The sequence below is a fragment of the Thunnus albacares genome, chromosome 16 (genome assembly GCF_914725855.1).
Source record: "Thunnus albacares chromosome 16, fThuAlb1.1, whole genome shotgun sequence".
NCBI lineage: Eukaryota > Metazoa > Chordata > Actinopteri > Scombriformes > Scombridae > Thunnus > Thunnus albacares.
In genome coordinates, this window is record NC_058121.1 from 29272861 (window position 1) to 29389731 (window position 116871).

Here is a 116871-nt window from a genome sequence, read left to right on the forward strand (position 1 = left end):
GATGGTGACAGACATTTACAGATTTCTCTGGTTGGATTCTCACCTGCTGAACTCACTTCAGGTCAACTTACAGACACTTTCCACCTTCATGTGTAGAGGAAACATCAGGAGAGAAGAAGCTGCTCATTCTGCCTCGTCAGTCCTGGTGTCTGTCTGCATTTGATCTGAGGACGCCGTCACACCCTCATAACTTCAGAGTCCAAATCTAAAAAAACATCAGTGTGACATGAAAACCAGTCTAACCAGTCAGTGTCAGAGAAATCACACATCAGTTGATGTAGTTCTACCATCTGTCCACTAGATATTGCTAACTGGCCATCTAATAATTTAAAGAGCCTGAGCTCCCAGGTGGGCCCTTCACTCTGTTCCTTAGTTCTGGTTCCTAAACAAGAGGGACCAGCCTTTTTCTGTCAGGGTCCTTATTAAAAATACTGCTTCTAATAATACAAGTATAATAAGGATGCATACTTTTTTGTTTACCACATAAGATCTGTTAGGAAAGATTTCATTTTTTTAAAGGTTATTTTTTAGCCCTTTATTTGAGAGTCAGGAAACATGGTGAGAAAGACGGGTATGACATGCAATAAAGGTCCCCCAGCCAGGAACCCAACGGAGGACGTTACAGTTATGTGGTTTGAGCCACAACCATCAGGCCACCAAGGTCTTCTCTGAGACACTTAATTAATATGGGCCCTGATATCTAAAAAATATACTTAAATACATGAATAGTACATGGATTTGAATTATGCAATTTGACTGTTTATTTCTACTACTACTACCAGTACTAGTAATACATGTACATACAACTAATGCTACCACTCCTACCACTGATTGATTGATTCAAGTGTCCTGCACCTTTTCTGGTGCTCAGCTCATATGGGCTTACAAGACAGCAAATATAACCAAAAGATTATAATATAGTCTGTACACACAACAAACACTATTACTACTACCAGTAGGAGAATGATAATAATAATAATAGTAATAATAAACACATGAGCACGATGAAAAGCTTTTCATCGTGCTGAAGTAGCACCTTTTACTGTCATGTATATGACTGTTCAGTTTAATCCATACATCATGTAATTCATTTTCTTAGAAAAGTATCTGACAATAAAATTAACCTCGGTCAAGCTGCTCTGACACTTCCTACACTTTTAACTTTTGTCACATCCTCATAACTTCAGAGTCCAAGTCTAAAACAACATCAATGTGACGAGAAAACCAGTTGTGTGAGTGCCAGAGAAATCAAACATCAGATGATGTAGTTCTGCTATATGTCCACTAGATGGTGATAACTGACCATCGAATAAGCTACAGCGCTCTGCACAGACAGATGTAATGGAGGAGCAGTAGTTTGTTTGAATAATACGAGCCCAAATGTGTTAAACTTAAACTTCAACACAAGAATCATACAAAGATTAAAATGATTAAATTTGACTGTTTACTGCTGTCACTACTATCAATATTAGTAATACATGTACATACATGTAAATACAACTAACGCTCCAACTAATAACAATAATAATAATAATGGTAATGGTGGCACCTTTTACAGTCATGTTTATGACTGTTCAGTGTAATCCATACATCATGTCAGTCATTTTCTTAAGAAAGTGTTTGAGAATAAAATGAACTTCAGTCAAGTTGATCAAAGTTGTCCGACCAGTTCTGACTCTTCCTGCATTTTTCACTGATGATGGAGATTTAAGTCAAACTGCTGTTGATTTTATGTGTTAATCACTAACAGTGATACATGTAAATTATTCTAAAATAATCGTACTTTAATTTAGATAGAAAACTTAGGAATATTTATATCTACGAGCATCAAACAAATATTTTTGGAACAGCCAGCCACTATGAAGAAACATTTCAGCTGTAGTCAAACAGTGATACAATTCAATGTGATCAAAGTGATGGTGACAGACATTTACAGATTTCTCTGGTTGGATTCTGCTGAACTCACTTCAGGTCAACTTACAGACACTTTCCACCTTCATGTGTCGAGGAAACATCAGGAGAGAAGAAGCTGCTCATTCTGCCTCGTCAGTCCTGGTGTCTGTCTGCATTTGATCTGAGGACGCCGTCACACCCTCATAACTTCAGAGTCCAAATCTAAAAAAACATCAGTGTGACGTGAAAACCAGTCTAACCAGTCAGTGTCAGAGAAATCACACATCAGTTGATGTAGTTCTACCATCTGTCCACTAGATATTGCTAACTGGCCATCTAATAATTTAAAGAGCCTGAGCTCCCAGGTGGGCCCTTCACTCTGTTCCTTAGTTCTGGTTCCTAAACAAGAGGGACCGGCCTTTTTCTGTCAGAGTCCTTACTAAAAATACTGCTTCTAATAATACAAGTATAATAAGGATGCATACTTTTTTGTTCACCACATAAGATATGTTAGGAAAGATTTCATTTTTTTAAAGGTTATTTATTAGCCCTTTATTTGAGAGTCAGGAAACATGGTGAAAAAGACGGGTATGACATGCAATAAAGGTCCCCCAGCCAGGAACCCAACTGAGGACGTTACAGTTATGTGGTTTGAGCCACAACCATCAGGCCACCAAGGTCTTCTCTGAGACACTTAATTAATATGGGCCCTGATATCTAAAAAATATACTTAAATACATGAATAGTACATGGATTTGAATTATGCAATTTGACTGTTTATTTCTACTACTACTACCAGTACTAGTAATACATGTACATACAACTAATGCTACCACTCCTACCACTGATTGATTGATTCAAGTGTCCTGCACCTTTTCTGGTGCTCAGCTCATTTGGGCTAACAAGACAGCAAATATAACCAAAAGATTATAATATAGTCTGTACACACAACAAACACTATTACTACTACCAGTAGGAGAATGATAATAATAATAATAGTAATAATAAACACATGAGCACGATGAAAAGCTTTTCATCGTGCTGAAGTAGCACCTTTTACTGTCATGTATATGACTGTTCAGTTTAATCCATACATCATGTAATTCATTTTCTTAGAAAAGTATCTGAGAATAAAATTAACCTCAGTCAAGCTGATCTGACACTTCCTACACTTTTAACTTTTGTCACATCCTCATAACTTCAGAGTCCAAGTCTAAAACAACATCAATGTGATGAGAAAACCAGTCATGTGAGCGCCAGAGAAATCAAACATCAGATGATGTAGTTCTGCTATATGTCCACTAGATGGTGATAACTGACCATCGAATAAGCTACAGCGCTCTGCACAGACAGATGTAATGGAGGAGCAGTAGTTTGTTTGAATAATACGAGCCCAAATGTGTTAAACTTAAACTTCAACACAAGAATCATACAAAGATTAAAATGATTAAATTTGACTGTTTACTGCTGCCACTACTATCAAAACTAGTAATACATGTACGTACATGTACATACAACTAATGCTCCAACTAATAACAATAATACAATAATGGTAATGGTGGCACCTTTTACAGTCATGTTTATGACTGTTCAGTGTAATCCATACATCATGTCAGTCATTTTCTTAGGAAAGTGTTTGAGAATAAAATGAACTTCAGTCAAGTTGATCAAAGTTGTCCAATCAGTTCTGACTCTTCCTGCATTTTTCACTGATGATGGAGATTTAAGTCAAACTGCTGTTGATTTTACCTGCTAATCACTAACAGTGATACATGTAAATTATTCTAAAATAATCGTACTTTAATTTAGATAGAAAACTTAGGAATATTTATATCTACGAGTATCAAACAGATATTTTTGGAACAGCAAGCCACTATGAAGAAACATTTCAGCTGTAGTCAAACAGTGATACAACACAATGTGATCAAAGTGATGGTGTTGATCAGACATTTACAGATTTCTCTGGTAGGATTCTCACCTGCTGAACTCACTTCAGGTCAATTCACAGACACTTTCCACCTTCATGTGTAGAGGAAACATCAGGAGAGAAGAAGCTGCTCATTCTGCCTCGTCAGTCCTGGTTTGCGCTCAATCTGAGGACGCTGTCACTTCCTCGTACCTTCAGAGTCCAAGTCTAAAACAACATCAGTATGATGATAAAGCCAGTTTAACCAGTCAGTGTCAGAGAAATCACAAATCAGTTGATGTAGTTCTGCTATCTCTTCACCAGATGGTGCCAACTGACCATCTACCAGCCTTCACTGTGTTCCTCAGTCCTGGTTCCTAACTATGACGGACCGGCCTTTTTCTGTCAGAGTCCTTACCACAAATACTGCTTCTAATAATACAAGTATAATAAGGATGCATTCTTTTTTGTTTACCACAGAGCCTCAGATCCTGGGCAGGGCCCTTCACTCTGTTCCTCTGTGTGCATTTGATCTTCGGATGACATCACATCCTCATAACTTCAGAGTCCGTCTCTAACTAGTTCATTAAAAGCAATCGTGTTGGATTACTGAAAAATTGCTGGAATCTGAATTGTATTATGAAGTTGCCCACGGGTGAGATCAAACTAATGAGATGCTGTTTGATAGACAGCAGAGTTAAGCCTGAACTATCATGACTCAGAGAAAAACATCAACATGATCAGGCTTTCAGATGTTGAGTTTAAATTGCTCAATAAATAAGGCTTGCACAACTGACAAAACATGCAAACATCCTTTCCCTTTAAATATCAAAAAGGCTGTTGAGGCTTCAGCTTTGATTCTTTTATTGAGAAAGCACATTGTTTCTGTACCTTTTCATTGGAGTGAAATGTACTCAAAATTATAGAATGACAGCTGATCTCTTAATGATCTGCACCCATTGATCTGTATCTGTCTGCCTGCAGGCTTCTGCATCTCAAAGCTGCTATGAACTCAAATCTTCACTGATGTCAAATAACGTTCAGCTGTGATTCAAAAACTGTCAGCAGTTTAAATCGCTGACAGTCCGGCTGCAGTGTGAACTGCAGTTTTTATTTTCTATTTAACTGTTTCAAATTCTATTTAAATGTGTTTTTATAATGTTTTGTGTTTCTTTTAGATTTTGTCTCAATGCTCTTTATGTGTCATGTAAAGCACTTTAAATTGTCTTGTTGTTTACAGGTGATATACAGACAAACGTGTTGTTCTGCCTCCTTCTCTGAGTGTTTGTGTGGTTTTGTTCAGCTGCTGTGTGATGAGGATGATGAAGAGGATGCTGCTGCTCCACGCCAGCTGCTGAATATGACGTTTCCTGGCCGGTGCAGTGAAGCCCAACAGGAAGGACTTCTGTGTGGCCGCTTTTCATCCCCCAAGCACCGCCCCCCTCCTCCCCAGGCGAGGTGGAGGCTACCTGATGGAACACAGAGTCCTGCTTACAACCAGCCAATCAAAGAGCTGCCTGCTCCACCAGCTGGGGCTGAGCGTCGCCCCCGGGGGCCTTGAGGCCCCTGCAGCACTGCAACCATCCGCCTGCAACATCTGCACACACACACATGCGCACACACACACACACACACACACACACACACACACACACACACACACACCTGGATGTCACCTGGTCTGTGGCTCCACCTAGTGGAGACTTTTCCACATTACAGTCTGTTTGATTACATGATGTGAACACCAGGACTGACTCAATCTCCCATCATCCTCTCTGTTTCTGTGTCTACCTGCAGTGACAGAAGAGTTCACATCCTTTAGTTCAAGTATAAATATACTTTGTTACAGGTAAAAGTACTGCAGTGAAAATCTTACTGAAGTAAAAGTACATAAGTTCTGTTCTCTCAGATACACTTTGAATGTTTAATTAATTATTCCAACTTTATCTCCTCATTTTGTTTGTGATAATTTGTGCCTCAAAAGACTTTCTAGTTACTATTTATGTTTAGAGTATACTGTATAGTAGAGCTGCAATGACTAGTCGATTAATTGATTAGTTGCCAAGGATAAAATTAATCTATTTTGATAATCGATTCATCATTTTGAGTCATTTTTTAAGAAGAAAATGTCCAAATTCTCTGATTCCAGCTTCTTAAATGTGAATTAAGTAAATTATCTTAATAATTCTTCCATCATTGCCCAAATATAATGAGTGGCTACTTACCAACTTAATACTTTTTCTTATCATTTGTACTAAAATTTCACCACTTTCTGTAAAATGTCCTAAAATGTACAGTTACATACCTGCAAATTACTCAGGAAAGTTCAAGGAAATGTATAAAAAGTTAAGAGAACTCTAAAATAAAGTTTTTCAGTGGTGATGTGCAGGACTTTGTATTGTATTAACTGAGTTTGGGTGTTAAGTGACACTGAGAATTTATTATATTTTTGCAGATTCGTCACCAGTTATGATTGTGATGTGTGTTGGAGGCAGCAGCATGTTGATATATAACATCTCCATAATCCAGAACTGAGAGGAAAACTGCTTCAACAGCTGTTTACTGCTCAGAGGGAAACTGTTTGGTAAAAGAGGAGGAAGAGGAGGAGAGAGGAGGAAGAGGAGTGTTGCTGTTTTGTTGTGAGATCGTGAATTCCCAGAATTCATTCTGTCATAAATGTTCTAATGAGAGGAAAACACAAGTAGTGTAGTAGAAGTAGAAGTAGTATAACATTACACATCGATGTAAAAAACAAGTGATGTTCTCTGAATAAGTAGTGAATGAATATTTTTATTCAAGTGTAAAACAGCCAAAGCTGCCCAGCAAACATCAGCTTACAAGACAATATTTACATCACCTGCAGAGGCAAGAAAAACTAAAGGAAAGCAACCCATACATGTTATTATATACATACATGTCAGACACATTACATCAGATAGAAACATACGTTGATGTTCATGATTTAACACAAACTGAGCTGATGTCAAACAGACTGGGATGTCTGCTGGACATTTTCAGGAAAAACTTCACTTTAAGATCCTGATAAAATGGAATAACTAACAGCCACTAACAGCTACTAGATGCTGCTCCAAGAAAACTTTACTGAAGTCAATCAGAGTCAACACAGTTTTTACACATCAATTCAGCCCAGAGGAGATCATTTCACTACTTCTAATAGAAACAATATTCTGACATTAAAGCACAGTCAGTGATCCAAATGAAACCAGAGTGAAACCTCGTCCACCATCAACATTTAAACACAGGAAGCTGCTGTCACTTCCAGTTTCTGTTGTTCACTGGTGAACAGAGTGAACAGTGATTTCAGCAGCTGTCTTCAGTCAGCAGTGTGACTGTTTGTCTACACACGAGGAGACTCTTCCTCAGACAGACGACACAGAGACACTGAGGAATCAGACCCAAACCCAAACCCAGCATACAGAGGCTGAGTGAATGTGGTGTTGAAGGTGTGGAGGTGGATCAGTGTGTCAGAGGAGACTCTGTAGAAGGACAGAGTGCCAGCAGGACAGTCCACATACACTGCTACTCTGTTAGAGACAGAGGAGGAGGAGGAGGAGGAGGAGGAGGAGGAGGAGGAGGGGATGGATGTTACTCTCTTATTGTGACGGACACAGTAACCATCATCAGAGCAGATCAGACTCCAGGACTGATCATTCCATCCAAACAAACAGTCATCACTGCATCCTTTCCTTCTGATTCCTCTGTAACTCACTGATATATCAACATCACCTCTCCACTCGACCTCCCAGTAACAGCGACCAGTCAGACCATTTCCACACAGCAGCTGCCAGTGGCAGTCAAATCTGTCTGGATGATCAGGATATGACTGATTCTCTCCCACACATGTCACCTTCCTGTTGTTGTCAGACAGTTTGAGTTTTCTGTTTACTGTGTTTGTGTCCAGTGTGAGTTCACAGAAATCTGATGAAGAGAAGAAGAAACAACACAGCAGCAGTTTATCATCTGACACACCTGATGGATTTATTCTCTGTTTAAGTTCTGATCTGTTGTTCATTTCTATAAAGTTTAATGACACATTTTGTCAGTAATGTTTTAATGAATAAAAACCACAAAGACCAACTTTGTATTTAAAGAGAAACTGACTGTGTGCTGTTTAGTTGTCATGAATCAAATTAAATCCACACTTACACTTCTTCAGACCAGGTTTTAACCTGAGCTCTCTACCATGGTCCAACCTGGAGGAAGAAACACAGTCAGAATGATTTTCTATCCAACATGAGTCCTAACTGCTGTTCAACATGAAGCAGTGTTCCTCAGTTTGTCAGAGTGACACAGAAACAGGCTGCAACTCATCTGTCTCAACTGTCTGCTGGATTCTTTCACTGAAGTCTGAGAGGAAAAGACGTGAAGAAGAAGATGTGATGTACAAATATGTCCTCAGACATGATGAATCAGAATATTAAATATTGACCTCTGCATGTTGTGCTGAGGATAGAGCCTGTCATGACTTCAATATTAAAGGAGACTTTACTTCAAGGTGAAAATTAAGTTATCAGAGAATAAATGCAGCTATAAGACAGCAAAACATTTTAATGCAATTATACAAAATATAATAATAATAATAATAATAATAATAATAATAATAATATCTAAATAAAACATCAATGACAAGTAATAAAGTTCTTTTAAACATCACTACATAACTACAGTAACCTCTTAACAGATCAGTCAAACTACAAAATTCAACTTGTAATGTGTCATTTAATCCAACTTGAGGCTCTGAGGGAGTCAAACAGGAAATCTGTGATTTGGGGCTGAATAAATAAAACTGACTTGACTTCAATAATTCAATATCAAGATTTCAGAGTTAGAGAATAAATGAACCTTTAAGGCTGTTCATTTATTTGGTTTGAATATATAATAATTATAATAATATTAATAGTTGAAAGACACAATAAGAAGCAACAACAACAAGTTAGAAAGTTCTAAATGATACAAGTGAACTTCTTTAGAATGAACAATAAATACATGTTTAATAAAATAATAGATGGACTCTCCTCTGATGAGTTCAGGGACACTGTAGGAGGACAACCGCTTGTTCTTTAATTCTGGTAACCAATCTTTGATTCTTAAGGAAAATAAGAGACAGTGGCGTGGGGAAAACTTTTGAGGAAGTCAAGTGAGACAAGAGAGACAGGAAAGACTACGTTGCTGCTTTAACAGCCAGTGTAATGTAACCAGATGAGCTATTAGCACGCCGCTGTCATTTTACACAAAACTGTACCAAATTGTATCACCGACACGCGCCCGCGCGCGTGCACACACACACACGCGCGCGCGCGCGCACACTCTCTCTCTCTCTCTCTCTCTCTCTCTCTCAAACACACAGTCCTAAACATCTTATCAATTTATGCATGTTCGTATTAATTTGTGCCCCCCCCCCCACCCAAATGCATAACCGGCCGCTTAATGCACAGTACAGATCCGATAATGGATAAAAGAAGCATTCATTCACAAATTAAATCAGAAGACGTTTAAAGTTTTATTTTTAGGCTACATCATAAAGTATCAGTGGTCTACATGTATCAAACACATGACTTATAAGCCCCGTTGTATGTGCTTGAAATACACAAATACTTTCCATACTTCCTTATCCTTTAAAACTAGACCAAATGTTCATTATACAACATGACCTAAAACACATAACAACCCAGTAACAGACCTGCAGAGGCCATAAACAATCAAAACAAATAGCATCTATTCAGGTAACCTGGCCCTATGAGTGCTGTCCGTGGTGCTGATTTTATATGCGTAAACAACCACAATAAAACTTCAGTCTATTTCCACGGACTGACTAACACATTCAGCTAAACCCAGGCAAGCATGGCACATTAAACAATATGACCACATCAAAAACTGCACACATAGCTACATGGGCAGTTCAGTCAACAGTAAAGCCATAGAGGGAGAAGGGGGTGTGCATTTCACTCACCCTATTTGAAGAGGAAGGCGATCCCAAGTGCTCTGAAAGTGTAGTGTCAAACTCTGCAAATGTATGTACCAGCTCCACAAAATTGCCCCCGTTTGAGCTGCCAGCGGCCTCATTGTCCTGAATGCTTGTTCTTGGCGCGCAAGGTACAAGGCTGCAACAATGAGTCTCATCAGAATATCCCGGTTCTTCTTCACCTGTTCATTGTGCTTCTTTGTGCTGATGGTTCTCACCGAGTCCAGAACCTCGTCAATCCTGACGCCCAAAAAGCTTCAATTTCACGGCACAATCTATGTGACTCTTTGATTTACCGTGCCTCTCAATTGCCCGTGACAGGTTGGCAAGGTCCATGAATCCTGTAGTGGCCCATGGATTATTCAGTGAGCACGAATCCTTGTCGAAAAGACACGGCCAGCAAAATAACCGCTGAAGTTTAGCGCTACCAGCTAGCCACTCCTTGCGAACATAATTTTCCTCATTGAATGTCCAAATCCCTCCTTTTTTCCTCTCCATACGCAGCTCTAGTTTGGGTGTTGGCCTGCCGTCAGATATAATTTTTGAGTTGCTGCTGTAGTGGTAGTTTAGTAAAATTGTTTTTTACTAAAAACTCCAAATCTCCACCCTCCATAACTACACTTGCTAATGTTGCTAACGGTGATATCAAATGGCTAACGGTTATCCCCCCTTCAATGACGTTGATAACATCCTATGATTTGATTGGTGAGAGGCCAAAGGTTGGCTGGCTTCCCTTGGTATAGTCCTGACTAGTCACAGATTGGCAGTGGCATGAGGGTAGCCTCATCTGATTGGTTAATCCTTCAATTTCTTTTTCATCAAGGGATGCCAATTTCAGTCTGGCCTCCCCACGGACATGACATTAGTCTACAGTAGAAGTGCAATATAATGTTTCACCACACATTCACCGCATAACATTTAGAGGGGCGCTGTTTCACTCATTGTAAAATACTCAATGAGAAATGGGGAAGAGATGACAACAACAACACAGAATAACCGAGACTGTTAAACGAAGTGTTTTTATTGAAATGACAACTGCAGTCTAAAAAAGCAGGGGAAGCCTGGCTTCCTTTGGCTTCTGGGAGAAAACACCACTGATAAGAGACAGACTCTCTGGATTCCTAAGTTTGTAAGAGCGGACCCTCGGCCTGCAGAACTGACCTTTGTAACCCTCCAAGTGGGGGTTCGATCAGTGATGCTCAACAGGCTCAGGAAGACCTCCTTGAAACCATTTCGATATGTTGAATTACTACATTAACTAAAAGCATGAAATGACCCTAAAGGCCACTTGGACCGGAGGAAAACAACTCCCACCTTATAGATGGAAGACAGACTCTTATCAACAAAGCCGTAAACTAATCCACATTCCTGAGGACTTTGTGAAACCCCCTTTCCAAATCTGAGGCAAACCTGAAATTCATGTAAATTAAATGTCTAATCATTATGCAACTTATATCATGTTATTTGTTGTATAAATACAAGAAGAATGGTATAACTTTCATATATGTATGACTATCTACTAAAGAGATATAAGACTTCAGGTAAGACTACAGGTAACAATACTGCCCTCTATTGACAAGAGTTAAATTTCCTTATGTGAAGAGTTAATGAATGTTTAATAACCATGTATTTGTACTTTAAGTGTTTAACTTGTGATCTATTAACCTCATAGACAATCATATTTTAGTAGTTAAATTAGACGAGTAGTTTGGCTCAAAGACTGAAGTTTCTAAAATAATAGGAATGTAAAGATAATATTTGAAGGATTTGAGTTTAAAGTTTTCTTTTTTTGTTAAACAATAGTCACATTGAATGCTTTTATATCATGAAGTAAGAGTTATGTCAACTTATATTTAAATATGTTTCTGAAAGTAATTTAATATGAAGGTTAATGTTTGTTATTAGAGGAACTGACTTATCATGAATTGCGTAAACTGCTCAGCTGTTTCTTTAATGGTTTTACAAATATGATACAAGCTGACAGGACCGTTATTAATCAGAAATATCATGAATGCTTGGACATTATGACAGTAACGTGTTTACAGCTTAATGTGAAATAATAGGCAACAGTGACTTGAAGTGTGAGTTTTTGCGTGTAAAAACTCAGAATTAGATTTTCCCAAAGTCCTTTACTTCGGGAGACGCAGGCTGCAGACCACCAGCCACACCTAAAGCCCCTAGAACAAAGAAATTGAATATTCATCAATAGTTCGGCGCGAACCCCTTTAGAACATCCCTAAAACTCCTCCCATCTTATTCTAACTTATAAAAACAGCCTCAAAGAGATTCCTCTTTGAGCTGGCCTCCAAGAACTCAAGAAAATTCTTAAGACGTCTCTTTTATTTGTTTTTCAATCAAATGTATCCGAATTTTATCTTTTATCGCAACAAGTTAATTTGTTTTGTTTTATTAGTAACATTAAGTCTCGTATTTCCACGTATAGTAATTTAATTTGAAGTAAACACATACAGTATTTTATTTTGAAGTAGAAGAAGACTTGAGCATAGTCAGACTAAACTTTATTTGACACTTAACTCAAGTTACTACAAGCCAAATAGAGCCTGAATGTAAACTCCCAAAGAAGAGGAAGAAGAAGAAGAGGAAGAAGAGGAAGAAGAAGAAGAAGAACGCTTGAAACTGAACCTGTTCTCTGAGAGCAATATTGAAAACCAGAAGTGTAACCGGCCTAAAGACTCTTTCAGAGCAGCCTGAAACAGCCTGATTCTTTACCGGCATTCAACACCTCTGCATCCACTGAGATGCGCCACAGCCCACAGCTGATCTGGGCTCTTCCACTGCAACACCGCTGGTGATGCTGCACCAACAACGCTGGACCTGCCAAGATGACGCCACTAACACGACGACACACCTCAACAGTAAGGCATAACATGGCTTTGTGATCAAGGGTTGATGTCGAATAAGGTTAAAATGAAAGAATTTATTTAGAGAAGTTGAATTAGCTCTTCCCCTCAGCATTCCCCAGTACAACACGTTAAGCCTCGAGTCACGCACTTCGAGCCACTCTTGCTGAATAATTTTCTTTATTAATTTTTATCATTCTTAGGCCTTATTTATTTTACTTTCTTTTTATTTATTATGTTCTGTATATTATCTGAAAAGTGTTTGGTTGTTTCTTTGAGCTGCAGTAAACAGAGGTCACTGTTTGGGACAAGAACTTACGACTGTAAGACTGATTCACTGATTAAACTGAACAAGGGTTAGTGCTTCCTTCTGGCACTAATAAATCCTAACCAAAAAGGAGTTGGTGCCCTAATGACGAGGTAATTCATTAATAAAGTATTAAGGCTCCTACAACACCATGAGAACATGAAAGTTTAACAAAAGAATAACTTTATGTCGACTTACTAGCTTTTTCCAGGGGTTTCACTCATATTACATGACCTTCACACTATTACATCCATGATCAAGAATGAACTTTTATGTTCAGCATAAAAGTTCTTTACCTGAGAGTGTCCACATATCTGTCCATACCTGAGAGTGTCCAGTCTCCAGTGTGGATCCTTCAGTCCAGCAGACAGAAGCTTCTGTCCTGACTTTCCTGGATCATTGTAACTCAGATCAAGCTCTCTCAGATGGGAGGGGTTGGAGTTCAGAGCTGAGACCAGAGAAGCACAGCCTTCCTCTGTGACCAGACATCCTGACAGACTTGACATATAAAAAGATTGATAACACAATGTTTTTTAATCATAAGTACCAGAGTCCTACAGATGTTGTGCAGAATAATTGACATTGATCTGAATATAAAGCAGCATGCAAATGATCAACTGTTAAAATCTCTCTCAGAGTCAGCTTTATTCTCATTGTTCAAGATAACAAAATTATAGATGCTGTATCCTGACCTGAGAGTTTCCAGTGTACAGTGTGGACTCTCCAGTCCAGCAGACAACAGCTTGACTCCTGAATTTTGCAAGTTGTTGTTACTCAGGTACAGCTCTCTCAGACTAGAGGACTGGGAGCTGAGAACTGAGGACAGAGCTGCACAGCTTCTCTCTGAGAGGTTACAGCCACTCAGCCTGAAGAAGAATTAGTGATTAACATAATAAAGAAATGTTATTTCCCTTACATAAAATATTAAAGGTTTGTTGATATTTTTGGCTGGGCCTGCCATGGACCAGCCCTATAACCCGGAATGTCTATCACTGACTCACTGACTGAGTGATGAAGTAGCAGTCACATGTCACTCTCAGCGCAGCCCCAAAATCAGTTTTATAGACACACATTTACCAAGCACCTCACATGGAGGCTCTGACACTGACAGGGGCACAAACCCGTGGATACAAACAAATGCAGTAGATCCATTTTACCAGCTTGCACTGCAGCTAGCAGCTAATTAGCATGCCTAGCACTGTTAGCATGGCTGTGTCGTGCTGTGTGTGTGTGTAGCCTATAGACTGTATAAAAATAAGTTGTTGCAGTGATGTTTATAGTTTGACAGCACTGTGCTGGGTAGGTGACAGGTGTGTTTACAGTGTTTTTGTGCTCTGAAAGACGTCACAGCTCAGCATGCTAATCCTACATTAACATATGAATAAGACCATATGTTTACAGACATCCAAAGATTGAAACAGATGAAAGAGAAAATAAAAATAATGAGAATAGTTACAATTGATGTTAAAATAAGTTATCTTTCAAATGAAACATCCCAATATGAGTGGAAAGTAATGTTCTTACAACTGCATTTATACCTTTTTTTTACTCAAATGTAGCTTAACCATGTCATGTGATATGCTACTTCAGTACACTTTAACAACAAATATTACTGGGACCACTACAGAAAATTGCAGATGGACATTTAATATCCAGGAATTCACATTATAGACACTACCACTGACTATGACTGTAAAAAAATTGGCCACAGTTTCACACATTGACCATACACAGTCCATCCATATACTAGGACTAGTCTTGTTTATAATCAAATAGTGTATAAGTACTTTTCTAGTCATCCATCCACTTACAGAGCTTTATTTGAAGCTTTGACCACTGGCAGCAGCCTCAGAAGAGCCTCCTCTGAAGCAGAGTATTTCTTCAGGTCAAAAACATCCAGATCTTTATCTGATGACAGTAAGATGAAGACCAGAGCTGACCACTGAGCAGGAGACAGTTTATCTGTGGAGAGACTTCCTGATCTCAGGGACTGTTGGATCTCCTCCACTAGAGAACGATCATTCAGTTCATTCAGACAGTGGAACAGATTGATGCTTCTCTCTGCAGACAGATTCTCACTGATCTTCTTCTTGATGTACTCGACTGTTTTCTGATTGGTCTGTGAGCTACTTCCTGTCTGTTTCAGCAGACCTCGTAGGAGAGTCTGATTGGTCTGCAGTGACACACCCAGGAGGAAGTGGAGGAACAAGTCCAAGTGTCCGTTTGGACTCTGTAAGGCCTCATCCACAGCACTCTGGTAGAGATGTTTTAGTTTAGGTTTGTTTTTAAAGACTTTAGGAAACTGGGATGTTGTTTGTTTTTCTGCCAGCAGATTGATTCCAGAGTTGATGAATGTCAGATGGACATGAAGCGCAGCCAGAAACTCCTGAACACTCAGATGGATGAAGCAGAACACCTTGTCCTGGTACAGCCCTCTCTCCTCTTTAAAGATCTGTGTGAACACTCCTGAGCACACTGAGGCTGCTCTGATATCGATGCCACACTGTTTCAGGTCTGATTCATAGAAGATCAGGTTGCCGTTCTGCAGCTCCTCAAAAGCCAGTTTTCCCAGAGACTCAATCATCTTCCTGCTCTCTGGACTCCAATGTGGATCTGTCTCAGCTCCTCCATCATACTTGACGTTCTTCAGTTTCAACTGAACCACCAAGAAGTGGATGTACATTTCAGTCAGAGTCTTGGGCAGCTTTCCTCCCCCTCTGCTTTTCAACACTTCCTCCAGAACTGTAGCAGTGATCCAGCAGAAGACTGGGATGTGGCACATGATGTGGAGGCTTCGTGATGCCTTGATGTGGGAGATAATTGTGCTGGCCTGCTTCTTATCTCTGAATCTCTTCCTGAAGTACTCCTCCTTCTGTGGGTCAGTGAACCCTCTGACCTCCGTCACCATGCCGACACACTCAGGAGGGATCTGATTGGCTGCTGCAGGTCGTGTGGTTATCCAGAGGCGAGCAGAGGGAAGCAGTTTCCCCCTGATGAGGTTTGTCAGCAGCACATCCACTGAGGTGGACTCTGTAACATCAGTCAGGATCTCATTGTTGTGGAAGTCCAGAGGAAGTCGACATTCATCCAGACCGTCAAAGATGAACACAACCTGGAACTCTTCAAACCTGCAGATTCCTGCTTCTTTGGTTTCAGTAAAGAAGTGATGAACAAGTTCCACCAAGCTGTACTTTTTCTCTCTCAGCACATTCAGCTCTCTGAAAGTGAATGGAAATGTGAACTGTATGTCCTGGTTGGCTTTGTCTTCAGCCCAGTCCAGAGTGAACTTCTGTATCAAGACTGTTTTCCCAATGCCAGCCACTCCCTTTGTCATCACTGTTCTGATTGGTTCATCTCTTCCAGGTGAGGCTTTAAAGATGTCCTCTTGTCTGATTGTTGTTTCTGGTCTGTCTGGTTTCCAGGATGCTGTTTCAATCTGTCTGACCTCATGTTCATCATTGACCTCTGCAGTCCCTCCCTCTGTGATGTAGAGCTCTGTGTAGATCTGATTCAGAAGGGTTGGGTTTCCTGCTTTAGCAATCCCCTCAAACACACAATGGAACTTCTTCTTCAGGTTAGACTTGAGTTTATATTGACACTCTGCAGCACGAGTTCCTGAATGAACAAACAACAAATGAAATCAATCAGATGATTCTACAGTAAATTGGTAGAATGTAAACATTAAACTGCAGATGTTTATATTTTCCTCCACTATGAAATATATTCAGCTCATCAGTTGTTGACAAACAGTTTCTGACTGTTTTCAGCTCAGAAAAAAACATAGATCTGATGAAGATTTGTGCATCATATTAACAGCAGAGTTTGAAATATAAACCCCTCCCATGTTGCCTCCATTTCCTCTCCATCATGTTAAATCTGTTAAAATCATCTTACTGCTCTGCAGACGGTCAGCCAGCTCCTCCTGCTTCATTCTCCTCAGGAAGTGCAGTGTGATCTTCAGAAATGCCTCTCTGCTGCTCCTCCTCTGCTCTTCATCCTCACCACCCAAAACCTCCTCATCCTCACTCTGACTCACTAAGCATTCTGGGTAATCTGGACTCAGAACCTTCTGGATCTTCTTCATCTCATTCTTCACAAAACTGACAATGTTCTCCTCCAGCAGCTGGAACAGAATAAAATGTAAATTTAACTGTAGAAGTCAACATCAGATCATCTGTGACAGACTGAAAACCTGCTGGTCTACAGAGTGCAGCATGGAGACTGTTAGGACCAGAATGGTAGTTTAGTATTTAGTCTGTGGCTGTTGTAGTTAGCAGTAGTAGCTGTGCTTTACATTTACACACCATAAATATGGAGTCCAGGTGTGTTTGATGCTGCTGGACAGACTGACCACTGAGAACCTCTGAGCTCTGCTGATGAACTCTGTGAAGAAAAGATGAAGTCTTAGAATAAATAATGACATCAGTGTTAAAGGTGTTGTGTTCTATCACAGTGGATCCACATAAAACACTCAGCTGTTCTGTCTTACCTCTGATCATTTGTCTCTGTAAAGACTTTGTACCTCTGTTTTAAAAAGTGTTATACAGATAAAGTTTGTAGTTTTTGAAAAGTGTATGTAGGAGGAGCGTGTGTGTTTGTATTTATATTTATGATGACATTGTGTGTAAAAACAGTATTAGTCACTAAGGTCAAGAATAAATCTCCACAATCAATCAAACTTATTAGGAGAGCTGGATAATAACAGAAAACATTTTACAGTCTGACCTCTGATCAGCAGACTGATGTCCATGTCTGTAGTAAATAGGTCGATCCATGGACCAGTCACTCTTCATGGACACACAGCTGGGTTCAGGGTAACTTTGTCTTTTCTGATGGATCCTGATGGAAACAAAACACTGATAAATGCACATGTTTAATATAATTCTTCTCAGACAAAGAATGTGTTATTGTCAACACGTTAATAACAAAGACATCATTGTTCTTCTATGGTAAATGTTCTAAATGGAACGTTTGTAGGAGCTTCAGCTGATAAAATAAAATGTCTTGTTCAAAACTAGCTGATACTAAAAAGAAAAAAAGATGTTGACGGTGAAAAACATGCATTTAAGGATGACTGGACTGAAAAACACAAGTTCATTTTGCCTGAGGGAAATATGAGACCATTGTGCTTGAATTGTAATCAAACAGTGGTCATAATGAAGAGTGGGAACACACACACACACACACACACACACACACACACACACATATATATATATATTTATGTATACATGTATATATATATGTACTAACCCGCTACTTCATTAGGAACATCTGTGCAATCTAATGTAATCCAATACAACAACTCTGCCATAAATTCTACTTTATGTTTATTATTGAGGTTGTAGTGGGTGTTGATGTACTGGAGTGCATTACATTGAATGGTGTTCCTAATATTTTGTCTACTTCATTATCATACATGAGGGGGGAAAAATATTAGGAACAATTTTCAATAAAATGCCTTCCAGTGCACCATCAACCACCACGACATCAATAATAAACATGAAGTAGAATTTATGGCAGAGCTGTTGTATTGGATTATATTAGAGATTGCATAGATGTTCCTGATGAAGTGACCGGTTAGTATATCTATCTATCTATCTATCTATCTATCTATCTATCTATCTATCTATCTATCTATCTATCTATCTATCTATCTATCCATCCATCCATCCATCCATCCATCCATCCATCTATCTCTCAATATATATGTGTGTGTGTGTGTGTGTGTGTGTGTGTGTGTGTATACACACATATATATACATTTACATAAATTCTTTGTGTTTTCCAGTACAACCATCTGATCTCATGTGACTGAAGTTTTGTACTTTATTCACATGATGACACCTGAGCAGCTATTTGTTACTGATGAAGGCCATGGGATACAATAGAAAGTTCCAGGATTAACTGAATTGGTGGTCCTTGTGTTAAGAATATTTACCACAGATATACTGTATGTCACCACGGTCAAGAATTAATCTCTACATCAATGATATGTCTTCTTAGGAGAGCTGGATAATAACAGACAACATTTTACAGTCTGACCTCTGATCAGCAGACTGATGTTCATGTCTGTAGTAAATAAGTCGATCCATAGACCAGTCACTCTTCATGGACACACAGCTGGGTTCAGGGTAACTTTGTCTTTTCTGATGGATCCTGATGGAAACAAAACACTGATAAATGCACATGTTCAATATAATTCTTCTCAGACAAAGAATGTGTTATTGTCAACAAGTTAAAAACAAAGACTTCATACTTCTTCTGTGGTAAATATTCTAAATGCAACATTTGTAGGAGCTTCAGCTGATAAAATAAAATGTCTTGTTCAAAACTAGCCAATACTAAAAAGAAAAAAAGATGTTGACAGTGAAAAACATGCATTTAAGGATGACTGGACTGAAAAACACAAGTTCATTTTGCCTGAGGGAAATATGAGACCATTGTGCTTGAATTGTAATCAAACAGTGATCATAATGAAGAGTGGGAATGCAAAATGCCACCATGACACCAAACATGCCTGTTTTGAACATATCCATCACAAAAATGAAGGGAAAAAAATGACATATACATATACATGTACATATACATATACATCAGTGGCAGCTGGTGACTCAAAAAATTGGGGAGGAAAACTAACATGGAATCTTACAACAAACCACATCAAACTATATCATTGTCCCACCTGAAGAAATCGGAGGAGTGGGGGGCATTTTTATATGCCAATAAAACAATTTGCTTGAGTGGTGTAAAGGCTGCTTCTTTAAAGCCATTTAACATATACATATTGTTTCTAAACAAAGAAGAGCTCATTTTAGCCGTGGAGTGGATCAAATGTGTCATTTTACCAACAAAGTGAAATTCAAATTTATAGTATTGTTCTATTGTGACAACAGATTTATGTTCTCATCAAAAACAGACAACATATCACATGATTTACACGTGTTTCCTGTGTATTTACTTAGTATACAGAAATATATAAAGTAGCACAAAGCTTATAATGTGATACAGGAACAGATCAGTGCTGAAAACTAGAAAGATTGAACACTAAAAACAATCACAGATCTAAAAGTGTAGGTTCACATCAGAAAGTATTAATGCATGTATCAAATACATGACTTACACACTCTTATCTATATGTACGATATACAAAATATAGTCTACAAAGCTGACATGTTAACACTAGGGGTGTTAACATGAACACAAAACTCACGGTTCGGATCGTATCACGGATTTGTATTCGTATCAGATCATTATTAGGATCAGTGGAAAAAAGTGGAGACAAATAAAACTTTGTTTTCAATTTATTCTATAACACACTTACAGCATGAAACAGCAAGGAACTTTTGCCCATGGTCTTAAATGAAAACAACATTTAAGATGTCCAATGTTTAAATAAAATGAAATAAAATATATAAAATATTCAATGCACAGTTATTGCGATATGAGGCATGAAACCTTCCTCTTTTAAACAGTGAATGAAACAGCCTCTGTCCACATCATCAAAACTTGATGATAACAAACATTCACCGCTAACGTCAGTTAGCAGCTAGATGCTAATTAGCTGCTCAGCTGCAGCACATTAAACAGCAGGTAAACAACTCAAATGTAACATCGGACCGTTAGATGCTGGTTTGATCGTTGCTCTTCAAAATCCCTGTTAACGACACGCTGTCTGCCCATGACTTGTACTTACAGCAGTTTGTTTACTTTGTCTTAAATGAGACATTAAATTTTGCAATTAATCTGCAGTTCATATGCCTGCCGAGCCGTGGGGGGTGATCCATATGGATCACGGATCAACTACGATCAGTTACACCACTAGTTAACACTTGTTATTCTAGTTACTTTAAACTTATTACTCAATATACGGCTCAGCTTAAAAAGGCACTAAAGAAACTGTCAGAAGCAAGCAGCCAGACCTCCTGCACTCATTCACTAATCACACAACATCAACAGGTGACTGAACAAACACTCAATTAAAAAGACAACTCACTGTAACTTCAACAAGCAAACTACCCACAACACATTATATGATCTCTGCTGCATTCTTGTTAAGGAGATAAAAAAAAAAAACACAACAGTCACACAGAGACATTTAACCATGAGAGATGAAATTAGCAACCAAAGAGACAGAGAGAGAGAAGCTGTATCTGACTCACATTATCTGATGTCTTCTTCTTTCTATCATGGAGATGAAGTATTCATGTCATAACATCCATTTGTGACTGTTGGTCATCTTATTTGTTAGTTAACAGAACTTTATGGCTGCTGCTTAACCAGTCTGATATCATTAGCAACAATGACAAACAAGCTAACTCTCCTGGTTGTTTCTCCAGTTGCTTCTCTCTCCAGCCTCCCCGACAGCGTCCTGCTGTTGCTGCGCTCCACAATCCAGATAATTTCTCCCGTTAGCTTAACAACAGTCCTTAACAGTCCATCCATGGATGTATAAAGAGTCCTTCAGGCTGCTACAACAAGCTAACTGTTGCGTTGGCTGACGCAAGGAGCTATCTACTGCTGCTACTCTGCCTTACAGTGGAGAGAATTGAAGATGAAATCTGGAAACTATCATTGGACCAACTCAATGTCAATATTGCATTCTGGTTGTTGATTGGTTAAAGAGGACAGCCTCCCTTGGAGCGTCTTTTTACGTGTCATGCCCAATCACAGATTAGCATGAAAAAAATGAAATATATTAAGTCCAATGTAAGAGATCCCGCCCTGCGGAGGACAGCAGGCACCCGTCCTCCTCTGTCCCCCACTCCACTTCCACCAATTGCGCCCCCCCCCCACCACTTCACACACACTGCTCTTTCTCCTCCCGCCCTGCAGGTGTCGCTGTTGAATCATTTTAAACAGAATTTCAGTAATGGATTTTTTCCAAAGGAGAGAGAAAAAATACTTTATAAATAATACTGAGATTTGGTAATTGTTTATTTTTTTGATCTCCCTTTTGCCTCTCAAAAAATAGAGGAGGATCAACCTCCTCTGCCTCTATGGACCAGCCTCCACTGATATACATATATTCTTCGTGTTTTCCAGTACAACCATCTGATATCATATGATTGAAGTTTTGTACTTTATTCACATGATGACACCTGAGCAGCTATTTTTCACTGATGAAGGACATGGGATCTCTACATCAATGATATGTCTTCTTAGGAGAGCTGGATAATAACAGAAAACATTTTACAGTCTGACCTCTGATCAGCAGACTGATGTCCATGTCTGAAGTTAATAGGTCGATCCACAGACCGGTTGCTCTTCATGGACACACAGCTGGGTTCAGTGTAACTTTGTCTTTTCTGATGGATCCTGATGGAAACAAAACACTGATAAATGCACATGTTCAATATAATTCTTCTCAGACAAAGAATGTGTTATTCTCAACATGTTAATAACAAAGACTTCATACTTCTTCTGTGGTAAATATTCTAAATGCAACATTTGTAGGAGCTTCATCTGATAAAATAAAATGTCTTGTTCAAAACTAGCCGATACAAAAAGAAAAATAGATGTTGACAGTGAAAAACATGCATTTAAGGATGACTGGACTGAAAAAAACAAGTTCATTTTGCCTGAGGGAAATATATATATATTTCCCTCAGGCAAAATGAACTCGTGTTTTTCAGTCCATATATATATATGTGTGTGTGTGTGTGTGTGTGTGTGTGTGTGTGTGTGTGTGTGTGTGTGTGTGTATATGTATATATATGTGTGTGTGTGTATATATATATATATATATATATATATATATATATATATATATATATATATATATCTCATTATATAACTATAATTGTATATTTGGTATAGTATCCTATAGTATTTTGTATAATATCCACCTCATTAATCTCAGCATTCATGAAGTACTGAAGTTTTCAACCGCAGCTCTTTAGAGGTTTGGTTCACCTGCAAAATGTCACTAAAATAGAAGTAGATGCTCTGCTGCATCGCTCACTGCTGCTGTCATATCAATAAATATATTATATATATATTTACTTACTTATATTCAGTTTACTAATATTATATATTATAGAACTTTAATTTCAGGACGGAGTTTATTGTTTATTGTTAAGTTATCTATTGTTAAACCTACACAACTCATCCATATCCTGGTTATGAGTATTATCCATGTGGAGAATATTATGATGTTTGCATATAAAATATTTACTCCTCTTTGGTGACCTTCCAGCTTGTTTACACCTGTACATGTCCCACTCAGGGCCATGACGGGTTTCAACCAATCATTTACTGAATATACATAAAGATACTGATGGAATAAAAAATAAATATCACTGTAGACAAACATTTTCAGATTTGTTATGACAAATTTTCCAAGAACAGGATTTAAATAGTCCACCAGACTTTTATCCCAGAGGAGATTAGACAACAAAAATAAGCAATGCTGTCTTCCAGAATTAACTTTTTTATTCCACTAATTTGTTTTCACTGATACATTTTGAAGGACACATAATGGATGATGTTTCCAGTGACGTTGATACGTTTTGTACTGCACTAAGGTTGTAGCTCACAGATCTGGTGGATGTTCGTTGACTTTTATTCCACCTTTAACCAAAACCAACATCTGTCTTGAACCTTAACTGGGAGCTGTCAGTGCCTAAACAGAACCATAAAAACATTTAACAGTGCTTCGGTTGCTAAAAGAGGATATTGTATTGCAAGAGCATGAACATGTATATATTCTTTGTTCTTTTATTTGTTATAGTCACGTCATATTTTGCCCTTTAGCCAGTGTTGGATAATAAGGATGTTTGTACAGAAGATTATATGGCTGAATTATCAGAACTTTGAACCTTGATATTTCACATCATCTACAGTGAAAAATGAGCCATTTAGATAATGAGAGTGAACATGTAAAATCTGTCAAACTAAACACTAAATGCAGAGCTACAGTAGAAAAACATGTTGCTGCTTTTGTACTTTTACTTGCTGCTGCAGCTCTCAGCCTGGTTAAATAACTGAATATCATAAATGAAAATATGATTTAAACAATATATCTGTGACACAAAACATTTGCAGAGATCTCTTAGTGTAACATATTTTATGACTTTTAATCACAGTTAATCACTAACCAGGTTACCTATAAAACATTCAAACTGTTTCTGCTGGGCTGTGACCAGCAACTATCCCTCACTAACTGAATGACACCATTATAAAGTTATAATAACTGTAATAATGTTTGTAAGTTTTAACCCTTCCATGCATGAATTATGATAACCTCAGTCAGGATTTTTTTCCTAAGCGTTTTTATTCATCTTTAGGCATGAAAAAAAAAAATTGAACTTCATTTTTTGAACATGCACAAGGAGGACGCATGCTGTCCACTCAGGTAAATAAATCAATTCATTTACAGCCAAAAAAGTTACAGCAGATGAGGTATTTTCAAGAACAACAAAGTCGCAGTAATAGTATAATTGTAGTTGAAATATAGAACTATAGTAATATATTGTTTGATGTCCAACTTAGTGGACAGATTATTAATTGTCATTGTCTCCCAACATAAAATCAATACTTTTGAAAAATTTTAACAATTGTATTACTCCTTAGTTGTAAATTTTATTTACCTGCAAGGGTCTACTACCATAGAAGGATTGGCAAGATATTCCTTAGCTACTGAGTGTTTCCGGCCAGCCGGCGGCCATCTTGATTTTGAGAAAGTTTTTGTTGCACTTACAAAGGCTGGCCAATGGATGGCAGCGTATGGGATGACACACTAGAGTCCATTGCGGTGGCTGATGTGCAGCTATACCATCAAAACCCATGCATATATAAGAAAACAGCTTTTGAATAGCTGTCCACTTTAGTGACCACTATGCATGAAAGGGTTAAGGTGACTGAAGGACGTGACCCTTCATACAGCCATAAAACTCTGACAATGAAATTAATGGAAGACACAATTCCTGGTTTCAAGTAAAGGTTTTAAAAAACAAACTTAAAACAATTTGAAATGGTTTGAGTTAATTTTATCTGAAATATGTTGTTAAATTATTTTGTACAGTACATTCAGTGTTCAGTTGAAAGCTAGTAAAAAATAATATATATCTATTACTACACATAGTACATGTTCATATTTATGTAACTCTTCATCTAACTAGTAGTCTGAGCTGGAGTGGTGAAGAGTGGAACAGTGGGAGGTAAAGAGATAATATTCACATTGATGTACATTATTATCTCTTATGTTGTAACTGACCAAAAAAATTAGTGACCCAAAAATACATTAAATAATATCATTAATGTGTCTTAATGTTTTAAGAGACTAAATCCAACAATGAATTAACAGTCCTCTAATTAATCCAACCTTTGTGAATGTGAATTTGTTGACAATGTTGACATTTTTTAGGTTCATAGTGTTGATGTACTGGACTGTATTTTATTATACAGGTGTTTCTAATATTATTTTCCTCTATATTCTACATAAAATAGGCAGAGAAAATAATCTAGTTAGACAAATAATAAACCAACACAAAGTTGAGCCTCAACATGAACCACAGAATTAAATAAACATTTGAAGGTTGAATTTCAGTTTTGGCAAAATGACGCTTTTCTTATTTCTTCAGGACTTTCGTTCATTCCACCAATGCAGCGAACAAATCAACATAACTCATCATTATAACAACCATCTCTACTGTTATCAGATCATTTTAACACAAACATGATGAAAACTGTTGGTTACGTTACCTTTAGATGCTGAAAATAATCTGAATCAAGCTGATGAGTGAAGATGAAATTAATCAGCAGCTTCAACAGGAAACCAACCAGAAGAAGAACAAACATGTAACTGACAGCAGGAAGTTTTTAAGGTCTTTTGATTCACAAACAGTCTCAACTCTCTGTATTAATCTTTAACCTGAAGTGTCTTTAAGGAAATCTGATACCAGAACAGCAGCTCTGAACTCTGGAACAAAGAAGTTGGAACAAAAGTAAAATATTAACAGACAATATGAATCTTTATCAGTTGGATCATAAAGTCTGATGTTTGTCTTTTATTCCAACAAGGAAATAAAAAGTGTTGAGATGCATTAATGCAGTCTGTTGTATCTCTGTGATATGTGTGAAACAGACAAATAAATTGTTCTTTCTGTTCTTCATTATTATGATTCATTATTATAACATCTGTGTCCTCTGGAGACAAACATTAAACTCTGTTTAACCAGGAAAACCTGATTGAAATCAGGGCCAGCACGATGCATAAACAAAGTATGCAAACAAAGCCTGCTTAGGTCGCCCATGGCCACCAGAGGGCCACCAAGAGCGCTTGAAATGTCCCACAAGAGGGTGAGACAGATTTAAGCATCACTGGGTGATGGACATTAAAATGGCAGCTTGAAAAACTTATGAAAATACCTCTGTGAGCTTGATGTCCCCAACCAGAGGCATTTACAAGTGAAATCCTCTCTTCTGAGTTTGAGGTTTATAGGTTAAAACCTATACATGCTGCTCCACATGTGTTATTGTTTTGTTAATATAACACGTAAAGTAGTGAAATAACCTGCAATAACATGGGGAAGAATAAGAAGAACAAAATGAACAAGTCAGGGAAACAAGTTGTCAAATCCGGGCAGCACCCAAGGTAACCTGAGGAAGCTACAGCAGCTTGCTGTTATTAGCTCACTAAGTTAGTTACAAGCAGTGTTGGAAGAAGTATTCTCAAGTAGAAGGAACGATACAACGATGTAAAAACACTCCAGTACATGTAAAAGTCCTGCTTTCAAAATTTTACTCAAGTACAGAAGTATTATCAGCAAAATCAAGTATTAAAAGTAAAAATACTCTGAAATACAGTTGAATGGTTGCTCTTAATGTTATCATTACTGTTGCATTGACGTGTAAGAAGCATTCTAATGTTGTAACTATTACAAAGTGAGCTGATTTTAACTATTTTATGTACTGTTGGGTAATTTAATCTGTAAATTGATAATATTTAATAAATTGATTCCATGTTTTAGATGTAAAATATCGATCTGTAAAATCCTTAGTTGTTTAAACTGGCAAATACATTTAGTGAAGTAAAAGGTACAATAATTCCCTCTAAAATGTAGCACAGATATAAAGCAGCAGAAAATTAACTCGAGTAAAGTACAAGTACCTCTAAATTGTATCTCAGCACAGTACTTGTGTAAGTGTACAAAAATAAGATCCAGCTCAAAGCTAATATTCATTTTCTCTTTTCCTGCAGGCTACCTGGACTATAATGTGTCAAAATCTCAGATAAGAAGCAGAAACGAGATAACAAACCCAAGAAATCCAAAGAAGAAGACCACCTCAATGGTTTTAAATCTTAAAATTTAAGAAACCATAGAAGGGTACAAATATGCCAGGCTGACACTGGTATGATGTAAGCAACACAGCTATAACTAATAAAATTAGTATATAGTGTGTATATAATGTTGGGGGTGCAGAGGTGGTGGGGGTCCCTGAAACAAATTCTATTTAGGGCCCCATAAAGGCTTGGGCTCTGATTGAGCTTAAACATCTCTTTTTCAAGAGTGTCCTAGCTGAGAGTGGCAGCAATAATAGAGTGAAAACACTACAGTAAATCTTGAAGAAAACAACTCAGCAACTGTCAAGATAAACATAATGTCACCTTCCTAAAATAATGGCCTGAGTCATTTTTTCAGGTTTCTCAGAAAACACAAAATAATCATCATGTTGTGCATGCACCCCTAGGGATGCACAAGCTGCCTATAGACACTGCACAACAGGCATACTATAATATCAGTCAAATGATGTTATGATTACTAAAATTATGTTCAAGTGAGATTTTCATTAAATAAAAACACAAAAGTAAAGAGAATCCTTCGTAAGTTTTTAGTAATACACATTATTTCTAGCTGTTAGATTATAATACGGTATTCAAATCTTTCTTAATTAGATCATATAATGTGGAAAAATGAGACAAAAACTGTAGATGAAATATTGTTTAAAAGGCAGAAAAGAGTTAACAGAAAGTCTTGTAATCACTTGTAACAGCCACAGATTCTGGAGCCTTTCCACTCTTTGCTAAATGCTAGCTTCATGGACTTAGCTATTTTGCTGACTAAAATGCTGACTAAAAAGACTGAATAAAAAGACTAAATAACTACTCAATATGATGATTTAGTCACACTCTTGACATAGGCCATTTTACTACAGGGGTAGAATCGCATGATCTGTTCAACTGTGGATGTGGGTGATTTTATCAGAGGTGGCCGGCATCATGAGGAGATGATTTAGGCAAAAAAATCATTTTTGTCAAAAAATGACTTAAGCCATTATTTTAGGAAGGTGACGATTAGTGAAATAAAATGAATAAAATTGATCGGAAACAACGACTCAATGAGACACATTCTGTTCTAAAACAACAACAGACAGATGTGAAGTTCTGTGATTTTAAGGTTCAGACCCACATAAAAGCTCTTTTACCTAATTCAATGTAAACTCTGGGAACCGCTAATAAATATGAGTCCTGGGAACAAAGAGCAGCTGTTTACACACTTCTGTTTGAACTTACATACATAAGGTGGCTGCAAAACAAGAATGGCTTTATAGAGATTAAAGAGTAGCAGCCAACCCGGGTATAGAGCTCCATGATATACAGTATCCAAGGAATATCAGAGTCTGCTCTCCCCCTCACCTGTTGCTGTGGGAATCATCCAATCATTCAGTCTCACTCTCTGCTCTGCCACACCCCTCATTAGTTCAACCACCTTCACCTGGCGCTCCCACCTGCTCATCATCTGCAATCAGCCAGTATATAAGCTGCCTCGGCCCACTCCCTCCTTGTCAGATTGTCTACGCTACTATGCTAAGTCATCTTGCTTTCTTCACTGGACTGCCTTCCTGGTTTCTGATCAGCTTGTCTTCGACCATCGCTCCTCGTCTCTGCCCCGGTAAACCCACCAGCCTTCTGTCCCTGACTCTGAGTTCTGCCTGCCTGTTCCCTGGTCTTTGTCCGCTGTGGGAGTGGAAGATCGGGGTTCAAAAACTGTGTTTCTCCGACCGTGCTAATATTGCCTTGACATCGTGTGAAATAAAGACTGCTGAGTTTATACCAGTGTCATTTGTGCTGCTATTGGGTCCTTCCTATACCCGTTACAAGGAATGTATACTGAGAAGTTGCATGTATGTACAGCACATCCCCACAATCAAACAAAAGAAGGAAAGAAAAACATCCAGTCATGTCATGAGTCATCAGGGATAAATGTTTATGAGACAATAAATACAACAGCAGGGATCCACTAGTTTCTTCTTAGAATTTGTAAATACCATAAAACTTTTTTCTGGCATTCAAGATGATTTTTATGTCATGCAGACGTGTTTAAAGCAAATTAAGGGTGGTGCAGTGTAGTTGATAACAATGTATCTGCATAAAAATATTGACCAAGAGAGTTTATATAAATACAGAACAACAGCGGACAAAGGACTGATCTTTGGACTAGAAGTCAATTCAATTTCAATTCAATTCAGTTTTATTTATAAAGCACAAAATCATAACAGAAGTTATCTCAGGGCACTTTTCACATAGAGCAGGTCTAGACCGAACTCTTTAATCTACAGAGACCCAACATGAGCAGCATTTGGTGACAGCAGTAAGCAAAAACTCCCCTTTAAAAGGGAAGAAACCTTAAGCAGAACCGGACTCCAGGTGGACGCCATCTGCTTTGACCACTTGGATTGAAGTCTTGCACTTTATTCACATGATGACACCGGAGCAGGTTCTATTCACTGATGAAGGCCATGAGATACAATAGAAAGTTCCAGGATCAGCTAAATGGGTGGTCCTTGTGTTAAGAATATTTACCACAGATATACTGTATGTCACCACCGTCAAGAATTAATCTCTACATCAATCATATGTCTTCTTAGGAGAGCTGGATAATAACAGACACAAACATTTTACAGTCTGACCTCTGATCAGCAGACTGATGTCCATGTCTGATGTTAACAGGTTGATCCATAGACCGGTCACTCTTCATGGACACACAGCTGGGTTCAGGAGAATCTGGTCTTAGCTGATGGATCCTGATGGAAACACAACACTGATAGAATCAAATGTTCAGCAAAAATAATCCAGGATAAAATACTGATGAAAAATATGCAGAATGTTAAAGCTATAATATGTAACTATTCCACATTAAAATGTCTAAAAAGAACTAGACCTACGTTATATATTTTGTTGAGTTGTTTACAACAATTTTCAAACCCAGAGAAATCTGTAATTTTAATCAAGGTAAAACACCTACAAGATAATACATCAGCGTTGTGGTTGTTCGACAAAAACTGTTAGAAATTGACTTTTACTCAGTTTTAAGCCACATTTTATGATCAACTTTTAGACCTTGGTAGTTTTTAACTATACTTTTAACTAGATGAAGGATTTTAGTCATCGGACCTTAAGTTATCAGAGAAACAAGCTGAGCAAACGTTAGCAGCAGCTCGGCAAGCAGCCCCTACCAGACATCTGGTGCCTGCTGAACAGCGTCAGAGAAACACTGATTTTTTACGTGAAACTGTTTTATTCAGTGTTTTCACCTGTTTTAACCACCAAGTCTGTTTGTTTTGGAGAGGAGGAGACCTGCAGATAATTTGGCTCCTGGTAAACACATCCTGAACAATGAACACTGGAGTAATCCTAACCTGGTGAAGCTGGTTGTTTAACAATGAAGCTACAACATTTTTGAGAGTACAGTGATCAGGTTTCCATACTTTCAGCAATTAAAACCCTGCTGATTTTACCTGTTACTCAACGACTAAACAAAACAATTTTAAAGAAACCAAAGCTGTAATTTAAAAAAAATAAATCTTTTAAAAAAACAAATGAAAAGAAATTTGCAACAAATTGATGAACAGGATCTTAAACTGGTGGTCTTCCACACTACCATGGAGGCTGGTAACAGGAGGGTCCAGGAGCAGCAGGGGCCAGTGTGCTCATTATGGATCCTGTGCTTTCACTTTGTTCATGAGCAGATCCGTTTCCTCTGCAGAGAAGCATTCCTTGTTTCTACTTGACAAATCCACCATTATAATAGCAGTCCACCAAGGTGCAAGCGCACCTGGTTTTTATAGGGAATGGGAGATGACACTCTGGTTGGTTTATTGCATGTTATGCCCAAAACATACCCAGGATTAATTAAGAGACTAAGTACAACCCTTTTGAACCATGCACCTGGCAATGTTACCATTTTTTCAGCTGAGGCTGAAAAGACAAATGACACAAGGCATCAAAGTAAGAAAAAAACAACAACAGACAAAAACCAAACAAAATACAGGAAACTGTAAAATATATAATAATTCACAAAAAAGTTTTAAAAATCCCCCAAAAAGCTCTTAAATACTTTAACCTGTTTTCACCAGAAAACAGAGTAATACCAGAACACACACACACACACACACACACACACACACACACACACACCTGGATGTCAGCTGGTCTGTGACTCTACCTGGTGGAGACTTTTCCACATTACAGTCTGTTTGATCACATGATGTGAGAAACTGTTTCAGCCACCAGATGTCCTGATAACACCAGGACTGACTCAATCTCCCATCATCCTCTCTGAAGTAAAAGTACATAAGTTCTGTTCCCTCAGATACACTTTTAATGTTTAATTAATTATTCCAACTTTATCTCCTCATTTTGTTTGTGATAATTTGTGTCTCAAAAGACTTTCTAGTTACTATTTATGTTTAGAGTATACCGTATAGCAGAGCTGCAATGATTAGTTGATTAATTGATTAGTTGCCAAGGATAAAATTAATCTATTTTGATAATTGGTTCATAATTTTTAGTAATTTTTTAAGAAGAAAATGTCCAAATTCTCTGATTCCAGCTTCTTAAATGTGAATTAAGTAAATTATCTTAATAATTCTTCCATCACTGCCCAAATATAATGAGTGGCTACTTCCCAACTTAATACTTTTTCTTATAATTTGCACTAAAATTTCACCACCTTCTGTAAAATGTCCTAAAATGTACAGTTACATACCTACAAATTACACAGGAAAGTTCCAGGAAATGTATAAAAAGTTAAGAGAACTCTAAATAAAGTTTTTCAATGGTGATGTGCAGGAATTTGTACTGTATTAACTGAGTTTGGGTGTTAAGTGACACTGAGAATTTATTATATTTTTGCAAATTCGTCACCAGTTATGATTGTGATGTGTGTTGGAGGCAGCAGCATGTTTATATATAACATCTCCATAATCCAGAACTGAGAGGAAAACTGCTTCAACAGCTGTTTACTGCTCAGAGGGAAACTGTTTGTTCCTGTTTCTGTGGCACTAACAAGGAAGTTAGTTTTATGTTTTCATTGAGAAATAATTTCAGATGAATAAGGTTTCAGATGTCGGGAATAAAGCAACATCTGTCCAGCTGTGACTGACTGACAGCCGCTCGGCCTGCAGGTCTCTTCAGGGAGCGTCGGAGTTTTCATCATCAGCTGCAGCTCAGAACCAAACAAACACTGTTTATCTGCATTACAGAGAGCAGAGGAGTGTTTACTATTTACACTCTGTGACCACCAGCTGCTGAGAGGAGGAGGAGGAGGAGGAGGATCGAGGAGGAGGAAGAAAAGGAGGAGGGGGAGGAAGAGGAGAAGAGAGGAGTAAGAAGGGGAGGAGGAGGAGATGGAGGAGAAGAAGGAAGAGGAGTGTTGCTGATTTTCTGTGAGATTGTGAATTCCCAGAATTCATTCTGTCATAAATGTTCTAATGAGAGAAAAACACAAGTAGTGTAGTAGAAGTAGAAGTAGTATAACATTACACATCGATGTAAAAAACAAGTGATGTTCTCTGAATAAGTAGTGAATGAATATTTTTATTCAAGTGTAAAACAGCCAAAGCTGCCCAGCAAACATGAGCTTACAAGACAATATTTACATCACCTGCAGAGGCAAGAAAAACTAAAGGAAAGCAACCCATACATGTTATTATATACATACATGTCAGACACATTACATCAGATAGAAACATACGTTGATGTTCATGATTTAACACAAACTGAGCTGATGTCAAACAGACTGGGATGTCTGCTGGACATTTTCAGGAAAAACTTCACTTTAAGATCCTGATAAAATGGAATAACTAACAGCCACTAACAGCTACTAGATGCTGCTCCAAGAAAACTTTACTGAGGTCAATCAGAGTCAACACAGTTTTTACACATAAATTCAGCCCAGAGGAGATCATTTCACTACTTCTAATAGAAACAATATTCTGACATTAAAGCACAGTCAGTGATCCAAATGAAACCAGAGTGAAACCTCGTCCACCATCAACATTTAAACACAGGAAGCTGCTGTCACTTCCAGTTTCTGTTGTTCACTGGTGAACAGAGTGAACAATGATTTCAGCAGCTGTCTTCAGTCAGCAGTGTGACTGTTTGTCTACACAGGAGGAGACTCTTCCTCAGACAGAGGACACAGAGACACTGAGGAATCATAAGACCAGAGCCTAAACCCAGGATACAGAGGCTGAGTGAATGTGGTGTTGAAGGTGTGGAGGTGGATCAGTGTGTCAGAGGAGACTCTGTAGAAGGACAGAGTGCCAGCAGGACAGTCTACATACACTGCTACTCTGTTAGAGACAGAGGAGGAGGAGGAGGAGGAGGAGGAAGAGGAGGAGGAAGAGGAGGGGATGGACGTTTTGATCTTATTGTGACAGACAGAATAACCACCATCAGAGCAGATCAGACTCCAGGACTGATCATTAAATCCAAACAAACAATCATCACTGTCTCCTTTCCTGTTGATTCCTCTGTAAATCACTGATATATCAACATCACCTCTCCACTCGACCTCCCAGTAACAGCGACCAGTCAGATCATTTCTACACAGCAGCTGAGGACAGAAGTCAAATCTGTCTGGATGATCAGGATATGACTGATTCTCTCTCACATGTGTCACCTTCCTGTTGTTGTCAGACAGTTTGAGGTATCTGTGTGCTGTATTTGTGTCCAGTGTGAGTTCACAGAAATCTGATGAAGAGAAGAAGAAACAACACAGCAGCAGTTTATCATCTGACACACCTGATGGATTTATTCTCTGTTTAAGTTCTGATCTGTTGTTCATTTCTATAAAGTTTAATGACACATTTTGTCAGTAATGTTTTAATGAATAAAAACCACAAAGACCAACTTTGTATTTAAAGAGAAACTGACTGTGTGCTGTTTAGTTGTCATGAATCAAATTAAATCCACACTTACACTTCTTCAGACCAGGTTTTAACCACTGCTCTCCACCATGGTCCAACCTGGAGGAAGAAACACAGTCAGAATGATTTTCTATCCAACATGAGTCCTAACTGCTGTTCAACATGAAGCAGTGTTCCTCAGTTTGTCAGAGTGACACAGAAACAGGCTGCAACTCATCTGTCTCAACTGTCTGCTGGATTCTTTCACTGAAGTCTGAGAGGAAAAGACGTGAAGAAGAAGATGTGATGTACAAATATGTCCTCAGACATGATGAATCAGAATATTAAATATTGACCTCTGCATGTTGTGCTGAGGATAGAGCCTGTCATGACTTCAATATTAACTTTACTTCAAGGTGAAAATTAAGTTATCAGAGAATAAATGCAGCTATAAGACAGCAAAACATTTTAATGCAATTATACAAAATATAATAATAATAATAATAATAATAATAATAATAATAATATCTAAATAAAACATCAATGACAAGTAATAAAGTTCTTTTAAACATCACTGCATAACTACAGTAACCTCTTAACAGATCAGTCAAACTACAAAATTCAACTTGTAATGTGTCATTTAATCCAACTTGAGGCTCTGAGGGAGTCAAACAGGAAATCTGTGATTTGGGGCTGAATAAATAAAACTGACTTGACTTCAATAATTCAATATCAAGATGAATATTAAGGCGTAATGTCGGAGTTAGAGAATAAATGAACCTTTAAGGCTGTTCATTTATTTGGTTTGAATATATAATAATTATAATAAAAATAATAGTTGAAAGACACAATAAGAAACAACAACAACACACACACACACACACACACAACAACCGACACTTGCGTTTACTGACACGCTCTCTCTCTCTCTCTCTCTCTCTCTCTCTCTCTCTGTCTCTCTCTCTCTCAAACACACAGTCCTAAACATCTTATCAATTTATGCATGTTCTTATTAATTTATGCTAACCCCCTCCACCCAAATGCATAACCAAATGCACAGTACAGATCCGATAATGGATAAAAGAAACATTCATTCACAAATTAAATCAGGAGACATTTAAAGTTTTATTTTTCGGCTACATCATAAAGTATCAGTAGTCTACATGTATCAAACACATGACTTATAAGCCCCGTTGTATGTGCTTGAAATACACAAATATTCTCCATACTTCCTTATCCTTTAAAACTAGACCAAATGTTCATTATACAACATGACCTAAAACACATAACAACCCAGTAACAGACCTGCAGAGGCCATAAACAATCAAAACAAATAGCATCTATTCAGGTAACCTGGCCCTATGAGTGCTGTCCGTGGTGCTGATTTTATATGCGTAAACAACCACAATAAAACTTCAGCCTATTTCCACGGACTGACTAACACATTCAGCTAAACCCAGGCAAGCATGGCACATTAAACAATATGACCACATCAAAAATTGCACACATAGCTACATGGGCAGTTCAGCCAACAGTAAAGCCATAGAGGGAGAAGGGGGTGTGCATTTCACTCACCCTATTTGAAGAGGAAGGCGATCCCAAGTGCTCTGAAAGTGTAGTGTCAAACTCTGCAAATGTATGTACCAGCTCCACAAAATTGCCCCCGTTTGAGCTGCCAGCGGCCTCATTGCCCTGAATGCTTGTTCTTGGCGCGCAAGGTACAAGGCTGCAACAATGAGTCTCATCAGAATATCCCGGTTCTTCTTCACCTGTTCATTGTGCTTCTTTGTGCTAATGGTTCTCACCGAGTCCAGAGCCTCGTCAATCCTGACGCGCCCAAAAAGCTTCAATTTCACAGCACAATCTATGTGACTCTTTGATTTACCGTGCCTCTCAATTGCCCGTGACAGGTTGGCAAGGTCCATGAATCCTGTAGTGGCCCATGGATTATTCAGTGAGCACGAATCCTTGTCGAAGAGACATGGCCAGCAAAATAACCGCTGAAGTTTAGCGCTACCAGCTAGCCACTCCTTGTGAACATAATTTTCCTCATTGAATGTCCGAATCCCTACTTTTTTCCTCTCCATACGCAGCCCTAGTTTGGGCGTTGGCCTGCCGTCAGATAAAATTTTGAGTTGCTGCTGTAGTGGTAGTTTAGTAAAATTGTTTTTTACTAAAACTCCAAATCTCCCCCCTCCATAACTACACTTGCTAATGTTGCTAACGGTGATATCAAATGGCTAACGGTTATCCCCCCTTCAATGACGTTGATAACATCCTATGATTTGATTGGTGAGAGGCCAAAGGTTGGCTGACTTCCCTTGGTATAGTCCTGACTAATCACAGATTGGCAGTGGCATGAGGGTAGCCTCATCTGATTGGTTAATCCTGGACATGACATCAGTCTACAGTAGAAGTGCAATATAGTGTTTCACCACACATTCACCACATAACATTTAGAGTCTCACACTTCGAGCCACTCTTGCTGAATAATTTTCTTTATTAATTTTTATCATTCTTAGGCCTTATTTATTTTACTTTCTTTTTATTTATTATGTTCTGTATATTAACTGTATATGTTATATTATCTATGCTTTATCATGTATCCTCAAGACGTTTAGCTATTAATAAATGTCTTCATTTATCCTAAAAGTGTTTGGTTGTTTCTTTGAGCTGCAGTAAACAGAGGTCACTGTTTGGGACAAGAATGTACGACTGTAAGACTGATTCACTGATTAAACTGAACAAGGGTTGGTGCTTCCTCCTGGCACTGATAAATCCTAACCAAAAAGGAGGTGGTGCCCTAATGACGAGGTAATTCATTAATAAAGTATTAAGGCTCCTACAACACCATGAGAACATGAAAGTTTAACAAAAGAATAACTTTATGTTGACTTACTAGCTTTTTCCAGAGGTTTCACTCACATTACATGACCTTCACACTATTACATCCATGATCAAGAATGAACTTTTATGTTCAGCATAAAAGTTCTTTACCTGAGAGTGTCCACCTCTCTGTCCATACCTGAGAGTGTCCGGTCTCCAGTGTGGATCCTTCAGTCCAGCAGACAGCAGCTTCTCTCCTGACTTTCCTGGATGATTGTAGCTCAGGTCAAGCTCTCTCAGATGGGAGGGGTTGGAGTTCAGAGCTGAGACCAGAGAAGCACAGCCTTCCTCTGTGACCAGACATCCTGACAGACTTAAAATATAAAAAGATTGATAACACAATGTTTTTTAATTGTAAGTACCAGAATCCTACAGATGTTGTGCAGAATAATTGACATTGATCTGAATATAAAGCAGCATGCAAATGATCAACTGTTAAAATCTCTCTCAGAGTCAGCTTTATTCTCATTGTTCAAGATAACAAAATTATAGATGCTGTATCCTGACCTGAGAGTTTCCAGTTTGCAGTGTGGACTCTCCAGTCCAGCAGACAACAGCTTGACTCCTGAATTTTGCAAGTTGTTGTTACTCAGATCAAGCTCTCTCAGACTAGAGGACTGGGAGCTGAGAACTGAGGACAGAGCTGCACAGCTTCTCTCTGAGAGGTTACAGCCACTCAGCCTGAAGAAGAATTAGTGATTAACATAATAAAGAAATGTTATTTCCCTTCCATAAAATATTAAAGGTTTGTCGATATTTTTGGCTGGACCTGCCATGGACCAGCCCTGTAACCCAAAATGTCAATCACTGACTCACTGACTGAGTGATGAAGTAGCAGTCACATGTCATTCTCAGTGCAGCCCCAAAATAAGTTTTTAAAACACACATTTACCAAACACCTCACATGGAGGCTCTGACACTAACAGGAGCACAAACCCATGGATACAAACAAATGCAGTAGATCCATTTTACCAGCCTGCACTGTAGCTAGCAGCTAATTAGCATGCCTAGCATTGTTAGCATAGCTGTGTTGTGCTGTGTGTGTGTGTAGCCTATAGACTGTATAAAAATAAGTTGTTGCAGTGATGTTTATAGTTTGACAGCACAGTGCTGGGTAGGTGACAGGTGTGTTTACAGTGTTGTTGTGCTCTGAAAGACGTCACAGTTTAGCATGCTAATCCTACATTAACATATGCATAAGACCATATGTTTACAGACATCCGAAGATTGAAACAGATGAAAGAGAAAATAAAAATAATTAGAATACTTACAATTGATGTTAAAATAAGTTATCTTTCAAATGAAACATCCCAAGATATGAGTGGAAAGTAATGTTCTTACAACTGCATATATACTTATATATATATTTTTTTTTTTTTACTCAAATGTAGCTTAACCATGTCATGTGATATGCTACTTCAGTACACTTTAACAACAAATATTACTGGGACCACCACAGAAAATTGCAAATGGACATTTAATATCCAGGAATTCACATTATAGACACTACCACTGACTATGACTGTAAAAAAATTGGCCACAGTTTGACACATTGACCATACACGTCCAGCCATATACTAGAACTAGTCTTGTTTATAATCAAATAGTGAATAAGTACTTTTCTAGTCATCCATCCACTTACAGAGCTTTATTTGAAGCTTTGACCACTGGCAGCAGCCTCCGAAGAGCCTCCTCTGAAGCAGAGTATTTCTTCAGGTCAAACACGTCCAGATCTTTTTCTGATGTCAGTAAGATGAAGACCAGAGCTGACCACTGAGCAGGAGGCAGTTCATCTGTGGAGAGACTTCCTGATCTCAGGTACTGTTGGATCTCCTCCACTAGAGAATGATCATTCAGCTCATTCAGACAGTGGAACAGATTGATGCTTCTCTCTGCAGACAGATTCTCACTGATCTTCTTCTTGATGTACTGGACTGTTTTCTGATTGGTCTGTGAGCTACTTTCTGTATGTGTCAGCAGACCTTGTAGGAGAGTCTGATTGGTCTGCAGTGAAAGACCCAGGAGGAAGCGGAGGAACAAGTCCAAGTGTCCGTTTGGACTCTGTAAGGCCTCATCCACAGCTTTCTGGTAGAAACATGTTGATTTGCTTATTAACACTTCAGACCACCAGGATGTTGTTTGTTCTTCTGCCAGCAGATTGACTCCAGAGTTGATGAATGTCAGATGGACATGAAGAGCAGCCAGAAACTCCTGAACACTCAGATGGATGAAGCAGAACACCTTATCCGGGTACAGCCCTCTCTCCTCTCTAAAGACCTGTGTGAACACTCCTGAGCATACTGAGGCTGCTCTGATATTGATGCCACACTCTGTCAGGTCTGATTCATAGAAGATCAGGTTGCCTTTCTGCAGCTGCTCAAAAGCCAGTTTTCCCAGAGACTTAATCATCTTCCTGCTCTCTGGACTCCAGTGTGGATCTGTCTCAGTTCCTCCATCATACTTGACCTTCTTCAGTTTCAACTGAGCCACCAGGAAGTGGATGTACATGTCAGTCAGGGTTATGGGTAGCTTTCCTCCCCCTCTGCTTTTCAACACATCCTCCAGAACTGTAGCAGTGATCCAGCAGACGACTGGGATGTGACACATGATGTGGAGGCTTTGTGATGCCTTGATGTGGGAGATGATTGCGCTGGCCTGCTTCTCATCTCTGAATCTCTTCCTGAAGTACTCCTCCTTCTGTGGGTCAGTGAACCCTCTGACCTCTGTCACCATGTCAACACACTCAGGAGGGATCTGATTGGCTGCTGCAGGTCGTGTGGTTATCCAGAGGTAAGCAGAGGGAAGCAGTTTCCCCCTGATGAGGTTTGTCAGCAACACATCCACTGAGGTGGACTCTGTAACATCAGTCAGGATCTCATTGTTGTGGAAATCCAGAGGAAGTCGACATTCATCCAGACCATCAAAGATGAACACAACCTGGAACTCTTCAAACCTGCAGATTCCTGCTTCTTTGGTTTCAGTAAAGAAGTGATGAACAAGTTCCACCAAGCTGTACTTTTTCTCTTTCAGCACATTCAGCTCTCTGAAAGTGAATGGAAATGTGAACAGTATGTCCTGGTTGGCTTTATCTTCAGCCCAGTCCAGAGTGAACTTCTGTGTTAAGACTGTTTTCCCGATGCCAGCCACTCCCTTTGTCATCACTGTTCTGATTGGTTCATCTCGTCCAGGTGAGGCTTTAAAGATGTCCTCTTGTCTGATTGTTGTTTCTGGTCTGTCTGGTTTTCTGGATGCTGTTTCAATTTGTCTGACCTCATGTTCCTGATTGACCTCTGCAGTCCCTCCCTCTGTGATGTAGAGCTCTGTGTAGATCTGATTCAGAAAGGTTGGGTTTCCAGCTTTAGCAATCCCCTCAAACACACACTGGAACTTCTCCTTCAGGTTAGTCTTGAGTTTATATCGACACTCTGGAGCACGAGCTCCTGAATGAAAAAACAAATGAAATCAATCAGATGATTCTACAGTAAATTGGTAGAATGTAAACATTAAACTGCAGATGTTTATATTTTCATCCATTATGAAATCTATTCAGCTCATCAGTTGTTGACAAACAGTTTCTGACTGTTTTCAGCTCAGAAGAATTCATAGATCTGATGCAGATGTGTGCATCATATTAACAGCAGAGATTGAAATATAAACCTCTCCCATGTTGCCTCCATTTCCTCTCCATCATGTTAAATCTGTTAAAATCCTCTTACTGCTCTGCAGACGGTCAGCCAGCTCCTCCTGCTTCATTCTTCTCAGGAAGTGCAGTGTGATCTTCAGAAATGCCTCTCTGCTGCTCCTCCTCTGCTCTTCATCCTCACCATCCAACGCCTCCTCAACCTCACTCTGACTCTCTAAGCATTCTGGGTAATCTGGACTCAAAACCTTCTGCATCTTCTTCATCTCGTTCTTCACAAAACTGACAATGTTCTCTTCCAGCAGCTGGAACAGAATAAAATGTAAATTTAACTGGTAGATGTCAACATCAGATCATCTGTGACAGACTGAAAACCTGCTGGTCTACAGAGTGCAGCATGGAGACTGTTAGGACCAGAATGGTAGTTTAGTATTTAGTCTGTGGTTGTTGTAGTTAGCAGTAGTAGCTGTGCTTTACATTTACACACCATAAATATGGAGTCCAGGTGTGTTTGATGCTGCTGGACAGACTGACCACTGAGAACCTCTGAGCTCTGCTGATGAACTCTGTGAAGAAAAGATGAAGTCTCAGAATAAATAATGACATCAGTGTTAAAGGTGTTGTGTTCTATCACAGTGGATCCACATAAAACACTCGGCTGTTCTGTCTTACCTCTCATCATTTGTCTATGTAAAGACTTTGTACCTCTTTTTTAAAAAATGTGATACAGATAAAGTTTGTGGTTTTTGAAAAGTGTATGTAGGAGGAATTTTTGTGTTTGTATTTATGAGGACACTGTGTAAAAACAGTATTAGTCACTAAGGTCAAGAATAAATCTCCACAATCAATCAAACTTATTAGGAGAGCTGGATAATAACAGACACAAACATTTTACAGTCTGACCTCTGATCAGCAGACTGATGTTCATGTCTGAAGTAAATTGGTCGATCCGTAGACCGGTTGCTCTTCATGGACACACAGCTGGGTTCAGGGTAGGTTTGTCTTTTCTGATGGATCCTGATGGAAACAAAACACTGATAAATGCACATGTTCAATATAATTCTTCTCAGACAAAGAATGTGTTATTCTCAACATGTTAATAGCAAAGACTTCATACTTCTTCTGTGGTAAATATTCTAAATGCAACGTTTGTAGGAGCTTCAGCTGATAAAATAAAATGTATATATATATATATGTGTGTGTGTGTGTGTGTGTGTGTGTGTATGTATGTGTATATATATATATATATATATATATATATATATATATATATATATATATATATATATATATATATATATATATATATATATATATATATTCTTCGTGTTTTCCAGTACAATCATCTGATATCATGTGACTGATATCTTGTAGTTTATTCACATGATGACACCTGAGCAGCTATTTTTCACTGATGAAGGCCATGGGATACAATAGAAAGTTCTAGGATAACTAAATGGGTGGTCCTTGTGTTAAGAATATTTACCACAGATATACTGTATGTCACCACGGTCAAGAATTAATCTCTACATCAATGATATGTCTATAATTCTTCTCAGATAAAGAATATGTTATTCTCAACATGTTAATAACAAAGACATCATACTTCTTCTGTGGTAAATATTCTAAATGCAACGTCTGTAGGAGCTGCAGTTGATAAAATAAAATGTCTTGTTCAAAACTAGCCGATGCTAAAAAGAAAAATAGATGTTGACAGTGAAAAACATGCATTTAAGGATGACTGGACTGAAAAACATTAGTTCATTTTGCCTGAGGGAAATATGAGACCATTGTGCTTGAATTGTAAGTCTAGTCAAAACTAGCCAATACCAAAAAGAAAGTGTTGATGTACTACTATCTATCTATCTATAAATAAATATATATATCAGTACAATAGTAAAGAACTATTTTCAGCAACAAGAAGACTGATGAGTCCTGCAACAGATGGTTTGCCCCCCACAGAGCTCTGATCTCAACATCATGGAGTCAATCTGGGATAACACGAAGAAGCACCTGAGATGGCCTAAATAATAAATCCACAGAAGAACATTCTTTCTCCAGGATGGTTACAACAACCTACCTGCAAGTTACCATGAAAAACTGTGTTAAAGTGTACCGAGGAGAACTGCTGCTGTTTTAAAGGCAAAGCTGCTCACAGCAAATATTGATTTACTTTATGTTTCTGCTGTTTACTCAACTTTGTAAGAAGTTAATTAATAATTAAAACAATTTATAGCAATATTTTTGTGAGCATTCTCACTTTACTTTTAGTGCCTAAAACTTTTGCACAGTACTGTATATATATATATACATATATATCAGTGGCAGCTGGTGACTCAAAAAATTTGCATATACATATTGTTTCTAAAGAAAGAAGAGCTCATTTTAGCCATGGAGTGGTTCTGAATGTGTCATTTTACCAACAAAGTGAAATTCAAATTTATAGTATTGTTCTATTGTGACAACAGATTTATGTTCTCATCAAAAACAGACAATATATCACATGATTTACACGTGTTTCCTGTGTATTTTCTTAGTGTACAGAAATATATAAATGTACTTCAAAAATGAAGTACATCTGCCTCTATGGACCAGCCTCCACTGATATGTATGTTATATTATATCTTCTGCTGTTTGTCCATCAACATGATGTCCAGTCGGTTAGCCATCACCAGTTGTCATTCTTGATGTGGAAGTCCTACAGGATCTCTGAGGCCATTGTGAGATCCTGTAGGACATGTCATGACATGACATGATATGTCTTCGTAGGAGAGATGGAGAGTAACAGACACAAACATTTCTTATCTCTGATCAGCAGATTTATGTCCATCGTTGAACTCAGAAGGTTCAAACATCGACTTTAGATTCTTGACAGACACCTGACTGAATACAGCAGAGTCTGGTCTGTGCTGCTGCTCTGGGCTTCAACACAACACACACAGAGCTTTGAGTGTGAATAATGATGGTGGAGTGATGTGAGTGGAGAACAGTGATGGACAGTTAGAGATCCTCATCTCACCTCTGAGCTTTGGTCTGGCTGTCATGTTCCCCACACAGAGAGCTTTTAGAGGGAGGGACTCCCTCCTCTCTGTCCTCACACTGATCCATAGCAGAGAAACACCTTCACACAAACACAACAACAAGCTCATTCATTACAACAAGCTGCACATCACAGAGCCACACTGCTGTCTATCACACTGTCATTCTTTATTCTACCACCAGATAGAGCCAAAGTCAGTAATTACTTTAAGATGTCCACTGTGGATACATGTTGAAGAAACTGCATTAACTATATTCCTTTTTATACAGTTGTATTTTTGTCCACTAGAGACTCATATGCAGCAAGTTATAGTTCACTTCTGTTTAAAAACTGATGACATGATATATTTTTATTCAGCTGTGTGGCAGAAAGAAGAAAATACTCACCAGGTGAATTCAGACCCACATCTGGTCACAGAGTCGTTCTACCTTCACCTGTAGAGGAAACACAGAGAGAAGCTGCAGCTGATTCTCCTTCATCAGTCCTTCATCATCAATCTGAGGACGCTGTCACTCTCTCATAACTTCACAGTCAAAGTCCAAAACCATAAAGATGATATTAAACCAGTGAACCTTGCAGCAGAGTTCAGCTCCAAACACACAGGAGGAACCTGCCAAGACTCTCTGTGAGGACATTAAACAATCTCACAGTGCCGCAGTATTCTGATTTACCTGGAAACTGATGTTCATCTGTCCACAAACTAATGTCATTGTTGTCTGTCTGATGTAAACAGAACCCTAAAGGAGGCTAGGATATGGATTGTAGGATATGTAACATATGTTGTATGTGGAGGAGTTGAGGACTGTTTGATAGCGTGATTATTTTATCTCTTTATGATTATCATTAATGTGTCTTAATGTTTTAAGAGACTAAATCCAATAATGAATCAGTGTTATTATCTGTGTTCTCACAGTCTGTTGGAACTGATGTCTTTCTGCTTCACTGGTGTTCAGAACTATTAAACTAAAATTACTGTCAGACTACCTTTGTTCCATGACTTAGAGATAAGAGAGGATGTTGTATTGCAAGAGCATGAACATGTATGTATTCTTTGTTCTTTTATTTGTTATAGTCACGTCATATTTTGCCCTTTAGCCAGTGTTGGATAATAAGGAAGTTAGCTCAGAAGATTATATGGTTGAATGAACAGAACTTTGAACCTTGATGTTGCACATCATCTACAGTGAAAAATGAACCATTGAGATAACAAGAGTGAACATGTAAAATCTGTCAAACTAAACAGTTTTATTTGCTGCTGCAGCTCTCAGCCTGGTTAAATAACTAAATATCATGAATGAAAAGATGATTTAAACAATATTGTGACTAAAAAACATTGTCAGAGATCTCTCACTGTTACATATTTTATGACTTTTTATTACAGTTAATCACTAACCAGGTTACCTATAAAACATTCAAACTGTTTCTGCTGGGTGGTGACCAGCGACTGTCCTTCACTAACTGAATGACAAAGTTATAAAGTTATAATAACTGTTATAATGTTTGTAAGTTTTATGGTGACTGAAGGAGGTGACCCTTCATACAGCCATAAAACTCTAATAATGAAATTAATGGAAGACACAATTCCTGGTTTCAAGAAAAGGTTTTAAAAAAACAAACTTGAAACAATTTAAAACAGTTTGAGTTAATTTTATCTGAAATATGTTGTTAAATAATCACATTACTTTGTACAGTACATTCAGTGTTCAGTTGAAAGCTAATAAAAATAATATATATCTATTACTACACATAGTACATGTTCATATTCATGTAACTCTTCATCAAACTAGTAGTCTGAGCTGGAGTGGTGAAGAGTGGAACAGTGGGAGGTAAAGAGATAATATTCACATTGACGTACATTATTATCTCTTATGTTGTAACTGACCAAAGAAATTAGTGACCCAAAAATACAACAGTCCTCTAATTAATCCAACCTTTGTTAATGTGAATTTGTTGACAATGTTGACATTTTTTAGGTTCATGGTGTTGACGTACTGGACTGTATTTTATTGTACAGGTGTTTCTAATATTATTTTCCTCTATATTCTACGTAAAATAGGTAGAGAAAATAATCTAGTTAGACAAATAATAGATCAACACAAAGTTGAGCCTCAACATGAACCACAAAATTAAAGAAACATTTGAAGAAGTTGAATTTCAGTTTTGACAAAATGACGCTTTTCTTATTTCTTCTGGAGTTTTGTTCATTCCACCAATGCAGCGAACAAATCAACATAACTCATCACTATAACAACCATCTCTACTGTTATCACATCATTTTAACACCTGCTGACACAAACATGATGAAAACTGTTGGTTACGTTACCTTTAGATGCTGAAAGTAATCTGAATGAAGATGAAATTAATCAGCAGCTTCAACAGGAAACCAACCAGAAGAAGAACAAACATGTAACTGACAGCAGGAAGTTTTTAAGGTCTGTTGATTCACAAACAGTCTCAACTCTCTGTATTCATCTTTAACCTGAAGTGTCTTTAAGGAAATCTGATGACAGAACAGCAGCTCTGAACTTTGGAACGAAGAATCTGGAACAAAAGTCAAATATTAACAGACAATATGAATCTTTATCAGTTGGATCATCAAGTCTGATGTTTGTCTTTTATTCCAACAAGGAAATAAAAAGTGTTGAGATGCATTAATGCAGTCTGTTGTATCTCTGTGATATGTGCAAAACAGACAAAAAAGCTCTTTCTGTCTTCATTATTATGATTCATTATTATAACATCTGTGTCCTCAGACACACTGGAGACAAACATTAAACTCTGTTTAACCAGTAAAACCATTGAAATGAAAAACCTCTTTTTAAGAGTCCTGGCTGAGAGCGGCAGCAACAACGATGATTACAGACAAACAACATAAAACACATAACACATAAATATATCATGTCTCATAAATACATCACAATAATAGAGTGAAAACACTGCAGTACAGTCATATAAAATATTACATCCTGAAGAAAACAACCCAGCAGCTGTCTGGATAAAACTAAGTGAAATAAAATGAAGAAAATCAACCTGAAACAACGACTCAATGAGACACATTTGGACACACCTCTGAAACAGCCAGGTGTCAAGTTTTGTGATTTTTAAATCAAGTTACAGAAGATTCATACACATAAAAGCTCTTTTACATAATTCATTGCCAACTTTGGGAACCATTAATAAATATGAGTCCTGGGAACAAAGAGCAGCTGTTTACACACTTTTGTTGTATGAACTTAAATAAATAATGTGGCTATAACCTGAGAATGACTTTATAGAGGTTAAAGAGGAGCAGCCAACCCAGTGACATGGAGCTCCATGATATGCAGTATCCAAGTGTGATGTATACAAAATGTATTGTCACATTTTTGTTTTGTTAAGCTTTATAATATGTCAGAATAATAAGGCTGGCCGCCCTTTTTGACCTCCTTGATTTAGGTGCACTACACCTGTGATGCCAATAGGTGGCAGTGTGAGACTAGGTGCTACTGGGACTCCAGACTTTATACTGTGGGAGCTGCCTTTGCATCTCATTCTCATCAGAGCAGATGGCTTCTTATGAATTTTCCCCTCTTTTTGTTTATCTTTAACTTTTATAATATTGCTGAATAGGGGGCTCAATACTACTTTATCTATGACTGAGACCTTTTCTTTTTGTTTCCATGGATATGAAAGAATCCAAGTTATTGTAATAGATAGCTTCTTCTCTTTTGCCTTTGTCCATTTAATTTAGGTAGATTAACAGACTGGAATAACAAAGGCAAAACTTAAATGTTGTAGCCACGTTAGTTAGTTCTTGTTTTTCTCCATTTCTCCAGCCTCATGAGACAGGAGCAGTGAGAGCTGTTAATAAATTGTAAGATATATATTCTGAGAATTCAGGTTTAATTCCTTTCTCTGTCAAAGTGTCTCCCCTCAGTTTCATGGACCTAATAGGACTTCTAGGGGGTAACAGGGAGGGAGGGAGAAGAGGGTTTCCATCATTCAAGGGTACATTTTTGGGGTATTTGTGTTTTTTGTTTATGTGGCTGTTGAGTGTCCAGAATTGTCCAGCTTCAATCTTCTATATTACTGTTGTCATGTTCCCACATATTGTCTGCATTGGTTTGTATTATTAGTAAGATTATGAAATTGTTTTTTCACTGGCTCATTCAGCTTCCTTTTGACTGATATGAGTAATTGTCAGCAGTAACATCAAATGTTTAAATCACATAATCAAATGTTAAAATTATGAAATGAAAGAGAGATGCCAAATAGTATTCCTGTAAGAGACTCATTTGTCAGCTCTCAAACATGTTAAATTACACAGAAAGAAGAAATTAAGGCTTATTCAATCATTTATAATTCTTGTAAAACTTGTCAAGATATTAAAAATAATTTGGGTCTATATTATCTTCTATTTGTGATAATCTGGACTTTATCCCGGGGTTTAGGTCTCCAATCTCATGATATTTTCTCATTTACAGCAAAGGTTTAATTTACCTAAAGGAGCATTTCTTTGGATATTTGCAAATTCACCATTTTATCAATACAAAAACCATTATCTGATATACTGAAATTCAGTGATATAGGATCATTTTTATTGGATCAAATTAGCCCTAATCATTTCATTTCTGTTTTTTAAACATTGTTGTACTCTGTGAACTCACTCTGTATGGACAATATTCAGTCCAAATGGCAGAAGGAATTGGACCATGTGTACATAGAGGATGACTGGAAATAAGTTGTGGGTTGTATTAGAACAATTTCACTTGCAATAGATTGAATATTGCAATTCAATAGAAAATACAGGTTATAAATAACCCCAGTTATCCAAAATAAAATGGATTGTAATCTATCACCTCTATGTGTTAAATGTCAGAAAGAGCCAGGCTGCTTTTTGTGGAGTCTACCTCCTAAAAGTGTGTAACTTCCCTTTTTTTGAAACATAAACTACTTGATAAACTGCTACTTTTGGCAAAAGAAATGTTGAAATGGATTAAGGACATTCCTCCTGCTGCCATGATGTGGTATGGAGAAGTTTTAATGTGTTTCTGCAGGAAAAAGCTAATCCCGTAGTGAAAGGAAATGTTCAGGAGTTCATAAACTTGTGGAGGCCTTTCTTAGTGTGCATTTCAAAGGAAAAACTAAAAGTAAAAGTAAAACAATCATTGTAAAACTGCTGAAGGTGATCTACTTTTCTGTTGCTCCCCCTGAAACAACTAGCAGGACCACAGTTACTAACGTTTTCCTGTCGTTTTGATTCACTTGTTAGATGATGGGAGCACTGACCCTCTTTCCAACCAAACCCTCATGAAAACAGACAGAGAGGATGATGATAATATAATATAGGAAAAAACTGCCTTTAAGAAAGAGGGAGACTCTACTAGCAGCCTATCAGAAAAGAAAACTGCTCTCAGGACAGAGGGAGAGAGGAAGACAATGTGCAGTAATCTGCTCGTCTCAGTATTCAGATCCTTAAAGTAACAATGCTGCAGTATAGAAATAGTTTTGCTTGTGTTATATTATGTTACATGTTATTTGTATTACTATTACTTCCTTATATACTGCTGGGTAGTTTAATCTATAATGTTGCATCATATTTTATCAGTTCATACCATGTGCTTAAGAAACTGCATTAACTATATTCCTTTTTATACGGTTGTATTTTTGTCCACTAGAGACTCATATGCAGCAAGTTATAGTTCACTTCTGTTTAAAAACTGATGACATGATATATTTTTATTCAGCTGTGTGGCAGAAAGAAGAAAATACTCACCAGGTGAATTCAGACCCACATCTGGTCACAGAGTCGTTCTACCTTCACCTGTAGAGGAAACACAGAGAGAAGCTGCAGCTGATTCTCCTTCATCAGTCCTTCATCATCAATCTGAGGACGCTGTCACTCTCTCATAACTTCACAGTCAAAGTCCAAAACCATAAAGATGATATTAAACTAAAACTACTGTCACTACTAAACTAAACCATAAACACTGAACCAAGAAACTGAGCATGCTCAGTGACGTCTGCAGAGATATAAAGTTACAGGTTTATTACCTTTGTTCATTTGAATGAATATAATTTGGATGTTTGGTATTTTACACATCAGGCTGTTACACAAACACGACTTGTTATCAGGATGAAGAAAATGTTGGTTGTTTTCTCCTCATCATAGAAATATCTCGTACTGTCTTTATGTTTTAATGCACCTGATAGTTATCACTTTCAATAAGAGATCAGATTAGATTCTGTTTTATTGATCATTAAATATAAAGTGTATAAAACTGTTTCTGGACATTTTGGTAACCAGGGAGAGACGTCCCCTGCTGCCCCCAAAGGGATTGATCTGTTTGTTAATTGATTTTATAATGATTTTATTATTCTTAATTAATTTAAATCTAAATCTATTCAACTTGTGTTCTGTGTGATCAACATCATCTGTATATTTTTACCTTTACATGCACACTACTGCCTGTTGTGCCTGATTTTAATCATGTCCAGGATATGATATGTAACATAACCAGGTTATTGATATCTCTGTATGATTCTAACATTATCCAGGTTATTGATTAAGGGTTATTGATTAACTGACTCCTCCACATTTGAGACAGTCTCTGTTTTTTCTCTACAGCTGCAGGTATCTGACCACACTCACCTGTCTGACCTTGTTTTACGATCCAATATTTATCTTATTTTTCCTTCATTATACAACTTACTGTGCACAATCATTAAAACAGTATAGATGTTTTACAGCTGAATGCTTGTGCATTAAAAGAATATATAACTATAAATGTATATTGTGTATAGTGTCCTGTAGTATTTTCTATAATCTCCACAGGATGTCAGTGTTAATCTGTCTACACAGGATTTAGACAGATACTCGTTAATCTCAGCATTCATGAAGTTTTCCACCAACAGCAGCTGTTTAGAGGTTTGGTTCACCTGCAAAATGTCACTGAAATGGAAGCAAAACGACGCTGCTGCATCGCTGACTGCTGCTGTCATATCAATAAATATAATATATATATACAGAAAGAGGGGGTTCAGGGGTTTTAAAGGAGCACAGAGAGGCGTTTTTTACATCTGTCACTACAGGATCAAACATCTGGATTTATAGGTGACATCATCAAAATGCCTTCATTTGATTGGCTCAGAAAATCAATTATTTTACTTTAATTTCAGGACGTAGATCATTGTTTATCATCAGGTTATCTTTTGTTAAACCTGCATGACTCCAGTTGAGGACACATATCGTCCATATGCTGGTTATGAGTGTTATCCATGTGGAGAATATTATGATGTTTGCTTAGAACAATAACCTGGTTCTCATTCATGATTCTGACATAATGAGGTTGTTTATTAAGTATCAGCCAGAAGTTTCTGCCTTTACTCTCCTCTCAGTATCAGCTGTTAACTGCATTGGACACCAGTGACTGACTTTAAAAGTAGACGGAGCATCTGGCATTAATTATAAAATTATAAAATGAATTAAAAAATTATAAAATATTTACTCCTCTTCCTCTATGGTGCCTTTCCACCTAGTTTGTTTATGCCTAAAATCAGTCCTGACTGTACATGTCACACTCAGGGCCATGATGAGTTTCCAACAATCATTTACTGAATAAACATAAAGATACTGATGCAATAAAAATAAATATCACTGCAGACAATAGTTGTCAGTTATATTTTTGATTTCTTCTTAACCTTATCTTCCATGTTTTGGAACCTTGAACCTTGATGTTGCATCATCATCATCATCATCATCATCATCATCATCATCATCATCATCTGAAACTTCTCTAACAATGAAATTAAAGGAACATGTAACTCCTGACTTTAAGAAAAGGTTTTACAAAAACAAACTTAAAACAGTTTGAAACCGTTTGAGTTCATTTTATGTAAAATCTGTCAGTAAATAATCACATCACTTTGTACAGTCAGTCAGTGTTGTGTTGAAAGCTGATCAATCTGTTTATTGATCAGATTGGTTTCCTATCAAAGCTTTGCTAGCTAGCAATACTGTTGTTAATGTCATTATAGCAGATTTTCACTGTTTTATGATCAATAAATTAACTGACAGCAAAGGATTTATTACTTTTATTGACCAAAACTAAGCTCTAACTCGCATGTTTTTATCATTTTATTTAGTTAACATGTAAAAATCAATGTTATTGTACCTTTAACCCTTTAACAGCCAGTTGTGTTCTGTACTATATATTTGGGGAAGGTGTTCTATTTCAAAATGACTGTAAATTCACGACAGTAATGACCATACAGATGATCTACTGATGCACATATTACATGTTCTTATTCACGTAAAACTAGAGGTCTGAGCTGGATATTATTATTAATATGATGCTCCTCCATATTCTTATATAAAATATGCAGAGAAAATAATCTAGTTAGATAAATAACAGACCGCCACAGTCAAGCCTCAACATGAACCACAGCATTTAACAAACAAACATTTGAAGGTTGAATTTCACTTTTGGCAAAATGATGCTTTTCTTATTTCTTCTGGAGTTTTGTTCATTCCACCAATGCAGCCAACAAATCAACATAACTCATCACTATAACAACCATCTCTACTGTTATCACATCATTTTAACACAAACATGATGGAAACTGTTGGTTACGTTACCTTTAGATGCTGAAAATCATCAGAATCAAGCTGATGAGTGAAGATGAAATTAATCAGCAGCTTCAACAGGAAACCAACCAGAAGAAGAACAAACATGTAACTGACAGCATGAAGTTTTTAAGGTCTGTTGATTCACAACCAGTCTCAACTCTCTGTATTCATCTTTAACCTGAAGTGTTCTTTAAGGAAATCTGATAACAGAACAGCAGCTCTGACCTTTGGAACAAAGAATCTGGGACAAAAGTTAAATATTAACAGTATAAATCCTTATCAGTTGGATCATAAAGTCTGATGTTTGTCTTTTATTCCAACAAGGAAATAAAAAGTGTTGAGATTCATTAATGCAGTCTGTTGTATCTCTGTGATATGTGCAAAAATAAATTGTTCTTTCTGTTCTTCATTATTATGATTCATTATTATAACATCTGTGTCCTCAGACACACTGGAGACAAACATTAAACTCTGTTTAACCAGGAAAACCTCATTGAAATCAGGGCCAGCACGATGCACAGGAAAGTATATAAACAAAGCCTGCTTAGGTCACCCATGGCTGCCAGAGGGCCTCCAAGAGCGCTTGAAATGTCCCACAAGAGGGTGAGACAGATTTAAGCATCACTGGGTGATGGACATTAAAATGGCAGCTTGAAAAACTTATGAAAATACCTCTGTGAGCTTGATGTCCCCAACCAGAGGCATTTACAAGTGAAATCCTCTCTTCTGAGTTTGAGGTTTATAGGTTAAAACCTATACATGCTGCTCCACATGTGTTATTGTTTTGTTAATATAACACGTAAAGTAGTGAAATAACCTGCAATAACATGGGGAAGAATAAGAAGAACAAAATGAACAAGTCAGGGAAACAAGTTGTCAAATCCGGGCAGCACCCAAGGTAACCTGAGGAAGCTACAGCAGCTTGCTGTTATTAGCTCACTAAGTTAGTTACAAGCAGTGTTGGAAGAAGTATTCTCAAGTAGAAGGAACGATACAACGATGTAAAAACACTCCGGTACATGTAAAAGTCCTGCTTTCAAAATCTTAGTGAAGTACAGAAGTATTATCAGCAAAATCAAGTATTAAAAGTAAAAATACTCTGAAATACAGTCGAATGTTTGCTCTTAATGTTATCATTACTGTTGCATGAACATGTAAGAAGCATTCTGATGTAATATGTACTCATATCTAATATGTACTGTTGGGTAATTTAATCTGTAAAATGATAATATTTAATAAATTGATTCCATGTTTTAGATGTAAGATATTGATCTGTAAAATCCTTAGTATTTTAAACTGGCAAATAAATTTATTGAAGTAAAAGGTTCAATAATTCCCTCTAAAATGTAGCACAGATATAAAGCAGCAAAAAATGAAAATACTCAAGTAAAGTACAAGTACCTCTAAATTGTATCTCAGTACAGTACTTGTGTAAGTGTACAAAAAAAAGATCCAACTCAAAGCTAATATTCATTTCCCTTTTCTTGCAGGCTACCTGGACTATAATGTGTCAAAATCTCAGATAAGAAGCAGAAACGAGATAACAAACCCAAGAAATCCAAAGAAGAAGACCACCTCAATGGTTTTAAATCTTAAAATTTAAGAAACCATAGAAGGGTACAAAAATGCCAGGCTGACACTGGTATGATGTAAGCAACACAGCTACAACTAATAAAATTAGCATATAGTGTGTGTATATAGTGTTGGGGGTGCAGAAACAAATTCTATTTAGGGCCCCATAAAGGCTTTGGCTAAATCCACCATTATAATAGCAGTCCACCAAGGTGCAAGTGCACCTGGTTTTTGAAGGGAATGGGAGATGACACTCTGATTGGTTTATTGCATCTTATTCCCAAAACATACCCAGGATTAATTAAGGGACTAAGTACAACCCTTTTGAACCATGCACCTGGCAATGTGACCATTTTTTTCGGCTGAGGCTGAAAAGACAAATGACACAAGGCATCAAAGTAAGAAAAAAAAACAGACAAAAACCAAACAAAATACAGGAAACTGTAAAATATATAATAATTCAAAAACAAGTTTTAAAAATCTCAAAAAAAGCTCTTAAATAATTTAACCTGTTTTCACCCTAAAATTTAATCATTTTTATTATGGTTTTGTGCTCAAAAGGGAGGCGAGTCCTCACAACATGAGTAATACCAGAACACACACACACACACACACACACACACACACACACACTTGGATGTCAGCTGGTCTGTGACTCTACCTGGTGGAGACTTTTCCACATTACAGTCTGTTTGATCACATGATGTGAGAAACAGTTTCAGCCACCAGATGTCCTGATAACACCAGGACTGACTCAATCTCCCATCATCCTCTCTGAAGTAAAAGTACATAAGTTCTGTTCCCTCAGATACACTTTTAATGTTTAATTAATTATTCCAACTTTATCTCCTCATTCTGTTTGTGATAATTTGTGTCTCAAAAGACTTTCTAGTTACTATTTATGTTTAGAGTATACTGTATAGCAGAGCTGCAATGATTAGTCGATTAATTGATTAGTTGCCAAGGATAAAATTAATCTATTTTGATAATTGATTCATAATTTTTAGTCATTTTTTAAGAAGAAAATGTCCAAATTCTCTGATTCCAGCTTCTTAAATGTGAATTAAGTAAATTATCTTAATAATTCTTCCATCACTGCCCAAATATAATGAGTGGCTACTTACCAACTTCATACTTTTTCTTATACTTTGTACTAAAATTTCACCACCTTCTGTAAAATATCCTAAAATGTACAGTTACATACCTGCAAATTACTCAGGAAAGTTCCAGGAAATGTATACAACGTTAAGAGAACTCTAAATAAAGTTTTTCTGTGGTGATGTGCAGGACTTTATACTGTATTAACTGGGTTTGGGTGTTAAGTGACACTGAGAATTTATTATATTTTTACACATTTGTCACCAGTTATGATTGTGATGTGTGTTGGAGGCAGCAGCATGTTGATATATAACATCTCCATAATCCAGAACTGAGAGGAAAACTGCTTCAACAGCTGTTTACTGCTCAGAGGGAAACTGTTGGTTTCTGTTTCTGTGGCACTAACAAGGAAGTTAGTTTTATGTTTTCATTGAGAAATAATTTCAGATGAATAAGGTTTCAGATGTCGGGAACAAAGCAACATCTGTCCAGCTGTGACTGACTGACAGCCGCTCGGCCTGCAGGTCTCTTCAGGGAGCGTCGGAGTTTTCATCATCAGCTGCAGCTCAGAACCAAACAAACACTGTTTATCTGCATTACAGAGAGCAGAGGAGTGTTTACTATTTACACTCTGTGATCACCAGGAGGAGGAGGAGGAAGAGGAGGAGAGAGGAGTAAGAAGGGGAGGAGGAAGAGGAGAAGGAGAAGGGGGAGGAGGAGGAGGAGGAGAAGGAGGAAGAGAGAGGAGGAAGAGGAGTGTTGCTGTTTTGTTGTGAGATCATGAATTCCCAGAATTCATTCTGTCATAAATGTTCTAATGAGAGAAAAACACAAGTAGTGTAGTAGAAGTAGAAGTAGTATAACATTACACATCGATGTGAAAAACAAGTGATGTTCTCTGAATAAGTAGTGAATGAATATTTTTATTCAAGTGTAAAACAGCCAAAGCTGCCCAGCAAACATGAGCTTACAAGACAATATTTACATCACCTGCAGAGGCAAGAAAAACTAAAGGAAAGCAACCCATACATGTTATTATATACATACATGTCAGACACATTACATCAGATAGAAACATACGTTGATGTTCATGATTTAACACAAACTGAGCTGATGTCAAACAGACTGGGATGTCTGCTGGACATTTTCAGGAAAAACTTCACTTTAAGATCCTGATAAAATGGAATAACTAACAGCCACTAACAGCTACTAGATGCTGCTCCAAGAAAACTTTACTGAAGTCAACCAGAGTCAACACAGTTTTTACACATCAATTCAGCCCAGAGGAGATCATTTCACTACTTCTAATAGAAACAATATTCTGACATTAAAGCACAGTCAGTGATCCAAATGAAACCAGAGTGAAACCTCGTCCACCATCAACATTTAAACACAGGAAGCTGCTGTCACTTCCAGTTTCTGTTGTTCACTGGTGAACAGAGTGAACAGTGATTTCAGCAGCTGTCTTCAGTCAGCAGTGTGACTGTTTGTCTACACACGAGGAGACTCTTCCTCAGACAGACGACACAGAGACACTGAGGAACCAGGACACCACAACCAGAACCCAGCATACAGAGGCTGAGTGAATGTGGTGTTGAAGGTGTGGATGTGGATCAGTGTGTCAGAGGAGACTCTGTAGAAGGACAGAGTGCCAGAAGGACAGTCCACATACACTGCTACTCTGTTAGAGACAGAGGAGGAGGAGGAGGAGGAGGAGGAGGAGGAGGAGGAGGAGGAGGGGATGGATGTGTAATTCTTATTGTGAAAGACAGAATAACGATCATCAGAGCAGTTCAGACTCCAGGACTGATCATTATATCCAAACCTACAGTCATCACTGTATCCTTTCCTGCTGATTCCTCTGTAAGTCACTGATATATAAACGTCTCCTCCCCACTCGACCTCCCAGTAACAGCGACCAGTCAGACCATTTCTACACAGCAGCTGATAGTAGCGGTCAAATCTGTCTGGATGATCAGGATATGACTGATCCTCCCACACACGTGTCACCTTCCTGTTGTTGTCAGACAGTTTGAGTTTTCTGTTTACTGTGTTTGTGTCCAGTGTGAGTTCACAGAAATCTGATGAAGAGAAGAAGAAACAACACAGCAGCAGTTTATCATCTGACACACCTGATGGATTTATTCTCTGTTTAAGTTCTGATCTGTTGTTCATTTCTATAAAGTTTAATGACACATTTTGTCAGTAATGTTTTAATGAATAAATACCACAAAGACCAACTTTGTATTTAAAGAGAAACTGACTGTGTGCTGTTTAGTTGTCATGAATCAAATTAAATCCACACTTACACTTCTTCAGACCAGGTTTTAACCACTGCTCTCCACCATGGTCCAACCTGGAGGAAGAAACACAGTCAGAATGATTTTCTATCCAACATGAGTCCTAACTGCTGTTCAACATGAAGCAGTGTTCCTCAGTTTGTCAGAGTGACACAGAAACAGGCTGCAACTCATCTGTCTCAACTGTCTGCTGGATTCTTTCACTGAAGTCTGAGAGGAAAAGACGTGAAGAAGAAGATGTGATGTACAAATATGTCCTCAGACATGATGAATCAGAATATTAAATATTGACCTCTGCATGTTGTGCTGAGGATAGAGCCTGTCATGACTTCAATATTAAAGGAGACTTTACTTCAAGGTGAAAATTAAGTTATCAGAGAATAAATGCAGCTATAAGACAGCAAAACATTTTAATGCAATTATAAAAAATGTAACAATAATAATAATAATAATAATAATAATAATAATAATATCTACATAAAACATCAATGACAAGTAATAAAGTTCTTTTAAACATCACTGCATAACTACAGTAACCTCTTAACAGATCAGTCAAACTACAAAATTCAACTTGTAATGTGTCATTTAATCCAACTTGAGGCTCTGAGGGAGTCAAACAGGAAATCTGTGATTTGGGGCTGAATAAATAAAACTGACTTGACTTCAATAATTCAATATCAAGATTTCAGAGTCAGAGAATAAATGAACCTTTAAGGCTGTTCATTTATTTGGTTTGAATATATAATAATTATAATAAAAATAATAGTTGAAAGACACAATAAGAAGCAACAACAACAAGTTAGAAAGTTCTAAATGATACAAGTGAACTTCTTTAGAATGAACAATAAATACATGTTTAATAAAATAATAGATGGACTCTCCTCTGATGAGTTCAGGGACACTGTAGGAGGACAACCGCTTGTTCTTTAATTCTGGTAACCAATCTTTGATTCTTAAGGAAAATAAGAGACAGTGGCGTGGGGAAAACTTTTGAGGAAGTCAAGTGAGACAAGAGAGACAGGAAAGACTACGTTGCTGCTTTAACAGCCAGTGTAATGTAACCAGATGAGCTATTAGCACGCCGCTGTCATTTTACACAAAACTGTATCAAATTGTATCACCAACACGCGCCCGCGCGCGCGCACACACACACACACACACACACACACACTCTCTCTCTCTCACACACACACACACACACACACACACTCTCTCTCTCTCTCTCACACACACTCTCTCTCTCACACACACACACACACTCTCTCTCTCACACACACACACACACACTCTCTCTTTCACACACACACTCTCTCTCTCTCACACACACTCTCTCTCTCTCACACACACACAGTCCTATACATCTTATCAATTTATGCATGTTCTTATTAATTTATGCCCCCGTTTGAGCTGCCAGCGGCCTCATTGCCCTGAATGCTTGTTCTTGGCGCGCAAGGTACAAGGCTGCAACAATGAGTCTCATCAGAATATCCCGGTTCTTCTTCACCTGTTCATTGTGCTTCTTTGTGCTGATGGTTCTCACCGAGTCCAGAGCCTCGTCAATCCTGACGCCCAAAAAGCTTCAATTTCACGGCACAATCTATGTGACTCTTTGATTTACCGTGCCTCTCAATTGCACGTGACAGGTTGGCAAGGTCCATGAATCCTGTAGTGGCCCATGGATTATTCAGTGAGCACGAATCCTTGTCGAAAAGACACGGCCAGCAAAATAACCGCTGAAGTTTAGCGCTACCAGCTAGCCACTCCTTGCGAATATAATTTTCCTCATTGAATGTCCAAATCCCGCCTTTTTTCCTCTCCATATGCAGCTCTAGTTTGGGTGTTGGCCTGCCGTCAGATATAATTTTTGAGTTGCTGCTGTAGTGGTAGTTTAGTAAAATTGTTTTTTACTAAAAAAACCAAATCTCCACCCTCAATAACTACACTTGCTAATGTTGCTAACGGTGATATCAAATGGCTAACGGTTATCCCCCCTTCAATGACGTTGATAACATCCTATGATTTGATTGGTGAGAGGCCAAAGGTTGGCTGGCTTCCCTTGGTATAGTCCTGACCAATCACAGATTGGCAGTGGCATGACGGTAGCCTCATCTGATTGGTTAATCCTTCAATTTTTTTTTCACCAAGGGATGCCAATTTCAGTCTGGCCTCCCCACGGACATGACATTAGTCTACAGTAGAAGTGCAATATAGTGTTTCACCACACATTCACCACATAACATTTAGAGGGGCGCTGTTTCACTCATTGTAAAATACTCAATGAGAAATGGGGAAGAGATGACAACAATAGCACAGAATAACCGAAACTGTTAAACGAAGTGTTTTTATTGAAATGACAACTGCAGTCTAAAAAGCAGGGGAAGCCTGGCTTCCTTTGGCTTCTGGGAGAAAACACCACTGATAAGAGACAGACTCTCTGGATTCCTAAGTTTGTAAGAGCGGACCCTCGGCCTGCAGAACTGACCTATGTAACCCTCAAAGTGGGGGTTCGATCAGTGATGCTCAACAGACTCAGGAAGACCTCCTTGAAACCATTTCGATAAGTTGAACTACGACACAAACTAAAAGCATGAAATGACCCTAAAGGCCACTTGGACCGGAGGAAAACAACTCCCACCTTATAGATGGAAGACAGGCTCTTATCAACAAAGCCGTAAACTAATCCACATTCCTGAGGACTTTGTGAAGCCCCCTTTGCAAATCTGAGGCAAACCTGAAATTCGTGTAAATTAAATGTCTAATCATTATGCAACTTATATCATGTTATTTGTCGTGTAAATACAAGAAGAATGGTGTAACTTTCATATGTGTATGACTATCTACTAAAGAGATGTAAGACTTCAGGTAAGACTACAGGTAACAATACTGCCCTCTATTGACAAGAGTTAAATTTCCTTATGTGAAGAGTTAATGAATGTTTAATAACCATGTATTTGTACTTTAAGTGTTTAACTTGTGATCTATTAACCTCATAGACAATCATATTTTAGTAGTTAAATTAGACGAGTAGTTTGGCTCAAAGATTGAAGTTTCTAAAATAATAGGAATGTAAAGATAATATTTGAAGGATTTGAGTTTAAAGTTTTCTTTTATTGTTAAACAATAGTCACGTTGAATGCTTTTATATTATGAAGTAAGAGTTATATCAACTTATATTTAAATATGTTTCTGAAAGTAATCTAATCACATATGTGTTGCAGAACTTTATTTCCTTTCACTTTAGTATTAAACTTTATTTCAGTAGATGGTTTAAGATGTGTAGATAGTTTGAGAAAGTTGAACTAATGAAGGTTGTATGCTTAGACATCATGAAGTGTTAATATGAAGGTTAATGTTTGTTATTAGAAGAAATGACTTATCATGAATTGCGTAAACTGCTCAGCTGTTTCTTTAATGGTTTTACAAATATGATACAAGCTGACAGGACCGTTATTAATCAGAAATATCATGAATGCTTGGACATTATGACAGGAATGTGTTTACAGCTTAATGTGAAATAATAGGCAACAGTGACTTGAAGTGTGAGTTTTTGCGTGTAAAAACTCAGAATTAGATTTTCCCAAATTCCTTTACTTCAGGAGACGCAGGCTGCAGACCACCAGCCACACCTAAAGCCCCTAGTACAAAGAAATTGAATATTCATCAATAATTCGGCGCGAACCCCTTTAGAACATCCCTAAAACTCCTCCCATCTTATTCTAACTTATAAAAACAGCCTCAAAGAGATTCCTCTTTGAGCTGTTCTCCAAGAACTCAAGAAAATTCTTAAGACATCTCTTTTATTTGTTTTTCAATCAAATGTATCCGAATTTAATCTTTTATCGCAACAAGTTAATTTGTTTTGTTTTATTAGTGACATTAAGTCTCGTATTTCCACGTATAGTAATTTAATTTGAAGTAAACACGTACAGTATTTTATTTTGAAGTAGACGCCGCTGAAGACTTGAGCGTAGTCACACTTAACTTTATTTGACACTTAACTCAAGTTACTACAAGCCAAATAGAGCCTGAATGTAAGCTCCCGAAGAAGAAGAAGAAGAAGAAGAAGAAGAAGGAGAAGGAGAAGAAGAAGAAGAAGAAGAAGAAGAAGAAGAAGGCTTGAAACTGAACCTGCTCTCTGAGAGCAATATTGAAAACCAGAAGTGAAGCCGGCCTAAAGACTCTTTCAGAGCAGCCTGAAACAGCCTGATTCTTTACCGGCATTCAACACCTCTGCATCCACTGAGATGCACCACAGCCCACAGACGTTTAGCTATTAATAAATGTCTTCATTTATCCTAAAAGTGTTTGGTTGTTTCTTTGAGCTGCAGTAAACAGAGGTCACTGTTTGGGACAAGAACTGACTCTGTAAGACTGATTCACTGATTAAACTGAACAAGGGTTAGTGCTTCCTCCTGGCACTAATAAATCCTAACCAAAAAGGAGGTGGTGCCCTAATGAGAACATGAAAGTTTAACAAAAGAATAACTTTATGTCGACTTACTAGCTTTTTCCAGAGATTTCACTCACATTACATGACCTTCACACTATTACATCCATGATCAAGAATGAACTTTTATGTTCAGCATAAAAGTTCTTTACCTGAGAGTGTCCACCTATCTGTCCATACCTGAGAGTGTCCAGTCTCCAGTGTGGATCCTTCAGTCCAGCAGACAGAAGCTTCTTTCCTGAGTTTCCTGGATGATTGTAGCTCAGATCAAGCTCTCTCAGATGGGAGGGGTTGGAGTTCAGAGCTGAGGCCAGAGAAGCACAGCCTTCCTCTGTGACCAGACATCCTGACAGACTTGAAATATAAAAAGATTGATAACACAATGTTTTTTAATCATAAGTACCAGAATCCTACAGATGTTGTGCAGAATAAATGACATTGATCTGAATATAAAGCAACATGCAAATGATCAACTGTTAAAATCTCTCTCAGAGTCAGCTTTATTCTCATTGTTCAAGATAACAAAATTATAGATGCTGTATCCTGACCTGAGAGTTTCCAGTGTACAGTGTGGACTCTCCAGTCCAGCAGACAACAGCTTGACTCCTGAATTTTGCAAGTTGTTGTTACTCAGTACCAGCTCTCTCAGACTAGAGGACTGGGAGCTGAGAACTGAGGACAGAGCTGCACAGCTTCTCTCTGAGAGGTTACAGCCACTCAGCCTGAAGAAGAATTAGTGATTAACATAATAAAGAAATGTTATTTCCCTTCCATAAAATATTAAAGGTTTGTTGATATTTTTGGCTGGACCTGCCATGGACCAGCCCTATAACCCGGAATGTCCATCCCTGACCCCTGACTGAGTGATGAAGTAGCAGTCACATGTCACTGTCAGCGCAGCCCCAAAATAAGTTTTAAAAACACACATTTACCAAGCACCTCACATGGAGGCTCTGACACTGACAGGAGCACAAACCCGTGGATACAAAGAGATGCAGTGGATCCATTTTACCAGCCTGCACTGCGGCTAGCAGCTAATTAGCATGCCTAGCATTGTTAGCATAGCTGTGACGTGCTGTGTGTGTGTGTAGCCTATAGACTGTATAAAAATAAGTTGTTGCAGTGATGTTTATAGTTTGACAGCACTGTGCTGGGTAGGTGACAGGTGTGTTTAGAGTGTTTTTGTGCTCTGAAAGACGTCACAGCTTAGCATGCTAATCCTACATTAACATATGAATAAGACCATATGTTTACAGACATCCGAAGATTGAAACAGATGAAAGAGAAAATAAAAATAATTAAAATAGTTACAATTGATGTTAAAATAAGTTATCTTTCCAATGAAACATCCCAAGATATGAGTGGAAAGTAATGTTCTCACAACTGCATTTATACCTTTTTTTTTTTTACTCAAATGTAGCTTAACCATGTCATGTGATATGCTACGTCAGTACACTTAAACAACAAATATTACTGGGACCACCACAGAAAATTGCAGATGGACATTTAATATCCAGGAATTCACATTATAGACACTGCCACTGACTATGACTGTAAAAAAAATTGGCCACAGTTTCATACATTGACCATACACAGTCCAGCCGTATACTAGGACTAGTCTTGTTTATAATCAAATAGTGTATAAGTACTTTTCTAGTCATCCATCCACTTACAGAGCTTTATTTGAAGCTTTGACCACTGGCAGCAGCCTCAGAAGAGCCTCCTCTGAAGCAGAGTATTTCTTCAGGTCAAACACATCCAGATCTTTTTCTGATGACAGTAAGATGAAGACCAGAGCTGACCACTGAGCAGGAGACAGTTTATCTGTGGAGAGACTTCCTGAACTCAGGTACTGTTGGATCTCCTCCACTAGAGAACGATCATTCAGTTCATTCAGACAGTGGAACAGATTGATGCTTCTCTCTGCAGACAGATTCTCACTGATCTTCTTCTTGATGTACTCGACTGTTTTCTGATTGGTCTGTGAGCTACTTTCTTTCTTTATCAGCAGACCTCGTAGGAGAGTCTGATTGGTCTGCAGTGAAAGACCCAGGAGGAAGCGCAGGAACAAGTCCAAGTGTCCGTTTGGACTCTGTAAGGCCTCATTCACAGCACTCTGGTAGAGATGTTTTAGTTTAGGTTTGTTTTTAAAGACTTTAGAAAACTGGGATGTTGTTTGTTCTTCTGCCAGCAGATTGACTCCAGAGTTGATGAATGTCAGATGGACATGAAGAGCAGCCAGAAACTCCTGAACACTCAGATGGATGAAGCAGAACACCTTGTCCTGGTGCAGCCCTCTCTCCTCTTTAAAGATCTGTGTGAACACTCCTGAGTACACTGAGGCTGCTCTGATATCGATGCCACACTCTGTCAGGTCTGATTCATAGAAGATCAGGTTGCCTTTCTGCAGCTGCTCAAAAGCCAGTTTTCCTAGAGACACAATCATCTTCCTGCTCTCTGGATTCCAGTGTGGATCTGTCTCAGCTCCTCCTTCATACTTGACGTTCTTCAGTTTCAACTGAACCACCAGGAAATGGATGTACATCTCAGTCAGGGTCTTGGGCAACTCTCCTCTCTCTCTGATTTTCAACACATCCTCCAGAACTGTAGCAGTGATCCAGCAGAAGACTGGGATGTGGCACATGATGTGGAGGCTTCGTGATGTCTTGATGTGGGAGATGATGGTGCTGGCCTGCTCCTCATCTCTGAATCTCTTCCTGAAGTACTCCTCCTTCTGTGGGTCAGTGAACCCTCTGACCTCTGTCACCATGTCAACACACTGAGGAGGGATCTGATTGGCTGCTGCAGGTCGTGTGGTTATCCAGAGGTGAGCAGAGGGAAGCAGTTTCCCCCTGATGAGGTTTGTCAGCAGCACATCCACTGAGGTGGACTCTGTAACATCAGTCAGGATTTCATTGTTGTGGAAGTCCAGAGGAAGTCGACACTCATCCAGACCATCAAAGATGAACACAACCTGGAACTCTTCAAATCTGCAGATTCCTGCTTCTTTGGTTTCAGTAAAGAAGTGATGAACAAGTTCCACCAAGCTGTACTTTTTCTCTCTCAGCACATTCAGCTCTCTGAAAGTGAATGGAAATGTGAACTGTATGTCCTGGTTGGCTTTGTCTTCAGCCCAGTCCAGAGTGAACTTCTGTGTTAAGACTGTTTTCCCAATGCCAGCCACTCCCTTTGTCATCACTGTTCTGATTGGTTCATCTCTTCCAGGTGAGGCTTTAAAGATGTCCTCTTGTCTGATTGTTGTTTCTGGTCTGTCTGGTTTCCTGGATGCTGTTTCAATCTGTCTGACCTCATGTTCATCATTGACCTCTGCAGTCCCTCCCTCTGTGATGTAGAGCTCTGTGTAGATCTGATTCAGAAGGGTTGGGTTTCCTGCTTTAGCAATCCCCTCAAACACACACTGGAACTTCTTCTTCAGGTTAGATTTGAGTTTATATAGACACTCTGGAGCACGAGTTCCTGAATGAACAAACAACAAATTAAATCAATCAGATGATTCTACAGTAAATTGGTAGAATGTAAACATTAAACTGCAGATGTTTATATTTTCTTCCACCATGAAATCTATTCAGCTCATCAGTTGTTGACAAACAGTTTCTGACTGTTTTCAGCTCAGAAGAATTCATAGATGTGATGCAGATGTGTGCATCATATTAACAGCAGAGATTGAAATATAAACCTCTCCCATGTTGCCTCCATTTCCTCTCCATCATGTTAAATCTGTTAAAATCCTCTTACTGCTCTGCAGACGGTCAGCCAGCTCCTCCTGCTTCATTCTCCTCAGGAAGTGCAGTGTGATCTTCAGAAATGCCTCTCTGCTGCTCCTCCTCTGCTCTTCCTCCTCACCATCCAACGCCTCCTCAACCTCACTCTGACTCTCTAAGCATTCTGGGTAATCTGGACTCAAAACCTTCTGCATCTTCTTCATCTCGTTCTTCACAAAACTGACAATGTTCTCTTCCAGCAGCTGGAACAGAATAAAATGTAAATTTAACTGGTAGAAGTCGACATCAGATCATCTGTGACAGACTGAAAACCTGCTGGTCTACAGAGTGCAGCATGGAGACTGTTAGGACCAGAATGGTAGTTTAGTATTTAGTCTGTGGCTGTTGTAGTTAGCAGTAGTAGCTGTGTTTTACATTTACACACCATAAATATGGAGTCCAGGTGTGTTTGATGCTGCTGGACAGACTGACCACTGAGAACCTCTGAGCTCTGCTGATGAACTCTGTGAAGAAAAGATGAAGTCTTAGAATAAATAATGACATCAGTGTTAAAGGTGTTGTGTTCTATCACAGTGGATCCACATAAAACACTCGGCTGTTCTGTCTTACCTCTCATCATTTGTCTATGTAAAGACTTTGTACCTCTTTTTTAAAAAATGTGATACAGATAAAGTTTGTGGTTTTTGAAAAGTGTATGTAGGAGGAATTTTTGTGTTTGTATTTATGAGGACACTGTGTAAAAACAGTATTAGTCACTAAGGTCAAGAATAAATCTCCACAATCAATCAAACTTATTAGGAGAGCTGGATAATAACAGAAAACATTTTACAGTCTGACCTCTGATCAGCAGACTGATGTCCATGTCTGAAGTAAATAGGTCGACCCACAGACCGGTTGCTCTTCATGGACACACAGATGGGTTCAGGGTAACTTTGTCTTTTCTGATGGATCCTGATGGAAACAAAACACTGATAAATGCACATGTTCAATATAATTCTTCTCAGACAAAGAATGTGTTATTCTCAACATGTTAATAGCAAAGACTTCATACTTCTTCTGTGGTAAATATTCTAAATGCAATGTTTGTAGGAGCTTCAGCTGATAAAATAAAATGTATATATATATATGTGTGTGTGTGTGTGTGTGTGTGTGTGTATGTAAGTGTATATGTATATATGTGTATATATGTGTATATATATATATATATATATATATATATATATATATATATGTGTGTGTGTGTGTGTGTGTGTGTGTGTGTGTGTGTGTGTGTGTGTGTGTCACCACGGTCAAGAATTAATCTCTACATCAATGATATGTCTTCTTAGGAGAGCTGGATAATAACAGAAAACATTTTACAGTCTGACCTCTGATCAGCAGACTGATGTTCATGTCTGAAGTCAATAAGTTGATCCACAGACTGGTCGCTCTTCATGGACACACAGCTGGGTTCAGGGCAGCTTTGTCTTTTCTGATGGATCCTGATGGAAACAAAACACTGATAAATGCACATGTTCATTATAATTCTTCTCAGACAAAGAATATGTTATTCTCAACATGTTAATAACAAAGACATCATACTTCTTCTGTGGTAAATATTCTAAATGCAACGTCTGTAGGAGCTGCAGTTCATAAAATAAAATGTCTTGTTCAAAACTAGCCGATACCAAAAAGAAAGTGTTGATGTACTACTATCTATCTATCTATAAATAAATATATATATCAGTACAATAGTAAAGAACTATTTTCAGCAACAAGAAGACTGATGAGTCCTGCAACAGATGGTTTGCCCCCCACAGAGCTCTGATCTCAACATCATGGAGTCAATCTGGGATAACACGAAGAAGCACCTGAGATGGCCTAAATAATAAATCCACAGAAGAACATTCTTTCTCCAGGATGGTTACAACAACCTACCTGCAATTTACCATGAAAAACTGTGTTAAAGTGTACCGAGGAGAACTGCTGCTGTTTTAAAGGCAAAGCTGCTCACAGCAAATATTGATTTACTTTATGTTTCTGCTGTTTACTCAACTTTGTAAGAAGTTAATTAATAATTAAAACAATTTATAGCAATATTTTTGTGAGCATTCTCACTTTACTTTTAGTGCCTAAAACTTTTGCACAGTACTGTATATATATATATATACATATATATCAGTGGCAGCTGGTGACTCAAAAAATTTGCATATACATATTGTTTCTAAAGAAAGAAGAGCTCATTTTAGCCATGGAGTGGTTCTGAATGTGTCATTTTACCAACAAAGTGAAATTCAAATTTATAGTATTGTTCTATTGTGACAACAGATTTATGTTCTCATCAAAAACAGACAATATATCACATGATTTACATGTGTTTCCTGTGTAATTTCTTAGTGTACAGAAATATATAAATGTACTTCAAAAATGAAGCACATCTGCCTCTATGGACCAGCCTCCACTGATATGTATGTTATATTATATCTTCTGCTGTTTGTCCATCAACATGATGTCCAGTCGGTTAGCCATCACCAGTTGTCATTCTTGGTGTGGAAGTCCTACAGGATCTCTGAGGCCATTGTGAGATCCTGTAGGACATGATATGTCTTCTTAGGAGAGATGGAGAGTAACAGACACAAACATTTCTTATCTCTGATCAGCAGATTTATGTCCATCGTTGAACTCAGTGGGTTCAAACATCAGCTTGAGATTCTTGACAGTCACCTGACTGAATACAGCAGAGTCTGGTCTGAGCTGCTGCTCTGGGCTTCAACACAACACACACAGAGCTTTGAGTGTGAATAATGATGGTGGAGTGATGTGAGTGGAGAACAGTGATGGACAGTTAGAGATCCTCATCTCACCTCTGAGCTTTGGTCTGGCTGTCATGTTCCCCACACAGAGAGCTTTTAGAGGGAGGGACTCCCTCCTCTCTGTCCTCACACTGATCCATAGCAGAGAAACACCTTCACACAAACACAACAACAAGCTCATTCATTACAACAAGCTGCACATCACAGAGCCACACTGCTGTCTACCACACTGTCATTCTTTATTCTACCACCAGATAGAGCCAAAGTCAGTCATTACGATTTCCACTGTGGCTACATGTTGAAGAAACTGCATTAACTATATTCATTTTTATACAGTTGTATTTTTGTCCACTAGAGACTCATATGCGGCAAGTTATAGTTCACTTCTGTTTAAAAACTGATGACATGATATATTTTTATTCAGCTGTGTGGCAGAAAGAAGAAAATACTCACCAGGTGAATTCAGATCCACATCTGGTCACAGAGTCGTTCTACCTTCACCTGTAGAGGAAACACAGAGAGAAGCTGCAGCTGATTCTCCTTCATCAGTCCTTCATCATCAATCTGAGGACGCTGTCACTCTCTCATAACTTCACAGTCAAAGTCCAAAACCATAAAGATGATATTAAACCAGTGAACCTTGCAGCAGAGTTCAGCTCCAAACACACAGGAGGAACCTGCCAAGACTCTCTGTGAGGACATTAAACAATCTCACAGTGCCGCAGTATTCTGATTTACCTGGAAACTGATGTTCATCTGTCCACAAACTAATGTCATTGTTGTCTGTCTGATGTAAACAGAACCCTAAAGGAGGATAGGATATGGATTGTAGGACATGTAACATATGTTGTATGTGGAGGAGTCAAGGACTGTTTGATAACATCATTATTTTATGATTATCAATAATGTGTCTTAATGTTTTAAGAGACTAAATCCAACAATGAATCAGTGTTATTATCTGTGTTCTCACAGTCTGATGGAACTGATGTCTTTCTGCTTCACTGTTCAGAACTATTAATCTAAAATTACTGTCAGACTACCTTTGTTCCATGACTTAGAGATAAGAGAGGATGTTGTATTGAAAGAGCATGAACATGTATATATTCTTTGTTCTTTTATTTGTTATAGTCACGTCATATTTTGCCCTTTAGCCAGTGTTGGATAATAAGGAAGTTAGTTCAGAAGATTATATGGTTGAATGAACAGAACTTTGAACCTTGATGTTTCACATCATCTACAAAAAATGAACCATCGAGATAACAAGAGTGAACATGTAAAATCTGTCAAACTAAACACTAAATGCAGAGCTACAGTAGAAAAACATGTTGCTGCTTTTGTACTTTTACTTGCTGCTGCAGCTCTCAGCCTGGTTAAATAACTGAATATCATAAATGAAAATATGATTTAAACAATATATCTGTGACAAAAAACATTTGCAGAGATCTCTTAGTGTAACATATTTTATGACTTTTAATCACAGTTAATCACTAACCAGGCTACCTATAAAACATTCAAACTGTTTCTGCTGGGCTGTGACCAGCAACTGTCCTTCACTAACTGAATGACACCATTATAAAGTTATAATAACTGTAATAATGTTTGTAAGTTTTAACCCTTTCATGCATGAATTATGATAACCTCAGTCAGGATTTTTTTCCTAAGCGTTTTTATTCCTCTTTAGGCATGAAAAAAAAAATTTGAACTTCATTTTTCTAACATGCACAAGGAGGACGCATGCTGTCCACCTGGACAGCATGCGTTTGAGTTTTCAACTTTAGGAATATGTATTTAACAAACCAATGAATAAAATTATGTATTATTTGAAAACTATAAAATAATATATATTTTCAAAGTTGTTAAACTAATGTTTTAAGATATTTTAACATATTCTAATACTGTTCAGTGCAATGCAAAACATTGTACCTTGTTCCTGACTCCTCAGCCTCTCCCCTCTGTCTTAATGCATTTATTAGCACATGAGCTACAAATGACTTGAAATGCAGAAGATCCTTCTTTTCTAATCCAGACAATCTTCTGAGGTGCCATGCATTCCCTCAGTATCCTCAGCTCCCTCAGCATAATTATCCTCCTCAGCATCCTCAGGATCCTTAATCCCCTCAAAACTGCAAGTTACATTCTAATAACATAAATCAATTCATTTACAGCCAAAAAAGTTACAGCAGTTGAAGTATTTTCAAGAACAACAAAGTCGCAGTAATAGTATAATTGTAGTTGAAATATAGAAATATAGTAATATATTGCTTGATGTCCAATGTCCAGTGGACAGATGATTAATTGTCATTTTCTCCCAACATAAAATCAAAACTTTTGAAAAATTTTAACAATTGTATTACTCCTTAGTTGTTACTTGATGTTACAAAATTTTATTTACCTGCAAGGGTCTACTACCATAGAAGGATTGGCAAGATATTCCTTAGCTGCTGAGCATTTCCGGCCAGCCGGCAGCCATCTTGATTTTGTTTCACTTACAAAGGCTGGCCAGTGGATGGCAGCGTATGGGATGACACACTAGAGTCCATTGCGGTGGCTAATGTGCAGCTATACCATCAAAACCCATGCATATATAAGAAAACAGCTTTTGAATAGCTGTCCACTTTAGTGACCACTATGCATGAAAGGGTTAAGGTGACTGAAGGACGTGACCCTTCATACAGCCATAAAACTCTGACAATGAAATTAATGGAAGACACAATTCCTGGTTTCAAGGAAAGGTTTTTAAAAAACAAACTTAAAACAGTTTGAAACAGTTTGAGTTAATTTTATCTGAAATATGTTGGTAAATAATCACATTACTTTGTCCAGTACATTCAGTGTTCAGTTGAAAGCTAATAAAAAATAATATATATCTATTACTACACATAGTACATGTTCATATACATGTAACTCTTCATCAAACTAGTAGTCTGAGCTGGAGTGGTGAAGAGTGGAACAGCGGGAGGTAAAGAGATAATATTCACATTGATGTACATTATTATCTCTTATGTTGTAACTGACCAAAAAAATTAGTGACCCAAAAATACAACAGTCCTCTAATTAATCCAACCTTTGTGAATGTGAATTTGTTGACAATGTTGACATTTTTTAGGTTCATGGTGTTGATGTACTGGACTGTATTTTATTGTACAGGTGTTTCTAATATTATTTTCCTCTATATTCTACGTAAAATAGGCAGAGAAAATAATCTAGTTAGACAAATAATAAACCAACACAAAGTTGAGCCTCAATATGAACCACAGAATTAAATAAACATTTGAAGGTTGAATTTCAGTTTTGGCAAAATGACGCTTTTCTTATTTCTTCTGGAGTTTTGTTCATTCGACCAATGCAGGGAACAAATCAACATAACTCATCACCATAACAACCATCTCTACTGTTATCAGATCATTTTAACACCCGCTGACACAAACATGATGAAAACTGTTGGTTACGTTACCTTTAGATGCTGAAAATCATCTGAATCAAGCTGATGAGTGAAGATGAAATTAATCAGCAGCTTCAACAGGAAGCCAACCAGAAGAAGAACAAACATGTACTGACAGCAGGAAGTTTTTAAGGTCTTTTGATTCACAAACAGTCTCAACTCTCTGTATTCATCTTTAACCTGAAGTGATCTTTAAGGAAATCTGATAACAGAACAGCAGCTCTGAACTTTGGAACAAAGAAGTTGGAACAAAAGTAAAATATTAATAGACAATATGAATCTTTATCAGTTGGATCATAAAGTCTGATGTTTGTCTTTTATTCCAACAAGGAAATAAAAAGTGTTGAGATGCATTAATGCAGTCTGTTCTATCTCTGTGATATGTGCAAAAATAAATTGTTCTTTCTGTTCTTCATTATTATGATTCATTATTATAACATCTGTGTCCTCAGACACACTGGAGACAAACATTAAACTCTGTTTAACCAGGAAAACCTCATTGAAATCAGGGCCAGCACAATGCATAAGCAAAGTAGGCAAACAAAGCCTGTTTAGGTCGCCCATGGCCACCAGAGGGCCTCCAAGAGCGCTTGAAATGTCCCACAAGAGGGTGAGACAGATTTAAGCATCACTGGGTGATGGACATTAAAATGGCAGCTTGAAAAACTTATGAAAATACCTCTGTGAGCTTGATGTCCCCAACCAGAGGCATTTACAAGTGAAACATCCTCTCTTCTGAGTTTGAGGGTCATAGGTTAAAGCCTATACATGCTGCTCCACATGTGTTATTGTTTTGTTAATATAACACATAAAGCAGCGAAATAAGCTGCAATAACATGGGGAAGAATAAGAACAAAATGAACGAGTCGAGGAAACAAGTTGTCAAATCAGGGCAGCACCCAAGGTAACCTGAGGAAGCTACAGCAGCTCGCTGTTATTAGCTTGCTAAGTTAGTTACAAGCAGTGTTGGAAGAAGTATTCAGATCCTTTTCTGAAGTAACAATACAACGATGTAAAAACACTCCGGTACATGTAAAAGTCCTGCTTTCAAAATCTTACTGAAGTACAGAAGTATTATCAGCAAAATCAAGTATTAAAAGTAAAAATACTCTGAAATACAGTCGAATGTTTGCTCTTAATGTTATCATTACTGTTGCATGAACATGTAAGAAGCATTCTGATGTAATATGTACTAATATCTAATATGTACTGTTGGGTAATTTAATCTGTAAAATGATAATATTTAATAAATTGATTCCATGTTTTAGATGTAAAATATTGATCTGTAAAATCCTTAGTTATTTAAACTGGCAAATAAATTTAGTGAAGTAAAAGGTTCAATAATTCCCTCTAAAATGTAGCACAGATATAAAGCAGCAGAAAATGAAAATACTCAAGTAAAGTACAAGTACCTCTAAATTGTATCTCAGTACAGTACTTGTGTAAGTGTACAAAAAAAAGATCCAACTCAAAGCTAATATTCATTTCCCTTTTCTTGCAGGCTACCTGGACTATAATGTGTCAAAATCTCAGATAAGAAGCAGAAACGAGATAACAAACCCAAGAAATCCAAAGAAGAAGACCACCTCAATGGTTTTAAATCTTAAAATTTAAGAAACCATAGAAGGGTAAAAACATGCCAGGCTGACACTGGTATGATGTAAGCAACACAGCTACAACTAATAAAATTACTATATAGTGTGTGTATATAGTGTTGGGGTGCAGAAACAAATTCTATTTAGGGCCCCATAAAGGCTTTGGCTAAATCCACCATTATAATAGCAGTCCACCAAGGTGCAAGTGCACCTGGTTTTTAAAGGGAATGGGAGATGACACTCTGATTGGTTTATTGCATGTTATGCCCAAAACATACCCAGGATTAATTAAGGGACTAAGTACAACCCTTTTGAACCATGCACCTGGCAATGTGACCATTTTTTTCGGCTGAGGCTGAAAAGACAAATGACACAAGGCATCAAAGTAAGAAAAAAACAGACAAAAACCAAACAAAATACAGGAAACTGTAAAATATATAATAATTCACAAAAAAGTTTTAAAAATCCAAAAAAAAGCTCTTAAATAATTTAACCTGTTTTCACCCTAAAATTTAGTAATTTTTATTATGGTTTTGTGCTCAAAAGGGAGGCGAGTCCTCACAACATGAGTAATACCAGAACACACACACACACACACCTGGATGTCAGCTGGTCTGTGACTCTACCTGGAGGAGACTTTTCCACATTACAGTCTGTTTGATCACATGATATGAGAAACTGTTTCAGCCACCAGATGTCCTGATAACACCAGGACTGACTCAATCTCCCATCATCCTCTCTAAAGTAAAAGTACATAAGTTCTGTTCCCTCAGATACACTTTTAATGTTTAATTAATTATTCCAACTTTATCTCCTCATTTTGTGTCTCAAAAGACTTTCTAGTTGCTATTTATGTTTAGAGTATACCGTATAGCAGAGCTGCAATGATTAGTCAATTAATTGATTAGTTGCCAAGGATAAAATTAATCTATTTTGATAAACGATTCATAATTTTTAGTCATTTTTTAAGAAGAAAATGTCCAAATTCTCTGATTCCAGCTTCTTAAATGTGAATTAAGTAAATTATCTTAATAATTCTTCCATCATTGCCCAAATATAATGAGTGGCTACTTACCAACTTAATACTTTTTCTTATACTTTGTACTAAAATTTCACCACCTTCTGTAAAATGTCCTAAAATGTACAGTTACATACCTGCAAATTACTCAGGAAAGTTCAAGGAAATGTATAAAAAGTTAAGAGAACTCTAAATAAAGTTTTTCAGTGGTGATGTGCAGGAATTTGTACTGTATTAACTGGGTTTGGGTGTTAAGTGACACTGAGAATTTATTATATTTTTGCAGATTCGTCACCAGTTATGATTGTGATGTGTGTTGGAGGCAGCAGCATGTTGATATATAACATCTCCATAATCCAGAACTGAGAGGAAAACTGCTTCAACAGCTGTTTACTGCTCAGAGGGAAACTGTTTGGAAGAAGAGGAGAAGGTGAAGGAGGAGGAAGAGGAGTGTTGCTGTTTTGTTGTGAGATTGTGAATTCCCAGAATTCATTCTGTCATAAATGTTCTAATGAGAGAAAAACACAAGTAGTGTAGTAGAAGTAGAAGTAGTATAACATTACACATCGATGTAAAAAACAAGTGATGTTCTCTGAATAAGTAGTGAATGAATATTTTTATTCAAGTGTAAAACAGCCAAAGCTGCCCAGCAAACATGAGCTTACAAGACAATATTTACATCACCTGCAGAGGCAAGAAAAACTAAAGGAAAGCAACCCATACATGTTATTATATACATACATGTCAGACACATTACATCAGATAGAAACATACGTTGATGTTCATGATTTAACACAAACTGAGCTGATGTCAAACAGACTGGGATGTCTGCTGGACATTTTCAGGAAAAACTTCACTTTAAGATCCTGATAAAATGGAATAACTAACAGCCACTAACAGCTACTAGATGCTGCTCCAAGAAAACTTTACTGAAGTCAATCAGAGTCAACACAGTTTTTACACATAAATTCAGCCCAGAGGAGATCATTTCACTACTTCTAATAGAAACAATATTCTGACATTAAAGCACAGTCAGTGATCCAAATGAAACCAGAGTGAAACCTCGTCCACCATCAACATTTAAACACAGGAAGCTGCTGTCACTTCCAGTTTCTGTTGTTCACTGGTGAACAGAGTGAACAGTGATTTCAGCAGCTGTCTTCAGTCAGCAGTGTGACTGTTTGTCTACACAGGAGGAGACTCTTCCTCAGACAGACGACACAGAGACACTGAGGAACCAGACCCAAACCCAAACCCTGGATACAGAGGCTGAGTGAATGTGGTGTTGAAGGTGTGGAGGTGGATCAGTGTGTCAGAGGAGACTCTGTAGAAGGACAGAGTGCCAGCAGGACAGTCCACATACACTGCTACTCTGTTAGAGACAGAGGAGGAGGAGGAGGAGGATGAGGAGGAGGAGGAGGAGGAGGAGGAGGAGGAGGAGATGGATGTTACTCTCTTATTGTGAAAGACAGAGTAACCATCTTCATCAGAGCAGAACAGACTCCAGGACTGATCATTCCATCCTAACCTACAGTCATCACCCTTTCCTTTCCTGCTGATTCCTCTGTAACTCACTGATATATCAACATCTCCTCTCCACTCAACCTCCCAATAACAGCGACCAGTCAGACCATTTCTACAAAGCAGCTGAGCCCAGTGGTCAAATCTGTCTGGATGATCAGGATATGACTGATCCTCCTCCACATGTGTCACCTTCCTGTTGTTGTCAGACAGTTTGAGTTTTCTGTTTACTGTGTTTGTGTCCAGTGTGAGTTCACAGAAATCTGATGAAGAGAAGAAGAAACAACACAGCAGCAGTTTATCATCTGACACACCTGATGGATTTATTCTCTGTTTAAGTTCTGATCTGTTGTTCATTTCTATAAAGTTTAATGACACATTTTGTCAGTAATGTTTTAATGAATAAAAACCACAAAGACCAACTTTGTATTTAAAGAGAAACTGACTGTGTGCTGTTTAGTTGTCATGAATCAAATTAAATCCACACTTACACTTCTTCAGACCAGGTTTTAACCTGTGCTCTCCACCATGGTCCAACCTGGAGGAAGAAACACAGTCAGAATGATTTTCTATCCAACATGAGTCCTAACTGCTGTTCAACATGAAGCAGTGTTCCTCAGTTTGTCAGAGTGACACAGAAACAGGCTGCAACTCATCTGTCTCAACTGTCTGCTGGATTCTTTCACTGAAGTCTGAGAGGAAAAGACGTGAAGAAGAAGATGTGATGTACAAATATGTCCTCAGACATGATGAATCAGAATATTAAATATTGACCTCTGCATGTTGTGCTGAGGATAGAGCCTGTCCTGACTTCAATATTAAAGGAGACTTTACTTCAAGGTGAAAATTAAGTTATCAGAGAATAAATGCAGCTATAAGACAGCAAAACATTTTAATGCAATTATATGCATCTGCTCATTTGTTAGCTTTGAATATAATAATAATAATAATAATAATAATAATAATAATAATAATAATAATAATAATAATATCTAAATAAAACATCAGTGACAAGTAATAAAGTTCCTTTAAACATCACTGCATAACTACAGTAACCTCTTGACAGATCAGTCAAACTACAAAATTCAATTTGTAATGTGTCATTTAATCCAACTTGAGGCTCTGAGGGAGTCAAACAGGAAATCTGTGATTTGGGGCTGAATAAATAAAACTGACTTGACTTCAATAATTCAATATCAAGATGAATATTAAGGCGTAATGTCGGAGTTAGAGAATAAATGAACCTTTAAGGCTGTTCATTTATTTGATTTGAATATATAATAATTATAATAATAATAATAGTTGAAAGTTTAACAAAGGAATAACTTTAGGTCGACTAGCTTTTTCCAGAGGTTTCACTCACATCACATGACCTTCAAACTATGACATCCATGATCATGAATGAACTTTTATGTTCAGCATAAGAGTTCTTTACCTGAGAGTGTCCACCTATCTGTCCATACCTGAGAGTGTCCACCTGTCTGTCCATACCTGAGAGTGTCCAGTCTCCAGTGTGGATCCTTCAGTCCAGCAGACAGAAGTTTCTCTCCTGACTTTCCTGGATGATTGTAGCTCAGGTCAAGCTCTCTCAGATGGGAGGGGTTGGAGTTCAGAGCTGAGACCAGAGAAGCACAGCCTTCCTCTGTGATCAGACAGCCTGACAGACTTGAAATATAAAAAGGTTGATAACACAATGTTTTTTAATCATACGTACCAGAATCCTACAGATGTTGTGCAGAATAATAAACATTAATCTGAATGTAAAACAGCATGAAGAAGTCTGTCAGGATCAGCTTTATTTCCATTGTTCAAGATAACAAAATTATAGATGCTGTATCCTGACCTGAGAGTTTCCAGTGTACAGTGTGGACTCTCCAGTGCAGCAGACAGCAGCTTAACTCCTGAATTTTGCAAGTTGTTGTTACTCAGATTCAGCTCTCTCAGACTAGAGGACTGAGAGCTGAGAACTGAGGACAGAGCTGCACAGCTTCTCTCTGAGAGGTTACAGCCACTCAGCCTGAAGAAGAATTAATGATGAACACAAACAAAATTATTTGTCATTTATAATAGTTAAACATATCTGACATTATTCTTCACATTAATTCATCCACCTACAGAGCTTTATTTGAAGCTTTGACCACTGGCAGCAGCCTCAGAAGAGCCTCCTCTGAAGCAGAGTATTTCTTCAGGTCAAACATGTTCAGATCTTTCTCTGATGACAGTAAGATGAAGACCAGAGCTGACCACTGAGCAGGAGACAGTTTATTTGTGGAGAGACTTCCTGATCTCAGGTACTGTTGGATCTCCTCCACTAGAGAATGATCATTCAGTTCATTCAGACAGTGGAACAGATTGATGCTTCTCTCTGCAGACAGATTTTCATTGATCTTCTTCTTGATGTACTTTACTGTTTTCTGATTGGTCTGTGAGCTTCTTTCTGTATGTGTCAGCAGGCCTCGCAGGAGAGTCTGATTGGTCTGCAGTGAAAGACCCAGGAGGAAGCGGAGTAACAAGTCCAAGTGTCCGTTTGGACTCTGTAAGGCCTCATTCACAGCACTCTGGTAGAGATGTTTTAGTTTATGTTTGTTTTTAAAGACTTTAGAAAACTGGGATGTTGCTTGTTGTTCTGCCAGCAGATTGACTCCAGAGTTGATGAATGTCAGATGGACATGAAGAGCAGCCAGAAACTCCTGAACGCTCAGATGGATGAAGCAGAACACCTTGTCCTGGTACAGCCCTCTCTCCTCTTTAAAGATCTGTGTGAACACTCCTGAGTACACTGAGGCTGCTCTGATATCGATGCCACACTCTGTCAGGTCTGATTCATAGAAGATCAGGTTGCCTTTCTGCAGCTGCTCAAAAGCCAGTTTTCCCAGAGACTCAATCATCTTCTTGCTCTCTGGATTCCAGTGCGGATCTGTCTCAGCTTCTCCATCATACTTGACGTTCTTCAGTTTGGCCTGAACCACCAGGAAGTGGATGTACATTTGAGTTAGGGACTTGGGCAGCTTTCCTCCCTCTCTGCTTTTCAACACTTCCTCCAGAACTGTAGCAGTGATCCAGCAGAAGACTGGGATGTGGCACATGATGTGGAGGCTTCGTGATGCCTTGATGTGGGAGATGATTGTGCTGGCCTGCACCTCATCTCTGAATCTCTTCCTGAAGTACTCCTCCTTCTGTGGGTTAGTGAACCCTCTGACCTCTGTCACCATGCCGACACACTCAGGAGGGATCTGATTGGCTGCTGCAGGTCGTGTGGTTATCCAGAGGCAAGCAGAGGGAAGCAGTGTCCCCCTGATGAGGTTTGTCAGCAGCACATCCACTGAGGTGGACTCTGTAACATCAGTCAGGATCTCATTGTTGTGGAAGTCCAGAGGAAGTCGACACTCATCCAGACCGTCAAAGATGAACACAACCTGGAACTCTTCAAACCTGCAGATTCCTGCTTCTTTGGTTTCAGTAAAGAAGTGATGAACAAGTTCAACCAAGCTGTACTTTTTCTCTTTCAGCACATTTAGCTCTCTGAAATTGAATGGAAATGTGAACTGTATGTCCTGGTTGGCTTTGTCTTCAGCCCAGTCCAGAGTGAACTTCTGTGTTAAGACTGTTTTCCCAATGCCAGCCACTCCCTTTGTCATCACTGTTCTGATTGGTTCATCAAGCCAGGTGAGGCTTTAAAGATGTCTTCTTGTCTGATTGTTGTTTCTGGTCTGACTGGTTTCCTGGATGCTGTTTCAATCTGTCTGACCTCATGTTCATCATTGACCTCTGCAGTCCCTCCCTCTGTGATGTAGAGCTCTGTGTAGATCTGATTCAGAAGGGTTGAGTTTCCTGCTTTAGCAATCCCCTCAAACACACACTGGAACTTCTCCTTCAGGTTAGACTTGAGTTTATATTGACACTCTGCAGCATGAGTTCCTGAGAACAAAAAACAAATGAAATCAATCAGATGATTCTACAGTAAATTGGTAGAATGTAAACATTAAACTGCAGATGTTTTTATTTTCTTCCACTATGAAATATATTCAGCTCATCAGTTGTGGACAAACAGTTTCTGACTGTTTTCAGCTCAGAAGAATTCATAGATCTGATGCAGATGTGTGCATCATATTAACAGCAGAGTTTGAAATATAACGTCTCCCATGTTGCCTCCATTTCCTCTCCATCATGTTAAATCTGTTAAAATCCTCTTACTGCTCTGCAGACAGTCAGCCAGCTCCTCCTGCTTCATTCTCCTCAGGAAGTGCAGTGTGATCTTCAGAAATGCCTCTCTACTCCTCCTCCTCTGCTCTTCATCCTCACCATCCAACACCTCCTCAACCTCACTCTGACTCTCTAAGCATTCTGGGTAATCTGGACTCAGAACCTTCTGCATCTTCTTCAGCTCATTCTTCACAAAACTGATGACATTCTCCTCCAGCAGCTGGAACAGAATAAAATGTAAATTTAACTGGTAGAAGTCAACATCAGATCATCTGTGACAGACTGAAAACCTGCTGGTCTACAGAGTGCAGCATGGAGACTGTTAGGACCAGAATGGTAGTTTAGTATTTAGTCTGTGGCTGTTGTAGTTAGCAGTAGTAGCTGTGTTTTACATTTACACACCATAAATATGGAGTCCAGGTGTGTTTGATGCTGCTGGACAGACTGACCACTGAGAACCTCTGAGCTCTGCTGATGAACTCTGTGAAGAAAAGATGAAGTCTTAGAATAAATAATGACACTCAGTGTTAAAGGTATTGTGTTCTATCACAGTGGATCCACACAAAACACTCTGTTCTGTCTTACCTCTCATCATTTGTCTCTATAAAGACTTTGTACCTCTGTTTTAAAAAATGTTATACAGATAAAGTTTGTGGTTTTTGAAAAGTGTATGTAGGAGGAATTTTTGTGTTTGTATTTATGAGAACATTGTGTGTAAAAACATTAGTCACTAAGGTCAAGAATTAATCTCCACAATCAATCAAACTTATTAGGAGAGCTGGATAATAACAGAAAACATTTTACAGTCTGACCTCTGATCAGCAGACTGATGTCCATGTCTGAAGTTAATAGGTCAATCCATAGACCGGTTGCTCTTCATGGACACACAGCTGGGTTCAGGGTAACTTTGTCTTTTCTGATGGATCCTGATGGAAACAAAATACTGATAAATGCACATGTTCATTATAATTCTTCTCAGACAAAGAATGTTTTATTGTCAACATGTTTATAGCAAAGACTTCATACTTCTTCTGTGGTAAATATTCTAAATGGAACGTCTGTAGGAGCTGCAGGTGATAACATAAAATTTCTTGTTGAAAACTAGCCGATACTAAAAAGAAAAAAAGATGTTGACAGTGAAAAACATGCATTTAAGGACAACTGGACTGAAAAACACAAGTTCATTTTGCCTGAGGGAAATATGAGACCATTGTGCTTGAATTGCAATCAAACAGTGTCCATAATGAAGAGTGGGAATGCAAAACGCCACCATGTCACCAAACATGCCTGTTTGGAACAAATCTATCACAAAAACGAAGTGTACCCGAATCCGAATATGTTATTTGAAAAAGCATGAATAGTGGTTTTTTTTTTTTACAAATATTTATTGCATACAAATATTTAAAAAATGAATGAATAAATAATAGATAAATCAGTTTCAGTTTAAAACATTTACGTGTGATCAGTAGACTGCTGTCCACTTTTGAACTTAAGTGGCTGTCTCATAGACCAGTCACTCTTCATGGACACACAGCTGGGTTCAGGTCCAGGTCCAGGTCCAGCAGAGTCTGGTCTGAGCTGCTGCTCTGGGCTTCAACACAACACACACAGAGCTTTGAGTGTGAATAATGATGGTGGAGTGATGTGAGTGGAGAACAGTGATGGACAGTTAGAGATCCTCGTCTCACCTCTGAGCTTTGGTCTGGCTGTCATGTTCCCCACACAGAGAGCTTTTAGAGGGAGGGACTCCCTCCTCTCTGTCCTCACACTGATCCATAGCAGAGAAACACCTTCACACAAACACAACAACAAGCTCATTCATTACAACAAGCTGCACATCACAGAGCCACACATTAGTTCTTATTCATCTCAATAACATGTCACAAATATTCAGGGGCGATCTTAACATTGGTGAGGCACTAAAAAGAGATTAATCTGAGAATTTGTTACACAGCCCTAAAGTACAAAATGACATAAGGACCACATTTATTTCTTAAAATTTGTCATAGTACACCCAAAAAATGTCATTATTCTAGTTCCAAAAGTTGGAATTTCTATGTCCAAAATATATTTTTCCAATCCCAAAATTCATAATCCTAAATTTTGCTAAAGAGCCTCCACATTTTTTAGTTACAATCCCAAAAACATAATGTGCCCTTCAAAACTGTTATTTGTTAAAATCTTCAAAAATTGTTATAATGTCCAAATTTGCTCTAAATTTGTGCTCATTTATATCCCGATCCAATAAAAGGCAATGTTGGGATTTAAGTGTGTTAGTTAGCACCAAGAGAAAATGAAGGTTTTAAATCTTTACATTTGTCTTATATTTAAATTATGACAAAAGTTGAACGGAGAAACCAAAGGATAGTTCACATTTTCTGTTAGTTTGGGGCCCCTGATGGCTGAGGGGCCCTAAGCAGCCTCTAAGTTCTTCCAGTCTGGGCCGGAGCTGGTCCATCTTGAAATGATTCTGCAGCCTTTGGGACAGTTGAGACATGGACTGTTTAAAATGAGCTTCAGATAAACAGAGTCAGTCTCAGTGTTGTAAGTGTAGAAGCGAAGAAATGTGATAGCGTATGGAATTGTACTATTGTATTTGTTTTTGAAAGGTCCAGCTACAATCTCTGAGGAAGCAAAGCCGGACATTGACACACTCAAAAAATGTCCAGCTGCCAGACAAACAGGAAACATCTGGGATTGGGTGTGGCTGCATTGGTGATTTTCTGAGTTCTGTATGTTCGTTTGTAATGAAATAAACTCCCGTTGGTTGTCTGCTCATCTCTCTCGCCTCAGCGTTTGGTGTGAACATCTTTAATATACCCTGATTTGAAACCCCTATATAAGTTGAACCTCAGTCAAGTTGATAAAAACTGTCCAACCAGTACTGATACTTCCTGCATTTTTCACTGATGATGGCGATTAAAGTCAAGCTGCTGCGGATTTTACCTGTTAATCACTAACAGTGATACATTTAAATCATTGTCAAAATATAGTTTAACTTAGATGGAAAACTTAAAAATATTTATACCTGCAAGCATCAAATAAACATTTTTGAAACAGCCGATCAACATTAAGAAACATTTCAGCTGTTCAGTCAAACAGTGACACAACACAATGTGATCAAAGTGATCGTGTTCATCAGACATTTACAGATTTCTCTGGTAGGATTCTCACCTGCTGAACTCACTTCAGGTCAATTTACAGACACTTTCCACCTTCATGTGTCGAGGAAACATCAGGAGAGAAGAAGCTGCTGGTTCTGCCTTGTCAGTCCTGGTGTCTGTGTGGGTTTGAGCTGAGGATGCCGTCACACCCTCATAACTTCACGGTCCATTTCTATGACAACATCAGACTGATGTGAAAACTAGTCTTAACCAGTCTGTGTCAGACAAATCACACATCAGTTGGTGTAGTTCTGCTATCTGTCCACTAGATGGTCCTAACTGACCATCCAATTATCTAAAGAGCCTCAGATCCCGGGCAGGGCCCTTCACTCTGTTCCTCTGTGTGCATTTGATCTGAAGATGACATCACATCCTCATAACTTCAGAGTCAGTCTCTAACTAGTTAATTAAAAGCAATCGTGTTGGATTACTGAAAAAATGCTGGAATCTGAATTGTTTTGATTCTACCAAGATTAAAGTTGCCCACAGGTGAGATCAAACTAATGAGCTGCTGTTTGATAGACAGCAGAGTTAAGCCTGAACTATCATGACTCAGAGAAAAACATCAGCATGATCAGGCTTTCAGATGTTGAATTTAAATTGCTCAGTAAATAAGGCTTGCACAACTGACATTTTTATAATATGAAAGGGAGCTGGAGTAGAACAGGTGAAAAGGTGTGTTTGTGTTGTTGCCAGTATGTTATGTTGTTTTTGTATGTATTGTTGACAAAGACAGTTTTGAATTGTGAATGAAACCTGAAGGTTTGAGGCGACTAAAAACAGAGAAAGAGAGGGGTCTTATCAGAAGGACAGTCTATGCAGCCTCAGTCAGCAGACTGGGAGCACCTGTATGTGTCTGCGTGAATGCTGCCCTTAACTGGGATCAAACTCACAACTTTGGAATCTAAAAGGGACAATAAAGTGGCAACATCTTAAATCATCATCTTAGTCACTGGATTACTTGTATATACTGTTATCTGAAGAGACTGATGGCTCTTTTTTTAACATGCATATCCATCTTCATCATAGCTTGCATTGCTTTAATGTTGATCAGACAGAAAACCATTTGGCTCCTCTGAATCACATGTTTAAAAAGACACACAAATGGGCTCCATCATGTAGATTGTTCAGATAAAAGGTTTTCTGGGGGGTTGATGAGGAGCTCTGGTTGTCAAGGTGACCTTGTTGGTACTTTGGCTGCAGGAGGATAGATATTGTGACGTCTGTGGTCCTGAGGTTGAAGACAGAAACACGGTGTGTCTGTTTTAAATTCAGACCCGTTTATCTGCATGAACCATGTTGTTACTGAAACAAGTGCAACAACTGCTTTAAATTAAACTGCATTAAAAACATTTTTCCTCTGAGTGATGCAGGATCTCACAGAAATGTTCAGATCACAGTAGTTCAACTCCCGTCATGTGTCTGCTCTCACACTTCTGTCTCTTAACACTATCAAAACAACTTGTATGGCAGATTTATGATTTTAAAAAATAAGTTCCTGGCCTTAATGACAGCACTGAACAGATTACATGTATATCTGCAAAAAAAAAAATTACAATCCTTTTTAAAAATAATTGTGCATATAACAGAATAGATACAAGAGCCCTTAAAATCATATGTTACATTAAGTGCAGGACTTAATTAAAGTCTGTAATGGCACATAGTTTGTCTGTAACATAGTTGACAAACTCAAAGGGCATCACAAAACTGCTATCAATCAATCAATCAATCAATTTTTATTTATATAGCGCCAAATCACAACAAAAGTCATCTCAGGGCACTTTTCAAATAGAGCAGGTCAAGACTGTACTCTTTCATTCATAGAGACCCAACAATTCCCCCATGAGCAGCACTTGGCAACAGCAGTAAGGAAAAACTCCCCTTTAACGGGTAGAAACCTCAAACAGAACCCGGCTCTTGGTGGGCGGCCATCTGCTTTGACCAGCTGGGTTGAGAGAGAGACAGAAAGAGGTATTATGAGATCTTCAAGATATGATGGTGCCTGACCATTAAGGGCTTTGTAAGTTAGGAGAAGGATTTTAAATTCTATTCTAGATTTTACAGGAAGCCAATGCAGCGAAGCTAAAATGGGAGAAATGTGATCTCTTTTTCTAGTTTTAGTCAATACACGTGCAGCTGCATTCTGGACCAGCTGGAGAGTCTTTAGAGACTTGTTAGGGCAGCCTGATAATAAGGAATTGCAATAATCCAGCTTAGAAGTAACAAATGCGTGAACTAGTTTTTCTGCATCTTTTAGGGACAGGATGTGCCTGATTTTTGCGATATTACGTAAGTGAAAAAAGGCAGTCCTTGAAATTTGATTTATGTGGGAGTTCAAGGACATATCCTGATCAAAGATAACTCCCAGATTCCTTACGGTGGTGCTGGAGGCCAGGGTAATGCCATCCAGAGCAGCTTTATCATTAGATAATGTGTTTCTAAGGTGTTTAGGGCCAAGCACAATAACTTCAGTTTTATCTGAATTTAGTAGTAGAAAATTGCAGGTCATCCAGGTCTTTATGTCATCAAGGCATGCTTGGAGTTTAGTTAACTGATTGGTTTCATCTGGCTTCATTGATAAATTAATTGGGTATCATCTGTATAAAAATGAAAATTGATGGAGTGTTTCCTAATAATATTACCTAAAGGAAGCATATATAAGGTGAGTAGAATTGGTCCAAGTACAGAACCTTGTGGAACTCCGTGTCTAACTTTTGCCTTCATGGAGGATTCATCATTAACATGTACAAACTGAAATCGGTCTGATAAATAGGACTTAAACCAGCTTAATGCAGTTCCTTTAATGCCAATTAAATGTTCCAGTCTCTGCAAAAGGATTTGATGGTCAATTGTGTCGAATGCAGCACTAAGATCTAACAGGACAAGTATAGAGACAAATCCTTTGTCCGATGCAGTTAGGAGGTCATTGGTGACTTTCACCAGTGCTGTCTCTGTGCTATGATGCCTCTAAATCCTGACTGAAAATCCTCAAATAAACTATTGTTATGTAGAAAGTCACATAACTGATTAGAGACTGCTTTCTCAAGGATCTTAGATAGAAATGGAAGGTTAGATATAGGTCTATAATTGGCTAAAATGCCTGAATCAAGAGTAGGCTTCTTAAGAAGAGGTTTAATTACAGCTATTTTAAAGGACTGTGATACATAGCCTGTTACTAAAGACAGATTGATCATATCTAGTAAAGAAGTGCTCACTAAGGGTAAGGCTTCCTTAAGCAGCCTAGTTGGGATGGGATCTAAGAGACAGGTTGATGGTTTAGCTGAACAAATCATTGAAGTTAGTTCAGAAAAGTTGACTGGAGAAAAACAGTCCAAATATATGTCAGGATTTACAGCTGTTTCTAAGGTGCCTGTGTTTGGGGAGAGAACGGTGCCTGTTGAGGGCAGGAGGTGGTTAATTTTGTCTCTAATAGTTAGAATTTTATCATTAAAGAAGCTCATAGAGTCATTACTACTGAGAGCTATAGGAATACATGACAGCTGCTGAACATGACGTTTCCTGGCCGGTGCAGTGAAGCCCAGCAGGAAGGACTTCTGTGTGGCCACCTTTCATCCCCCAAGCACCGCCCCCCTCCTCCTCCGGCGAGTTGGAGGCTACCTGATGGAGCACAGAGTCCTGCTTACAACCAGCCAATCAAAGAGCTTCCTGCTCCACCAGCTGGGGCCGAGCATCGCAGCACTGCAACCATCCAGCTGCAACATCTGCACACACACACACAGCAGGACCGTGAACTTCAGATTAAATAAATATACAGTCAATCCAAGGTCAGATAATACTGCTCTCTGATTGGCTGTCAGTCTGTTAAACAGTTTAACCACTGTTCATTAAGAGATTATTTATTTGCACAGTTTAAAATCAAACAAACACACACAAAAAACAAGAGAACGTCAATGTGCAGGGAGAAGAAGGAAGCCTGGTGGGATTATTGATGACCTCTACCTGATTAATAAACAAACATAAATTGTAGAATGATCAGGTTCTATCTGACATTTTTGTTTTTCACTTGAAACTATTCTTTGACAAGGTATTAGCATTTTCTCTGGGTTTGTTTTATTTATTTTTTTGCTTTGTCTCTTATCTCTTATCTCTATGTATTGCTATTGTGTTTCTTTGGTTGTCTGTTTGCACTCCTCCCCAACTTGTTTTTCCCTCCTTTTCCCATCTACACACGTGCCCTGCATCAGCATCGTCTGCCTGACCTGCTCCCTGTGTTTCCCCAGCCAATCAGCTCCCTGCCTGTTCTCTGTTCCCACATTAGTTCTGTCTGTATTTAAGTCCTGGTTTTCAGTTCAGTCTTGTTGGATCATTTGTTCAGTTTTGTTCTGTTCAGTTTAGTCTCGCCTGCCTTCACTTCTGTTTCTGAGTTGTTTTATAAATCTATTCTTCAGTTCCACCTGCTTCCCTCATGAACGTCATTCCTATGTTATTTTAACATAGTACAAATATGCTGATAAAATAATGTATAATAATTCTTGCTGGACACAGTCATTAGTAGAGTGTTTAAACCAGTGGTGTGTTTGTGTTTGTTATAGGCTAACAAATGTTATAAATACAAAATCTTTTATTTAAAAAGGTACATTACGTTAGCACACATGTAAATCAAAAATAAAAACACAACTAAAAGAGCAGCTGTCCATTTTATTCCTTTAGAAGTCCCTGTCAGCAGCCAGCACCTAGTTACAAAAATTCAGACAAAAAAAAAAGACAAACAACCAAACACCACGACAACTTGTGGAGCCTTCGAGCTCGACGCAAAGACGTGATGAAAGACACTAAGATACATTTAAAGTGACTTCTAGACAATTGTTTTAAACTTTGAACAACCTGCTTTTGTTATTTTGTTGCAGAGTCCAACAAAGCTGCAACATACAGAACGACGTTCATGAATAAAATCCAAGGTGATCATGGTGTGAACAGCAGGATTTCAGGAAACACTGATGAATATTGTGATAATACTGTTTATTGTAATATTTTTACAATCGTAGCGACATCCCTAATTTCATGATGGTTATCCTTCCTCTTCTCTTCTCATCCTGGTCTTACAGTTACCTTTATAACTCATCACTGTATCACATGCTGGTTGCAGACAGGTGTCACATTCATCTGTTATTTGACTGCAGCTTTAATCTCTGGTGTGTCTGCAGGTGAAGCAGCTCTGACATCATTTCAGCTGCATAAAAGACTTTGCATCTTATCGTCATCTCTGATCAGCGTCTGCCTGCAGCTCAGCGGGTCTCAGCGTCGCTCTGATCCACCAACACACAGCTGGAACATGCAAAACACGGCCTGCAGCCGCCGCTGAGCTCCGGGTAACATATTCAAATCCACAGAGCCACAGAGGTGTTTTACTGTTAGGCCTCACAAGCATTTTCATAACAGAGAACACAGTCTGCTCCCCGCAGCACAGCCGGCTTTTGTTGTTTGTCTTGCAAATGTTGAGGCTGTGAGAGTTCCTGCAGGAGTCCAGCTGCTCTAACTGCACACAGGCTGCCAGAGAGGTTAAAGGGTTTATTACTGCTCACATACTGTATTTCACAGTTTATACTGAATGTAATCATCTGTAAAGATACTGCAGTTTACACTTTTAAAACACAGCTGCACCATTTTCCAATGAGAAAGTCTTCATTTGTTGATTGTATTTATTTATCAGGACATAAATGATGCACTGCTCCAGAGTTAGCTCAAAGCTAATTTACATCTGCATCCCACAATCAAAACATACAACAACACAACAACTAACAGTACAAAGCAAAAAACACACACAGAACACATTATACAAAATACAAAATACAAAGCTCCACACAATACAAAATATCAAACTTCAATACTTTTTGGTTTTGACTTAAATGTGTTTGTATACTGACTACTGAAGGACTGATAGCTGACATCCAATGTCTGATCAGATTCATCGTTTCATTGATTTATTCTCTAATCAATTTTAAAATCTCAATGCAGTACACACCATCACAAGGTAGAGGAGTCAGAAAGTATATGTTTATACTTTAAAATCCACTCCCAACTCAACTTTTTATAGCCTACATCAGTTATTAAACTAGCAGGAGTTCATTTATACAACAATTAAAATGCTTTCAGCTTCCCCGTCGACCCGCGTGATGAGTCTCTGGTTCTGAGTTGTGTCAGCTGTTTGGACCCTGGTATACCCCAAAAGCAGGTCAAACTATATATAACTAATAATAAGATATAACTATAACTATAACTATATATATACATTTGTCAGGTGTTTTCTTTAGTAGGAACCAATGAGCTTTGAGCTGAGAGACACAGACAGAGGAAGGAAGGAGGAAACATGGTGGTTTGAGTTTGTGCATGTTTACAATAAGAAAACTATAAAACTCTGAGACTGAATTCAAAATATTATAATATTATACAATATTGTGCTGTAAACTTTAATGCTACAAAGAGGCAACAGGTGTTTTGCAGAATTATCTTTTTTCCCATACAGAAACGACCTGAAGGCTCACAATTAAAAAGCAAAGCTGTAATTACACTAATTGCAACACATTAATGTGTCTAGACTCTCGCTCATTCACCTGCTTATTACTGACACTTTATACTGATTTAGCAGCAGCTCCACAGCTCTCTGTCTGCACCTGATAGAAACACTCAGGTCCTCCAGCTTCAGACTTTTACTACAGAGACATACTGAAGCTGCAAGATGGAAAAGTTCTTGTTCTTCTGTCTTGACTGTTTCTGCTTCTGCAAAATATCAGATTTTTCAGGCGGGTCGTGTCCTGATCCTGTCACAGTCTGGCTCCGTGTGCCTCGTTCTCCACCAGTTGCCCTCAGACTTTTTCCCTGTTTGTTTATACTGGCCTGAGTGGGAGAAGGACAGATAAGTTCCAGATTATATTAAAGGTTCCTTGGTTGGGAGTGAATGCTGTAGTTTATTCACTGTTTGCTTGTTGTGACTTGTGCACTTTAAGTGACATTCATGTGATTTCTGGGACAGTTTGTGCATGATTATATTGTGGCCTTTAATTTTACAGTTTATTTATTTGTTTATTTATTTGTTTATTCAGGCAGACCCCTGGTTCTGACAACTTTGTTGAGGCCAGATATGATACTCAGCCTCTTTGAAGCAGGTGTTCCTCATACAGCTGACGGTTCCCTGCATGGAGGAGGCAAATGAGCAGAAGCGGTTCAAGTAGCAGGAGCTGGTGGATCAGAGCTGGTGGATCAGAGCTGGTGGATCAGAGCTGGTGGATCAGAGCTGGTGGATCAGAGCTGGTGGATCAGAGCCGGTGGATCAGAGCTGCAGGAGACGCTGGAGCTCACTGAAGTGGGGTGTCGAGGCTTTGCTGGCTGCTCACTGTGGAAGGTCTACACTCTACTCGGCATCACTGGTGCTAAAAGGAAAACCATGAAGTCCACCATGGAGGCTGCAGAGAGGGAGTCATCCGTGGGCTGCCGGGTCTGATCAACGCTGGTGGGGCCGCCTGAGCGAGGCCTGGGGTCCTAGGATGCATCTTCAAATCAGAACATTTATCATCATATAGAGAAACTAACTGCTGTACTAAAGAACACGAGTCAATAAGACTTTCTGTCTTTGTAATGAATCACAGATGAAGATTCAAAGATATAAAAACGAGAGACGAACTTGATTTACATGTTTTGCTTTAAATGCTTTTTGTAGGGCCGAACAACTTGTCATTGTTGTTCATGTCAAAGGATTGAAGTCGTGTTTTGACAGTGCTGCTCAAACCCAAACATCAGAGGGAAATCCTCCTCCGGCTGGCTGGTTCCACCCAGACTGTCTGATTAGAAAACATAACAAACTCTGCTCAGTCACTCAGAATCTTTTCTTTATGCATCTGCTTTCCCACCTCAGTCAAGAGACAAAATGTATTTCAAATATTTAGTCGTGTTTTTTGAATTTTTTTAGTGTTTCCGTTCAGTTTTTCACACACAAGTTTGAGATCTCCATGAATGAGGTTATCAGGCTGTGAGGTTGTAGAAACAGGAGGAGGAAGCTGCTGTCTGTCACACAGAGAGCACAAACAGCAGCACAGATACAGTTTATCAGAGGAAAACAAATAATCTGAACAGTGTCAAGTAAAAGAACAGACTGGTTCAGTCTGGTGACTCCAGATCATTTAGCTCTTCATCATCTGATGAACCAGTCCAGTCTGAGCTCCTGGTCCTGGTGTTGAGGAGCGACTCTGTTTTAATAGTTTTAGTTTCTGAGCTCATTAGTTGTAAAGCTGTGTTTTTATCAAACTGAGAGACATGTCGTATTATTCCATCATAGGAATACAGTCATTATTTTCTTTAATAATCCATTGATTGATCAGTGCTGATCATTATTCTCTGAAGCCCAAGTGAACATATTCAGATGACTCGTTTTGTCACAAACACAGAGATGTTGAGTTTACTAAACTGGAAAACTAGCAAATATTCACATGTGAGAAGCTGCTGCCAGAGAATTTTTTGGCATTTTTGCATAAAAAAATGATTTAAACTATTGATCAAATATCAAAATGGTTAGTGATTAATTTTCTGTAGGTTGACTGATCAATGAATCACCTGATTTTACTTGTCTCATTGTTACATCATAATTTTGCTTTGCTCATGTAAAGCATCTTGTTTTATATTTAGTTTTTTGAAATTTAACCACATACGTTCAACTGAGGTCGGAACCTCTTTTGCAGTGTAGACTTGAGCATAAAAACTTCCAGAAAGTTCAACTTTATTTGTCATTTGTGTAGAAAAACATGTGAATCTGTACAACGATATGCATCAGATGAGGCTCCGGACAGTAACGCAGGAATAATACAATGTAAGAATAACAACAAAAACTACAGCAGAGAAAGAATTTACAGTATTAAAGTAGATAAACCTGTGTATAAATAAATAAATGATAGGTGTTACAGTAACAATACTACATGCTGTTAGTATGGAGTATATACAGCATAAACTAGGTAACAATGGTATGGAAGTTAAATAAGAACAAAATCACAAAAACAATTAACAATATTAGGATGGCTAAAATGAATTCAGCCAGTTATCAGATTCCTCAGTGATGCTATATATTTTATTTTAAAAAAAGGAGTTTATTCATTTTACTTTATTGTTTAACCCGGGACAGAGCGGTACATCAGACGTGTTGAGGGAAAGGTCAGAGTGTCGTCTGATTGGACGGTGAGAGGCTGATTCATTACAGCTGAAGAGCTGTTCAGCATCAGTCCAGCTGTTCTCTTACAAGCTGATGATGACTCCACTTTGTGTTTTATCGTCATTCATATGAAAATCAGTGATTATACTCAGTTCTTGAGACGAGCTGATTTACATGGAAAACAAGTGATGGTGAATACAGGAGGAGGTGACCTCTGACCTCCTCTGGCTAATAAATACATGAAATGAGACAAACACTGAGGAAAAAAGACATAAAGGTGCCTTTTAATTCCCTTAAAACCTTCCTGTCTGACAGCTTTCAACTCTGTAATCTGAATTTAAATTTAAAATGTGTTTTGCGGATGAAAATGTTGGAAATTAATACGAAAGATGGTGTCATAGAAATTAAGCAACAAGTTAGCATCTAAGGCTAATTCAAACAGCTGTAAATGTACAGTACCCCTCCAGCTGCGTCGCAGTAAAATACTTCCAATGAATTTGCAGTAAATACTTCCAGCTGCATCACAGTAAAATACTTCCAGCTGCGTCGCAGTAAAATACTTCCAGCTGCTTCGTAGTAAATACTTCCAATGAATTTGCAGTAAAATACTTCCAGCTGCATTGCAGTAAAATATTTCCAGTGAATTTGCAGTAAATACTTGCTCCTACTTCGCAGTAAAGTTGAACTCAGTGTAAATAGTATGCAAGTGTGGACAATTACAAACATGTATTCAGTTTGAATGAAAGAACTTTATTAGCTGTGAATCCGCAGACGAACGTGGATGATAAAAGACAAGAATGTGGTGATGAAGAGCGACACGCAGTTGGTTTGCAGCAATTAATGTGACAACAGTCTCATTCAGCAGCATGACGACACGCAGCAGGCGGAGGAACGCTGCCTTCCTCTGAGAGTTTTACGAGTCAGACTGTAAAAGAGTAAATTACATGTTTCCCTGAGAGCTGCATGATTCTGAAATCAAACTGCAGCAACATGTCAGAAATAAAACAGTGGCTGAGTGTTTATTACATTTAAATATATCTCAACCACAGCGGAGGAATCTTCATGGACGGGAACACGTGAGGCTCGTTGGAAGATATTGTAGCTGGAAGAAAGTAAAAAAAATAAAAAACAATCAGTTCTAAGTCTGAAGATGTGTGCATGTTGTTCTGTATCTCTGGGTTTGGTGAAGTTTTTACAATTATGAAAAGCTCAACATTTGTTTGTTTAGAGAATCTGTTTGTTGAGAGTAAAGGACGATATATGGACTAAACCAAAACTGGGTATTTTTATGATGATAACCACTGGACTAAACTAGCTAACTGTATATAAAGTAGTGTAAACTAGCTCCACCTCCAGCAGCTACAACAGTAACATGCTGCTCTAACACTGATGCTTCACTATTAATAATCTAATGATGTCATATATAATAATATATCAGTCAGAGGGACCAAACCACTACTTTTACTGCAATACTTTAACTACATCAAGCTCATAATACTTATGTACTTTTACTGCAATACTTTAACTACATCAAGCTCATAATACTTATGTACTTTTACTGCAATACTTTAACTACATCAAGCTCATAATACTTATGTACTTTTACTGCAATACTTTAACTACATCAAGCTCATAATACTTATGTACTTTTACTGCAATACTTTAACTACATCAAGCTCATAATACTTATGTACTTTTACTGCAATACTTTAACTACATCAAGCTCATAATACTTATGTACTTTTACTGCAATACTTTAACTACATCAAGCTCATAATACTTAGTAGTATTACATAGTATTTTTACTTTGCTCTATTGATACTTTTACTGCAGTAAAGGATCTGAATACTTCTTCCACTACTGCTGCACATAACTGCAATTTTCACTTGTACTTAACTTGAGTATTTACATTTCATGCTACTAATAATTCACTACGTTTATATAATAATCTAATTAGTTGGATTAAAGTCTTACATTAAAGTATAAAGTAGGATTTTTACTTGTATTTTTACGTTGAGTTGTTGCTGCTTTTACTGAAGTAAAGGATCGATCAGACTGTAGAGCTGAGTCTGTCTCACAAAGACATTTAGAGAAATATTCTTGTTTTTTCTTGTTTGTTTTGATTGAAATGAGTCCAACATGTTTCTTTAGACAAGAATCCACCTCAGCTCGCGTGAACAGGTGAGTGACGTCAGGTGGCAGCCAATGGGCGTGCAGCTCAGCCTGCAGCAGCTCTATAAGAAGCTCAGTCATCGCGTTGAGCTGTTACTGAAGATCTCTGCCGATGATGTGTGAAGGCTGTCCCGGGGTATCTGCTGCTGTCGGGTCGGTGTTTACCGGGCGGGCGGAGGACGCTTTTCTCATGTGAAGCTGCAGTTCAGCGTCCTTCAGGCGACATGAGAGCCGCGAGCCCTGCGCTGTGTGCGGGCAGGAGACGGAGCTTCCCCCGGAACAAGAGCTCGGCGGCGGCGGAGGCGCAGCCGCGGGTCCCGGTGCTCCTGCTGCGGGACATGGACCTGTGTTACCGGCTGCTGCGGCAGCTGGTGCCCGGTCTGCAGGCCGGACGGACCGCCAGCAGGGTGGAGATCCTGCAGCACGTCATCGACTATATCCTGGACCTGCAGACCGAGCTTGACTCCTCCTGCCCGGCCGGAGCCCGCGGGGAGCAGCGGGAAGAGGAGAGGAGCTGTGACCGGCTACAGCAGCGCCTGCAGCGGCCACACAGCGGCCGGACTCCCGGGAGCAACTTCCTCACCTGCCAGGTAGGAGACAGTGTTACAACTCCGCTGTGTCTGAGTATTGATCAGGTATTGATAGCTGATTTGGTCTCGAGGTCTTGCTCTGTGTATGTGTGTATTTTTATTTTATTAAAAGCAAAAAGTTTCCAGTAGTTTTCACAGCTTCAGTTAATAATCAGGATTTAGTTTTTAAATTTCTGTGTTCAGTTTTTGTTGGTATGATGATGATGATGATGATGATGATGATGATTGATGATATATAGGTAATAGTCATGATATTATGATATATACAGTATATTCAGTTTGCCTTCAGATATTAAATCTACCCTCAAATATTTTGAATGAAAACAGCAAATCGTCACATTTTAACCTGAAACCAGAGAATATTTTGCATTTTTGTTTGAAAATTACTGAAACGATGAATAAAATCGTTGCTGATAAACTTTCTTTTGATCAATTAATCGACTAATCTTTGCAGCTGAAATCCACAACACATGAGAGTGGATCTGATGTGGTTTTTGTTGGAGGAAAAAACTGTGAAACCTCTTTTTTTTTCCTGTTTTCACAAATCTGAAACTGGATTTGTTCTGATGTTCAGTGATCAATCAGCAGAGAAACTTTCTGTTAACTTACACTGGAAACTCCTATATCGCTATAACTATCACTATATATCACTATAACTATCAATATAGCTATCACTATATATATCACTATGACTATCACTATATATCACTATAGCTATCACTATATATTGCTATAACATCACTATATATCACTATAACTATCACTATATATCGCTATAACATCACTATATATCACTATAGCTATCACTATATATATCACTATGACCATCTCTATATATCACTATGACCATCACTATATATCACTATGACTATCACTATAACTGTCACTATATATCACTATAAATATCACTACAGCTATACATACATACATATATCACTATAGCTATCACTATATATATCACTATGACCATCACTATATATCACTATAGCTATCACTATATATATCACTATGACCATCACTATATATCACTATAGCTATCACTATATATCGCTGTAACCATCATTATATATCACTATAGCTATCACTATATGTCACTATAGCTATCACTATATATCGCTGTAACCATCACTATATATCACTATAGCTATCACTATAGCTATCACTATGACTATCACTATATATCACTATAGCTATCACTATATATCGCTGTAACCATCACTATATATCACTATAGCTATCACTATATATCACTATAGCTATCACTATATATCGCTGTAACCATCACTATAGCTATCACTATATATCGCTATAGCTATCACTATAAATATTACTATAACTATCACTGTATATCACTATGACTATCACTATAACTATTACTATATATCACTATAAATATCAGTATATATCACTATAACTATCACTATATATCACTATGACTATCACTATATATCACTATAACTATCACTGTATATCACTATGACTATCACTATATATCACTATGACTATCACTATAAATATTACTATAACTATTACTATATATCACTATAACTATCACTATATATCACTATAAATATCAGTATATATCACTATGACTATCACTATATATCACTATGACTATCACTATATATCACTATGACTATCACTATATATCACTATAACTATCACTATATATCACTATGACTATCAGTATCTATCACTATAACTATCACTGCATATCACTACAACTCTCACTCTATTTCACAATAACATCAGTATATATCACCATAACATCACTTTAATTATCACTATGTATCACTATAGGTATCACTATAACATCACTATAATTATCACTACGTATCACTATATTCGTCATCACAGCTCTGGCTGAAATGCCTCCTCATCACTTCTATATTTCCTGTTTATATTATTATTTTATGGTGTTTTATTTAATATTATTGTCATTACAATTGTAATTGTGCTTTTATTTAGTGTCATATATGCACTTCCATATATTTTGCACGTTTTTATATTTGTTGTTTGTTCTTTTACTGGCACTTAATCTGCTTTACATGAGCTCCTCTCTTTTATTTGCATCTTATTTGTTTATATGTTTGATTATTTCTTTTACTTTGAGTTTTGAATTCTCATGTGTTTTATGAGCTCAGTGCTGCTTGATACATGAGCTCTAATGTTCCTTCTTACCTGGAAAGCATTTTGTGTGTTTGCTTGAAATAAATACAATTATTATTATTAAATGTCTGTGAGAAAATGCTGATCTATGAGATTAACATTAGATATTTATTCAGTCACGTAAAGAAAACTAAAACTTTGATGTGTGAACTGAGACTCCAGCAGGTTAAAGAGAGACGGAGGTTTGAGTTCTGCTTCAGGAAATATTGATTGATAATCTCCTTGTTGATTAACTGCAGGATTTATTGACCTCACGACTCTTTCTGTCTCCTCAGTCCAACGACTTCCACAAAAAAGACTCAGAGGACGAAGAGAGACGAACTCTGCTGCACTAATGAGGTGAGAACACACACACACACACACGTTTGTCTTTCTGTACTTGTGAGGACCCTCAATGACATAATTCATTCCTGATTCTCTCGACCATAAAAGTTTCAAAATTTTTTAAGTGAGTCTTAACCCAACAGTCAGGAACCAAAATGAACATTAAAGCTGTTTTTCTTGCTGTAATCATTCCTCCTGTTCATACTGACCATTAGGAGATCCCTTCATAATGACCTTACAATGGAAGTGATGGAGGACAAAATCCACAGTCTGAAGCTAATATGAAGCTTCAGCGTCCAAATGAGTCAAATCAAGTAGATATCTTTCAACGTTACAGTCTTTTTAGTGCCAAAGTTCCTCTTTTTGTTACTATACTTCCACCTGCAGCTCAACAGGGAAACACTGTCCGAGGAAACACAAAGAGGGAATTTGATGCTAAAAAGACTGTAAATGTGTCAGATATCCACTTGATATGACTAACTCAGACTGCTGAAGCTGAATAGAAGCTTCACACAGACTTTTAAATGACTGTGTGGACACACTGTGGATTTTGGCCTCCATCACTTCCATTGAAAGCACATTTGAAGGATCTTTTAATATCCAGTATGAACAGGAGGAATGACTGCTGGTTTAACACACACTGGAATAATTATGAACTCGTCCTTTAATCTTAAAACAGAGTCTGAGGACCAGCAGAAATATCCTCACAGCGATGGTTTCTACTAAAATTCAGGCTGCAGATTCATCCTGAATGTTTCCACCGTCTTCGTCACTGAATTCTTCTTCTGTTTGACTTTTTTCTTTCTTTAAACTTGCTGCAGGAGCAGACGACCGGACTGTTTTATTTGTCTCGCTGTGGAGACGACGGTGTTTCCTGCAACCAGCTGGAGGATTTGTTCATCCTAAAGCATCAACACGGACGACTCGATGAGTTGATGAAGAAGAAACGTCATTTAGACCTGACGAGACTAAAACAGCACGTTGGGATTATTTTTCTTCATCAGGATGTTTTTTTTTTTTTTTAAAGTTTTGTTTTGGTATTTTTTACCTTCTCTGACAGGCGACAGTGAAGATCGACAGGAAACCATCAGGGTCTCTACGGTGGTCTTCATCACATCATCAGTGTCCTGATAAAGACTCATAAGTGTTAAAACTCCTCGAGGAAACGTTGCAGCTAGAATCTGCTGAGTCATTCTTCTTACATCAGTTTAGAGCTGAACGTTGTGACTTCTGCACCTGAGATTTTATTTTGACAGACTCCAGCACAGCAGCACTTCCTGCAGAACTGTCATAATAAAAGCCAAACAGACTCGTCAACATCAGTGAATGTAAATGAAACTCTTCTGCTCGTCTAACATGACGTCTGACGATAAAACTGTTTTCAGCTCACATTTTAAAGTGTAACTTCACCCCCAGGTCTGAGCTGAGGGGGGGGCAGGAGCTGCTCAGTGACGTCCGCTGGCCAGAGAAGAATGATGATGATAATAATAATAATAATAATAAGATGAAGACAAACAGTGTGACGATATTTAAACAAGCCAGAAGTTGTCTTTAAATGATCCTGTTTGTGTTTAACTTGCTTTATTTTCACCCTCTCAAACGGTCGACTCTACGTTAGCATCGTTCCCGCCTTTTTCAGGGCTGATTTTACAGCAGATGACACGTTGAGCCGTTTCAAAATGAATTCCTCATGAAATGCAGATTTTTATTAATTTGGTGTCAGTGTCAATATTAACAGTACAGTCATATCATTTAGTTTACAGCTCAAAACACACGTTTTAGTGTGCAGTAGCTCTTCAAAGATTTGAACGCTGCCACCACAGGATGAGGAAACATGCACTACTTTGCCTCTTCAAAGTAAAAGTCTGGAGAAATGGTGCCTTGTTTGAAATCTGTAACATGTTTTTTAAAATTTTCTAATGAGGCTTTTTTGGCCGATACGGCAGGTGATTTATGATAATAAATAATACAAACAATAATAAAACTCATTCTGCAAAACCAAACACACACTTTTATTTTGACAGGTAGTAGAAACTTCCTGTTTGTTGTGGCAGAATCATCCGTTTCCTCAATGTTTCCTCAACGTTAGCTGAATGTTGATGCATCTGTTATTGTTTTGAAAAGCCTGCTGGAAGTGCAGTTTGTTTGCTCTTCAGTAATTTTCCTGCAGACAAACTCTTATTCTGAAAACACAGCACTTACCTGACCTTTATTGTGACAGGTCGCAGAATGCGTTTCCTGTTCTGATGAAAGTTTTGATTATAAAAAGTTTCTGTTTTTACATTGTCCAGAAAAACTGAACTCTGTTGTAAACTTTACTTTTATACATTAAAATGTGTTAAAACATGAAACTGTCGACTTTTTAATTTATCATTTTATACATTTATATTTTATCTCACATTCAACATCTCACATGTTCTTTCAGCTTCATCGCGATTTGAATCTGTGTTTGTACGTTTGACATTTTTGCACCAATGATTCGATTTTAGTCTCGAAAACAAAACTGATTTAACTTGATATCAAAGAAAAGCTGAAACTGTCTGAAAGCTCCAAAATATGAAATCTTCAGCCTCCCTGTGAAGGACAATAACTCCATAAACAGATAAATAATAAACTCTCTGCTTTCTAAGAGCTTCAGTACGGATTAACCCTCAGTTTAATAATGAATGACGGTGTTTCTGAATGAAAAACAGATTTGGTATAAAGACTCATTACGAGAAATAGAAGTCAGAACATGAACCGGATGTAAGAAACTGAAGGACGAACGATTCAGAACATCTGAAGTATTTCAAACGACCAGCTGAGTTTTCATGTTATTCTTGTGTTCAGTAGTTGAAAGTATCTCAGATCAAGGTTCACTTACTCACTCTTTCAGGAGCTTTCGACCCGCGATCACACGGTCTCCATCATGTAAAATACAGACACTCAAAGTTCCCGCGTGTCTGGAGGACGTTTGTGAGTGTGTGAGATGGTCAAAAGCTCCGGAACCACAGAGAGTAAACGGACCTTGAGTTGAGATTGTTTTGTCATTAAAGAGGTTTTTGTTATTATCTTTTATTTCAGCTCCTCATGAATCCATCAGATTAGTTAAATCCTGCTCTCGTCTCAGACGGTGATGAATTGGCGCCTCCTGGTGGTGAAAGTCTGTCAACATTAAAATATGTTTTTATGGAAGAAGTTTAAAGTCATTAAACATGTTTGTTCTTCTTCTCTGTGCAGAGTTTGTTTTCAAAGTTTCTCTGAGCTCTAAGGGTTTTAATAGTTTTTAATAAGTTAATTGTACTTTTTTTTTTTTAGGAAAATGTTACATATACACATATTATTCCAAGTGTAGAGTATTTTTTTAGTGTATCGAACATTTTCAGCTGTTTTTCCAGCCAGTTCTTACATAACAAATACAGGCAGCTGTTGCTGTTGACTGATTGTGGTATTTGAAATATTGGCTGCGTCCATAAATATAGTAGTATGTAGTATATGTAGTATCCTACATTTACAGTGAAGGAGGAGACGTCTGGTGTCCAGCAGGAAAACTTTACAATCAACAATATTTACAGACAGATTCTGGGTTTTTACATGAAGGAGAAGGAGGAGATGATGATGTTTTTAGAGTTTTAATAAGATAATTGAACTTTATTTGTAAAAATAATATCAGTCACAAATGATTAAAAGCAGATTATTTATATGTGTCTTCATGTCTGGAGCAGAACTTTGAAGTTTTTTATTTAATTACTGTAGAACTTCTCCTCAGGAGGCTTTAATATCATTTACAACAGTTCCTCCATCTTTAGAGCCTCGTTAAGACATGAAAAACTCTTTATTAAAATATGGCCTCAATAATCACTGAGATTTGATTTGACTGACACATAACTAACAGAACGCTCTCACATGTTCACTATAACGAAGTATTCACATAATAAACTAGTTTAATAGATATTAAATCAAATAGATGTATAATAGTTTTGTATTAAGATGCACTAGTGGTGTTTAAATGCACACAACAAACATATAAAACTTATGATTAATAATTAAATGAGCTCCAGCAGTAAAATACTGTTTACATGTTAATACATCAACAGTGAGATAATACACAGACCACTGTGCTTAATGAGTACTTCTACTTTGGTGATAATACTTCTGTAATACTTTTACACCGTGGTTATGAACGTGATGACATCATCCGTCTAGATCATTAAATGTGATCAGATTGAAAAAAAGAGTCAGGAAGCAGCTTCAACGTTTAACATCCAGTTTATTCGTTTTAGTGAAGGACAGCAGATGACGAGTTTAACGATCAAAGATGTTAACGAGCACTGAGACACAAACTATCAAACAACATCAACATCAACATGCAGCTTCATGCAGGAAACATGAAAACACTCAGAACTGATACTGAAGTTACATCTGAACCACAAAATCAATTAGGATCAAATTCTCATTGTTAACAATATTTTTTATATGTTTGTTTAAAATTTGAATATCAGCTGATTATCAGTGTGGCTTTAATCCAGAAACAAACTGCAGACTGAACTTTGTTATAATTCATCTTCAGATTTATTTCATTTTACACGAAAAGAACAAAAAAACTTCCACCAGTTTTCTCTAAAAATGTTCTGAAGTCTGATTATTATTTTTTAAGAGACTCTCTCATTATCAAGAAGACAACAGCTGCTGAAACTCATTTACTTTACTGATAAACTGAAGATGAGTTCAATTTAAAAAGGTGTTCAGACTCTCAAGGCAAACATCTCATTTTATAATAATTTAATTCAACGAGACAAATAAATGATGTGACGCCTTCGTAAATCGATTATTTTGTTGTTTTTTGTTGTTGTTGTTCCACGTTGATGTTCAGCTGATTCAACACAAACTTCACTGAGAAAAAATATTAATTTTACTGCAGTTCTCAGTTTCGGCTCTTAGTGAAAACACGACGGTGAAACACGATCACTGATTTGTTCATTTGGCTCACAGTGTAAATAAAGAACTACATCTAAACTAGAAACAGTTTTCTGCATCTACACAGTGAAAAAACACAAACGTTGTAAACTGATACGAGTTTAACGACTAGTTAACACTGATTACTGACCAGTTTCCCACCCTGAAGTCACTTATCTCTAGTTTTACTTCTCAAACTTTAATTTAGAACATCGATGTGAAGAATTTCTGTCCTGTTTTTTTTTCTCTGCTAATGTTTTAACATCACAAACGTGACGTTTTCAGTCTGTGGGAAACTGCAGCAGCACGTCGGCCTCCAGGTTCAGAGTCATGAAGATTTTAATAAACAACGATGATGATTAAGTTTAACTGGGTCAAAGTTCTAAAACAACTAAACTAAATGACAGGATTACATGTTTTAAATGACTAAAACTGCCTGAAGGAAAATTAAAGACGCCAAAATTAAAACTAATTAAATGATCTATAACCAAATGATGAGTATGTTGAGTGAAGTATTTCTGTTTCTGTTTTGTTTTGTCGTATCAGAGGGTTCGGTTTATGTTAGAAGATGTTTTTCTAATCTGATGCTTTTTGGATTACAGTCGTCAGATTTTTAGACCTAACCTAAAAAATAAGAGGCGCTGTGCTACGATCTGTGATGTAAAAGTGTTTCCTGGAGGCGACAAATCACGTCACAACATGCAGCTGAGCGTCTAGTTAGAACAAAGAGCTTCGGGTTCATCTACTGGCTACAGCTGAGCGCATGCATCTAACACCAACAACCACCGACTGATAATCACACTACAGACTAAAACTACCGGCCCACCAGCAGCCGCTCGTCACTTCTGAAAACATTCTGTCATATTATCGACTGTTAAACTGGTTTTATAGTTTAAAGTCTGAAATATTAAAATTTTTAGCCAAACAGCTGACGTCTAACTTTTAAGTGTTTGATTTGTCACTGGTTTTCCCGACTGCTGGACACTGGTCTGAAACCTGGCTTCTGACTGGTTCAGAAGGTTTGAGAAGAGGCTCCTGGTGGGCTCTCAGTGCTCTCTGTATCTCCCCGGGTCACTGTGAGGTCACAGGATACTCTCCCGCTCCTCGCCGAAGGTGACGGTGTCGGACGACACGGCGCAGATCTCTGGCGGGTCTCCGGGTTTCAGCCCCCTCTTCAGGTGAACCACTCGGACGTTCTCGTTGTTGGGCCCCGGCCTGGTGGCGGTGGTCCCGGTGGTCCCGGTGGTCCCAGAGGTGCCAGTGGTCCCAGTGGTCCCGGAGCTGGGAGAGATGATGACATCACTGGAGGAGGAAGTGGCGTTGGAGGAGGAGGTGGAGCCCTCTGCGGGCTGGCGGGGGCGGTTGCCCTGCTGGGCGTTGGTGTTATTGTTGAGCGTCACGTTGCTCGGCGTGCGGTTCAGGTTGAAGGACTTGGACGAGGGCCAGCTCTCCTCGGGGCTGCTGGCCAGCAGGCTGCATTGGTCCTCGGAGCAGATGGACATGCGGGCGACGGCCGGGTCCTGCAGGCCGCTGAGGCTGCTGGGAAGGCCGCGCTTCCTGGCCAGGCTCTCCTCGTCCAGCTCGATCAGGTTTGCCCTCTCCAGCTGCGACAGGTCGGCCTCCTCATCCTGCAGCGAGTGGTTGGGTGAGCTCTCGTTGGAACGCACGCCCGAGTCGGACGAGTCCTTCTTGTCCAGCATGGCGTCCGACAGGTAGTCCTTCCCTTTCAGTGCCAGCGAGCCACCGGGCAGTTTGGGGTCGACCACCGTCTTGCCGTCTTTCAGCAGCGGAGCGTTGTCCGACTCCTCGGACTCCTCGTCATCACTGGTCAGCTTCTGGTAGCGCAGCCCGCCGCCGGCCTTCAGCTTCAGGTCAGCGGCGCCCTGGAAAAGCCCGCCTCGCTCAGCTGAGCTCTTACGGGTCAGCAGGGACTTGGAGGAACCGTGGTCACCCTTCTCGTCCTCCTCTGTGATGGGGTCCAGAGTGTCACCGTTGGAGACGAAGTCGGAGTTGTCCGCCGCTGGCTTGCCGCCGCTCCTCTTGGTGAAGGATTTGCGTCCGTCCTGCTCACCGCCGTCCTTGCTCTTGTCCTCGGATGATGATGTCATGAACTGTCCTGGCTGAGGCTGGACAGGTTTCTCTCCGACGCCGCCGCCCATCTCCAGCTGGGCCATCTGGGCGATGTACTCCTGGTAGGCGTCGCGGTACTCGGCCTGCTGCTTGTCCGTCAGTCTTGAGATGTCGTTGGAGGACTCCTGAGAGTTGAGGCTGGTCATGCTGGCGGTGCGGTGAGGGCCACCCTGAGGACGGACACAAAGAAGAGTTTGTCAGCTGTTGGACTCTGTATTCAGCACCCAGAGTGACATCCAAACCCCAAAACATTAAGTTTATAGTGACAGAAAACAGAAAAGAGCAGCAACTCCTCACTTTGGAGAAACTGACACCAGAGAATATTTGGTTTTATTTCTGACTTGACAAGAAACCAAACGTCTTGTGGAGATTCAGTCCAGTCATTTCCAGCTGAAGAAGAAATTGTATCACAAATATAAAAATCCTGAATGTAAATAAATCACAAAAACATCAACGCTTATTTACCATCCACTGCATGTTTCCGTGTCGCTGCGTTTCGTCCAGCCCGACAGTGCTCAGCTCCTCGAAGCTCAGGTTGAAGCTGTACATCGGCGACGCGTCTGTGTTGGCGGCGCCGGCGTGGGGCGGAGCCACGGCACGCCTTCCCGCCTCCGTGTGACCACCCACGACGCTTCCTGTCTCACTGGCGGCTTCCTCATGCAGCACCTGGCTCTCAATGTGACGCATATCCAGAACCTGCAGAGAGGTAAAGTTTTAGACCGAAGCAGTTCGAAGTCAACATGTGGAGGTCAAAAACAAACTGAGAAACATCAAACACCAGAATATTTAAAAACACAGAAATGTACAAACATGTTCATAAAGTTACTGCATTTATTTGAAAATGTTGAGCTCAATCTTGACCTTGGAAACCACAGTTGTCTCCATGACAACTGACCAAACTCCTGCACTACAGATTTTTTTTTTAATCAAACTAATTTAAAAAAAGTGAATTTTTAAACTTTATTTTGAATATTTTTCCATATTCCATAATCGTCATTAAAAACGTGACTCTTCAACTAATGTTAGCATGTCATACAACCTGTAGAATCCTTTATGTTACCAGAATGTGTTGAAGTCCTTTCCAATTAACATGCTAATGTTTGTTTGCTAATGTTGTTCTTGTACGTTTTGTTCAAGCTGTAGTTGTTGTACTTTAGTTTTATACATAAAGATGTTAAGATGTCTTTTACGTTAGCATGTAATAACAATTAGCACGTTAGCGATCCCATGAGATGCTGAACTTGATGGAAAACAGGACGTCTTTAATGGTGACCTCACACTACGCTGCAACTAAAACATTCAACAAACTAAACTTTATTCACATCTTTGAACGCTGAAAAGATGTTTTACAGAGCAGGCTGATCCTTTCTTCACGTCCCTGAAAAAGTCTGTATTCTGCTCATCTTTCACCTCCAACTCTGATTGTGTAGTAACATTGAGAAGAAGAAGTACGAGAAAAGGAAGCTCACTGTCTCTGTTTGCTCTTTTACCTTCTAGCTTTCAGCCAAAGGTTAAACATCGACCACTCGGCAGAGTTCCTGATTAGATCGACGGTAACTTGACATGTTTTTTGTGTTTAACCTTCAGGGGATTTAATTGTTTGCGTTTGGTGCTTATTTTGTAGCATTTCTTCATTGAACTCCTGTCTGTCTCCATGTTGTTAAATGGTTGATGGACTGTGAAAACTGCAGAGACAACGATGGAAATAAGTCCAGAGCTTGATAGAGTCTGATATGTTGAGTTTTATATGTTGGTGTGTTGTCAATAAATCGAAACCACATACAGCATCAGCGACATAAAGAAACAGCATATCAGGCATTAAAACTAAGTCACACCATCATAAAATCAATCCGTATGCAGATGACACCTGATTATACTTAACAAACCCCTGAACAACTCTTCTGTCAGTCTGTAATGATCAGCTGTTATGGTGAGGTCTGTTTCTAATCACTAATCAATCACAATATTTCAATTATTTGTGATCATTATTATTATTATATTATCATGATTGATCAGCATTTTTGCTAATAGTCTGTCGCTCCACTAATCAAATATTCAACTAATAGCTATACTTTACACTGATTCAATGCATCACATTAAGGAATGAAACAATCTGATGTATTAAACACATCAGTTTTTAGTGTTTTTGTGGGCTGACCGTGGCTCTGAAGAGCTGCCAGTCTCCAAAGTTCATGTTCATCTCCTTCTTCAGCTCGTCGATGTTACACTGAGACAAAACTCTGCCGTTCACGTTGGCCTGAAAAACAAAGACGGAGAGACAAACAAATCAATTCAACACTGAAAAACTGGTGAAGAATTTTCTAACAAGGTGAAATCCAACAAACATTATTCTGTCACCGACCTTCCTGATGGTGGCGGTGTACTGTCCCAACATGCTCTGGTCGATGCCATCGATCTGCCGCACGCGCTCACAGACGGACTCTGTCGCCATGGAGCTGAGGAGGATGGGCGGAGCGCCTGACACCACGGAGGCCGAACCCTGAACACAAACACACACAGGTTAAATTCCCACGAGGGAAACACACCAGCGTTTGGAAACAAAGTATTTAAACCTTTGTTTTAGTGTTTCAGTTGGATGTACAGAAGGAACCACCTCAGTACGATCAGTGGCTCTATCATGACATTAGTGACGAGCTTCTACTCTACAGTAAATAGAACTTTTCTAGTCTTCTGGACCACTGAAAGCGCTTCACGTCACATTCACACGCTGATGGCAGAGGCTGCCATGCAAGGAGCCGACCTGCCCATCAGGAGGATCTAATCATTCACACACAGCTTTGGGGAGCAAGTTGGGGTTCAGAATCCTGCCCGATGACACTTTGACATGCGGACTGGAGGAGCCGGGGATCGAACCTCGACCTTCTGATTAGCGGACGACCCGCCCTACCTCCTGAGCCACAGCCGCCTCTGACATACATCAGTACAAAGAGACAGAAAGTCTTGAAATAATGTGACTTATGTAGATTTTGTGAGGAAGACGAGGAGTCAGACTTTCATTTATTGTGGTATTGTAAGGAAGCTGCATTATTTACATATTACAACTCATATATTTATAGTTGTCATTTAACCATAATGTTTAGTGATTTAAGGGATGATGAGGAAGGAAAAGACTTGAACAACATTATTATGACGGGAAAGCAAATATATTTAAAGCTACAAATTAAACACTAAATGTTTCAAGATGTTTTATCAGAAAAAGATGTTAATAGGAATAAAGAACAGAATTAAATTGTTGAAGGTGGGATGAAGGCTGGAGTCACAAGGGGAAAGAAAAAAAATAGAACTAAATAAAATAACATTTTATATGGAGTGCAGGTATGTGGATATGTAAATAAATATGTGTAAGCGAGTGCAGTAAATGTGATGTGTGCATGTTTGTGTATAGATATAACTATATGTATCTATATGTGTATGAAGCTACCTTTTGTTCTAATACTGCACTGTTACAACAGGAAGCACAACCTTCACTTTTCTTAAAAACTAGAACTTCAACAACAACGTTTGTTACCTTGAAAAATGAAATCAAGCTTATTGCAGAATGTTTTATGTATGAAGACATAATTAATCTGTGATCTTAAGATAACGGCCTGAAAACAAAAACAACTGGGTTCAACAAGTTATTTACTGATCTTACTTTGCTTTACTATCTTTTTAATTTTCCTTGTTGTTTAATTGGTTGTTTGACTTTATATATGTAATGTTTTAAAGCTGGTTCTCAGGTTTCTTTCTAAAGCTCGTTAAAGATCTGGTTCTTAACTCAGATAAACATGTTTTTATTCTTTAAATAAAAGGAATCAAACTCAGGTGTCGTATTAGCAACGACATCTATACTCATCACAAAGAAACAACAGTCACCGTCTGACCAGCAGGTGAAGTTTGTTATAAAATTTCACTTCTCAACATCTAAATTTAATCATTTTTCTGAGAAGGATATTTTCTCCAGTATAGAGGAGGGGTGTGATGAGGAGGTGGGGGGGGGTGTTTTAGGAAACGGGTTCAAAGGTCAAACCAAACATTTTAAAAACCAACAAGCTAATAGGTCGTCACTCAAGAGCAAATCAAACATGTCCAGCTACTCTACTGAAGCTACAGGAAGGATAGTCCAGGCAAGGTGCATGCTGGGAAATGTAGTAGGCAGAGCACTTCAGAGGGAGTTAGTCTGAAAGTAGCAGCTGTGAGGAGGACGGCAGCAAGAACAGAGAGGAAGGACACGTCAGGGAGAGATCAATACCTGCTTCCTTTTCAAAGATGAGACCTTATACTGCAGACAGACAGACAGACAGACAGACAGACAGACAGGTGAGGAATGAAACAGCTGAAACAGAGAAAACAAGACACAAACAACAAGTTCCCAGGTTTCAGAAGAAGAAGAAGAAGAGAGCAGGAAGTGAGGAGGAGGAGGAGGAGGAGGAGGCTCGGCGTCGTCACAACAGGAGAAGAAGAACGAGAGAGAAAAGTAGAAACCAAACGTTTGTGATGCTGTCGAAGGTTGAAAAATTAAAGTTTCTGAATGTTTTAAGATGTAGCGAGAAACAAACGTATGGAAGTCAAACACCGCCAAAAACAGATGAACATAAATATTCTGTTATTCATTAAACACTAAATCAAACGTTTGTCTTTGAATCTCATAAGTTTGATTTCTAAAGTCATTATGAATTTCTTAATTAAATTTAACAAATTAAATAATCTTATCATTTTAACAGCGGCTGAAATTAATAGTTGATTAATTGATTATTCCTCGATTGAGAATTAATCAATAAGTATTCTGATAATTAATTGTTTAAATCATTAAAGCATAAATGACAGATGTTAGCTGAAGTGAACATCTGAAGACATCATTATGAGATTATTATTATTATTATTATTATTATTATTATTATTGTTATTATTATTATTAGAGACCAAATGATTAAAAAATAATCAGTGGATTAACTGATAATGAAAATAATCGTTAATATCAACCCTGATGTTGAGGTCGTATCTCAAAATATTAATTCATTAAAATATTTTTATTTTATTTTTAATTATTAACTTTTCATCCACTTTTCTGGTGGAAATGAACTTCCATACAAACCTGACTGATCAGGAAATAGAAAAACTAATGAATTAATGAACTAACATGGTCGAATAACTACAAATTAATAAATGTATAAAGTTCTTAACATTTTTTAAAAAAAACAACCTGTAAATAAATGCTCATTAACATCATTTATTTTAACAGGATTTATTTTCCATTAACTTTCTCTGTATGTTTGGAGAAAGACAACAAGTCTCTCTGATGTGACGTCAATTTACTGAATATTTTCTGTTTAATTTTGTTTATTTGTTAGTTTCTAATTTGAGGTAATTTTTATGCCTTTATTGGATATTTTGACGGTGGAGAGATGCTTCAATAAAAAACATTATTGTCTTTATTTATTTAACACTTGGTTCATTCAGTCTTTATTTATTTCTCAGTGAGTCAGGTTTGTTTCTCGTTGGTGTTTCGATGTTTAATGAGTGAATCAGACAAACGTTCAGATAAAAACTCGTCATGTGACTCTGCTGGAGGACAGAAACCATAAAACAACATTTCAGGAGTTAAAACCATCTGTGACTTGATGTTAAACTGGTTCTGGTGCGTGTTGTACTTACGGCTGCGGCGTCCCGCGGGAAGCAGCTTTTAGCGAGCGGGCGTGGAGCAAGGTATGATGGGTAGGAGGCCATGAGGGGGCGTGGCAACTGGTAAAGGTGATGGGGGAAATATGGCTGAGGGAGGGGGGGGGGGGGGGGGGGGGGCAGAAAATCAAAATAATGTTCATGGTAGATGATTCAACATGAAACAATAAGAAGGAGGCAACTTAAAAAACATGAATGAATCTCTGCTGTCACACTCAGTCCCAACAGGAAGTTACATCACTACTCTGATCTGTTAAACTACAAGGTCTCATAGAAATCAACACAATAATCCTCTTCCTCAGTCTAGTTTATACTGTATATTACACAGACATCAGAATATTACTGCTGCTTTAACTCGCTCTGAGTACTTTTATATATTTATATATATATTTTATTATACACAGACGGAACACTTCCTGTTTCTGGTCATTAAATAATCACAACTTTATTGAGGAATATTCTCCACATGAACACAATAAAAACATAAAGGTTCAGATCAGCTATAAATGTAGTTAATGTGATGCTGCAGCTGATTAGTCGATTAGTTGATCAACAGAGAATTTATTGAATTAATTAATACCAGGTGTAAACAGAGCCTATGACAGTAAACTGAATGTCTTTGAGGTCTTTGGGAAACAGTGATGATCATTTTTCACTATTTTCTGACATTTTATAGACCAAACAACAACTAATCAATTAATAAAGAAAATGAAAATAATCTTTAGTTGCAAATTAACACAAACAGTGACGTTGAGGTTCTGGTTGTAATCAATAATAGTGATTAGTTTAATTAGAGTTAATGTTGGGGTTTATTAGTTAATATGTAATGTAGTTCCTGCAGGGACTGTTGAGCTCAGAGTTTATGAGGTTTTATGATGATCCGGTTAATAAAAACAATCTGAGACACAGTTGATCCGACAGCACAGAGAATAAATCAAATTAAATCATATTTAAACAGGAAATGAAACAAACGGTAAATGTTAAACTGAACCAGGAGAGCAGGTCTGTGTGACGGTGCTGATGACATCACAGCGTTACCAACCACAGAGAACAGCTGGAACATCTGCAGAGCTCACCTGCTGATAGAGTTTCCCTTCAAATAGTTAAGTATTTAATAAACTGTACCGCGGCGCCCAGCTGTTCCACCTGTCACCTGACAGGTGTGTGTGTGTGGGCGGAGCCTGGACTCACCCGGTTGTAGAAGGGGTGCTGCGGTCCGGCCATGCCGCTGTAGTAGCTGCTGTGAGGCTGCGGGGAGACTCCGCCCCCTGCCGGCTGGTTGAACGGGCCGCTGAAGGAGGCGGACGGCGAGCACGCTGACGACACCTGACTGTACACCGAGGTGGGGCGGGGCTGAGCCTCCTGCAGGGGGAGGGGCGGGTAGGTGACCCCGCCCATATTCATCTGTTCACGGGCCGCACGAACATCTGGATCAGACAGAGAGAGAAAACATCTGGATCAGAGAGAGAAAACATCTGGATCAGACAGAGAGAGAGGAAACATCTGGATTACAGAGAGGAAACATCTGGATCAGAGAGAGAAAACATCTGGATCAGAGAGAGGAAACATCTGGATTACAGAGAGGAAACATCTGGATCAGAGAGAGAAAACATCTGGATCAGAGAGAGAGAAACATCTGGATCAGAGAGAGAAAACATCTGGATCAGAGAGAGAAAACATCTGGATCAGAGAGAGAAAACATCTGGATTAGAGAGAGAGAGAACATCTGGATCAGAGAGAGAAAACATCTGGATCAGAGAGAGAGAAACATCTGGATCAGAGAGAGAAAACATCTGGATCAGAGAGAGAAAACATCTGGATCAGAGAGAGAAAACATCTGGATCAGAGAGAGGAAACATCTGGATTAGAGAGAGAGAGAACATCTGGATCAGAGAGAGAGAGAGAAAACATCTGGATCAGAGAGAGAAAACATCTGGATCAGAGAGAAAACATCTGGATTAGAGAGAGAGAAAACATCTGGATCAGAGAGAAAACATCTGGATCAGAGAGAGAAAACATCTGGATCAGAGAGAGAAAACATCTGGATCAGAGAGAGAGGAAACATCTGGATTAGACAGAGAGATAAACATCTGGATCAGAGAGAGAGAGAAAACATCTCCAGGTCCAGGTTGACGGTGCAGTATTACAGTAGTATTACAGTAGTACTGCAGTAGTATTACAGTAGTATTACAGTAGTATTGCAGTAGTATTGCAGTAGTATTACAGTAGTATTACAGTAGTATTACAGTAGTATTGCAGTAGTATTGCGGTAGTATTACAGTACTGTACCTGCGATGATCTCTCTCAGCTTGGGGTCCAGGTTGACGGTGCAGGGCAGGAAGGTGCGGATGTCTCGGGCCGTCAGGACCGGCGTTCTGGACGACAGGAAGACCTCGAAGCTGCGGACGTCTCCGTCGATCTCCAGCAGAGGCTCCACGTCTTTGGTGGTGGGGATGTTCTTCGACACTCTGACGTCAGACACACAAGAAACACATGAAATACAATAATATAAATACTCAACACGTTTCACAGAGACGTCAGAGGTCAGAGGTCAGAGGTCCAGGTGCATTGTGGGTAATGTAGGCACCAAGTTGTGACATGATTCTGGTTTGGTTTTTTTAAAAACTGTTGTTTAATGTTTGAGAGTCTGCAGCGAGTGTGACCTCTGACCTCTGATATGACACTAAGTGTGACCTCTGACCTCTCGTAGACGGTCTTGAGCGTGGCCTGGTCGGGGACTCCGTCGGTCTCCTCCAGGTACAGGATGAGCCAGGACGTCCTGTAGGGCCACTGCTCCGTCAGGTTGATCCAGGACGCCAGGCGGTCCCAGTTAAAGCTGATCTGATTGGCTCTCAGCAGACGACCTGCAGGTACAAACAGGAAGAGTCGACTTTAGAGTGACGCTGCTGGAGTTTGGAGTGTTTAAACGAACTTATCATGATGTCAGACGTCTTCTCTTTAGAGGATCGGGGCCAGAAGAGATACCCGATCAGGACATACTGGTCAATATTTATTGATCTAGTGACCTGTGACCGAGACGATGTTGAGCAGCCTCCTCATGGTCTGCGGGCTGATGTCACTGAACCAATCCTCCGTCACCAGCAGCTTCGTCAGGTCGAACGACATCTGACGAGTCACCGATCGCTGCACCTGCCGCCGCCGGTACGTGTCCTGCACACAAAGAACACCTTATCAATAAAAACTGATCGATTGATTGACTGAAACACGCTGCTGCTGCTGATTTCAATAGTTTTACTTTTCTTTGGTTTAGAGCTGCAACAATCAGTCCATTAATCAATTAATTAATTAATCGTTTTCAAAGACGAAGAGAAAAATCTGCTGGTTGTTTTTTCTTAAATGTGAAGATTTAATGATTTTCTTTGTCATGTGACATTAAACTGAATGTCTGTGGACAAAGTTGACGTCATATATTATATATTACAGAGCAAACAGCTTATTGATTAGAAAAGAAAATAATCAGGAGATTAATTGATAATGAAAACGATCTTTATTTGCAGCCTTAAAGTCAGAATCAGATCACACACACACACACACACACACACACACTCTCTCACACACACACACACACACACACACACTCTCTCACACACACACACACACACACACACACTCTCTCACACACACACACACTCTCTCTCACACACACACACATACACACACTCTCTCACACACACACACACTCTCTCACACTCACACACACACACACACTCTCTCTCACACACACACACACACACACACTCACTCTCACACACACACACACACACACACACACTCACTCTCACACACACACACACACACACACACACACACACACACTCACCCGGCGGTTCAGCGTCATCTTGCTGCCAAACTTGGTGAGTTCTCCTAAACTGTGCTGAGACAGTTTCCTGTCCAGCTCCTCATGCCAACCTGCCGACACACACACACACACACACACACACACACACACACACACACACACACACACACACACACACACACACACACAGTTATATTTCAATATAAATCAGTATGAAGTGTTTGATGATCCTCTGGCGCCATCGTGTGGTTGACTTTTGTAGTTTTGAGTGAAATATCGAACTTTATGAATTAAATTTGTTTTTTTACACGTTCATGTTCCCGACAGGATGACCTGCAGTAACTTTCATCAGATGATTTCTCAGAGTCCAAAGTGTCTTCAGCTGTTTAATCTAATCAAAAGATTTTCAGTTCATGACATAAAAGATTCAAATCTTCACATTTGAGAAGCTGCAACCAGCAGTTATCAAAATAGTAACAGATTAATTTCCTGCATGTGGACTCGTTACAGATGAATTAGAGCTGAAGAGCATCAACAACACCATGTTTTATAGAAACTCTTCATATTCTGTTATTTACAGAATCATCTGTGATGTCATCAGTATATAATATCAGGATTCATCCTCTGAGGAACGTGAACGTGTGAATAACATTTTGTACCACAGTAACGGTTACCGTCAGTGTTGGCGGCGTCTCCGTTGGCCGGCGCGGCGGCGCACATCTTCCTGGCGCTGGAGAGTCCTCTGCTGTTGAGGAAGACGGGCAGATGCACGATGTTCCTCATGTAGTCGTGTCCGTTGATGTTGGAGTCTCGCAGGACGCTGTTCAGGTTCTGGTTGATGGCTTTGATGATGATGTGAGGGTCACTGGCGAAGATGGAGATGAACGGACCTTTGGAGAAGAGAACGCGCACCTGCAGCACGAAACACGGGATTTAAACCAGAGTTTCAGTTCTTCAGAGATTTCCTGTTTCATCAGCGTCTGTTCTGATTAAAGCGTCTGACGTCAGGAAGAAACCTGCTGATCTGATAACAGACGAAGCAACGAGCAGCTCAGTTTGTTCACGTCTGAAATAAGATGTGCTGCAGATGTGATCTGATTTCAGTCAAAACTGTTTTACTCTTTTTTAAATCTTTTCTCATGATGATAATAATTCAATCTGTAGAAACTCAGTAATAATATCGTTCTTGTAGAAAATCACACAAATACACAGAATAGATTTGTGTCATATTACCCAGCATTCATAGGGGCTCTGACCTGCTACATGATTCATTTATTCATCTGACTTTACTTTTCGTCTGGCAGCCTGTTAGTGTTGCATTTTCTTTATGTTATTTTTTGTGTCCTCTAAATATAAATATAAATATATTCTGTTATTGTAAAATTGAAAACTAGAGATGCATGATATGCTGATATTTCCAACTCATTGTGGCCGGTTGATGCTGATATATGAACATATTATTTTCCAGCTGACTGAGGAGACTATTATACCTGCAGCATAGATTATACTAACTATGATCAAGAAAGACAATATATGAAGGAAGAACTGAGGAAGACTGGAGTTCAGGAGCTCAACATTAAAACTTTAATGAACCTGCCAAGTGGGAGCAGCAGTAGAGTTTTCATTGAGTTTATTAGACAGACAGGATTAATGTGTAGGATTTAATCTCTGGTCCACACTCCGGAGCAGAAGGTGGCGCTAATGCACCTGATACGCTGGTTGACAACCGCCGTTATAAACCAAAAAGAAGGAGGTTTTTTTTTTTTTTTTGCACAGAGTGGTACATCCTGTCAGCCGAGGTGTTTCCTATCTGTGCAGCCGAACACAGCAGCTCCTCGACGGACTGTTTCACCCTGACGGTCCCGGTGTTTCCTCCGCAGGCTGCACTTCACTCAGCTGCCCGTGACGTGCAGCCTGCGGAGGAAACACCGGGACCGTCAGGGTGATACAGTCCATGGAGGGAAGCACAGTCAGAAGGAGGAGGAGAAGGCGACATATCAGTCTCATAATCAGTAGAATTCGCAGATGCCGATATTTCATTTTAGAGCTTTTATCGGCCGATACCGATGACGTGCCGATAACATCCTGCCTCCCTACTGAAAACTGTAAATAAAGTATTAAAAAACAAGACAATCATAAACATGCGTCTCCTCACCGTGTCGAGCATCTGCAGAACTTTGTCCTGTTCGCAGGAGTCGAGTCCGTCGATGACGACCGCCAGCCTCGTCTGATGCTGCGTGAAGCCGTCGATGGTCTTCGCCATCCTCGCCATCAGCTCCACCTCGTTCTTCAGCACCTGAGGGAGGTCACCAGAGGTCACCAGAGGTCACCAGAGGTCACCAGAGGTCACGCACATTCAGGGAACGGTTTGTTTTGCGACGCATGAACTGTTATAACATCCAGATTAATGAAGACGGACTGAACATGGAAGAGTTTAGTTTGATTTGAATGTTTCAAACTAAACATCGAGCCTGATGAGCGTCAGCCGGGTGACGGCGTCCTCTCACCTTCATGAAGCCTTCGCTCTTCAGCTTGTGCATCCTGTTGGCGGCGCCGTGCAGCCTCTTCCTCTGAGAGTTCAGCACTGAATCGGTCACCTGCCACCACGTCCTGCAGTTCAGCAGCAGAGCCAAACCCACCACGCTGCCGATGGCGATCAGCACGGCGTTCACCGTACGGTTGTCCCCGTCCACCTTGAACACGGCCAGCAACGCCATGCCGGTCAGCAGACAGGCCAGCACGAA

General features: G+C 38.6%; 4 protein-coding genes and 3 long non-coding RNA genes across 10 annotated transcripts in view; 2 read left to right on the forward strand and 5 right to left on the reverse strand.

Annotated features, from left to right (window-relative positions):
- Nucleotides 1-6540: 6540 nt before the first annotated feature.
- LOC122999434 (NLR family CARD domain-containing protein 3-like) lies at nucleotides 6541-29956 on the reverse strand. Its single transcript, XM_044376365.1, has 9 exons — nucleotides 29865-29956; nucleotides 22155-22268; nucleotides 17255-17333; nucleotides 16845-17073; nucleotides 14762-16565; nucleotides 13643-13816; nucleotides 13275-13448; nucleotides 7967-8013; nucleotides 6541-7738 (listed from the first exon to the last, which is right to left on the reverse strand). The coding sequence occupies exons 1-9, from the start codon at nucleotides 29930-29932 to the stop codon at nucleotides 7158-7160; spliced, it is 3270 nt and encodes a 1089-aa protein (XP_044232300.1). The 5' UTR covers nucleotides 29933-29956; the 3' UTR covers nucleotides 6541-7157.
- A 1186-nt stretch (nucleotides 29957-31142) lies between these two features.
- On the reverse strand, nucleotides 31143-80196 carry LOC122965680 (NLR family CARD domain-containing protein 3-like). The gene is made up of 12 exons (XM_044329855.1): nucleotides 79982-80196; nucleotides 79539-79705; nucleotides 66787-66869; nucleotides 65844-65922; nucleotides 65433-65661; nucleotides 63350-65153; nucleotides 62225-62398; nucleotides 37479-37652; nucleotides 37111-37284; nucleotides 34159-34205; nucleotides 33345-33930; nucleotides 31143-31152 (listed from the first exon to the last, which is right to left on the reverse strand). Exons 1-12 carry the CDS (start codon nucleotides 80160-80162, stop codon nucleotides 31143-31145), a joined length of 3708 nt encoding a protein of 1235 aa, XP_044185790.1. The 5' UTR covers nucleotides 80163-80196.
- LOC122999515 lies at nucleotides 45925-52327 on the forward strand. Its single transcript, XR_006407760.1, has 4 exons — nucleotides 45925-45989; nucleotides 50817-50822; nucleotides 51301-51302; nucleotides 52292-52327. It is a non-coding gene; the product is annotated as an uncharacterized LOC122999515 (long non-coding RNA).
- Nucleotides 68345-71756, reverse strand: LOC122999495. Its single transcript, XR_006407736.1, has 3 exons — nucleotides 71666-71756; nucleotides 68665-68712; nucleotides 68345-68364 (listed from the first exon to the last, which is right to left on the reverse strand). It is a non-coding gene; the product is annotated as an uncharacterized LOC122999495 (long non-coding RNA).
- A 237-nt stretch (nucleotides 80197-80433) lies between the features above and the next one.
- LOC122999510 lies at nucleotides 80434-81720 on the reverse strand. 2 transcript variants are annotated; one of them, XR_006407755.1, is made up of 3 exons: nucleotides 81679-81720; nucleotides 80803-80916; nucleotides 80434-80471 (listed from the first exon to the last, which is right to left on the reverse strand). It is a non-coding gene; the product is annotated as an uncharacterized LOC122999510 (long non-coding RNA). The 2 variants fall into 2 exon arrangements; XR_006407754.1 differs by lacking the exon at nucleotides 81679-81720 and adding an exon at nucleotides 81447-81528.
- Nucleotides 81721-94529: 12809 nt separating this feature from the next.
- id2b (inhibitor of DNA binding 2b) lies at nucleotides 94530-99914 on the forward strand. The gene is made up of 3 exons (XM_044376451.1): nucleotides 94530-95070; nucleotides 97515-97578; nucleotides 98385-99914. Exons 1-2 carry the CDS (start codon nucleotides 94705-94707, stop codon nucleotides 97572-97574), a joined length of 426 nt encoding a protein of 141 aa, XP_044232386.1. The 5' UTR covers nucleotides 94530-94704; the 3' UTR covers nucleotides 97575-97578; nucleotides 98385-99914.
- Nucleotides 99915-101792: 1878 nt separating this feature from the next.
- The window catches only part of kidins220b (kinase D-interacting substrate 220b), a 28548-nt gene continuing 13469 nt past the window's right edge, over nucleotides 101793-116871 (reverse strand). Inside the window, exons 17-30 of one of the 3 annotated variants that reach the window (XM_044376328.1) lie at nucleotides 116635-116871; nucleotides 116283-116423; nucleotides 114802-115039; nucleotides 114149-114237; nucleotides 113334-113478; nucleotides 113009-113171; nucleotides 112597-112775; nucleotides 111499-111734; nucleotides 110284-110397; nucleotides 108881-108910; nucleotides 106991-107128; nucleotides 106787-106885; nucleotides 105094-105324; nucleotides 101793-104798 (exon numbers count right to left, since the gene is read on the reverse strand). The exon at nucleotides 116635-116871 is cut by the window's right edge and continues 53 nt beyond it. In XM_044376328.1, coding sequence (XP_044232263.1) covers nucleotides 103581-104798; nucleotides 105094-105324; nucleotides 106787-106885; nucleotides 106991-107128; nucleotides 108881-108910; nucleotides 110284-110397; nucleotides 111499-111734; nucleotides 112597-112775; nucleotides 113009-113171; nucleotides 113334-113478; nucleotides 114149-114237; nucleotides 114802-115039; nucleotides 116283-116423; nucleotides 116635-116871 — 3258 coding nt within the window. In that variant the 3' untranslated portion in view covers nucleotides 101793-103580. The remainder of the gene's footprint in view (nucleotides 104799-105093; nucleotides 105325-106786; nucleotides 106886-106990; nucleotides 107129-108880; nucleotides 108911-110283; nucleotides 110398-111498; nucleotides 111735-112596; nucleotides 112776-113008; nucleotides 113172-113333; nucleotides 113479-114148; nucleotides 114238-114801; nucleotides 115040-116282; nucleotides 116424-116634) is intronic. The other 2 variants (XM_044376329.1, XM_044376330.1) reach the window with 2 other exon arrangements.

Bases quoted from the DNA above. Each gene is read 5' to 3' on its own strand.
- LOC122999434 (XM_044376365.1), bottom strand. From the start codon at position 29,932: ATGAAGAGTGACCGGTCTATGGATCAACCTGTTAACATCAGACATGGA. The intron at 13,449-13,642 runs GTCAGGATACAG...TTATATGTCAAG, and splicing joins TGTACACTGGAAACTCTCAG to TCTGTCAGGATGTCTGGTCA. The intron at 8,014-13,274 runs GTATGGACAGAT...TTCTTCCTCCAG, and splicing joins TGGAGACTGGACACTCTCAG to GTTGGACCATGGTAGAGAGC.
- id2b (XM_044376451.1), top strand. From the start codon at position 94,705: ATGAGAGCCGCGAGCCCTGCGCTGTGTGCGGGCAGGAGACGGAGCTTC. The intron at 95,071-97,514 runs GTAGGAGACAGT...CTGTCTCCTCAG, and splicing joins GCAACTTCCTCACCTGCCAG to TCCAACGACTTCCACAAAAA.
- LOC122965680 (XM_044329855.1), bottom strand. From the start codon at position 80,162: ATGCAGAAGGTTCTGAGTCCAGATTACCCAGAATGCTTAGAGAGTCAG. The intron at 79,706-79,981 runs GTAAGAGGATTT...TTTTGTTCTCAG, and splicing joins GGCTGACTGTCTGCAGAGCA to GAACTCATGCTGCAGAGTGT. The intron at 37,285-37,478 runs GTCAGGATACAG...TTATATTTTAAG, and splicing joins TGCAAACTGGAAACTCTCAG to TCTGTCAGGATGTCTGGTCA.